The 121,896-nt window shown below is 47.2% G+C and overlaps 2 long non-coding RNA genes and 4 other non-coding genes across 11 annotated transcripts; all 6 read right to left on the bottom strand.

The window, feature by feature from the left end:
- Window positions 1-2,860: 2,860 nt before the first annotated feature.
- LOC139232580 (uncharacterized) lies at window positions 2,861-101,387 on the bottom strand. The gene is made up of 3 exons (XR_011588039.1): window positions 101,345-101,387; window positions 47,738-47,810; window positions 2,861-2,928 (listed from the first exon to the last, which is right to left on the bottom strand). It is a non-coding gene; the product is annotated as an uncharacterized lncRNA (long non-coding RNA).
- Window positions 101,388-106,755: 5,368 nt separating this feature from the next.
- Window positions 106,756-117,659, bottom strand: LOC139241585 (uncharacterized). Of its 6 annotated transcripts, none has more exons than XR_011588946.1 (8): window positions 117,567-117,652; window positions 116,594-116,664; window positions 113,342-113,415; window positions 111,771-111,837; window positions 110,806-110,858; window positions 110,035-110,100; window positions 108,767-108,829; window positions 106,756-107,695 (listed from the first exon to the last, which is right to left on the bottom strand). It is a non-coding gene; the product is annotated as an uncharacterized lncRNA (long non-coding RNA). The 6 variants fall into 6 exon arrangements; XR_011588943.1 differs by lacking the exon at window positions 110,035-110,100 and adding an exon at window positions 112,684-112,764; XR_011588941.1 differs by lacking the exon at window positions 110,035-110,100 and having other exon boundaries at window positions 117,581-117,659.
- LOC139252977 (small nucleolar RNA SNORA26) lies at window positions 110,626-110,744 on the bottom strand. The gene has a single exon (XR_011591771.1). It is a non-coding gene; the product is annotated as a small nucleolar RNA SNORA26 (small nucleolar RNA).
- On the bottom strand, window positions 111,580-111,698 carry LOC139252988 (small nucleolar RNA SNORA26). The gene has a single exon (XR_011591782.1). It is a non-coding gene; the product is annotated as a small nucleolar RNA SNORA26 (small nucleolar RNA).
- On the bottom strand, window positions 116,398-116,516 carry LOC139253000 (small nucleolar RNA SNORA26). Its single transcript, XR_011591793.1, has one exon. It is a non-coding gene; the product is annotated as a small nucleolar RNA SNORA26 (small nucleolar RNA).
- LOC139252966 (small nucleolar RNA SNORA26) lies at window positions 116,832-116,949 on the bottom strand. Its single transcript, XR_011591760.1, has one exon. It is a non-coding gene; the product is annotated as a small nucleolar RNA SNORA26 (small nucleolar RNA).
- Window positions 117,660-121,896: the final 4,237 nt, after the last annotated feature.

Below are 121,896 nucleotides of genomic sequence, written 5' to 3' on the forward strand. Positions count from 1 at the left end.
CTGAGGCGACGAATTCCACAGATTTACAACCCCCTGAGAGAAGAAATTTCTCCTCATCTGTTTTAAATGGGTGGTCCCTTATTCTAAGATCGTGCCCTCTAGTTCTAGTCTCCCCCATCAGTGGAAACATCCTCTCTGCATCCACCTTGTCAAGCCCCCTCATAATCTTATACGTTTCGATAAGATCACCTCTCATTCTTCTGAATTCCAATGAGTAGAGGCCCAACCTACTCAACCTTTCCTCATAAGTCAACCACCTCATCCCCGGAATCAACCTAGTGAACCTTCTCTGAACTGCCTCCAAAGCAAGTATATCCTTCCTTAAATATGGAAACCAAAACTGCACGCAGTATTCCAGGTGTGGCCTCACAAATACCTTATATAGCTGTAGCAAGACTTCCCTGCTTTTATACTCCATCCCCTTTGCAATAAAGGCCAGATTATCTGACCTTTCTCATTGATTGCAGCACATTACAACTGGCAGCAATCCAGTGCTTGCTGTAATTACTGCTGCTCCACATTACCATTCAGCAAGTTGCAATGTAATACTCCATGTATTTATGTGTTAATATTAATGTACTTTAATTACAAGTACATTAGTTAATTTAACAAAAAAGACAGATGAAGCTACATATCACACAGAGGGTACTGGATCTAATTGAAGATGAAGTGCTGAATGAATCATTATTTTTGCAAATGTCAATTCTCCATTTAAACCCCAGGTTAATTGCAAGGTATAGGAGGCAATTGCTGAATCGTTGAACGTGATCTTCCAGATGTATCTTGAAATTATTTAATGATGTGAGGAAGACAGCCATGTAGAACAATGGATTCAACCACCAACCAACCACTTGGATAGCCACAGGAAAAGGAGCCATGAACATAAAACAACCACTACCTGAGGAGGAAGGTTGTTTGGCCTCTTTTTCATGGACTGCAGGAGGGACTTTGGAGGCTTGGCTTAATTGGTGTTCCAAACAATGTGGAGAGATAAACAATTATTTAGTAGTAATGTAGAGCACCAGTAATTACAGGAAGCATTGGATTATGGGCAATGGTGAGATACTTTAAACAATGGCAAATGTAAGATAATATTAATGTATTATCCCTTCCCTCAACGACTATTTGTCCCACCTGTGAAAGAGACTGTGGTTCTCGTATTGGACTGTACAGCCACTAAGAACTCATGTTAAGAGTGGAAGCAATTCTTCCTTGATTCTGAGGGACTGCCTATGTTGATGATTATAGGGGTCGAAGAAAGATATTGTATTTATATAGTACTTTACCTCAAAACACTTTACAACAAGTCACAGTTGATATGGAGGCAAACACGGCTGCCAATTTGCACAGAGCCAGTTCCCCAAAATAGTAAATGCCTTTTTGGTGGTGTTGGTTGAGGGAGAATTGGGCCGTATGCCCCTCAAAGGAAATGGAGCTCTGTTTCCGGCGCTCCGCTTCCTTTGAGGGGTGCTCCTGGGGTGGTAGCACTGCGCTGAGTCCAGCGCTGATGCACTAAAACACCCCTCCTCTTCAATTAAAGGAGAGGGCCACTGCGCACTCTGCAGGCCCTTTGGTGGTGACCACTGGACTACCAGGGACGCGATCGACTGGGCCAGCAGCCTGGCACCCAAAACGGAGCCGGCCCAAGAGTCGGCTGACAAATAAAGATGGCGGCCCAGGGTGCTAAAGGCCTCCCCTTTCAGTGGCATCCCAACACCAGCTTGGTGTTGACATCTGCCCACACCAGCCTCGCATCATCGCCAGTTGCGCACTGACCTGGGGCGCTAACCGCAAGGCACAGCGCTGCCAGGACAGCACCCCCAAACCTCCGGGGCAATTTCCCGGGAGGTGGTAGCGCCCCCTCACCCTGGCAAAAAGCTCCAACCAGAGGCGCAAATGGGGCTATAAAAAGGGTCAATTTCCCCCCCAAGACTATAGGCATGTTAATGAGGACTGAGCATGAATTTTGCTTGCTACCTAGACCATTTTGACCTGCCGCAACTTAACATCGTTGGGCCTGAACACTGCCCGTTTCATGGCCATATCCAATTTGTAAGCCCATCGGTCCATATGTGCTAATACAAAAGCAAAATACTGAAGATACTGGAAATCTGAAATAAAAACAGAAAATGCTAGAAATCTCAGCAGGTCAGGCAGCATCTGTGGAGAGAAAAACAGAGTTAATGTTTCAGGTCGATGACCTTTTGACAGAACTGGAAAAAGTTAGAGATGTAACAGGTTTTAAGCAAGTGCAGGGGCAGGGAAAGGGGGAGGGGAGGAAAGAACAAAAGGAGCAGGGGAAAAGGGGGAGGGGAGCAGGGCAAAACCTGCTGAGTTTTTCCAGTTCTGATAAAAGACCTGGGAGGCTGAAATTATCCCTTTCCTTAAGGCCTGTTACCACCACAAATGGGCAGCCACGTTGCGGAGTGGAGTGGCCACTGACTTTTGGTGGAATGGCAGCTGATAGCGCAATTGCCCCCCCCCCACCCCCCGAGTTTTCCCGGTGGTGTTCCGATCCCCGCTTACCACTCCGCTGCTGCCAATCGGTGTTAAGCACATCATCATCGTGCACACTGCCGATCTAAATCCTGACAGCGACATTCCCCTCGGAAAATCTTCGGCCCGCCCGGTGGTGCCAAAACAACCTTTTCCCCGGCAGTCCAGTGAGGCAGTGGCCTTTTACAGCAGTGGTGCGGTTTCCCTTAAAGGGGAGGATGTACTGCCGCTGGTGCCATGTTACGAAACATCCATAAGACAAAGGTCCTTCACCAAACTGACCTCGCCACACAACACTGCCCCCCAGTCATCAAGATCCACGGCACGGCCCTGGACAATGTTGACCACTTTCCATACCTTGGGAGCCAATTAGCAGACTTCGATGACGAGGTCCAACACCGCCTCCAGTGCGCCAGCGTAACCTTCGGCCACCTGAGGAAGAGTGTGTTTGAAGATCAGGCCCTCAAATCTGGCACCAAGCTTATGTTCTACAGCCCACCCTCCTGTATAGGTCAGAGACATGGAGCATATATTGTAGACACCTCAAATCGCTGGAGAAATATCACCAACGATGTCTCCGCAAGATCCTGCAAATCCCCTGGGAGGACAGACGCACTAACGTTAGTGTTCTCGATCAGGCCAACATCCCCAGCATTGAAGCACTGACCACACTCGACCAGCTCCGCTGGGCAGGCCACATTGTTTGCATGCCCGACACAAGACTCCCAAAGCAATCGCTCTACTCGGAACTCCTACACGGCAAGCGAGTCCCAGGTGGGCAGACGAAACGTTTCAAGGACACTCTCAAAGCCTCCTTGATAAAATGCAACATCCTCACCGACACCTGGGAGTCCCTGGCCAAAGATCACCCTAAGTGGAGGAAGAGCATCCGGGAGGGCGCTGAGCACCTCGAGTTTCGTCGCCGAGAGCATGCAGAAACCAAGTGCAGGCAGTGGAAGGAGCATGTGGCAAACCAGACTCCCCACCCACCTTCTCCTTCAACGACTGTCTGTCCCACCTGTGACAGAGACTGTAATTCCCATATTGGACTGTTCAGTCACATGAGAACGCACTTTTAGACTGGAAGCAAATCTTCCTCGATTTCGAGGGACTGCCTTTGTCAATGATAGAAACATAGAAATTTACAGCGCAGAAGGAGACCATTCTGGCCCATCGTGTCTGCGTCGGCCGACAAAGAGCCACAGGCTCTTGGTCAGCAGCCCTAACGGTTACATATAAACCTATGAACAATGACGGAAAGGCAAAGAGCCCCCAGCCCAACCAATCCGCCTCACCACAACTGCGACACCTCTTATATTAAACATTCTACAGTCCACCCCAACTGGAGCCATGTGATCTCCTGGGAGAGGCAAAAAGCAGATAAAAACTCATGCCAATTTAGGGAGAAAAAAATCTGGGAAAATTCCTCTCCGACCCATCCAGGCGATCGAAACTAGTCAGGAGATCACCCTGGCCGTATTCTATTCCCTGAAGTACTTGCCATTATATCTGCTCCGTCCAACAAAAGATCATCCAGTCTAATCCCAATTACCATAACCCTGCAGGTTGCTGCATTTTAAGTGCCCATCCAACCATCTCTTAAAAGTGGTGAGGGTTTCTGCATCCACCATTCTTCCAGGCAGCAAGTTCCAGATCCCCACAACCCTGTGGAAAGAAGCCCCCCATCAAATCCCCTCTAAACCTTCCACCAACCACCTTAAAACTATGCCCCCTCAAAATCGACCCCTCCACCAATGGAAATAGACCCTTACTATCCACTTTGTCCAGGCCCCTCAATATTTTGTACACCTCAATGAGGTCTCCTCTCAACCTCCTCTGTTCCAATGAGAACAAACCCAGCCTATCCAATCTGTCCTCATAACTAAGATTCTCCATTCCAGACAGCATCCTAGTAAATCTCCTCTGCACCCTCTCTAATGCAATCACGTCCTTCCTACAATATGGCGACCAGAACTGCACGCAGTACTCCAGCTGTGGCCTAACCAAAGTATTATACAATTTAAGCATAACCTCCCTACTCTTATATTACATGCCTCGGCCAATAAAGGCAAGCATTCTTAACCACCTTATCCACCTGGCCTGCTACTTTCAGGGATCTGTGGACAAGCACTCCAAGGTCCCTTTGTTCATCTAAACTATTAAGTGGCCTACCACTTAATGTTATACCCTTTCCTTATTAGCCCTCCCAAAGTGCATCACCTCACACTTCTCTGAATTAAATGTTTTCTTTTGTCAGTCGACTGCCTGTTCGGCCCGACAATTATGCCACTGGGTTCGGCTGCGCCACCAACAGCCAGGTTGCTGGCCGGGCCAAAACACTCCCTGATGGCCCAGTGGGCTGAAGTTTAAAAATCGCGAAGGCTCTCCCCTTTAAGTGAAGGGGAGAGCCGTGGTGATGCGATACCGCAATGATGTCATCGCGGTGGTGAATATGCACTGTCCCCAACTTCCATTCCTCAGATGCTGTCTCCGCCATATTTTTGCCCCTCAGGTGTAGTCACCGCCCCCATTATGACTGACTTCTGGATTAAAACAAAAAAAAACAAAGAGCAGAATTTCATAGAAATATAGAAACACAGAAAATAGGTGCAGGAGTAGGCCATTCGGCCCTTCGAGCCGACACCACTGTTCAATAAGATCATGGCTGATCATCACCTCAGTACCCCTTTCCTGCTTTCTCTCCATACCCCTTGATCCCTTTAGCTATAAGGGCCATATCTAACTCCCTCTTGAAAATATCCAACGAACTGGCATCAACAACTCTCTGCGGTTGAGAATTTCACAGGTTAACAACTCTCTGAGTGAAGAAGTTTCTCCTCATCTCGGTCCGAAATGGCTTACACCCCTTATCCTTAGACTGCGTCCCCTGGTTCTGGACTTCCCCACCATCGGGAACCTTCTTCCTGCATCTAACCTGTCCAGTCCTGTCAGAATTTTATGTTTCTATGAGATCCCCTCTCATTCTTCTAAACTCCAGTGAATACAGGCCCAGTTGATCCAGTCTCTCCTCATATGTCAGTCCTGCCATCACAGGAATCAGTCTGGTGAACCTTCGCTGCACTCCCTCAATAGCAAGAACGTCCTTCCTCAGACTAGGAGACCAAAACTGAACACAATATTCCAGGTGAGGCCTCACCAAGGCCCTGTACAAATGCAGTAAGACCTCCCTGCTCCTATACTCAAATCCCCTAGCTATGAAGGCCAACATGCTATTTGCCTTCTTCATCGCCTGCTGTACCTACATGCCAACTTTCAATGACTGATGTACCATGACACCCAAGTCTCGTTGCACCTCCCCTTTTCCTAATCTGCCGCCATTCAGATAATATTCTGCCTTTGTATTTTGCCACCAAAGTGGATAACCTCATATTTATCCACATTATACTGCATCTGCCATGCATTTGCACACTCACCTAACCTGTCCAAGTCACCCTGCAGCCTCTTGGCATCCTCCTCGCGGTTCACACCGCCACCCAGCTTAGTGTCATCTGCAAACTTGGAGATATTACACTCAATTCTTTCATCTAAATCATTGATGTATATTGTAAATAGCTGAGGTCCCAGCACTGAGCCCTGCGGCACCCCACTAGTCACTGCCTGCCATTCTGAAAAGGACCCATTTATCCCGCCTCTCTGCTTCCTGTCTGCCAACCAGTTCTCTAGCCACAGCAATACATTACCCCCAATACCATGTGCTTTAATTTTGCACACCAATTTCTTGTGTGGGACCTTGTCAAAAGCCTTTTGAAAGTCCAAATAAATCACATCCACTGGTTCTCCCCTGTCCACTCTACTAGTTATATCCTCAAATAATTCTAGAAGATTTGTCAAGCATGATTTCCCTTTCATAAATCCATGCTTACTTGGACCGATCCTGTCACTGCTTTCCAAATGCGCTGCTATTTCATCTTTAATAATTGATTCCAACATTTTCCACATCACTGATGTCAGGCTAACCGGTCTATAATTCCCCGTTTTCTCTCTTCCTCCTTTCTTAAAAAGTGATGTTACATTAGCTACCCTCCAGTCCATAGGAACTGATCCAGAGTCGATAGACTGCTGGAAAATGATCTCCAATGCATCCACTATTTCTGGGGCTACTTCCTTAAATACTCTGGGATGCAGACTATCAGGCCCTGGGGATTTATCGGCCTTCAATCCCATCAATTTCCCGAACACAATTTCCTGACTAATAAGGATTTCCTTCAGTTCCTCCTCCTCACTAGACCCTCTGTCCCCTAGTATTTCTGGAAGGTTATTTGTGTCTTCCTTCGTGAGGACAGAACCAAAGTATTTATTCAATTGGTCTGCCATTTCTTTGTTCCCCATTATAAATTCACCTGATTCTAACTGCAAGGGACCTACGTTTGTCTTCACTAATCTTTTTCTCTTCACATATCTATAGAAACTTTTGCAGTCAGTTTTTATGTTCCCAGCAAGCTTCCTCGTATACTCTATTTCCCCCCTCCTAATTAAACCCTTTGTCCCCGAGAATGTGTAAAGAAGGGTTGCGAATGTGGATGGATAGAGAATGTGGCAAAAGGATGGAGATAGGGAATCATGGGAAAATAGCTAAAGAAATGTCAAGATGCATAGAACTGCAGAATCGACAGAAAAAAGGGGTTACCAAGAGTTGAGGTTGAGGTTAAACACGGGTCATGAGAAAGACGCAAGGTGGCACAAAGAAAGAAAGCAATCCTAGATAGGAGGGGAAAAGTAATAGCTTTTACTGATAAGGAGGAAGGGAAACTAATTGGGTTCTTTACTGATAAGGGAAGACAATGTAGCGAAGCTATAACTAACCTGACCCTGACACCAGCCCTAATTGGGAGACTTTCTTGCCTGCCATTGGACGTACTTGGGGGGGGGGGGGGGGGGGGCGGAGGCAGAAAGGGATTGGATAGACCAAGTGCTATCTGTTTAAAATTTGCAGATAAAACACTCACCGAGATGGGACCGCAGCGGCTACTTCGACTCTGGAGACTCAGGATACTGGGAACCTTAAGGCCCAAGCAGGCACTGGATAATACAGATGGATTACGAGAGATATAGCACACGCAGGAAAGACACAACTACATGAACTAGCTTTGTTTAATTTGACTGCCGAAATATGCAACCCAGCAGCCAAGGACTGGAGCAAGGACAGAACTTATTTTAACGCATGGCTATGTATAGTGTATTAAGTAAGGTTGTAATGCAGCAGGCTGCCGATGCCATGGGCGCCAGTATATTCCGAGGACAGGAGCAAGTTCATAGGGCCAAAAGGGGAAGGGCGCAGAAATCCAACTGGACGGAATTTCAGTTCTAGAAGCTCATGCCTGGGCGGACGAAGCTGCAAACAAGCCGCTAAATCCACCCGCAAAAACAGAGGGGTGGGAACAGAACGGAGCAAAAAGGGGGTGGGACCCCAGGATGTTTAGGAAAACTGGCCAGTGGGATAAAATAAAGACCAAGGGAGGTCTCTGGAATGTAAGGTGTATGTCCTGAAGCGTGACACGGTTATAACACGGAGAAGCCGGTATTGATCATGCGCAGTGCAAACAAGAAGGAATACAACCTAAAAAGGGGGGCTAGTAATAAAAGAATCTAAAGAAAGGATATAATTTGGGGTGCGTCAGCGACTACTTATCCTAAACCTAATGGATATCATTTTTCCTAGCTTCTGTGGGAATTAAACTATAAGTCTATACCAGAACCTGACACAACAGATCCTTGAAGGCCCGGAACCCACTACCCTGAGATTTAATGTCAGAAATGGAACGGGGCAAGGTCGTACAAAAAGGGGAATACTGGAAACACTAGGCACGGGTTATGCGGCAGGGGTCACGACGATGAATTCCATAAGCCTGTATGCAATATACGACCGGGTTAACAACTTAATGGCGTAGTCTTGAGTGGTTTAGTGGGGAGGGACTTGGATAACTGTTACAAGTGGCCCATACATTGCCGAAATGCCAAGACAATAAAATTGATCCACGCAATGGGGAAAGATATAAGTAAACGATTACAGGCTGAGATAGTTTGCTCCGGGTATGGGGCCTGGATATTAAGTGAGGTACAACATAATTTGGAGCAACTCCAGAATGGATTCATACCAGATTGGATTCCGAACAGCATACTTAACAATTGGACTCTAGATAAAAAAATGAATAACACATGCGAGGTACGAAGGAATAGTCACGCATGGGTGCCGAAATTCAGATGTATTACTGGGCGGGTGAATATGATTGGATTTATGTTGTCCATACCACAGTACGATGTAACAAAGGGAGACCCCTTATATCAGATCGATAATATTGGTGAAGTGAGAAACCAAACTTGGTTACGTTACCATCAGCCTGCCAGACGGGTGATTAAAATTAATAGTACCAAAGGCATTGATATAACTAACTGCTATAAAATTAACAAAGTGGTTTTATGTCGAGGTACGCCACGAATGACGAATGATGATTGCAGATTCCACCAAACAAATGGATGCATGCTGAGTATCACTCCTCTCAAACACGATTCCGAAACAATCGCTGCTCCACAAGGGAATGGAGCACAGGAGCAGCCAACCCGACAATTAAGACCAGGGGAGGAGTCACCCCCTGTGTCATCACCAACCCTAACTTGTGTTTCAGGCCCATGGGAAAAATAGATGTAAATGGATACCACATATATCCCAAGACAACGGAAATCATCCACGGAACAATCACGGATACCCTCCGAGAAGGGTACGAAGAGGCGGTATGGGAGGCAAACAGATACCGGAACTAAATGAGGAACAATTACGTTTGGTGCAAGGAATCCAGAATCAAAGACGACAGTATGTCCGGCTGATGGAAGAAATAGACAACTTACAGAGAGACACTAACGCAATGCTGGCTGATCAGCCCTGGTACTCAAAGCTGTGGGACATTGGACTTAATATTCAAATTCACCCATGGATAAGAATATCACATGTACTTGTAGTAATACAGGGTCTGGTTCTGATGGTCATGATGGGATTAACATGTGCACGAATTAAACAGGCCAAACGATAAGTCAGGGCACGCACTATGATTAAGGCCATAAGGGATGAAAATTTAAGCAGTCCTACAGGAAGGACTTACCTTATATTACTCTGTGGGAGGGTTTCAGGAGGTCCCGAAGCTTGGGAGATGGCCACCCGGGTGAACGAACCTATCTGGAACTTGCCTACAGGGAGATAGTTATTGGGAAATATGACCAGTTTGGCATATAGCCAAGGGCCAAAAGGGGGGAAATGTAAGAGAAAAATTTGGCATTAGGGATACCAGCGGGACAAGGGTTAAAGTGCTGGTTCCTGCACTGGCCCATAAGGAGGTAAAAGGCCTCTCTTCGGCCTTGTACCAAGGCTCCAGAAGTTATCAATTCAATAATATTCCGACAGGATACGATGTGAGAACCTAAACAGACATTGATAAGTCCTTGCGAAGAGGCTCGTGGCGGACTCACAGATAACAAGGAGGATCAGGAAAGAGAATGCGCATGGCTAAACGCGATACTCCTGGAATAAGCACCAGGGTTATCATGGAATGATAAAAGGGGGGAATGAGAATGTGTAAAGAAGGGTTGCGAATGTGGTAGATAGATAGAGAATGTGGCAAAAGGATGGAGATAGGGAATCATGGGAAAATAGCTAAAGAAATGTCAAGATGCAGACAACTGCAGAATCGACTGAAAAAAGGGGTTACCAAGAGTTGAAGTTGAGGTTAAACACGGGTCATGAGAAAGCCCAAGGCAGCACAAAGAAAGAAAGCAATCCTAGATAGGAGAGGAAAAAAGTAATAGCTTTTACTGATAAGGAGGAAGGGAAACTAATTGGGTTCTTTACTGATAAGGGAAGACAGTGTAGCGAAGCTATAACTAACCTGACCCTAACACCAGCCCTAATTTGGAGACTTTCTTGCCTGCCATTGGACGTACTCGGGGGGGGGGGGGGGAGGCAGAAAGGGATTGGATAGACCAAGTGCTAATCAAATGTGTTCTGTTTTGAAAATGTATAACTACTGTGCTTTTCGCGCTGTAAAGGGGCTTGTCCAGGGGAAGGTAAACAGGCTCTGATTGAGAGTGTCCCTTTGTCTTGACAAGTCCCGGCCGGAGAATCTTCAATAAAAGTCTTTTACAGAAAAGGCAAAGAGGTGTTCGCGTCAGTGTATTTGCTGAAACAGACTGAGGGAAAAAGAATCCGTATTAACACCCCTCTGAATTCTAAATTTCTCCCAATCCTCAGGTTTGCTGCTTTTTCTGACCAATTTATATGCCTCTTCCTTGGATTTTACACTATCCTTAATTTCCCTTGTTAGCCACGGTTGAGCCACCTTCCCCGTTTTATTTTTACTCCAGACCGGGATGTACAATTGTTGAAGTTCATCCATGTGAGCTCTAAATGTTTGCCATTGCCTATCCACGGTCAACCCTTTAAGTATCATTTACCAGTCTATTCTAGCCAATTCACATCTCATACCAGTGAAGTTACCTTTCCCTAAGTTCAGGACCCAAGTCTGTGAATTAACTGCGTCACTCTCCATCTTAATAAAGAATTCTACCATATTATGGTCACTCTTCCCCCAAGGGGCCTCGCACAACAAGATTGCTAATTAGTCCTTTCTCATTACACATCAACCAGTCTAGGATGGCCAGCCCTCTAGTTGGTTCCTCGACATATTGGTCTAGAAAACCATCCCTAATACACTCCAGGAAATCCTCCTCCACAGTATTGCTACCAGTTTGGTTAGCCCAATCTATATGTAGTTTAAAGTCGCCCATGATAACTGCTGTACCCTTATTGCACGCATCCCTAATTTCTTGTTTGATGCTGTCCCCAACCTCACCACTACTGTTTGGTGGTCTGTACACAACTCCCACTAGCGTTTTCTGCCCTTTGGTATTCCGCAGCTCCACCTATACAGATTCCACATCATCCAAGCTAATTTCCTTCCTTACTATTGCGTTAATTTCCTCTTTAATCAGCAATGCTACCCCACCTCCTTTTCCTTTCTGTCTATCCTTCCTGAATGTTGAATACCCCTGAATGTTGAGTTCCCAGCCTTGGTCACCCTGGAGCAATGTCTCAGTGATGCCAATTATATCATATTCATTAATAGCTGCCTGTGCAGTTAATTCATCCACTTTATTACGAATACCCCTCGCATTGAGGCACAGAGCCTTCAGACTTGTCTTTTTAACACACTTTGCCCCTTTAGAATTTTGCTGTAATGTGGCCCTTTTTTTTTGCCTTGGGTTTCTCTGCCCTCCACTTTTACTTTTCATCTTTCTATCTTTTGCTTCTGCCCCCATTGTACTTCCCTCTGTCTCCCTGCATAGGTTCCCATCCCCCTGCCATATTAGTTTAACCCCTCCCCAACAGCACTCGCAAACACTCCCCCTAGGACATTGGTTCCGGTCCTGCCCAGGTGCAGACCGTCCAGTTTGTACTGGTCCCACCTCCCCAGAACAGGTTCCAATGTCCCAGGAATTTGAATCCCTCCCTCTTGCACCACTGCTCAAGTCACTTATTCATCTGAGTTATCCTGGGATTCCTACTCTGACTAGCACGTGAAACTGGTAGCAATCCTGAGATTACTACCTTTGAGGTCCTACTTTTTAATTTAACTCCTAGCTCCCTAAATTCAGCTTGTAGAACCTCATCCAGTTTTTTACCTGTATCGTTGGTACTTATATGCACCACGACAACTGGCTGTTCACCCTCCCACTCCAAAATGTCCTGCAGCCGCTCCGAGACATCTTTGACCCTTGCACGAGGGAGGCAACATACCATCCTGGAATCTCGATTGCAGCCACAGAAACGTCTATCTATTCCCCTTACAATAGAATCCCCTACCACTATAGCTCTCCCACTCTTTTTCCTGCCCTCCTGTGCAGCAGAGCCACCCAGGGTGCCATGAACTTGGCTGCTGCTGCCCTCCCCTGGTGAGTCATCCCCCCCTACAGCACTCAAGGTGGTGTATCTGTTTTGGAGGGGGATGATTGCAGGGGACCCCTGCACTACCTTCCTTCCACTGTTCTTCCTGATGTTCACCCATTCCCTATCTACCTGAGTAACGTTTAGCTGCGGTGTGACCAACTCACTTCATGTGCTATTCATGATATCCTCAGCATCGCAGATGCAAACAGAAAGAGTCGACCTGAACCGCAGCTGCGGTGAAAAACATCGAGACGGGGTGCGCGCGCCCTGTTTTGGGCGGGGGGTAATTTCTATCCCCTGAAATGTTAACTCTGTTTCTCTGTCTACAGATTCTGCCTGACCTGCTGAGTATTTCCAGCACTTTCTGTTTTTAGTCCCTATGTCCTGTTCATTCAGGTTTGCTTGAAAAGTGCCTTAACACTCCAATGTAAGACAATCCCCAAAGTCATTTCAATTTAACAAGTAGAAAATTCCACAATTTAATGTCAAGTTTTAAACCACTCACAATAATTTGTGCTGACATGAATTTTACGTAATACTCCTATTTGTGTCTCACCTTCAGTGAAAGCTTTTGAAAATGTTAGATCTTGTGCAATTTTCAACTTTGTCTCAATGCAATGAGAGCTACTGCCTCAGAGCTGTGAGAAAACTGAAGGGTTAAAAATTCGTTAAAGCCAAGAAATGGGCAGTGTTTAGACTAAAATAGGTTAAAGTTGCAACATCTGAAAATCATCTAGGATGCATGTAAAATTCACGCTGACTCCTCATTAACATGATTGTAGTCGTGACTCTAGTCTGAAAACTCAAGCTCATCAGCATTACACTGCAAAGCTGGACCAATATCGGGGGCAGTCTAATTGCAAGTCACGATTGCCACAGGCTTTACCCATTACTTAAAGGGCACCGCCTCATTCTCAGGATTGTTGGGTGTGCAGCAGCCACTGCTGCCCCAACACCTCACCACACCACACCAAACCACACGAGGAAGACTTGCTTCCACTCTTAACATGAATTATTTTGTGGCTGTACAGTCCAATATGAGAACCAGTCTCTGTCACAGGTGGGACAGATAGTCGTTGAGGGAAGGGGTGGCTGAGCCATACAGGAGGGCGGGTATTACTACAGCCCTGTAGACCACGAGCTTGGTGACAGTTTTGAGGGCCTGGTCTTCAAACACTTTTCCTCAGGCGGCCGAAGGCTGCACTGGCGCACTGGAGGCGGTGTTGGATCTCGTTGTCAATGCCTACTGTTGTTGATAGGAGGCTCCCGAGATAGGGGAAGTGGTCCACATTGTCCAGGGCCGCGCTGTAGATCTTGATGACTGGGAGGCAGTGCTATGTGGCGAAGACAGGCTGGTGAAGGACCTTTGTCTTACTGATGTTTAGCGTAAGGCCCAGCTTTCGTACGCCTAAGTAAATACGTTGACCATGTCCTGGAGTTCAACCTCTTTATGTGCGCAGATGCAGTCCGTGTACTGTAGCTCAACTACAGAGGTTGGGGTGGTCTTCGACCCGGCCTGGAGATGGCAAAGGTTGAACAGGTTCCCACTGGTTCTGTAGTTTAGTTCCACTCCAGCGGGGAGCTTGTCGACTGTGAGGTGGAGCATGGCAGCGAGGAAGATTGAGAAGAGGGTTGGAGCGATGACGCAGCCCTGCTTGGCCCCGGTCCGGACATGAATTGGGTCTGTGATGGATCCGTTAGTAAGGATCACGGCCTGCATGTCGTCTTGGAGCAGGCGGAGGATGGTGACGAACTTTTGGGGGCATCCGAAATGGAAGAGGACGCTCCATAGACCCTCGCGGTTGACAGTGTCAAAGGCCTTTGTAAGGTTGAAGAAGGCCATGTATAAGGGCTGACGCCGTTCCCTAAATTTTTCCTGCAGTTGCCGCGCTGCAAAGATCATGTTCATTGTGCCCCGTAGGGGACAAAATCTGCACTGTGACTCCAGGAGGAGCTCCTCGGCCACGGGGAGAAGATACACCACACCACACACACGAGTTAGAAGACATCTGTAGGAATCATGGCAGACCAGAGACAGAGGGAAAAAGCCAGTAGGTTCTTGGATGAAGCTCGAGGCATTGGTTTTCACGGTGGAGAGAAGGCGGTTGGCCCTGTACCCACAAACTGGCAGGAGGCCCTCGCCACAAGTCTGCTGCACTATGTGAAAGGGGATAGCAGACCACGTCGCGGGCAGCACTGTGGTCCCCAGTGTGGGAGCGAAAGCCCATATTACTCTAAAGCCTCACTCTCAGTGTAGTCTGAGAGATGACACATGCTGGGTTAAAAGTTCAAGCACCTGATCCTGCCATTACTACAATTTAGTGTGCGAGTAATCTGACTTTTAAAACAGCTAAATGAAAAGGAGCAAGCAAGCAGTCCAACACCCAGGACCCACACCCAGTGTAGGAAGAAATTTAACCACCTCACACGGGTGTTCAGGGTGAATGAGGGCTTCAATAAATGCGACATACCACCATCTGTACCACAAGCTTTACAAACTGCTCAATGCATCGCACTCCTAGCACTCACCCACCACCAATCTCACCTATCAGCATTCACACCCAAATCTCACACCTTGCACACAATGACAGCTACTCAGTTATGGCAGGCACATCACCCAAACACATTGCACCACACTCACTAACACATTTCCTTTGCTCTTGCAGGCGAAGGTGGCTCACAACCAAAGAGAGCAGGAGTGGACAGGCGGGGGGCCAAGCCCAGATTGAAGAGCCAGCTGGAGACACGATTGCTGGAGATCATTGGGTGCCAGGTCGTTGGCACCATGGTCACCTGCAATGTTGACCCCCTTGGGGACCACAATGTTATGTGCATTCCTAATCCTTCTTCTCACATCCCACTTCCCCCTCAGCCCACGATCTTTTCTCACTTTCAAGCTACTCATGCTGTATGCATGCATTACTGCCTTCCCACTCCCTCCGCTCACCAGAGCCCGACTCTTGTGCCTTTCTGCTTTCAGATAATCAGCAAGCACTGAGCAGCCTGTTCCTGAGGGCAGGAGAAGAACGAGGAGGGAGAAGAGAAGGAAGAATCACTGCGTCATTGCATCTGTAACTCGCAAACACCAGCTCAGATACTGGCACTACATGTTCTTTAGAGACTAGTGTAGTAGCGGGATCGGCACAGGGTGAGGCACCAGGCATGAGTGGGTTGCAGCAAGGTCAGGGGGAAAGGGTAGCTCGGGGCCCAGCTCCTCGAGGGTGAGTTCGCGGGCGAGTTCTGCCGCACAGGACTCGGGTGAGGACCTTGATGGGGAGGCATCCAGAAGAAGGGTGATGGGCACGCACACAGAAATGATAGGTATAATGGCAAGACTGCCAGAGAGCCTCTCAGTAATGTCAAGGAGCGTGGAGGAGTCTAATATGTCCTTATTATACGGTATAAATGCACACGAGGCCCATACTTGAGAAAAGATCACTCTGTGACCAGTTACCTTTATTACCAAGACCTCAAGAGGCAGACGGTGGGTGGAGCTTCCCCTTTTATATCAGAAAGTCCAGGTTAGGAGTGTCTCCCACAAGTTCGCCCCCTGTGGTCAGTGTTCTCAAGGTGTACAACTTAGGTCAGCTTATACATGGATTACAATGACAGTTGAATACATGACATCACCTCCCCCCAAAGTCTTATTGGGATCACAAGTTAAGTCTCTCTGGTGGTTTATGCTCTCTTGTAGAGTGCCTGAGTTGGGGATCTGGTTGTTGGGCGCTGGCCTGAGTGTCTGCTGTTTGCAGTACCTCAGGCCTGTCCGGACTGCCCACAGTGACTGGGCTCTCCTCCACTTGGTTCCAGTGTTCGGTCACCTGTGGTGGAGTAAACTCTATGTCGTGTTCTTCCTCTGCTTCTTTTATGGGGTTGCTGAACCTCCTTTTAGTTTGATGCACGTGTTTGCGGCAGATTTGTCCATTGGTAAGTTTAACTACCAAAACCCTATTTCCCTCTTTGGCAATCACAGTGCCTGCAAGCCATTTGGGCCCTACAGCGTAATTAAGGACAAAAACAGAGTCATTGACATCAATACATCGCGCCCTCGCATTCCTGTCATGGTAGCCTGCTCTCAAATTTCTTTCATAGTGGGGTGTATGAGGGATAACCTGGTTTTAAGCGTCCTTTTCATTAGCAGCTCTGCGGGTGGAACCCCTGTGTGCGAGTGTGGTCGGGACCTATTGGCCAACAGGAGGCATGATAAGCGGCTTTGTAGGGAACCCCCTTGGATTCTGAGCATCCACTGTTTGATTATCTGCACTGCTCGTTCCACCTGGCCAATTGAGGCCAGCTTGAACGGTGCCGTTCTGACATGGTTGATTACATTGCCTGCCATGAAGTCCTGGAATTCAGTGCTTGTGAAGCACGGGCCATTGTCGCTGACCAAGACATCCGGTAGACCATAGGTGGTGTACATTGCCCGTAGATTTTCTACCGTGGCAGAGGATGTGCTTGAATTTAAAATGGCACACTCAATCCATTTGGAGTAGGTGTCTGTTGTGTCCTTACACACTGCAGCAAATCAACACGAGGCACATACTGGAGACAAGGTCACTCTGTGACCTGTACCTTTATTCACAGGACCAAGAAGTGATGACCTGCGTGGGACCTCCCTTTATATACCTGGATGACCAGGTGAGGAGTGTCTCCCACAAGTTCACCCCCCTGTGGTCAAGGTGTGCATTTCTCAGGTGTACACAGTGTTGTTACATGAAGGTTATAGTTATGTGAGGTTACAAACATTAAAGTGTCTGCTACAACCAAAAACATTTTTCCCATGAAAGGACCTGCGTAGTCCACATGGATGCGTGAACATGGCTTGGCGGGCCAGAACCAGGGGCTAAGGGAGGCTTCCCTGGGTGTGTTGCCCAGCTGAGCACACGTGTTGCACCTGCAAACACAAAGTTCCAGGTTTGCATCTATCCCTGGCCACCAAACGTGTGACCTGGCAATTGCCTTCACCATGTCAATGCCCGGGTGCTCATTATGAAGTTCTCTGATAAACACCTCTCTGCCCTTCTGGGGCATGACTACTTGGTTTCCCCACAGTAGGCAATCGGCCTGAATCGAGAGTTCATCCTTGCGCCTATGAAACGGTTTAAACTCCTCAGGGCATGCCCCGTACGTGGCTGCCCAGTCCCCATTCAGGACACATTTGTTAACTAAAGACAGTAGTGGGTCTTTATTTGTCCAGACTCTGGATCAGTTCCTATGGAGTGGAGGGTAGCCAGTGTAACCCCACTTTTTAAAAGAGGGAGAGAGAAAACAGGGAATTATGGACCGGTCAGCCTGACATCGGTAGTGGGTAAAATGATGGAATCAATTATTAAGGATGTCATAGAAGCGCATTTGGAAAGAGGTGACATGATAGGTCCAAGTCAGCATGGATTTGTGAAAGGGAAATCATGCTTGACAAATCTTCTGGAATTTTTTGAGGATGTTTCCAGTAGAGTGGACAAGGGAGAACCAGTTGATGTGGTGTATTTGGACTTTCAGAAGGCTTTCGACAAGGTCCCACACAAGAGATTAATATGCAAAGTTAAAGCACATGAGATTGGGAGTAGTGTGCTGACAAGGATTGAGAACTGGTTGTCAGACAGGAAGCAAAGAGTAGGAGTAAATGGGTAATTTTCAGAATGGCAGGCGGTGACTAGTGGGGTACCACAAGGTTCTGTGCTGGGGCCCCAGCTGTTTACATTGTATATTAATGATTTAGACGCGGGAATTAAATGTAGTATCTCCAAATTTGTGGATGACACTAAGTTGAGTGGCAGTGTGAGCTGCGAGGAGGCTGCTATGAGGCTGCAGAGTGGGCAAATGCATGGCAGATGAAGTATAATGTGGATAAATGTGAGGTTATCCATTTTGGTGATAAAAACAGAGAGACAGACTATTATCTGAATGGTGACAGATTAGGAAAAGGGGAGATGCAACGAGACCTGGGCGTCATGGTACATCAGTCATTGAAGGTTGGCATGCAGGTACAGCAGGCGGTTAAGAAAGCAAATGGCATGTTGGCCTTCATAGCAAGGGGATTTGAGTACAGGGGCAGGGAGGTGTTACTACAGTCGCACAGGGCCTTGGTGAGGCCACACCTGGAGTATTGTGTCCAGTTTTGGTCTCCTAACTGGAGGAAGGACATTCTTGCTATTGAGGGAGTGCAGCGAAGGTTCACCAGACTGATTCCCGGGATGGGGGGACTGACATATCAAGAAATACTGGATCAACTGGGCTTGTATTCACGGGAGTTCAGAAGAATGAGAGGGGATCTCATAAAAATGCTTAAAATTCTGACGGGTTTAAACAGGTTAGATGCAGGAAGAATGTTCCCAATGTTGGGGAAGTCCAGAACCAGGGGTCACAGTCTAAGGATAAGGGGTAAGCCATTTAGTACCGAGATGAGGAGAAACTTCTTCACCCAGAGAGTGGTGAACCCGTGGAATTCTCTACCAGAGAAAGTTGTTGAGACCAATTCACGAAATATATTCAAAAAGGAGTTAGATGTAGTCCTTATTACTAGGGGGATCAAGGGGTATGGCGAGAAAGCAGGAATGGGATACTGAAGTTGCATGTTTAGCCATGAACTCCTTGAATGGCGGTGCAGGCTAGAAGGGCCGAATGGCCTACCCCTGCACCTATTTTCTATGTTTCTATGTTTACTCTGACGGGCTGTCACAGGTGAGCCTTCGCTTTCGAAAACTTCAACAGCCATGACCATCTCAGCATCATGCTCAGCTGCCCCCTCAGTGATGGCTAGTGGTAGCCTGCTGAGTGCATCGGCACAGTTTTCAGTGCCTGGTCTGTGCCGAATTGTGTAGTTATAGGCGGCTAACGTAAGTGCAACCTGTGTATGCAGGCCGATGCATTCGCATTTATGGCCTTGTTGTCGGCCAAAAGGGACGTTAGGGGTTTATGATCTGTCTCGAGCTCAAATTTCCTTCCAAACATGTCCTGGTGTTTTTTTTTGCTGCATATACACATGCTAACGCTTCCTTTTCTACCATCCCGTAGCCCCTTTCTGTCCGGGACAGACTTCTGGAGGCATAAGTTACCGGCTGTAACTGACCATTGGCATTCACATGCTGCAACACTCACCCAACCCCATAGGACGACACATCACATGTTAAAACTAGTTTCTTACATGGGTCATATAACGTTAACAGTTTGTTGGAGCATAACAAATTGCGTGCTCGATCAAAAGCCCTTTTCCTGGCTGTCACCTCCAGACCCAATCGCGACCTTTGCGTAGGAGCACGTGTAGTGGCTTTAACAGCGTGCTCAATTTAGGAAGAAAGTTGCCAAAATAGTTCAGGAGCCCCAGAAACAAACGCAGCTCTGTCGTGTTACGGGGTCTGGGTGCTCTCTGGAACGCTTCCGTTTTGGACGCAATAGGTCTGATCCCGTCTGCTGCTACCCTCCTCCCCAGGAATTCTACCTCTGGAGCCAAGACGACGCACTTCGCCTTTTTCAGTCGCAGCCCTACCCGGTCCAGTCTGCGAAGCACCTCCTCCAGGTTGTGGAGGTGTTCTTCAGTGTCACTACCTGCGATGAGGATGTCGTCTTGAAAAACCACCATCCTTGGAATCGACTTGAGGAGGCTTTCCATATTTCGCTGAAAGATCGTGGCGGCCGAACGAATCCCGAATGGACATCTGTTATACTCAAACAACCCCTTGTGTGTCGTGATGGTGGTCAGCTTCTTCGACTCACTCGCTCCTGGGTCATGTAAGCTGAGGTCAGGTCCAATTTTGAAAAATGTTTGCCACCGGTTAGCGTTGCAAAGAGGTCCTCCGCTCTCGGTAGCGGGTACTGGTCTTGGAGTGACACCCGATTGATGGTGGCCTTGTAATCGCCACACATCCTGACCGACCCATCCGCCTTGAGCACCGGCACGATCGGGCTCGCCCAGTCACTGAATTCGACTGGCGAGATGATGCCTTCCCTCAGCAGGCGGTCCAATTCGCCTTCTAGCTTTTCCTGCATCACATACATAGAAACATAGAAAATAGGTGCAGGAGCAGGCCATTCAGCTCTTCTAGCCTGCACCGCCATTCAATGAGTTCATGGCTGAACATTCAACTTCAGTACCCCCTTCCTGCTTTCTCGCCATAACCCTTGATCTCCCGAGTAGTAAGGACTTCAGCTAACTCCCTTTTGAATATATTTAGTGAATTGGCCTCAACTACTTTCTGTGGTAGAGAATTCCACAGGTTCACCACTCTCTGGGTGAAGAAGTTTCTCCTCATCTCGGTCCTAAGTGGCTTACCCCTTATCCTCAGACTGTGACCCCTGGTTCTGGACTTCCCCAACATTGGGAACATTCTTCCTGCATCTAACCTGTCTAAACCCGTCAGAATTTTAAACGTTTCCATGAGGTCCCCTCTCATTCTTCTGAACTCCAGTGAATACAAGCCCAGTTGATCCAGTCTTTCTTGATAGGTCAGTCCTGCCATCCCGGGAATCAGTCTGGTGAATCTTCGCTGCACTCCCTCAATGGCAAGAATGTCCTTCAAGTTAGGAGACCAAAACTGTACACAATATTCCAGGTGTGGCCTCACCAAGGCCCTGTACAACTGTAGCAACACCTCCCTGCCCCTGTATTCAAATCCCCTTGCTATGAAGGCCAACATGCCATTTGCTTTCTTAACCGCCTGCTGTACCTGCATGCTAACCTTCAATGACTGATGTACCATGACACCCAGGTCTCGTTGCACCTTCCCTTTTCCTAATCTGTCACATATAGAAACATAGAAAATAAGTGCAGGAGTAGGCCATTCGGCCCTTCTAGCCTGCACTGCCATTCAATGAGTTCATGGCTGAACATGCAACTTCAGTATCCCATTCCTGCTTTCTCACCATACCCCTTGATTCCCCTAGTAGTAAGGACTTCATCTAACTCCTTTTTGAATATATTTAGTGAATTGGCCTCAACAACTTTCTGTGGTAGAGAATTCCACAGGTTCACCACTCTCTGGGTGAAGAAATTCCTCCTCATCTCGGTCCTAAATGGCATCCCCCTTATCCTTTGACTGTGTCCCCTGGTTCTGGACTTCCCCAACATTGGGAACATTCTTCCTGCATCTAACCTGTCTAACCCCGTCAGAATTTTAAACGTTTCTATGAGGTCCCCTCTCATTCTTCTGAACTCCAGTGAATACAAGCCCAGTTGATCCAGTCTTTCTTGATAGGTCAGTCCCGCCATCCCGGGAATCAGTCTGGTGAACCTTCGCTGCACTCCCTCAATAGCAAGAATGTCCTTCCTCAGGTTAGGAGACCAAAACTGTACACAATACTCCAGGTGTGGCCTCACCAAGGCCCTGTGCGACTGTAGTAACACCTCCCTGCCCCTGTACTCAAATCCCCTTGCTATGAAGGCCAACATGCCATTTGCTTTCTTAACCGTCTGCTGTACCTGCATGCCAACCTTCAATGACTGATGTACCATGACACCCAGGTCTCTTTGCACCTCCCCTTTTCCTAATCTGTCACCATTCAGATAATAGCCTGTCTCTCTGTTTTTACCACCAAAATGGATAACCTCACATTTATCCACATTATACTTCATCTGCCATGCATTTGCCCACTCACCTAACCTATCCAAGTCGCTCTGCAGTCTCATAGCATCCTCCTCGCAGCTCACACTGCCACCCAACTTAGTGTCATCTGTAAATTTGGAGATACTACATTTAATCCCCTCGTCTAAATCATTAATGTACAGTGTAAACAGCTGGGGCCCCAGCACAGAACCTTGCGGTACCCCACTAGTCACTGCCTGCCATTCTGAAAAGTCCCCATTTACTCCTACTCTTTGCTTCCTGTCTGACAACCAGTTCTCAATCCATGTCAGCACACTACCCCCAATCCCATGTGCTTTAACTTTGCACATTAATCTCTTGTGTGGGACCTTGTCGAAAGCCTTCTGAAAGTCCAAATATACCACATCAACTGGTTCTCCCTTGTCCACTCTACTGGAAACATCCTCAAAAAATTCCAGAAGATTTGTCAAGCATGATTTCCCTTTCACAAATCCATGCTGACTTGGACCTATCATATTACCTCTTTCCAAATGCACTGCTATGACATCCTTAATAATTGATTCCATCATTTTACCCACTACCGATGTCAGGCTGACCGGTCTATAATTCCCCGTTTTCTCTCTCCCTCCTTTTTTAAAAAGTGGGGTTACATTGGCTACCCTCCACTCGATAGGAACTGATCCAGAGTCAATGGAATGTTGAAAAATGACTGTCAATGCATCCACTATTTCCAAGGCCACCTCCTTAAGTACTCTGGGATGCAGTCCATCAGGCCCTGGGGATTTATCGGCCTTCAATCCCATCAATTTCCCCAACACAATTTCCCGACTAATAAGGATTTCCCTCAGTTCCTCCTCCTTACTAGACCCTCCGAACCCTTTTATATCCGGAAGGTTGTTTGTGTCCTCCTCAGTGAATACCGAACCAAAGTACTTGTTCAATTGGTCCGCCCTTTCTTTGTTCCCCGTTATGACTTCCCCTGATTCTGACTGCAGGGGACCTACGTTTGTCTTTACTAACCTTTTTCTCTTTACATATCTATAGAAACTTTTGCAATCCGTCTTAATGTTCCCTGCAAGCTTCTTCTCGTACTCCATTTTCCCTGCCCTAATCAAACCCTTTGTCCTCCTCTGCTGAGTTCTAAATTTCTCCCAGTCTCCGGGTTCGCTGCTATTTCTGGCCAATTTGTATGCCACTTCCTTGGCTTTAATGCTATCCCTGGTTTCGCTTGATAGCCACGGTTGAGCCACCTTCCCTTTTTTATTTTTACGCCAGACAGGAATGTACAAATGTTGTTGTTCATCCATGCGGTCTCTAAATGTCTGCCATTGCCCATCCACAGTCAACCTCTTTAGTATCATTCGCCAATCTATCCTAGCCAATTCACTCCTCATACCTTCAAAGTTACCCTTCTTTAAGTTCTGGACCATGGTCTCTGAATTAACTGTTTCATTCTCCATCCCAATGCAGAATTCCACCATATTATGGTCACTCTTCCCCAAGGGGCCTCGCACAACGAGATTGCTAATTAATCCTCTCTCATTACACAACACCCAGTCTAAGATGGCCTCCCCCCTAGTTGGTTCCTCGACATATTGGTCTAAAAAACCATCCCTTATGCACTCCAGGAAATCCTCCTCCACCGTATTGCTTCCAGTTTGGTTAGCCCAATCTATGTGCATATTAAAGTCACCCATTATAACTGCTGCACCTTTATTGCACGCACCCCTAATTTCCTTTTTGACGCCCTCCCCAACATCACTACTACTGTTTGGAGGTCTGTACACAACTCCCACTAACGTTTTTTGCCCTTTGGTATTCTGCAGCTCTACCCATATAGATTCCACATCATCCAAGCTAATGTCCTTCCGAACTATTGCCTTAATTTGCTCCTTAACCAGCAATGCTACCCCACCTCCTTTTCCTTTTATTCTATCTTTCCTGAATGTTGAATACCCCTGGATGTTGAGTTCCCAGCCCTGATCATCCTGGAGCCACGTCTCCGTAATCCCAATCACATCAAATATGTTAACATCTATTTGCACAGTTAATTCATCCACCTTATTGCGGATACTCCTTGCATTAAGACACAAAGCCTTCAGGCTTGTTTTTTTAACACCCTTTGTCCTTTTAGAATTTTGCTGTACAGTGGCCCTTTTTGTTCTTTGCCTTGGGTTTCTCTGCCCTCCACTTTTCCTCATCTCCTTTCTGTCTTTTGCTTTTGCCTCCTTTTTGTTTCCCTCTGTCTCCCTGCATTGGTTCCCATCCCCCTGCCATATTAGTTTAAATCCTCCCCAACAGCACTAGCAAACACTCCCCCTGGGATATTGGTTCCGGTCCTGCCCAGGTGCAGACCGTCCGGTTTGTACTGGTCCCACCTCCCCCAGAACCGGTTCCAATGCCCCAGGAATCATTAATGTACAATGTAAACAGCTGGGGCCCCAGCACAGAACCTTGCGGCACCCCACTAGTCACTGCCTGCCATTCTGAAAAGTACCCGTTAATTCCTACTCTTTGCTTCCTGTCTGATAACCAGTTCTCAATCCACGTCAGCACACTACCCCCAATCCCATGTGCTTTAACTTTGCACATTAATCTCTTGTGTGGGACCTTGTCGAAAGCCTTCTGAAAGTCCAAATATACCACATCAACTGGTTCTCCTTTGTCCACTTTACTGGAAACATCCTCAAAAAATTCCAGAAGATTTGTCAAGCATGATTTCCCTTTCACAAATCCATGCTGACTTGGACCTATCATGTCACCATTTTCCAGATGCACTGCTATGACATCCTTAATAATTGATTCCATCATTTTACCCACTACTGAGGTCAGGCTGACCGGTCTATAATTCCCTGTTTTCTCTCTCCCTCCTTTTTTAAAAAGTGGGGTTACATTGGCTACCCTCCACTCCATAGGAACTGATCCAGAGTCAATGGAATGTTGGAAAATGACTGTCAATACATCCGCTATTTCCAAGGCCACCTCCTTAAGTACTCTGGGATGCAGTCCATCAGGCCCTGGGGATTTATCGGCCTTCAATCCCATCAATTTCCCCAACACAATTTCCCGACTAATAAAGATTTCCCTCAGTTCCCCCTCCTTACTAGGCACCGCTCTGACCTTGTGGTGTACTGGCCTGGCGTCCGGGTTTATGTGAATCACTACCTTGGTCCCCATGAAAGTGCCGATGCCGGGTTGAAATAATGAGTCAAATTTGTCCAGGACCTGTGAGCATAATACTCGCTCCACAGAAGAAATTGCATTGACATCGCTCCATTTCCAGTTCATGACAGCAAGCCAACTCCTCCCCAGTAGTGCGGGACCGTCCCCCGGGACAATCCAGAGTGGCAACCTGTTCTCCGAATCTTTGTGGGTCACGAGTACCATAGCGCTGCCTAGCACTGGAATGATCTCCTTTGTATATGTCCGTAGCAGTGCGTCAATCGGCAATACTTTTGGCCTCCTGGCCTTGGACAACCACAACCTTTCGAACTGTTTGATACTCATCAGGGACTGGCAGGCCCCTGTGTCTAGCTCCATTAATACTGGGATGCCATTGAGGAGCACTTTCATCATTATCGGTGGCGCCTGGTATATGAACTGTATATGTGCTCCACATGAACTCGCTGAACTTCAGCTTCCAGCGATTTCCCCCAGTATTCATTTGGCAATAATCAAGGGAATAATGGAGGCATGTGAAAAAGGAACGGCAGTAGTCATGGGGGATTTTAACGTACATATCGATTGGTCAACTCAAATCGCACGGGGTAGCCTGGAGGAGGAATTCATAGAATGCATACGGGATTGTTTCTTAGAACAGTATGTAACAGAACCTACAAGGGAGCAAGCTATCTTAGATCTGGTCCTGTGTAATGAGACAGGAAAAATAAACGATCTCCTAGTAAAAGATCCTCTCGGAATGAGTGATCACAGTATGGTTGAATTTGTAATACAGATTGAGGGCGAGGAAGTTGTGTCAGAAACGAGCGTATTATGCTTAAACAAAGGAGACTACAGTGGGATGAGGGCAGAGTTGGCTAAAGTAGACTGGAAACACAGACTAAACGGTGGCACAATTGAGGAACAGTGGAGGACTTTTAAGGAGCTCTTTCATAGTGCGCAACAAAAATATATTCCTGAAAAAGAAGGGTGGTAAGGGAAGGGATAACCAGCCGTGGATAACCAAGGAAATAAAGGAGAGTATCAAATCAAAGACCAATGCATATAAGGTGGCCAAGGTTAGTGGGAAACTAGAAGATTGGGAAAATTTTAAACAACAGCAAAGAATGACTAAAAAAGCAATAAAGAAAGATAGATTACGAAGGTAAACTTGCGCAAAACATAAAAACAAATAGTAAAAGCTTTTACAGATATATAAAACGGAAAAGAGTGACTGAAGTAAATGTTGGTCCCTCAGAAGATGAGAAGGGGGATTTAATATTGGGAAATGTGGAAATGGCTGAGACTTTAAACAATTATTTTGCTTCGGTCTTCACAGTGGAAGACACAAAAACGATGACAAAAATTGCTGGTCACGGGAATGTGGGAAGGGAGGACCTTGAGATAATCACTATCACGAGGGGGGTAGTGCTGAACAGGCTAATGGGACTCAAGGTAGACAAGTCCCCTGGTCCTGATGAAATGCATCCCAGGGTATTAAAAGAGATGGCGGAAGTTATAGCAGATGCATTTGTTATAATCTACCAAAATTCTCTGGACTCTGGGGAGGTACCAGCGGATTGGAAAGCAGCTAATGTAACGCCTCTGTTTAAAAAAGGGGGCAGACAAAAGGCAGGTAACTATAGGCCGGTTAGTTTAACATCTGTAGTGGGGAAAATGCTTGAAACTATCATTAAGGAAGAAATAGCGGGACATCTAGATAGGAATAGTGCAATCAAGCAGACGCAGCATGGATTCATGAAGGGGAAATCATGTTTAACTAATTTACTGGAATTCTTTGAGGATATAACGAGCATGGTGGATAGAGGCGTACCGATGGATGTAGTGTATTTAGATTTCCAAAAGGCATTCGATAAGGTGCCAACAAAATGTTACTGCAGAAGATCGAGGTACACGGAGTCAGAGGAAATGTATTTGCATGGATCGAGAATTGGCTGGCGAACATAAAGCAGAGAGTCAGGATAAATGGGTCCTTGTCGGGTTGGAAATCGGTGGTTAGTGGTGTGCCACAGGGATCGGTGCTGGGACCACAACTGTTTACAATATACATAGATGACCTGGAAGGGGACAGAGTGTAGTGTAACAAAATTTGCAGATGACACTAAGATTAGTGGGAAAGCGGGTTGTGTGGAGGACACAGAGAGGCTGCAAAGAGATTTAGATAGGTTAAGCAAATGGGCTAAGGTTTGGCAGATGGAATACAATGTCGGAAAGTGTGAGATCATCCACCTTGGGAAAAAAAAACAGTAAAAGGGAATATTATTTGAATGGGGAGAAATTACAACATGCTGAGGTGCAGAGGGACCTGGGGGTCCTTGTGCATGAAACTCTTTTTGGAGTTCACCTGCAAAACATAAAACATTAAACGGTGCCACCCGACCTGGGTGACACTCCAGACATTTACAAGGCCCTTTTTTTTTTTTCCCCCCTTTTTTTTGTTTTTTTTTTGTGTTTTTCTTTTTTTGGTTTTTTTTTGGGCACTAAAATCACAATTTTCCCCAGTGCCCCCTATAAAAGGGAAGGGGGACACTAAAAGCACCGGCAATTAAAACAAATTAAACTTAAAAACGTAAAATCAAATTAAAATTTGGTTGCCGGGCGTGATGATGCACTCCAGTCCCTCCGGTGCCCACCTCTCGCGGAAGGCCGCGAGCGTACCGGTGGACACCGCGTGCTCCATCTCCAAGGACACCCTGGACCGGATGTAAGAGCGGAAGAGAGGCAGGCAGTCAGGTTGAACGACCCCCTCGACCGCCCGCTGCCTGGACCGGCTGATGGCACCCTTGGCCGTGCCCAGGAGCAGTCCTACGAGGAGGCCTTCGGACCTACCCGCTCCCCTCCGCACAGGGTGCCCAAAGATCAGGAGAGTGGGACTGAAGTGCAGCCAGAATTTCAGGAGCAGCCCCTTCAAATAATGGAACAGGGGCTGCAACCTTGTGCACTCAATAAAAACATGGAACACGGACTCCTCCAGACCGCAGAAATTGCAGGCGGCCGGGAGTCCGTGAACCGGCTTAAAAATTTGTTGCACGGCACTGCTCCGTGCACCACCCTCCAGGCCAAGTCCCCGATGAATAGTGGGAGGACCCCTGCGTAGAGTGCCCTCCATCGGGGACCCCCGCCTCCTCCGGACGGCAAGATGGTACGCCATGGCGTGTCCGGACGGCCGGCGAGGATGGCAAAGTTGAGGGTGTGCAGGAGCAGCCCGTACAGGAAACCCCTCCGCGCGGAACTGAAAGACACGGAGGGGATTTCCCCGAGGCGGCTCAAGTTGTGAGGCGCCGGCCCCCGAGGGAGGTTCCGGGGTTTGGCGCCGATGAGGAATTCCGTCCGGACGGGGGTCAGTTCGGACGGGATCTCCCCACGTGCTTGAGCCTCCTCGATGCACCTAACGGAGTCAGGGCCCAGAGCTGTTTTTAGCGACTCGATGGCATCGGCCGCGTGGCGGACGTTGGCAGAATTTAGGCGCCGCGCCAGCGTGTCTGGCGCCATCCAGCCCGCTCCTCCGCCATCGAGCAGGTCCCTGACCCTGGTCACCTCACCAGCCACAGCCCTCTCTTCCGACCGCCACATAAAACCTCGGCCGTGGAGGTACGGATTCCCGAGCAGCGGTTCCTGCAGGACGGCCGCCACTCCAGCCGGCGGAGAGCTGCGCTTGGTGGAGACTTTGTTCCAGACCCTGATGAGTTCCCTGTAAAAGACAGGCAGCTCCCGGAGGGCGGTCCTGGCACCCCCCAAGTTCACAAACAGGAGCTGCGTGTCATAATTGAGGTCGCGCTGCTGGCGGAAGAAATACCTCGCCAGAGCACACCACCTAGGAGGGGGCTCGACGTAAAGGTATCTCTGCAGGGTCTGAAGACGGAAAGTCGCGAGCTGGGCGCTGACGCACACCAACGACTGACCGCCCTCCTCAAGCGGGAGACTCAAGACCGCAGCAGAGACCCAGTGCTTCCTGTTGTTCCAGAAGAAGTCCACCAGCTTCTTCTGTATCTTGGCGACAAACGCAGGGGGAGGGGTCAAAGTGACCAGCCGGTACCACAGCATTGCGGCCACCAGCTGGTTTATGACTAGCGCTCGACCCCTGTAGGACAGCACTCGGAGCAGTCCTGTCCAGCGCCCTAGGCGAGCGGCGACCTTGGCCTCCAGCTCCTGCCAGTTCGCCGGCCAGGCTCCCTCGTCGGGGCTAAGGTAGACTCCCAGATAGAGGAGATGGGTCGTGCTCCAGGCAAAAGGCCTGAGCTCCTCCGGCAGCGAGTCCACCCGCCACTGACCCACCAGGAGTCCGGAACATTTCTCCCAGTTGATCCTGGCGGAGGACGCAGCCGAGTAAATCTCCTGGCACTCACGCATCCTCCGCAGGTCAGCGGGATCCTCTACCGCGAGGAGCACGTCATCGGCGTAAGCAGAGAGGACGACCTCCACGCCCGGCCCTTGCAGAGCCAGTCCCGTCAACCTCGTCCGCAAGAGGCGCAGGAAAGGCTCCACGCAAACGACGTATAACTGGCCGGACATGGGGTATCCCTGGCGCACCCCTCTCCTAAAGCGAAGGGGCGCCGTCAAGGACCCGTTAACCTTAATCAGACACTCCGCGGCGGCGTACAAAAGTCGGATCCGGGCGACGAAATGCGTCCCGAACCCGAAAGCGCGCAGAGTTCCGAGCAGATAGTCGTGATCCACCCTGTCGAACGCCTTCTCTTGGTCGAGGGATAGGAAGGCGACCGACAGACCAGCCTCCTGGGAACAATGGATGAGGTCCCGGACCAGATGGATGTTATCGTGGATTGTCCGGCCCGGGACCGTGTAGGACTGGTCGGGGTGGATCATGTGGTCCAGCACGGCACCAAGGCGAGCAGACATCGCCCTGGCGAAGATTTTATAGTCCGTGCTGAGGAGGGAGATCGGGCGCCAGTTCTTAAGGAGGCGGAGATCGCCCTTCTTAGGCAGCAGGACGATGACTGCCCTGCGCCAAGAGAGGGGCATCTCCCCGGTCGCCAGACTTTCCCCCAGGACCCGCGCGTAGTCGTCCCCCAGGACGTCCCAGAACGCCCTGTGGAACTCCACGGTCAGCCCGTCCAGCCCCGGGGATTTTCCCCTCGAGAGCCGGTCGAGGGCACCGGTCAGCTCCGCCAGGCTTAGCGGAGCTTCCAAATTTTCGGCGCCCTCCGGGCTGACCTTCGGCAGGTCCTCCCACAAAACTCTACGCGCTTCCTCGCTGGACGGATCCGGAGAGAACAGAGCCCCGTAATATTCACGGACCCTGTTGTTGACGCCCTCCGGATCCGAGACGAGAGAGCCGTCGTCGGCCAGCATCGTCAAGAGCTGCTTACGGACACTCTGCCTTTTTTCCAGCGAGTAGAAGGGGGAGCCGCGGTCCAGATCCCGCAGGAACCGGATCCGCGACCTCACGAACGCGCCTCGGGACCCGACGAGCTGCAGGTCCTTCAGCGCGGCCTTCTTCGCTTCGTACACCGTCCGCAGGGCCGGGTCCTGGACGACTTGACCGAGACGGGCTTCCAGGTCGAGCACCTCTTTTTCTAGGCGCCCGACTCTGGCCGCCCGCCTCTTGGTCGACCCCCTCGCGTACTCTTGACAGAAGACGCGGACGTGAGCCTTGCCCACGTCCCACCATAGCCTCAAGGAGGGGAAGCCCCCCTGCTTCCTTCTCCAGTCGGACCAGAATCGACGGAACGAGTCCTGGAACCGCACGTCCTCCAGCAGCCGGTTGTTAAAGTGCCAGTACGCGGACCCCGTCCTCGCGCGGAGCGAAGCGAGCTCCGCCCACACCAGGTGGTGGTCCGAACACGGCACCGGCCGCATGGAGGCCGCCGGGACGCAGGAAACGTACGCCCGAGACACGTAAAGGCGGTCGACTCTAGACCATCCAACTCCAGGCCTCACCCAAGTAAAGGCGCTGGAGTCGGGGTGGAGATTTCGCCAGACGTCCACCAAGTCGAAGGACCCGACCAGGTCCCTCAACTTCTCCATCGCCGTCATGCTCTGCGGGGCACCGGAGCGGTCCCTCGCCTCGAGGGTGCAGTTAAAATCCCCCCCGAGGACAATGCAGTCGCCGACGTCGACGGAGCCAAGAAGAGCGGACACCTCTTCAAAGAAGCGCGTTTGCTGCGGGCCGGGCTGAGGGGCGTACACGTTCACGAGATGGAGCGGCACGTCCCCCAGGCGAACCGTTACGTGCAGCAAGCGGCCTGGCACGGGCTCCTCGACCCCCAAGATCTCCGGCTGAAAATGCGGGCCCAGCAAGATGGCCACCCCACTAGAAATGGCGGTGAGGTGGCTCATGCGGACCTCTCCTTGCCATTCCAGGAGCCACGTGGCTTCGTCTCCCGGAACGGTGTGGGTTTCTTGCAGGAAACACACCGCATATTTCCCCTCCCGCAGGAGCGAAAAATTGTCAAATCTACGGCGTGCCCCTCTGCCGCCGTTGATGTTGAGGCTGGCTATGGTTATCTTCATGGCAAAAGCATAGTGCAACCTCTACCTTAACCTATTGTGGGGGAGGGAGCGGAGTCTTTTGTTGAACTCCGCTCCCTCCGCAGCCCAGCGAGGAGTCCGAGCTCGCGCAGCTCAAGGTGTTGCGCCTTTGACTGCGGCGCGGACGGACCCCTTGATCAGCTCTGACTCGGACCATTTTTCCAGGGCCAGTCGGGCTTGGTTGCAGCGACCCCGGCTCTGGGCCAAAAAGTCCCGGAGTTCCTTTGCAGGAATGAGGATGGTCTCGGCGGCGGCCGCGAGCAGATCCACCGCCTCGCTGGCGGTGGTCTCTAGGTCTTCACCCGCGTCCCCCACCGAGTCCCCGTCCTCCTCCGGGAGGTGGCCGCCAGCAGCCGGCCCATCGACCGCACAAGGTACGGCAAATGAACCGGCCGCTCCAACCGGCCCTGGCTCTGCCCCGATCCCACCCCCAGGATCGTCGGCAGAGGAGTCCCCACTGGGCTCTTTTAAAAATGGTGCTGGGTCGGGAAATGACAGCGGAAGGGGTTCCCCCTCCGCCCCAGGAACCGGGGAACAAGGAGAGACCCGGCCATAGGAAATCCCCAGGCTCTCCAAGTGCTCCAGCTCCACAGTAAGAGGCGAGGGTGGGTGTTCCTCCCCCTCCCCGCTGCCACCCCCCGGCCCAGCATCTACAGTTTCATTAAAATCAATAATTTGTGTTTCTGCCGGGTCGAGCGACTCCCGGGGGAAGTTGATTAATAGCTGGGCGGGCTCAGGTTCGGCCTTTTCGGCCCCGCCCGCCTCAGTCCCCGGGACGCCCGGCCCGGCGGCAATGCATTCCTCCGTGGTCCCCACGCCCCCCGCGACAGGCAGATCTTCCACGCCATCCCCGGGAGGCAGAGGCTGAGCAGCCTCGACTGTCTCACCCTCCCCGGGGACAGACTCCTCCCGCCTACGGCGCTGCTTGGGGGCGCTGGTGGGGGACGCGGGACACGCGGCGGGCACCGACTCCTCCGCGGAGGGATGTTGTTCCCCCTCCGCCTCAACAGAGCGGCGCCTCCTTTTGTTGCTGGAGGTGCGCTGAGGCAGGGAGACCTCCATGTCTGCCGAGGCCTCCCGCTCCGCCCCCCCCTTTTTCTTTTCTTGCCCGCGCCCGGGCCCCTCTGCGGTGTTGTTCAAGGGCTCGGGCACGGGCTCAGGGCACCCCGCGCTCGCCGGTGACTGGGTTGGGCCGAGCGCGGTAAACAAATTGTCTGGCGCACCGAGGGGACCCGCCTCTGGATGTTTTGCCTTGTCCCGCGCCTTCCTTCCGTTCGGACGCTGTCCCTCCCCTCCGCCGGAGGCCCCGAAAACAAAGGCCTCCGACGATGCCCGCGCACCCATGGCTCCCGGCACGCGGACGCAACTAGGGGGAGGGGTGGCGGCGGCGCCAGCCTTGGCCGCCTTCGGTGGTTTGGCGGCCTTGGAGGCGGGGCAGTTCTTGCGAATGTGCCCCACCTCTCTGCAGGCATGGCACCGCACGCCGTCCGACATCCAGAAGACGCGGTAGGCAGTCCCCTCGTGCACCACATTAAAAGACCCCTCCGTCGTCTCCTCCCGCGCCAGCCGGACAAAGAGCTGGCGGCGGAAGGAGAACACGTGGCGCAGGATGCTCTCCCTGAGGCCGAGCGGTATGGGGTTGATCCCCGACCTTACCTCCCCCAGTTGGTGTAGGTGAGGGAGGAGGAGCCCAGCGGGAACAAAGGGCGGGACGTTCGATATGATGACCCTCTGCGCGGTGGCCTCGAGAGGGTCCACCGGCAGGAACGTCTCGCCCACCGTGAGCCCCTTTTCGAGGGCCAGGGACACCGCCCGCTCCGACCCCAGGAAGAAAACAGCTTTCCCAGACATCTTGGAGGCTGCGACAATGGCCGAGGGGCCGACTACCCCAGCCATCGCCCGCACGCACTACTCAATGCTCATTGTGGGGTGAGTGTAGCTCTTGACCCCGTGTTTTTTTGTAATGAGTCTGAATGGTGGCAGGGCAGCGGGTGGCGCAGGAGGTGCCGTGGAAGCGGTTGCCACCTGCGCATATGTCATCGCTGGCCCTGCCACCGGCGTGGATGGGGTCGCCATCACGGGGTCCCTTTAAGGGCTACACCCACCCCAAAGTCACAGGCCTTAATGGTCTTTATTGGCCTCGTATATTAACTGAGCAGAGGAGCCCTTAACGAGGCACCTCTCCCCTAGCTGGCAATTGGGGAGGGGCCTTGCTCCCTCTGCTCAGTTGTCTCAATTGGTTTTTTTTTAAATTAGGAGAAAGGGGCCTCAGAGAGAGAGGGGAGAAACAGCGTAACAGAGAAAGAGAGAGGGGGGTGGGAAGGGGGGGGGAACTGCGAGGGCAGGTCTCCCCTCGCAGCTGTGGGTGGGTGCACTCCCCAGATGGCAAAAACACACAATCTTTGGATTGGTCTTCAGGTGGGGGGAGAAGACGTCTTCACCTGGGGCAGCTCGAGCCACCAGGCACACACTCCCAACGATGTTTAAATAGGGTGATTAATGAAATTCTTGAGCCTGGTAGCTCCAGCTATCCCAGGCTAGGCAAATGTGGGGGGTGGGGGGTGGGGGGGGCCTAGTTGTAAGCAAGGCCCCCATGCACACTTCCACACACACACACACCCCCCGCGATGTTCCGGCCCTCAGTGGTCTTCTTTCCTCCCCCCACCGATACAACAAAGTCTGTTTGGGAAATGCACCCACACCCACCTGTAGAAATGTAGAGTCTCCCTCCTTCCACACTGGATGTTTGTTATTGGTTTTTCCCCCTCTCTCCAACTCTTTGCAGAATGGTAAAAAGTTGTTAAAAAGTTTTCTGCTTCCTCCTCTCCCTCTGGGTGAAAGTTGGTGGTGAAGCCCCTTCCTTCCTTCTCTTCCTGGGCTGTTCTCAGGGCTCTCCAGGCAGGAGCAAAAGTTGATAGCTGCTCCTCTCTCTGCAGCTCAGCTCCTACTGTGCAGGACACGCCTCCACTGCTCCACGATTGGTTCCTTGTGCATGAATCCCAAAAAGTTAGTTTGCAGGTGCAGCAGGTAATCTGGAAGGCGAATGGAATGTTGGCCTTCATTGCGAGAGGGATGGAGTACAAAAGCAGGGAGGTCCTGCTGCAATTGTATAGGGTATTGGTAAGGCCGTACCTGGAGTACTGCGTGCAGTTTTGGTCACTTTACTTAAGGAAGGATATACTGGATTTGGAGGTGGTACAGAGACAAGAATAATAAAAGGGATAGACAAGATGGAGGCGGAGAGGTTGTTTCCACTGGTCGGGGAGACTAGAACTAGGGGGCACAGCCTCAAAATACGGGGGAGCCAATTTAAAACCGAATTGAAAAGGAATTTCTTCTCCTAGAGGGTTGTGAATCTGTGGAATTCTCTGCCCAAGGAAGCAGTTGAGGCTAGCTCATTGAATGTATTCAAGTCATAGATAGATAGATTTTTAACCAATAAGGGAATTAAGGGTTACGGGGAGCGGGTGGGTAAGTCGAGCTGAGTCCACGGTCAGATCAGCCATGATCTTATTGAATGGCGGAGCAGGTTCAAGGGGCTAGATGGCCTACTCCTGTTCCTAATTCTTATGTTCTTATGTTCTTATTATATCTGCAAGCTCTGGCTGGGTGTTTGCCTCCACACCTCCAGCATGAGCTGGAGACCCTGTTGTTGGAAACAAAAGGTCCATTACCAGTCAATCGTCTCTGACTGTCTCGGTAACTGTCCTTAAGTGCATCATTAACAGGTGTTGATGGCCCCATTATTGGCCGCATTGTCCATTGCGAAGGCATGAATTGCCGTTCAGCTAGCCATTGTCTCAGTTGAATTCCCCCTTTGGGTTCGACTACATGCTGGGGCATGTCCGATTGCCCTTGTCTGCCTAGAGAGCTGTGTGCCGCGTTGACAATGTTGACTCCCTGGTTGTTTGCCGCATTTGAGCCAAGATTTTTGCCATAAATCATTCTGGTCTCTTTCTCCCCGGAGATAATTGTCTGGGCTATCATAGCCGCCGCTTCCAAGGTCAAGTCTTTGGTCTTAATCAGTTTTGTGAAAACCCCACCGTGCCCGATGCCCTCAATAAAAAAGTCTCGCAGCAGCTCTGCTCTGCATGCATCTGGGAACTTACATTGGCTCGCCAGTCGCCTGAGATCTGCCATGAAGTCTGGAATGCTTTGCCCTTCTCACCGCCGGTGCGTGTAAAACCGGTGTCTCGCCATGTGCATGCTGCTCGCCGGTTTAAGGTGTTCCCCGATCAACTTACTGAGCTCTTCGAACGTCTTGTCCGCCGGCTTCTCTGACGCTAGAGGGTCCTTCATCAGGGAATACATTCTGGATCCACAAACCGTCAGGAGATGAGCCCTGCGTTTGTCGGCCAAATCCTGTCCCAACCATTCTTTCGTGACAAAACTTTGCTGTAGTCTCTCAATAAAGTCATCCCAATCATCACCAACACAGTACCTCTCTTCTGTGCTGCTAGTGGCCATGCTCACGTGGTTTAAATCCCAGTTTCTCGTCGCCAATAATATGTCCTTACTATACAGTATAAATGCACACGACGCCCATACTTGAGAAAAGATCACTCTGTGACCAGTTACCTTTATTACCAAGATCTCAAGAGGCAGACAGTGGGTGGAGCTTCCCCTTTTATACTGGAAAGTCCAGGTTAGGAGTGTCTCCCACAAGTTCGCCCCCTGTGGTCAGTGTTCTCAAGGTATACAACTTAGGTCAGCATATACATGGGTTATAATGACAGCTGAATACATGACAGAGTCCACTGGCAAAATTGCATGGGACTCTGCGCAGAGTATGAAACCCAGGCTTTCCAGTCTGGAACCCAGACATGATGGCGCGCATGTTGAACGATGTCAGTTTCCATTGCAGCACAGGCAAAAGCGACCCAACATCTTAGTGCTGCAACAGAAGTTTAGACTCCTCTCATGCAGTCTCTGCTTGGTGGCATCCACGCTCTGACTCCACTGTCGACCGGGGCTTCCACGGTGTTGCAGTAGGCCAGCAATCTGTGCTCCAACAGATTGCTAGGAATGCTGACAGGCTGTGCTGGGGGAATGGCAGTGGGTCAGTAGAGCAGGAACCTGCTGTCCTCTCAGGATGACAATATTCCTGTTTCCACCACTGTCACTCCGCCATTGCCTTTGCAGCTGCCTGTCAGCCAGCCAGCTCAGACTGCCACTGCCCAGCCTGAGTTGCTGCAATCTACAGCTGGGCCTTCTCGGGCCAAAGGTAGTCGAGGTCGTCCTGCAAGGCCATCTGAAGTCTCCAGCATGGAAACTCAGTAGCCTTCCACCAGCCATGCTGCAGCCACTGGGGGAGCACTGTGTAGGAGCACTAGACCAGGAAAGGGTACACGGACGACAGGTATTAAGGGATTGAACAAGGGTGATTAGTTAACATTATTCATATACATTTGTGTCAGATGATTCTAGATAAGTTTATTAATTATTTTTGGAATCTTTTGTGGTGTCTCTCATTTCAGCTTTGCGTGCAGGAGGACGCTGTGAATTGACCTGCGACAGGGATGATATGATGGGGTTTGTGGTGAGCACTGAGGATCTGGGGTTTCATTCACTGGAATCAGAGTCTGATGAGCTAGTCACGGACAGTCCATCCGGAAGCCCGATTGTCTGGCCTCCCTCCGTAGCTCCTCCTCATCCTCGTCCTTCTCTCCCTTGTCCTCCTCCTGAAGTGGTCCCGGAATCCCTGGTGGCAAGGGCTGCACCCTCATAATGGCCAAGTTGTGGAGCAAGCAGCAGACCACCACAAAATATGACACCCATTCAGCCGAGTACTGGAGGCTCCTCCTGAGTGGTCAAGCCAGCGGAACTGTTCGATGATGGTGGCAGCATAGCTTCCGTTATATGAGCGCTGGGCACGAGTGGTGAGGTTGCGGAGGGGAGTCATGAACCAGGTTGAAGAGCGAATAGCCCTTGTCTCCGAGCAGCCACCCTGGAGCTTGACATGGAGATTATGACGTCAGTGAGTGTGCAATGCTCACTTGATGCCCAATCTCCCAACTTCATTTTGGCCAGACAAGTGTACCAGCATTCTTCCAACCACCCTGGAGCTTGACATGGTGGTTGGAAGAGTGCTGGTACACCGGTCTGGCCAAAACGAAGTTGGGAGATTGGGCATCAAGTGAGCGTTGCACATTCACTGATGTCAGGATCTCCGTGATTGCGATGTCCCTGGCGGACAAGTTTTGCAGCAGTGCTAATGGCAATATGGATATGGCGTATGTTAAGCTCATAATAAAGTAATGCAACTGAGTACTGTAGACATGAGTAAGTGTGACTTTAGCTCTTTTATTCAAACTCCAGAGTGTTGCTACAGCATGGGAGGCCTGCTTATATATAGTGCTCCCAAGGGATGCTGGGACCCCTTGGGACTCCAACAGGTATGCCCTCTGGTGGCGGTGTGATACAGGTTACCTAGGGTTGCAGACATAACATCACTCCCTCCCAAAGTCAATAATACACTTATTTACATGACGAGACGATCTAGGGCTTTTCGCTCCTTTGTTGATCATCTCGGTACAAATGCAGGTGTGGGTGAGTTGGTTGGTTCTTCGCTGGGCTGCTGGGCAGCTGGCCTTGCCGGGCTGCTGGGGATGGTGAGTTCAGCTTCGTGTCGACCGTGATGTCGGTTGCCACTTGTGTGTGTGTTGGAGGGTCAGAGTTGGCGGTGTCCTCTTCGGGTTGCTCGTGGCTGTCTGTGAATCGTAGTTTGGTTTGGTCCAAATGCTTTCTGCAAGCTAGTCCATTAGCCAGTTTGACCTGAAACACCCTACTCCCTTCTTTGGCTATGACAGTGCCAGTGAGCCATTTGGGACCATGTCCATAGTTGAGTATAAATACAAGGTCATTGACTTCAATATCGCGTGACAAGTTTGCTTTGTTGATGCCACCTGCCCTCGACATGATCATGGAGATCAGGGTGGACAAGAGCGCCTTGTTTTGAGTGCCCTTTTCATGAGCAGCTCGGTTGGGGGAACCCTGGTGAGCGAGTGGGGTCTATGCGGTAGCTAAGCAGGACTCGGGACAGGTGGGTCTGCAGGGAGCCTTCCGACACATGTTTCAAGCTATGCTTGATGGTTTGAACTGCCCGTTCTGCCTGGCCGTTGGATGCGGGCTTGAACGGGGCAGATGTGACGTGCTTGATCCCATTGCGGGTCATGAATTCCTTGAATTCAGCACTTGTGAAGCACAGCCTATTGTCGCTGACAAGGGCATCAGGCAGGCCGTTTCCCTGCCTTTCTTAAGCAAAATCACGCGATTGCCCCACAAAAGAGAGTCCGCCTGTATGGACATTTCGTCTTTGCACCGCTGGAACGGCTTGATCTCTTCATGCATCTCCGCTGGGACGCTGGACCAGCTCCCATGGAGGACACAGTTTTTTTACAAGAGACAGTAAAGGATCCTGGCTGGTCCAGGCTCTGATCTGGTGGGCCATAACAGGTGACTTCTCGTTTTCAAATGCATCCATCACCAAGAGCCAGTCTGCAGACTGTGCCATTTCCACCCCGGTGGTGGGCAATGGTAGCCGACAGAGAGCATCAGCACAGTTCTCTGTGCCTGGTCTGTGGCGGATTACATAGTTATATGCAGATAACGTGAGCGCCCATCTTTGGATGCGGGCAGAGGCATTGGTATTGATCCCTTTGCTCTCTGAGAATAGCGATATGAGTGGCTTCTGGTCAATTTCTACTCAAACTTGAGACCAAACAGATACTGGTGCATTTTTTTCACCCCATAAACGCATGCCAGAGCTTCATTTTCAATCATGCTGTAGGCCCTTACGGCCTTGGACAAACTCCTCGACGCATAGGTGACCGGTTGCAATGTTCCCGATTCGTTTGCTTATTGTAACACACACCCGACCCCGTACGAAGACGCATCGCAAGCTAGCATTAAACGTTTACATGGGTTATACAGAACAAGCAATTTGTTGGAATATCATAGATTTCTGGCTTTTTCAAATGCAGCCCCTTGTGATTTCCCCCATACCCAATCATCTCTCTTGCGTAGCAGCACATGTAGGGGTTCTAGTAAGGTGCTTAACCCGGGTAGGAAATTACCAAAATAGTTGAAGAGTCCCAGGAACGACCGCAGCTCCGTGGTCTCGGCGCGTTCTTGATGGCCTCCGTCTTGGCGTCGGTGGGTCTGATGCCGTCTGCCGCGATTCTTCTCCCTAAGAACTCGACCTCTGGTGCCAAGAAAACACACTTAGAGCGTTTCAACCTGAGTCCCACGCGATCTAACCAGTATGTTGTCCTGGAAAACCACGGTGCGCGGAACTGACTTTTGCAGGCTCTCCATGTTCTTTTGGAAAATTGCCGCGACCGATCGAATCCCAAACGGGCATCTACTGTAGATGAACAGACCTTTGTGCGTGTTGATGCAGGTGAGGCCTTTCGAAGATTCCGCCAGCTCCTGCGTCATGTAGGCCGAGGTCAGGTCCAACTTGGTGAACGTCTTTCTTCTAGTCAGGATCGCAAATAGGTCGTCTGCCTTGAGTAGTGGGTACTGGTCTTGTAGCGAAAAATGGTTAGTCGTTACTGTATAGTCCGCACAAATTCTGACCGTGCCGTCGCCTTTGAGAACCAGAACAATCGGACTGGCCCACTCGTTGAACTCCACCGGTGCAATGATGCCTTCTCGCTGCAGCCTGTCCAGCTCAATTTCCACTTTTTCTCACATCATATATGGTATCGCCCGTGCCTTGTGGTAGATGGGTCGTGTACCGGGAACCAAGTGGATTTGCATCTTCGCCTCCGAGAAACTTCCAATGCCTGGCTCAAACAATGATGGGAATTTGCTCAGAACCTGGGCACATGAGGCGTCATCGACGGACGAAAGCAGTCGGATGTCGTCCCAGTTCCAGCGAATTTTTTCCAGCCAGCTTCTACCGAACAGTGTGGGGCCATCTCCTGGTACAATCCATAGTGGGAGTTCGTGCACTGCTCCATCATAGGAGACTTTTACTGCTGCACTGCCAACAACAGGGATCAGCTCTTTAGTGTAAGTTCTTAGATTGATATGAATGGGGCTAAGCTTGGGCCTGTGTGCCTTGTTGCACCACAGCCTGTCGAAGGTCTTTTTGATCATGATAGACTGACTCGCACCTGTGTCCAGTTCCATGGATACTGGAATTCCGTCCAGTTCAACTTTTAGCATGATTGGTGGACATTTCGTGGTGAAAGTGTGTACTCCGTACACTTTTGCCTCCTCGGTTCGAGTCTCTAGTTCAGCCTGATCCGCCATGGATCGATCCTCCTCTGCAACGTGGTGGTTTGCAGGGTTTGCAGCTCATCTGCACATTTGCTGGAGGTGTCCCATTGTTCCACAACCTTTGCACACAGTGTTTGAAACGGCATTGATGGGCTCGATGATCACCTCCGCAGCACCAACAAGGTGTTAACTGCCTCGCATTAACGTTTGATGGCAGATTCTGGGTTATCTGAGATCGTGCAGCTGCAGGCGTGTACGTTTGCCAGATGCATTCCTGCCTGAAAACGGCATTACTTTGTATACAGTACTTGCTGAAACCTCTTTGTGCTGCGAAATTTGTTTGGTTTTATCGCTGGTGGACATAAATGCCTGGGCTATCGTCTGGCTTTGCTCAGATTCGGTTTTTCAACAGTCATTAGTTTGCGAAGGATAACCTCATGGCCAGTGTCAAGCACAAAGAAGTCTCTTAGCATTTGCTCAAGGAATCCATCGAATTCGCAATGTCCTGCAAGGCCCCTTAGTTCGACGACGTAGCTTGCCACTTCCTGGCCTTCAGACTGTTGACACGTGTAAAATCGATACCTTGCCATCAGAACGCTTTCCTTTGGATCTAGGTGCTCCCGGACCAGCGTACACAGTTCTTCATACGATTTGGTTGTTGGTTTTACTGGAGCTAGAAGATTCTTCATGAGGCCATAGGTTGTTGCCCCACAGACGATGAGGAGGATCGTCCTTCATTTGGCAGTGTTCTCGTCCCCTTCCAGCTCGTTGGCCACGAAGTATTGGTCGAGTCGCTCCATGAAGGCCTCCCAATCGTCCCCTTCTGAGAATTTCTCCAGGATACCAACAGTTCTCTGCATTTTCACATGATTGTTCGTTATCGTGTCGCCAGTTGTTAGGTTCATAATAAAATAATGTAACTGAGTACTGTTAGTGAGTAAGTATGACCTTAGCTCCTTTATTCAAACTCCGGAGTGTTGGTACAGCATGGGTGGCCTGCTTATATACAGTGCTCCCAAGGGATGCTGGGATCCCTTGGGACTCCAACAGGTATGCCCTCTGGTGGCGGTATGATACAGGTTACCTAGGGTTGCATACATAACAGCGTGCACCACTGGAACTGCCATCAGCTGGCATTGTGGTACCATCTCGTGGTGCTAATGTGTGGCGGTAAACACACAAATTTTTCCCCCAAAGAGTTTTGAAAATTAGCCCAAAAATTTAAATATAGAATAAATAAAGCTCGAAGTTCTGTTAATTCACATTGCATTTATCTATAATATATTGAAGATCCTGGGATAGAATTTCCATGGAGTTTTCCTGATATTCAGCAGAGGATCAACAGAAACCCTGAAGAAATGCCGTAAATAGCTGCCACTTAGAGATTTTGCTGGTTCACACATTTCCCCCAACCCCCGACACTGAAAGAGTTTACCTGCCCGGCCCCCCTCCACTGAACAAGTTTGCCAACATAGCCCCTCCCTCACTGAGGTACTTTCGCTGCATTTTCTGCACTGTTCTTTCCCCCCTCCACCTCCCCTGTATTTTAAAGTTTACTTGTGTGTGGATGTTGTATCCTTGGAAGTAAGAATATCAAGATTCTGTAACTATACTTGAATTAGCAATGTTTTTAGGGCATCTGTAGCATTGTTGGGGCAGGCAAAGATGGAAATTGGGGCAGGTCAAGTTACACCGGATCTATATCTTATTAGACTCAGTGTAACTTGGGTTCTAACAGGACATAGACACAAGGGGGCGTGCACTTCTTGCGTTCACCCCCGTTTCAGGTGATGCAGAAAAAAGTCGGACTGGGAGGATGACATCATTTCCTGCAATTCCTGCCAATCCCACCTCCTGTGCCCCCAACTGTACATCTGTAAGAAGCAGGAGCAATAGACTGTTGGTCATCCAGAGGTGGGGCCCACCATATTCTTAAAGAACAGCTTCCTTACAGCAGCCAGATGCAATGTGTTCAGAGGCTGTAAGAAAAGTACCCTTTGTAGAATAGGGCCAATGTTTTCCTCTTTGCCTTTCCTGCTGCCAGACTTGCTTGCATTTCTCCCGAATGGCTTGTCAATGCTACAATCTGTATCAAACCTTGGTTAGATCACACAAGAGTACTGCATATAGTTCTGGTTGCCATATTATAAAAAGGATATAGACGCACTGGAGAGGGTGCAGAGAAGATTTACAAGGATGATATCGAAAATGCGAGGGTATACATATCAGGAAAGGTTGAACAGGCTAGGTCTCTTGAAAAAAGGCGGCTCAGGAGTGACCTAATAGAGGTCTTTAAAATGATGACAGGTTTTGATAGAATGGGTACAGAGAGAATGTTTCCACTTGTGGCGAAGAGCATAACTGGAGGCCACCAATACAAAAGAGTCACCAAGAAATTCAACAGGGAATTCAGAAAAAGATTCTTTACCCAAAGAGTGGTGAGAATGTGGAACTCGCTACCACAGGCAATGGTTGAAGCGAATAGTATAGATGCATTTAAGGGGAAGCTGGACAAGCGTATGACGGAGTAGATTTTAGAGCATTATGCTGATAGATTTAGATGAGGAAAGAAGGGAGGAGGCTCGAGTGGTGCATAAACGCCAATATGCCGAATGGTCTGTTCCTGTGCCGTATATCCTATGTAATCCTATGTAAGCTGCACCAATACTGGCACGGGCACCCACCAGGATAGGGAAACTACCTGGTGCTGGGAATTCAGATGCACAACTGAGTGGCACTGAAGAGGCCTTGCTTCACCATTGTTAAGCCAGCGGAGTGGGATCATGGGCTTTACGGGCTGAAATGCTCTTTCACCGGCCAACATGATCAAATGGTTGATAGTCACTCTTAGCTGAATGAACACAGAGCTTTGTTTTTAAATGGCTCTGTTTTTAAGAACTGTAACTTCCAGGTTGCTCTAAGTTTTGATTGTGTGATATACGGCAATGTAAGTAATGCATCCAATAAACCTATATTGTTGGGAATGTACAGCACTTGTGGGTAAAACAAAACTCCTATTGTAAACTGCAAGATAACCAAAGGCCAACTCAATTCCTGTCGTTATCATTGCTGAAAAAGTACAGTATGTTCTTGGTTTTGGTAATAAAATGCAGGAGGGATTGACTATGCTGGTATTGCCATATTCATGTTGAGTAACAAAATGAAAGTTACTTATGTTCAACTGGATGAGTCAGGCTGAAGCATTTACTGTAGCAAATAGTGCTACCCCAATGGCTCAGTGAGTTTATTCAACAAGGAGCTGACCAGTAGGTTTCCCAGGCTTGATCCCCGGCCAGTTCTGAGTAGCTGATCTCAGTGAACCTGTCTTGCATACCTTGTTTCATCTTCTTTATCTTTGAAATAAAAAGAGAGGACTGCCTAATTCCAGAATTTAATTGCAACGAGAAAAGTTCTTGCTGCCAAATCTCTTGGATTCAGAAAAACTCTTCCTCTTTTTCCTCTACCTGCTGCCACTTTGTAACATCATCTGCAGGTATGGGTTTTCATTTGTATGCTGATGTCACCCAGCTTCACCTTTCCATCACTTCCGTTGACCCTACATCGCCTGTCTGACATCAAGTCATGGATGAGTCTAAATTTCCTCAACTGAACATTGGGAAGACCGAGGGCATGGTTTTCAGTCGCTGCCATAAACTCCACTCTCTTGCCATTGACTTCATTTTCCTCCGCAGCCAAGCCGTGTATAACAATACCACCCAGCCAGAATCTCCAAAAGTATGTACCACAACTTTGCCATCCCGAAAGGTGCAACAATGTAGCAGATGGAGGAGGGAGAGGTCTAAGCACAGCTAAGAGCAGTTCAAGACAGTCCTAATGAGCCAGAAGATATCCCTGCGCTGGATGTGGCATTACCCTAAGGGGCAGCAGCCTCATCCATATTTACACCAACCATGCTTCTGATGCCGAGCAAGCCATCAACACATCCACTGATCTGCATGGGCAGACCTCTGGATAGTTATGATAGCAGTGAAGCCCTGCCTAATAGCTCTCTCCATCTGATAATTCAGCAAGTTGAACGTGGTCCCAAGGCCTCTATAGAAGCAGACTGAGTATTCATGAGAAATACTCCGACTGGGTTTAGGACCGCTGTCACCATAGGCGCCTCTGCATGTGACTTTGAAGTTAACATGTTCTGTTTAGCAGCTATGCACTACTGCGTATGAGAAGCATAAAATCATAGAAATTGTTGGACAGAAGGAGACCATTCAGCCCATTGCAACTGTGCTGATGCTAATTCCTTAACTGGAGCTAGGATAGATTTTTTTCTATCAGTGCTCATTTGCATCCAAGAGGAAACAGCTGCCCACATTTTTCCTCCCCAGGTCAATCACACAGCTCAGGCAGACTCCAGGTATAGGTGCAGCCTCCGGCAGGGCCACGGTGACTGTACATCGGGGAATAAATGGGAACACCTGCTGTGCTCCTACCTCCTGTTATCAGAATCTTCTGGCTGCTGCTGAACAATAGCAATCAGACGACAGCAAGTCTCTCCAATTGTCCTGTGGAGAGAGCTAAATATAAAGTTTAAGACTAGCCTCTGTTTCTTTAGTCTGTCTCCAGGATCCCCACTGGCCCCTCTGGTTGGCACGGGCCTGCAGCATGTTCAATAGGTAGCTCTCTCCTGAGCCACCCAACAAGCAAACGTAGAGCAAGTTGAGGCAGGAGGCCATGAACATCTTCTTTTGCCTCATTACACTATCTGCGATGGATCTGCCCTATTACAGGAACAGGCCCACTTGCAACCCTAGGGGAAATACCAAGAAACTCCAGGGTAGTGAAACAGAGGCAGGGGCTCGATGTATTGAGCCACTGCCCCATTTTCCTCCTGCCCTGTACATGGAGAAGGCTGATTCCCCAGGCGAGCGGCAGAGGAAAGCCTGCCTAATCCCATTTCTTTGTCCTTTCTCCATATTCTGTTATATTCTTGACTTTTCAAATACTAATTGAATTCCAATTTTAAATGATGTCTCTTGATAGTAAAGCATTCAACATTCTAATAACTGTCTGTGTAAAAACATTTCTTTTAATGCTGGTAGTGGACTTCTTCCTCATCTCCAACATTTGACTTTTGGACACAGCATTTGCTACTTCATGCCAAGCTGAGTGGATGGAGCTCCTGTGGGAAGGGTGTCCTGGACTCTGAAAGAGAGTCACTTTCCTTTGCTGCACTTCTTGCACATGCAGCTCCAAAGCAGTATCAGCTTGGTGGCCTTTACCAACCGTTTCCAGTTTGTGCTCAGAAAGAATTAAGAAAACCCTTCAAGTAGCAATTACAGCCTTTAAGAGATGCAGCAGCTGCTATTTCCCACCTTGCCCTCAGCTGATAGCTAGATCCCACTGAAAACCCCACCTTGAGCTAGGGGCTCACTATGCATAACTCAGTGCTATGCTGAAGTGCCAGGACCATAAATGTTCTCCTAATGTAGGATAGTGTAATCAATGCTCTTGTACATCAGATGAATTAGCGGTTTTCTTAAAAGCAGACAGACTTCTTCCTCAGAGGGGCAGGGGAGCCCTTTAAGCTGCTCCAGGTGCCGAGGGTCCTCCAGCAGCTGACAGTTTCCACTCACCCACTAGCTGGAACATTGTCAGGAGCTAAAAATATTCAAAGAAGACTGATCCAGAGAAATTCACTGGGGTCAGCAGTAAAACCAACTCCAGTTATATGATGGAATAGCCCACCGGGGAAAAGTTCTGGAATCTGGCTCCAAGTTATACAGGCCAGGAAAGTCCTGGATTAGACCCCTTTTCAATGCTTAGTTAGCTGATCACAGCTAGAGCAAAAGCACGGTTTGTCTCATTGGCTCTGGATTAGGGAGGGGAAAGCAGGTAAGCCTTCCTGTATCCAATTGCTATCCAGCAAACCATGTCATAAATTTCAGGCCAGCACAGACTCGGTCACAGCTGCAATGCCTTCCACAGTTGGATAGCCTGCTGGCACTCATTGTTAAGGTTGAAACATGAAGAATGTCATTTTGTAAGAGGTATCACTGCCATTGGAATCTCTTTAGGAAGGGGAGAAAATTGGAGGACAACATTTTATAAGAATGTGTGCCTCATAAGTAGGTTCTGCTGGGAATCAAAGCCTGTTGCCACCTAATTGACTGCTGTTTCATTCTTTGTTGATTCAGTTTGTTAATTCTGATGTTTTAAAAAATCTTATAAGGAGACAGTTGTCCATAAAGAGGAAATGAATTACAAATTTCCAAATGTAAGTGTGTTTGTTTACTTTTTGAAATATTTGTCCTTACCAATTGATAAGACAACATTCCTCTATATTATTGTTTGCAGATGGTGGCTGTCAAAGCTTTTCAGTGTCAAATACATATTATAAGGGTTGTGTCCGCATTCCAGAAATGCATGACTGTCAGCCAAAACAATAACATTCAAGCGTGTTCTGCTCTATTTCTTCTTTATTCCTCGTGAGTTATTTCCCTCCCGATGCTTGACTACAGTTTGACAGCTCCCCTCTGGTCACTTACCCAGTGGCATTATTCATGTGTGAGCTTTGACAGTGAGTCAACAGGCTATTGTACCATAGAAGCACCACAGCCAAACCTGATCCTATTCCAACATCCACTTTCATTGGGGGGGGGGGGGGGGGGGTCACTGGATAGCGAGCAGAGGCAGAAATGCTGACTGATTTCCCCTCCCGAACCCACAACAATGAGACCAATTGTAGTGCCTCCACTTTGGCCCCATGTTACATCGGCTAACTCAGCCACAGACCAGGAATAAAACCTGGGACATTCCAGGTCTAGAATGGCTCAGCTACGACTGGATAAACTCACTGAGCATGTCCTCTGTACTATTATTTTCATTATGTACTCACCAAACACTTTGAATGGTCTTCCAAGATGGTTAATGGAGGCAGTTAGATGCTGTGACACTGGGACCCTTAGGCTCTATGGAAGGATAAACTAGATGAGTCAAATAATTTCTCTCAGGCGTACTTATCTTAGAATTATAGAATTATAGAATGGTTACATCACAGAAGGAGGCCATTCTGCCCGTCAAGCCTGAGCTGGCTCTCTGCAAGAGCATTTCAGCTAGTCCCACTCCCCCGCCCTTTCCCCGTAGTCCTGCAAATTTTTTCCCTTCATGTACTTATCCAATTCTCTTTTGAAAGCCACGATTGAATCTGCCCCCACCACCCTTTCAGGCAGTGCATTCCAGATCATAACCATTCACTGTGTAAAAAAGTTTTATCTCTTGTTACCTTTGGTTCTCGACCTTTCTGCCAATGGGAACAGTTTCTCAATCTATTCTGTCTAGACCCCCCCATGATTTTGAACACCTCTATCAAATCTCCTCTCATCCGTCTCTGCTCTAAGGAGAACAACCCCAACTTCTCCAGTATATCGACATAACTGAAGTCCCTCATCCCTGGAACCATTCTTTGAGAACATACATTCCTCATGCTTTAACGAAGTTTCCAACATTCACAACCAATAATCCGGCTACATTGCATAAAGCTGCTATACAAAACAGCTGGACAGTTAGTGCACAGATTTGATCAATCTTGGACCATACAAAAACCCTTTGTTGACATTAGTTGGTGCACATACTATCGAGTATACAGTGACCTGATATTCTGTAATTTGAAATGCCTTATGTGCTGTTTGATCCTAGCTGTTTTTAATTAGACCCATTCCACTCAGTTGATACTATTTCAGTTCCTTCAAATGTTTATACTTACTTGCGAATTTAATATGCAGCTGTAATGCAAACAGTATTTTGTGTTTGTGAAGCACTGAAAAATTGCATGAGTCTTTTTCATCTGTAAATTAACAAATGTTATGATTTTCAGGTTTTTCTCTCATGTTTAGTGCTAAAGACCCTCTGTAAGTGAGCCCTTGATCCTTGCCAACCAAAGTGTTACCCTTTAGTGCATGCTATATGGTAATGTAGCATTGTCCAGGGTCAAACAGAACATCCTTTTTACTACAGTTTGATGACTGGAAATGACACAAGCTTTCTCTTCTCCATTAGTTCTGTAATAATTGAAGAATAATTGTTCCATCGGTCCTTTTATCACAAACATAAACGACTTTTACAAATGCTCACAATTTAATTTACCAACTGTTTTTAAAAATCATTTTATGCGATCAAAAACAATAAATTAATCATTCAACATGCAGCGTTGACAGATGGAAACACAATAAGTAAAGGCTTACTATTAATACTATCATTCAGAACAGAAACACTCTGGCATCACAGCAGGCGTGTCACTTGATGAACAGTAGCAACATTGTGAACATTCAAGGGGTATTGATAAACTTCATCTTTCCAACAAAAAAACGAAAGGACCTACTGAGTGATAGGATTTTGGTAATGAAAGGAGGGAAAAGACGCTCTTCAGTCAGGCTATTAAATCAGAATCATCTAATATACGGAAAGGTGATGGACGCCTCCACGACAATTGTAATTGCTGATTTACAATCAGTTGAGAAGTTGGGATCAAATCAAACTGTGCATTCTAGATGATACTAGCTCTTTTATTTTGCTCTGCCCAATGGAATACTTTACTTTCACATGGAGTTTACTCCAGAGTAGCAGCGACTGAAACTTGTCCAATTAACACAAGAAAGTTCAAAGCAGTGTTGGGACAAAGATTCTCTGCTTTATGATTCAAAGCCAAATACTCAGTAAATGTGTCCTGGGCCAGCTTGGTTTTCACAATCAAATATCATTTGTTGCCTGTTTGACTGACACGCCCAGAATTTCCTCGTGGGTTCATAAACGGGTTTCAGCAGAAGTTACGGCAACTGATCGGAAGAACTCCTGAAGAAATTCACTCCTTTAAAGAACTAAGTAAGTGTTGTGAGCCCTCAACATCCTATTGTATGCAGCACTAAGAAATAGTTTGATTCCCAGTATGCGCTGAGTTAGACAAACTTAGATGTGGGGTGATACAATTGGCCTTCGTGCCGCTGGGCTAAGGAGGGGGAAATTTCAGCTGGAGTTGCTGCTTCTGATCACTATCAATGTCGATATCAGAGGGGTAATTTTCAGAGTTTCCCATCGCTGTGGGGAACCTTACCCATCAGCTGCACATATAGGTCAGTCGTGGGCACACTACCTTCAATTTTCCATCCATTCTTATTAAATTGCTCCCCCCACCCCGCCCCAGATGTCAATTGAATCCGGCTTGGTTGCACTCCAGTGCCAACACTCACCGCCTGGGCTCACACACAAAGAATGGCCATATGGGCAAGCTACTGGAGGCTGGCATCAACCGCGGAACTTCAACATGAGTCCGTGGGGTTAGATTTTCCTCATTGGCAGATTACTGCTGGAAGTGCCCAAGGACTGTACTTCTACCTTCCAGCGTTACACTGCTGAGAATCAGTCCAAATGACCTCAATGCACCTTCATTACATCTTTATGATGGGCTCCCAGGCACGATTAGCCTCTGTGGGGAGAGGAAAATCTAATGCTGGTGCAGCAGCTGAAAGAGCCAGAGTCCGTCACAAGGTGGTTCAATGCAGTGTCTGAGGCGTGTGCCTCTTCAGAGCACCGAGCCCACAAATTTAATGACATCTTCAGTTGAGGTATAATTCTTTGTAGCCTGACAAAAGAGGACCCAGATTTTTGGCCCTGAGGGAAGAAAGCTCTGATGATCGCAGCCTGTAGAAGGAGGTGACTGTGGCAGTGAGAGCTACCTTCAGGGACACTGCAAGGCTACTCAGTGATGAAAGAAGTTGAATCAACTCTCCTGGAAAGCTCTGGTAACAAAAATCAGTCATACCTTGAAACAATGCGCTGTCATAATCATAATAACATAAGAAATAGGAGCAGGAGTAGGCCATTTGGCCCCTCGAGCCTGCTCCACTCCACTTCACTGCCCGCTCCCCATAACCCTTTACTCCCTTATCATTCAAAAATCTGTCCATCACCACCTTAAATATATTCAATGACCCAGTCTCCACAGCTCTCTGGGGCAGAGAATTCCATAGATTTACAACCCTCTGAGAGAAGAAATATCTTCTCATCTCAGTTTTAAATGGCCCCTTATTCCAAAACTGTGTCCCCTGTTGTGCATGTATAACATAAGTTTATACCCTGTACACTCAATGTACAGTCACATAAGACTACTGGATATATCTTCACACTGTATACAATATGCTTGTACCACCAGAGGGTGCAACTGGTGGAGACCAAGGGTGTCACCTGTACACTACAGGTAACCAGGTATAAAAGGGAGCACACCATGCTGTAGCCTCACTCAGGAGCTGTAATAAATGGACTAAGGTCACCACAGTTCCAGTACAATACTTTAGCTCGTGGAGTCATAGAAACATAGAAAATAGGTGCAGGAGTAGGCTATTCGGCCCTTCGAGCCTGCACCACCATTCAATGAGTTCATGACTGAACATGCAACTTCAGTACCCCATTCCTGATTTATAAGAACATAAGAATTAGGAACAGGAGTAGGCCATCTAGCCCCTTGAGCCTGCTCCGCCATTCAATAAGATCATGGCTGATCTGGCCGTGGGCTCAGCTCCACTTACCCGCCCGCTCCCCATAGACCTTAATTCCCTCATTGGCTAAAAATCTATCTATCTGTGATTTGAATACATTCAATGAGCTAGCCTCAACTGCTTCCTTGGGCAGAGAATTCCACAGATTCACAACCCTCTGGGAGAAGAAATTCCTTCTCAACTCGGTTTTAAATTGGCTCCCTCCTATTTTGAGGCTGTGCCCCTTAGTTCTAGTCTCCCCGACCAGTGGAAACAACCTCTCTGCCTCTATCTTGTCTATCCCTTTCATTATTTTAAATGTTTCTATATGATCACCCCTCATCCTTCTGAACTCCAACGACTAAAGACCCAGTTTACTCAATCTATCATCATAAGGTAACCCCCTCATCTCCGGAATCAGCCGAGTGAATCGTCTCTGTACCCCCTCCAAAGCTAGTATATCCTTCCTTAAGTAAGGTGACCAAAACTGCACGCAGTTCTCCAGGTGCGACCTCACCAATACCCTGTACAGTTGCAGCAGGACCTCCCTGCTTTTGTACTCCATCGCTCTCGCAATGAAGACCAACATTCCATTCGCCTTCCTGATTACCTGCTGCACCTGCAAACTAACTTTTTGGGATTCATGCACAAGGAAACAACAGGGCCCGTGAATATTACGGGGCTCTGTTCTCTCCGGATCCGTCCAGCGAGGAAGCGCGTAGAGTTTTGTGGGAGGACCTGCCGAAAGTCAGCCCGGAGGGCGGTGAAAATTTGGAAGCTCCGCTAAGCCTGGCGGAGCTGACCGGTGCCCTCGCCCGGCTCTCGAGGGGAAAAACCCCGGGGCTGGATGGGCTGACCGTGGAGTTCCACAGGGCGTTCTGGGACGTCCTGGGGAGCGACTACGCGCAGGTCCTGGGGGAAAGTCTGGCGACCGGGGAGATGCCCCTCTCTTGGCGCAGGGCAGTCATCGTCCTGCTGCCTAAGAAGGGCAATCTCCGCCTCCTTAAGAACTGGCGCCCGGTCTCCCTCCTCAGCACGGACTACAAAATCTTCGCCAGGGCGATGTCTGCTCGCCTTGGTGCCGTGCTGGACCACATGATCCACCCCGACCAGTCCTACATGGACCCGGGCCGGACAATCCACGACAACATCCATCTGGTCCGGGACCTCATCCATCATTCCCAGGAGGCTGGTCTGTCGGTCGCCTTCTTATCTCTCGACCAAGAGAAGGCGTTCGACAGGGTGGATCACGACTATCTGCTCGGAACTCTGCGCGCTTTCGGGTTCGGGACGCATTTCGTCGCCCGGATCCGACTTTTGTACGCCGCCGCGGAGTGTCTGATTAAGGTTAACGGGTCCTTGACGGCGCCCCTTCGCTTTAGGAGAGGGGTGCGCCAGGGATGCCCCATGTCCGGCCAGTTATACGTCGTTTGCGTGGAGCCTTTCCTGCGCCTCTTGCGGACGAGGTTGACGGGACTGGCTCTGCAAGGGCCGGGCATGGAGGTCGTCCTCTCGGCTTACGCCGATGACGTGCTCCTCGCGGTAGAGGATCCCGCTGACCTGCGGAGGATGCGTGAGTGCCAAGTGATTTACTCGGCCGCATCCTCCGCCAGAATCAACTGGGAGAAATGTTCCGGACTCCTGGTGGGTCAGTGGCGAGTGGACTCCCTGCCGGAGGAGCTCAGGCCTTTTGCCTGGAGCACGACCCATCTCCTCTATCTGGGAGTCTACCTTAGCCCCGACGAGGGAGCCTGGCCGGCGAACTGGCAGGAGCTGGAGGCCAAGGTCGCCGCTCACCTAGGGCGCTGGACAGGACTGCTCCGAGTGCTGTCCTACAGGGGTCGAGCGCTAGTCATAAACCAGCTGGTGGCCGCAATGTTGTGGTACCGGCTGGTCACTTTGACCCCTCCCCCTGCGTTTGTCGCCAAGATACAGAAGAAGCTGGTGGACTTCTTCTGGAACAACAGGAAGCACTGGGTCTCTGCTGCGGTCTTGAGTCTCCCGCTTGAGGAGGGCGGTCAGTCGTTGGTGTGCGTCAGCGCCCAGCTCGCGACTTTCCGTCTTCAGACCCTGCAGAGATACCTTTACGTCGAGCCCCCTCCTAGGTGGTGCGCTCTGGCGACGTATTTCTTCCGCCAGCAGCGCGACCTCAACTACGACACGCAGCTCCTGTTTGTGAACTTGGGGGGTGTCAGGACCACCCTCCGGGAGCTGCCTGTCTTTTACAGGGACCTCATCAGGGTCTGGAACAAAGTCTCCACCAAGCGCAGCTCTCCGCCGGCTGGAGTGGCGGCTGTCCTGCAGGAGCCGCTGCTCGGGAATCCGTACCTCCACGACCGAGGTTTTATGTGGCGGTCGGAAGAGAGGGCTGTGGCTGGTGAGGTGACCAGGGTCAGGGACCTGCTCGATGGCGGAGGAGCGGGCTGGATGGCGCCAGGCACGCTGGCGCGGCGCCTAAATTCAGCCGACGTCCGCCATGCGGCCGAAGCCATCGAGTCGCTAAAAACAGCTTTGGGCCCTGACTCTGTTAGGTGTATCGAGGAGGCTCAAGCACGTGGGGAGATCCTGTCCGAACTGACCCCCGTCCGGACGGAATTCCTCATTGGCGCCAAATCCCGGAACCTCCCTCGGGGGCCGGCGCCTCACAACTTGTGCCGCCTCGGGGAAATCCCCTCCGTGCCTTTCAGTTCCGCGCGGAGGGGTTTCCTGTACGGGCTGCTCCTGCACACTCTCAACTTTGCCATCCTCGCCGGCCGTCCGGACACGCCATGGCGTACCATCTTGCCATCCGGAGGAGGCGGGGGTCCCCGATGGAGGGCACTCTATGCGGGAGTCCTCCCACTATTCATCGGGGACTTGGCCTGGAGGGTGGTGCACGGAGCAGTGCCATGCAACAAATTTTTAAGCCGGTTCACGGACTCCCAGGCCGCCTGCAATTTCTGCGGTCTGGAGGAGTCCGTGTTCCATGTTTTTACTGAGTGCACGAGGTTGCAGCCCCTGTTTCATTATCTAAAGGGGCTGCTCCTGAAATTCTGGCTGCACTTCAGTCCCACTCTCCTGATCTTTGGGCACCCTGTGCGTTGGGGAGCGGGTAGGTCCGAGGGCCTCTTCGTAGGACTGCTCCTGGGCACGGCCAAGGGTGCCATCAGCCGGTCCAGGCAGCGGGCGGTCAAGGGGGTCGTTCAACCTGACTGCCTGCCTCTCTTCCGCTCTTACATCCGGTCCAGGGTGTCCTTGGAGATGGAGCACGCGGTGTCCACTGGTACGCTCGCGGCCTTCCGCGAGAGGTGGGCACCGGAGGGACTGGAGTGCATCATCACGCCCGGCAACCAAATTTTAATTTGATTTTACGTTTTAAAGTTTAATTTGTTTTAATTGCCGGTGCTTTTAGTGTCCCCCTCCCCTTTTATAGGGGGCACTGGAAAAAATTTGATTTTAGCGCCCAAAAAAAAACACAAAAAAGAAAAAAAGGGCCTTGTAAATGTCTGCTGTGTCATCCAGGGCGGGTGGCACGGTTTAATGTTTTATGTTTTACAGGTAGACTCAAAGAGTTTCATGCACAAGGAAGCCCAGCATGTTGTAATTTCTCCCCATTCAAATAATATTCCCTTTTACTGTTATTTTTTCCCCAAGGTGGATGACCTCACACTTTCCAACATTGTATTCCATCTGCCAAACCTTAGCCCATTCGCTTAACCTATCTAAATCTCTTTGCAGCCTCTCTGTGTCCTCTACACAACCCGCTTTCCCACTAATCTTTGTGTCATCTGCAAATTTTGTTACACTACACTCTGTCCCCTCTTCCAGGTCATCTATGTATATTGTAAACAGTTGTGGTCCCAGCACCGATCCCTGTGCACACCACTAACCACCGATTTCCAACCCGAAAAGGACCCATTTATCCCGACTCTCTGCTTTCTGTTAGCCAGCCAATTCTCGATCCATGCTAATACATTTCCTCTGACTCCGCGTACCTTTATCTTCTGCAGTAATCTTTTGTGCGACACCTTATCGAATGCCTTTTGGAAATCTAAATACACCACATCCATCGGTACACCTCTATCCACCATGCTCGTTATATCCTCAAAGAATTTCAGTAAATTAGTTAAACATGATTTCCCCTTCATGAATCCATGTTGCGTTTGCTTGATTGCACTATTCCTATCTAGATGTCCCACTATTTCTTCCTTAATGATAGCTTCAAGCATTTTCCCCACTACAGATATTAAACTAACCGGCCTATAGTTACCTGCCTTTTGTCTGCCCCCTTTTTTAAACATTAGCTGCTTTCCAATCCGATGGTACCTCCCCAGAGTCCAGAGAATTTTGGTAGATTATAACAAATGCATCTGCTATAACTTCCGCCATCTCTTTTAATGCCCTGGGATGCATTTCATCAGGACCAGGGGAATTGTCTACCTCGAGTCCCATTAGCCTGTCCAGCATTACCCCACTAGTGATAGTGATTATCTCAAGGTCCTCCCTTCCCACATTCCCGTGACCAGCAATTTTTGTCATGGTTTTTGTGTCTTCCACTGTGAAGACCGAAGCAAAATAATTGTTTAAGGTCTCAGCCATTTCCACATTTCCCATTATTAAATCCCCCTTCTCATCTTCCATGGGACCAACATTTACTTTAGTCACTCTTTTCCGTTTTATATATCGGTAAAAGCTTTTACTGTCTATTTTTATGTTTTGCGCAAGTTTACTTTCGTAATCTATCTTTCCTTTCTTAGTCATTCTTTGCTGTCGTGTAAAATTTTCCCAATCTTCTAGTTTCCCACTAATCTTGGCCACTTTATACGCATTGGTTTTTAATTTGATACTCTCCTTTATTTCCTTGGTTATCCACGGCTGGTTATCCCTTCTTTTTCACTGGAATATATTTTTGTTGAGCGCGATGAAAGAGCTCCTTAAAAGTCCTCCACTGTTCCTCAATTGTGCTACCGTTTAGCCTGTGTTCCCAGTCTACTTTAGCCAACTCTGCCCTCATCCCACTGTAGTCCCCTTTGTTTAAGCATAGTACTCTCATTTGAGACACTACTTCCTCACTCTCAATCTCTATTACAAATTCAACCATACTGTGATCACTCATTCCGAGAGGATCTTTTACGAGGAGATCGTTTTATTATTCCTGTCTCATTACACAGGACCAGATCTAAGATAGCTTGCTCCCTTGTAGGTTCTGTAACATACTGTTCTAAGAAACAATCCCGTATGCATTCTATGAATTCCTCCTCAAGGCTACCCCGTGCGATTTGATTTGACCAATCGATATGTAGGTTAAAATCCCCCATGATTACTGCCGTTCCTTTTTCACATGCCTCCATTATTCCCTTGATTATTGTCCGCCCCACCGTGAAGTTATTATCTGGGGGCCTATAATCTATGCACACCAGTGACTTTTTCCCCTTACTATCGCTAATCTCCAACCACAATGATTCAACATTTTGTTCATTAGAGCCAATATCGTCTCTCACAACTGCCCTGATATCCTTTATTAACAGAGCTACCCCACCTCCTTTCTCTTCTTGTCTATCTTTCCGAATTGTCAGATACCCCTGTATGTTTAATTCCCAGTCCTGGCCACCCTGCAACCACGTTTCAGTAATGGCCACCAAATCATACCCATTTGTAATGCTTTCTCGCCGTACCCCTTGATCCCCCTAGTAGTAAGGACTACATCTAACTCCTTTTTGAAGTAATTACTAGAGTGCTTACAGACACAATAACTGGCAACGAGATTACAAATTTCCACGTGAAAAATGGCTAGCCTTGGCAACTTTCAACAATTTGTTGAAGAGGAAGAGTGGGAGGCCTTTGTGGAAAGGCTCGAACACTACTTCATTGCGAACGACCTGGCGGGAGACACACCGACCTCGCTGACTGATAAGTGCAGAGCTATCCTGTTCAGCAGTTGTGGACCCACCATCTATGGCTTTGTCAGGGACTTGCTAGCCCCAGAGAAGACAGCAACCAAAACATATGGGGAGCTCATAATAATGATACAGGAACAGCTCAAACCTAAAGAGAGCATCCTCACAGCCAGACACCGGTTCTACACACACCAGCGGCCCGAAGGCCAAGAAATCCCCAAATATGCTGCAGACCTCAGACGATTAGCTGTACCGTATAATTTTGGCGACCACCTCACCGAAGCGCTGAGACACATCTTCGTTATCGGAATCGGCCACGAGGGCCTTCTCCACAGGCTGCTTTCGGCGGACACCACAGTCATCCTGCAGAAGGCAATTAATGTGAGACAGGCATTCATGGCCTCGGCCTGCGATTCCAAGCAGATGACTCACTCCCAGGACTCTAACCCGGCAAGTACTGTGAACCGACTGGTGTCTTTTAGAGGCAGGTCTGCTGCAAGTGGTCTCTCTCAGGGTAGAGAGAACAGAACCCCGAGTCCCGCAACCCTGAGTCCGCCACATGGGGCCAACCGGCCAACTCCACGCTGGCGCTGTGGAGGAAATCACAGGGCTCACCAGTGCCGCTATAAAAGTATACTTGCAAAGACTGTAACACGAAGGGCCACCTACAGCGAATGTGCAAGAGAAATTTTACTCACCGAGTCACTGAAGAGTTGGCCGATCATCCGGACTCCAGCGATGATGAAGAGAGAGTCCATGAGGCAGCTCAGCCCTACGATGAGGTGTACAGAGTGTTTACCTGCTCCGTTGAAAATGGAAGTTGAAATCAACGGTGCTCCAGTCTCGAAGGAGGTGGACACAGGGGCGAGCCAATCGCTGATGAATTAGGCGGCCTTTGAGAAACTCTGGGACAATCCAATCGAACGACCTAAAATGAAGGTTTAGGTGAAGCTGCTCATCTACACAAACGACACCATCCCAGTCGTTGGCAGCGTGGATGTCCAGGTTCCCATGGCGGCACGATGCACAAGTTACCTTTGTGGATTGTTGCTGGTGATGGTCCAACGCTGCTAGGAAGAAGATGGATGAAACAAATCCGTTGGAGCTGGGTAAACCTTCAGGCCCTGGTGATCGACGTCCTACGCAACCCCAAATTTGGATCCAGCACAACACCTGAGAAACCAGCGCTCAACTCGACTGCGTGGAGGCGACACAGACTGCTCAACCCAACGGCGAGATGATCCAGCCCAAACGACCCGACCTCACCTTCCAGGCTCCAGTGGCAGGACTCCGGAGGAAGAAAATTGGCGCAGAAGGTAACTTCCCTGTTTCCGTGGCAGAACCTGAGGAGAAAAGAATCACCGCAGCCTACCTTGTAGAGAGAAAGAAGATGGCGCCCGCACCACGAGATGAAGCGCCTGAAGTAAAGATGGCGGCGGCCAGACCACGAGGGGCAGCGTTGAGGGAGCAACACGTGATGCCGAGCAGCGAACCGGATTGGGGTAAAGACTGCAAGGCCCTTTTAAAGGAGACCGGCAACCCATCGAAATTAAAGGGACAGTTCCACTCTTTGTACAGCAATGCCGACAATACACATGTAAAAGGTGTAATTGACAAATGCAAGTATGTGAATGTAACTTTGTACAAAGATGCCGGTAATACACATGGAAAAGATGTAATTGACAAATGCAAATATGTAAATGTAACAAACCGTGTCGAGTCAGGTGATTGCGGTCGGAGCCAATATATTATAACAGTAAATTAAGTAATGATGTGCGATGCCGGGTTCTACAAGTACGCCGACAAAACCAAGGGCAACCTCCCGTCGGAAGCACCCAGGTCTATCGGGCTACCCGATCATGTAGCCTGCGCCTCCGGGACCTATGTGAGGCCCCAGGGAGTGTGGTCACACACAGAGGGAACATACCAGCTGCAGGGCCAGCGATCAGCGGACGGCAAAGTCACCACTACTGGTATCCTGCCCCAGATCGGCTCTACCTCTCTGGCCACCAGGGCCGGTACCGGGAGCAAGAGGCCAGCACCCTCCAGCCCTCCCAACGGGAACTGGGATGACCAGGCTCCCACTACCGCTGAAGGGCAACAGGGAGACACTTCAGCCCTCAACGGAGGACAGGGAGGACACACACTCCTGTGGCTCTGCCCAACACTAGGCAATGGCAAAGGCCCCGAGACTCAGCCAGGTGAGCGATCCGAGCCCACCCAGCTGGCAGGGGGCACAGCGCCGCCATCAGACAACCTGGGCACAGTCCGGTTACTCTAGAACTAGTGTCCTCACCCTCCTGCACCTACACAACCCAGGGGCAAGACTATGATACCACATATGTACCTTACCTGTAAAATGTACCTGAAACCCAAACAGTGATGTAATTAATCATATGTTCGTTCCATCTGTACATGTATACACATGCAGGTGTTGAGCCACACACATGGTCTATGTATGGGGGGGGGGGGGGAAATGGATGTGTGTAGTCATGGACACATATGGATCACACCCAGAACCCACTCAACCCCCACTGCAACCTCTAACCGTCCAGTGCTGACCACTTCCCAATGTTGTGGCAATAAGGACTTGGGGGTCTACAGGGAGAGAGCCAAGCCAAACCATAGACAAGGTGCAAGGGCTTTGGGCTCAAGTCTAGGGCCAGAGCACACAATGCAAAGGCTAGTGGCACAAGACTTAGGGGAGAGTGATGTTGTGTATGTATAACATAAGTTTATACCCTGTACACTCAATGTACAGTCACATAAGACTACTGGATGTATCTTCACACTGTATACATTATGCTTGTACCACCAGAGGGTGCAACCGGTGGAGACCTAGGGGTCACCTGTACACTACAGGTAACCAGGTATAAAAGGGAGCTCACCACACTGTACCCGCACTCAGGAGCTGTAATAAATGGACAAAGTCACCACAGTTCAAGTACAATACTTTACCTCGTGGAGCCATTACTGGGATGCCTACAGACACAATATCCCCTAGTTTTAGTTTCCCCATGAGTGGAAATATCCTCTCTGCATCCACCTTGTCGAACCCCCTCATTATCTTATAAGTTTCAATAAGATCACCTCTCATTCTTTTGAACTCCAATGTGTATAGGCCCAGCCTATACAATCTATCCTCATAAGTCAACCCCCTCATCTCCGGAATCAACCGATTGAACCTTCTCTGAACAGCCTCCAATGGAAGTATATCCTTCTTTAAATACGGAGACCAAAACTGTACGCAGTATAGTTATATCTAGCTATCGCTGCATGGCATTGCTCGTGTACCTTTAAGGATGTATGCACTAGAATGCCTACATCCTTTTCTATCTCCACCATCTTTAATGCCTTTCCCTGGAGGGTGTTTGAATGTTTAGAATTTCCCCTGCCCCCATGCATAACACCGCACTTATCTGAGTTATACATCATTTTCCAGTCTTGAGCCCAGTCTCCCAACACTAGGGAATTAGTGGAAGACTCATGTGATAAGGTATTTTGTTGCTAACATCTGTTTGTACTCAATTAAGAAATGCCTTATCTAAGAAATTAATAAATCTAAGTTGCAGAGTGCCTTTACTTTCTTCTTAAAAAGGTAAAATGCACTCAGCTAAAGACAAGAAGGTACCATTTCAACCCCTCATGGTTCCTGTGAAAATCATCAACCAGTCAACTTAGTACCACCCTGCACTATCGGAAAAGTAGGAGACTAGAAATAAAATTGTACAAAAGAGTAGGCACTAAGAGATGGTTTTAAACTGTACGAAGGTTGTCAGATTTACAGTGAGATAGTTTTGTAATTGACAGGGTACATGCAGAATGGTTTAAGGCAAGGTGGGAAAATGACTGTGTGAAGGAGTAGCAGAATGATCTCCAAATAGAAGTTTGGATAGTTACATGTTAATTTGCAACTATGTTGAGTTTGTTGTTAAAGAAGAACCATGATGGCAGGACTCATTCGACAGAGAATCTGGATCTTAGTCAATTGAAGATCTCCCTTACAAGTTCTATCTGCAGCTGTCTGGCTACTGGCAGAACTCAGTTACTGCATTGCGAGACAGGCCCAGTCAAGGCTTCATAGTGAAGTAGCCCTGCCTGGATCAGGGTAACATCAAAGGGGCCAGAACCCACCTTTGGTGCCTGATCAACCGGACATCTCAACACCGTTAATGTGGATCCTCATCTTGTTTCTCTGCAAGGCCGTTGTTTTGAGAGGCCCGGTCTGCAACCATAAAACTTTAAAAAATATCAAAAAGACTTACATTTTTTAAATTCTTGGGATATGGGCATCACTGGCAAGATCGCCATTCATTGTCCATTCCTAATTGTGCTTGAGAAGATGGTGGTGAGGCCATGTTAAAAACATAAGAACATAAGAAAGAGGAGCAGGAGTAGGCCATTTGGCTGATCTGATCATGGACTCAGCTCCACTTCCCTGCCCACTCCCCATAACCCTTTATTCCCTTATCGCTCAAAAATCTGTCCATCTCCGCCTTAAATATATTCAATGACGCAGCCTCCACAACTCTCTGGGGCAGAGAATTCCATAGATTTACAATCCTCAGAGAAGAAATTTCTCCTCATCTCAGTTTTAAATGGGCGGCCACTTATTCTGAGACTATGTCCCCTTGTTTTAGTTTCCCCTAGGAGTGGAAACATCCTCTCTGCATCCACCTTGTTGAGCCCCCTCATTATCTTATAAGTTTCAATAAGATCACCTCTCATTCTTCTGAACTCCAATGTATATAGACCCAACCCACTCAACCTTTCCTCATGTCAACCCCCTCATCTCTGGAATCAACCTAGTGAACCTTCTCTGAACAGTCTCCAATGCAAGTATATCCTTCCTTAAATACGGAGACTAAAACTGAATGCAGTACTTCAGGTGTGGCCTCACCAATATCTTTTACAGTCGCAGCAGGACTTCTCTGCTTTTATACTCTATTCCCCTTGCAATAAAGGCTAACATTCCATTTACCTTCCTGATTACGTGCTGTACCTGCATACTAACTTTTTGTGTTTCATGCACAAGGACCCCTAGGTCCCGCTGTACTGCAGCACTTTGCAATTTTTTTCCATTTAAATTATAATTTGCTTTTCTATTATTTCTGCCAAAGTGGATAACCTCACATTTTCCCATATTTTCCATCTGCCAAATTTTTGCCCACTCACTTAGCCTGTCTATATCCCTTTGCAGATTTTTTGTGTCTTCCTCAAAATTTTCTTTTCCACCCATCTTTGTATCATCAGCAAACTTGGCCACATTACACTCGGTCCCTTCATCCAAGTCATTAATATAGATTGTAAATAGTTGAGGACCCAGCACTGATCCCCGTGGCACCCCAATGGTCACTGCCAACCAGAACATGACCCATTTATCCTGACTCTCTGTTAGTTAGCCAATCTTCTATCCATGCTAATATATTACTCCCAACCCCATGCACTTTTATCTTGTGCAGTAACCTTTTATGTGGCACTTTATTGAATGTCTTCTGGAAATCAAAATACACCACATCCACTGGTTCCCCCTTATCCACCCTGCTCGTTACATCCTCAAAGAACTCTATCAATTGCCAAACATGATTTCCCTTTCATAAAACCATGCTGACTCTGCTTGATTGAAACTTGCTTTTCCAAATGTCTCGCTACTGCATCCTTATTTTCCCAATGACAGATGTTAGGCTAACTGCTCTATAGTTTCCTGCTTTTTGTCTGCCTTCTTTTTTAAATAGGGGCATTACATTTGCAGTTTTCCAATCCGCTGGGACCGCCCCAGAATCCAAGGAATTTTGGTAAATTACAACCAAAGAATCCACTATCTCTGCAGCCACTTCTTTTAAGACCCGAGGAGATAAGCCATCTGGTCCAGGGGACTTGTCTGCCTAAAGTCCCATTTTACCGAGTACTACTTCATTAGTGATAGTGATTGTATTAAGTTCCTCCCTCCCTATAGCCCCTTGATTATCCACTATTGGGATGTTTTTAGTGTCTTCTACCATAAAGACTGATACAAAATATTTGTTCAATGTCTCTGTCATTTCCCTGTTCTCCATTATTAATTCTCCAGTCTCTTCAGTCAAAGGGGAGAGCCTGAGCGATTTTTAAAGTTCGGTCCACTGGGCCACCAAGGAGGGTTTCAGTCGGGCCAGCGGCCTGGCACCCAAGAGAGGGTGCCAGGTTGCCTGTTGACGGCACGGCCGAACCCATGGGCATAATTGTTGGCCCGACATGGCAGTCGGCCGACAAAAAAAAACATGGCGGCAACGCATCCTCCCCTTTAATAGGAGCGGCACCACTATTTTAGAAGGCCACAGCCTCACTGCACTGCCTGAGAAAAGCAGCTTTTGGCACTGCCTGGCGGGAGGAAGATTTCTCAGTGAAATTGTGCCGTCGGGGGTGGGGGGGACATCGGCGGTGCGCACTCTGATGATGCACTTGGGACGGATCGGCAGCAGTGGAGCGGTGGGCGGGGGAGCGGGTCACTGCCGGAATTCCGCAGGAGCGGAATTTTAAAGATGGTGGCCATTAGACGAAAAATCGGTGGTAACAGGCCTTAAGGAAAGGAGCAATATCAGCCCCAAAGAGTCTGCAAATGGATAGGTTAAGTGAGTTGGCAAAAATTTGGCAGATGGAATATGTGGGCAAATGTGAGGTTATTCACTTTGGTAGGAGGAATAGAAAAGCAAAATTATTATTTGAATGGAGAGAGACTACAGAATGCTGCGGTACAGAGGGTTCTGGGTGTCCCCGTACATGAAACACAAAGAGTTAGTATGCAGGTACAGCAAGTAATTAGGAAGGCAAATGGAATGTTGGCCTTTATTGCAAGAGGGGGATGGAGTATAAAAGTAGGGAAGTCTTGCTACAACTCTACAGGGTGTTGGCGAGACCACACCTAGAGTATTGCGTACAATTTTGATCTCCTTATTTAAGGAAGGATATACTTGCATTGGAAGCAGTTCAGAGAAGATTCACTATGTTGATTCCTGGGATGAAGGGGTTGACTTATGAAGAAAGGTTGAGCAAGTTGGGCCTATACTCATTGGAGTTTAGAAGAATAAGAGGTAATCTTATTGAAACATATAGGATTCTGAGGAGCCTTGACAGGGTAAATGCTGAGAGGATGTTTCCCTACATGGAGGAATCTAGAACTAGGGGGCATAGTTTCAGAATAAGTGGTCGCCCATTTAAGATGGAGATGAGGAGGAATTTCTTCTCTCAGAGGGTCGTGAATCTTTGGAATTCTCTACCCCAGAGAGCTGTGGAAGCTGAGTCATTGAATGTATTCAAGGCTGAGAAATACAGGGAGTCAAAGGTTATAGGAAACAAGCATGAAAGTGGAGTTGAGGCCAAGATCAGATCAGCTATGAGCTTATTGAATAACGGAGCAGGCTTGAGGGGCCGTATGCTCTACTCCTGCTCCTCCTTCTTATGTTCTTATGTTCTGTGCAGTGAATGTCAGTGTTTTCAGCACCTCAATGCTGTAGAACACTGACAGCACAAATGTCAAAATAAAGTTGACCACGGTCCCTTTAAGGAAACCGACTGATGACACATCTTCAAAAGTCGGCACCAGACCTGCTTCCTCTAATTGGCTGGGAAACGAACTGCGCGGGCTCAACAAGCCCAATCAAGGGAAAGTCATTTCAGAATGGGATGGAGACCGCAGTGCGTTTGGGACCTGCCACCGATGTCGCCTGCCTCGGATCCGTCGAGGTCAGTAAAATCGCGGCCAGAGTTTCAGGTTGATGCCGTTTCACCGTAACGACATTCCTCTAATAATATTTGCATTGTCTTATCAGAAAATCAGGACAACCTGCTTCTTGCACACTGCTAGTTCATATTGCTGAATGTATACTTTGTACAGGTATTCCCCTTTGCAAACAGAAAGCACCAACATCCCTTTTAAACCTTTATGGTCAGCAGCAGCACACAATTTTCCACCTACTGATAGACAAGTTTCCTGTCAGAGGCAGTGCTCAGACCAAGAACACCCCCACAATATGCTAATAATGCCAGGCTTGATATATAGTTGGGTTCAATTGCCACCAGGTGCTAAGGAAAATCGGAGTAGGCCATTTCGCTCTTTCAGCCTGTTCTGCCATCAGTGAGATCTGTGATCTAACTCCATACAGCCACCTTTGTCCCAGATCCCTTAATACTTTTAGTTAACAAACATCCATCAATCTCAGCTTTAAAATTAACAATTGATCTTGCATCAACTACTGTTTGCGGAAGAGAGTTGCAAACTTCTATCACCCTTTGTGTGTAGAAGTCTTTCCTAATTTCACTCCCGAAAGGTCTGATTCTAATTTTTAAATGTTGCCCCCTAGTTCTAGACTCACCAACCAGCGGAAATAGTTTCACTCTATCTACCCAATCTGTTTCCCTTAATATCGTGAAAACCGATCAAATCACCTCCTTAACCTTCTAAATTTTAGGGAATACTGTTATGTTCAGAATAAATTCACAGGACTATATCGCAAGCTCAAACTGTTGTGACCTTGGTCTCTTTATTCAGACTCCAGAGTGAGGAAGCAGCATGGTGAATCACCTTTTATCCCTGCTTGCCCCAGGGTGCACAGGTGACCCTTAGGTCTCCAACAGGTGTGCCCCCTAGTGGCAAGTCTTACATTTGGGTAAGGTTTACATACATACATAACATCACTCCCCCCCCCCCCCCCAAAAGTCTTATGTGCAAGTTGAGGCGATCTGGTGCCCCGCGTCCCCGGGTCGATTGCCTGGGTTGAAGTCCTGACCTGGTGGATTCATCCTCGTGGTTGACGGCGAAGTTGATCATGTTGGTGGGTCGCTGGGGGGACAGGTCCTTTCACAGTGGTTCCTGGTTATCTGTAGTTCGCAGTTTGGTCTAGTCCAAATGTTTTACTTGTTAGCCCGGTACATGGTTTCACAATCAAACGCTCCGTTTTCATCACATACACTCCATTCCCCACCTTGGCTAATGCGGTGATAGCGGCCCAACTGGGACCCTGAACATGGTCTACATCACTTATTCTGATGTCGCGTGGAGGGGCCGTGCAATTATGGTGCATTCTCTACTGATGGCATGCGGAAGGCTCGGTTCTGAGTGATTCTGTCTGGTGACTGCGTAGCACCCAGAATAGCTGGGTCTGTAGGGAGTCTACTGTGACACGCGTGGTGCTATGTTTAGTGATTTGGGCTGCCTGCTCCGGGCTATTGTCGCTGACCCTGAGGTCTGGCAAGTCCAGGATGGCCGCAATGGCCTTGAGACTTTCAGTAGTGGCGGGAGGCCTAGTGGTCCCCGTGGACATTGGGCCATAGTATGGGGGCCCCAGACCACCGACTGTGTGTAGCCGCCCTGCCTTGCTTTGCAACATTGGGATGGGTCTATCGTCTTTGCGACGGATAGGTTACCACATCCCGTCTATCAGTTCACCTTTGGCAGGCGGTAACGTGGGCTCCTGGCTGGTCCAGGTCCTAAGCTGGGGGGGCCGTTACGGTTGACCTCTCGCTTTCCAGCACTTCCACGACCGCGAGTGGATCTGCAGGCTGCTCCGTTTCCACCCCGGTGGTGGGCAACGGTGGCCAACTGAGAGCATTAATGCCGCTCTCAGTGCCTGGCCCGTGCCAGATCATGTTACAGTGCACAGACAGTGTTGGACATTCTCGAAACAACGCATTGATAATGGTGCCTCTGCTCTCCCAAGCTTGTGGGATGAGCATCTTGTCTGACTCGAGCACATATTGGGACACTCTTTGGTACATCTCTTTAGTCCCGTGAATACAGGCTGCTGTTTTGTTTAACTTATTTGATAAATGTTCAATCGTTTGGGGCTTGCCCGCTACTTTTGCTTGCTGCACAACACTCCCGACCCCGTGCGGTAACATCTCACTTGCTACGACTACTTTGTTAGATACATATACAACTGGTTGGGGTTCGCCCGCTACTTTGGCTTGTTGTAAGGTACCCTCAACCCCACACAATGGTACATTCTTGGCCGCGAAAGACCGCTCGCAAGGGTTACATGGCGCGCACTATTTATTGGAGCGTAGTGGGTTCCTGGCCTTCGCCGCCACCGCCCCTTTACCTTTGCTCCAAACCCAGTCGTCTTCCTTTCTGGGCGACACATTCCTCTGTTCCGTTGCGGTGACCTCCCGTGGTCTGGACGCTCTCTCATCCCGTGGTCTGGATGCTCTCTTGTCCCGTGGTCTGGGCGCCCTCTCGTCCGTGTCCGTGATGCCGACTGCCTTGATCTTCCTCCCCAGGTATTTTGCCTCTGGCGTCAGGAAGACGCATTCGGATCATTTTGGCCAGAGTCCCACTCTGCACGGTCGACCTGGAGCCTCTTCCATCATCGCGAAGAGGCCGTCGGCTTTGTGTGGTGGTTACTGTGCCTGTACCGCTGCTCGGTTGAACTTTACTTCCTCGTGGTTGTGATGAGCGTCCTGTGCATCGGGGATCTGTAAATGGATCTGCACTTTGATGCCTGGTTCAGCTGAAAGTGGGGGTTTGCTCAGCCTTTGAGAAGGGGAGGCCTCGTTCGCCGGAGAAGGAACGCAGAGGTCTTCCCAGTTCCATCAAATCTTCCCCAACTACCTCCTGCCAAGCAGCATTGGCCCATCACCTGAAACAATCCACAGTGGTAAATCGTGCACTGCTCCCTCCTGGAATACTCTTATGCCTGCACTACCAATAACTGGTATCAGTTCCTTGGTGTAGGTGCGCAGCTTTGCCTGAATCAGGATCAGCTTGGGTCGCTGTGCTTCGTCGCTCCACAGCCTCTCGAAAGCCTTCTGGCTCATAACTGATTGACTCGCCCCCGTGTCTAGTTCCATGGAGACTGGAGTGCCGTTAAGTTCAACTTTTAACATTATTGGAGGGCTTTTGGTAGTGAAGGTGTGTATCCCATATACTTCCTCTTCATCCTCAGGTTCAGTTGCCTCTCCTGCTCGTTCATCGTGATCCTCGCTGGATCGGTCGGCCTGTCCTGACTCTGCCACGTGGTAAGTCAGAGGTCGTTTGCACATTCGCTGAACGTGCCCCATTGTTCCACAGCCTTTGCACACATAGAGCTTGAATCTACATTGATGCGCTCTATGGCTGCCCCCGCAACGGCAACATGGTGCTAATGAATACGCATTCACGCCCCACGGTGGACTCTGAGTCACTCTAGGACTAGGTTAGTTTAACATCTATAGTGGGGAAAATGCTTGAAGCTATCATTAAGGAAGAAATAGCGGGACATCTCGATAGGAATAGTGCAATCAAGCAGATGCAACATGGATTCATGAAGGGGAAATCATGTTTAACTAATTTACTGGAATTCTTTGAGGATATAACGAGCATGGTGGCTAGAGGTGTACCGATGGATATGGTGTATTTAGATTTCCAAAAGCATTCGATAAGGTGCCACACAAAAGGTTACTGCAGAAGATAAAGGTACGCGGAGTCAGAGGAAATGTATTAGCATGGATCGAGAATTGGCTGGCTAACAGAAAACAGAGTCGGGATAAATGGGTCATTTTCGGGTTGGAAATCGGTGGTTAGTGGTGTGCCACAGGGATCGGTGCTGGGACCACAATTGTTTACAATACACATAGATGACCTGGAAGAGGGGACGGAGTGTAGTGTAACAAAATTTGCAGATGACATAAAGATTAGTGGGAAAGCGGTTGTGTAGAGGACACAGAGAGGCTGCAAAGAGATTTAGATAGGTTAAGCGAATGGGCTAAGGTTTGGCAGATGGAATACAATGTCGGAAAATGTGAGGTCATCCACCTTGGGGAAAAAAAAACAGGAAAAGGGAATATTATTTGAATGGGGAGAAATTACAACATGCTGTGGTGCAGAGGGACCTGGGGGTCCTTGTGCATAAATCCCAAAAAGTTAGTTTGCAGGTAATCAGGAAGGCGAATGGAATGTTGGCCTTCATTGCGAGAAGGATGGAGTACAAAAGCAGGGAGGTCCTGCTGCAACTGTGCAGGGTATTGGTGAGGCCGCACCTGGAGTACTGCATGCAGTTTTGGTCACCTTACTTAAGGAAGGATATACTAGCTTTGGAGGGGGTACAGAGACAATTCACTAGGCTGATTCCGGAGATGAGGGGGTTACCTTATGATGATAGATTGAGTAGACTGGGTCTTTGCTCGTTGGAGTTCAGAAGGATGAGGGGTGATCTTATAGAAACATTTAAAATAATGAAAGGGATAGACAAGATAGAGGCAGAGAGGTTGTTTCCACTGGTCGGGGAGACTGGAACTAGGGGGCACAGCCTCAAAATATGGGGGAGCCAATTTAAAACCGAGTTGAGAAGGAATTTCTTCTCCCAGAGGGTTGTGAATCTGTGGAATTCTCTGCCAAAGGAAGCAGTTGAGGCTAGCTCATTGAATGTATTCAAATCACAGATAGATAGATTTTTAACCAATAAGGGAACTAAGGGTTATGGGGAGCGGGCGGGTAAGTGGAGCTGAGTCCACGGCCAGATCAGCCATGATCTTTTTGAATGGCGGAGCAGGCTCGAGGGGCTAGATGGCTTACTCCTGTTCCTAATTCTTATGTTCTTATGTTCTAGGTCTGACCTCTGCAATCGGGTAGGCCCTGTCCTGTGCCATTCTGCCTGCTGCAAACATTATTTTGTGCACGGTGCTTGCCGGTGAGCTTCGATTCTGTGAAGATCTCTGTTTCGTGTTATCGCTCGTGGATATGAAGGCTTGGGCTATTGTGATGGCCTTGCTTTGATCTAGGGATTCGGCAGACAGCAGTTTGCGAAGGATGATCTCGTGGCCAATTCCAAGTACGAAAAGGTCCCGCAACATCTCCCCCAAGGATCCTGCAAAGTCGCACTGTCCTGCAAGGTGTCTTAGGTCGACGACAAAACTCGCCACGTTCTGGCCCTCGGAGCGACGGTGCATGTAAAAGCGGTACCTGGCCATCAGGATGCTCTCCTTTGGCTTGAGGTGTTCCTTAGCCAGTGTACACAGCTCTGTGTAAGATTTGTCCGTTAGTTTGACCGGTGCCAGCAAATTTTTAGGAGGCCATATACCGATGACCTCCATACGGCGAGGAGAATCACCCTGCACTTGGTCGCCGTCTCAGCCTTGTCCAATTCGTTGGCCACAAAGTACTGGTCGAGACACTCAACGAAGGTTTCCCAATCATCACCCTCCACAAATCATTACGGTGTGAAAGTTCTTGATCCATTACTCGTCGCCAATTTGTTATGTTCAGAATAAATTCACAGGACTATATAGCAAGCTCAAATTGTTGTGACCTTGGTCTCTTTATTCAAACTCCAGAGTGAGGAAGCAGCATGGTGAATCACCTTTTATACCTGCTTGCCCCAGGGTGCACAGGTGACCCTTAGGTCTCCCACAGGTGTGCCCCCTAGTGGCAAGTCTTACATTTGGGTAAGGTCTACATACATACATAAGAAATACAACCCTAGTTTGTGTAATCTCTCCTCATAATTTAACCCTTTGAGTCCAGGTATCATTCTAGTTAATCTACGCTGCACTCCCTCCAAAGTCATTATATCCTTCCTAAGGTGTGGTGCCCACAACTGCTCACAGTACTCCAGGTGTGGTCTTGTATAGCTGCCTGTAGTCCTCTAGATATAAAGGCCAGCATTCCATTAGTCTTTTTGATTATTTTTTGTACCTATCGTTGACATTTTAATGATCTATGTACATGAACCCCTAAGTATCTTTGGACCTCCACTGCTTCGAGCTTTTCACCATTTAGAAAGTACTCCGATCTATATTTTTAGATCCAAAGCGGATGTCACACTTGCCTTCCTTGAAATCCACTTGCCACAGTTTTGCCCATACTTAATCTATTAATATTTCTTTGTAATTTTATGCTTCCATCTGCACTGCCTACAATGCCACCTATCTTTATGTCATTGGCAAACTTGGTTATGTGGCTCTGTATCCCATCATCTAAGTCGTTAATAAATACAGTACATAGTTGAGACCCCAACACAGATCCCTGTGGAACGCCACTAGTCACATCCTGACAATTAGAGTACCTGCCAATTATCTCTACTCTTTGTCTCCTGCCGGTCAGCCAACCTCCTAACCAGGTCAATAATTTGCCCTCAATTTCATGAGTTTCAACTTTAGCTAACAGTCTCTTGTGATGGATTTTGTCAAATGCCGTATTGGAAGTCCATATAAATAACATCGATAGACATTCTTCTGTCCACTACTTTAATCGGGAGGGTGCTGAGCACCTTGAGTCTTGTCCCCGAGAGCATGCAGAAAACAAGCACAGACAGTGGAAGGAGCGTGCGGCAAACCAGACTCCCCACCCACCCTTTCCTTCAACCACTGTCTGCCCCACCTGTTACAGAGACTGTAATTCCCACATTGGACTGCACAGCCACCTAAGAACCCACTTTTAGAGTGGAAGCAAGTCTTCCTCGATTGCGAGGGACTGCCTATGATGATGATGATGATGACTTACGTCACCTCTTCAAAAAATTCAATCATGTTTGTCAGGCATGACCAACTCTTTCCAAATCCTTGCTGGCTCTCTAATCAGCTGAAAATGTTCAAGGTGTTCTGTCACTCCATCCTTAATTATAGATTCTAGTAATTTTCCGACAACAGAAGTTAGGCTAACTGGGCTGTAATTCCTGGGTTTCCCTCTCTCGCCATTCTTAAATAGCGAAGGGACGTGCAAATTTCCCATCTAAAGGAATGGTTTCTGAATCGAAAGAACGTTGCAAGATCATAGTTAGGGCATCTGCAATGTTCTCACCGACTTGCTTAAAGGCCCGGGATGGAAACCATCTGGGGATTTGTCACTCTTTATTACCATTAATTTCTTCATTACTGTTCATTTTCTTATGTTAATTTTGGTGAGTCCCTGTCCTTGATACTATATTAGTTTCTTTGCTATCCTCTTCCTCTTCTGTAAATACTTATTTAACATGTCCACCATTCCCTTATTTTCATTTATAATATCACCATTATCAGTTTTTAAGGGGCCCACATCACATATAACCACCCTCATTTTCCTTATATAATTGTAAAAGATTTTTGAGCTGATATCGATATCCCTTGCAAGTTTCTATTCCTATTCCTTTTTATAGCTCTTACTGTTCTTTGTATCTTTCCCATTCACCAGGATCTGGGCTATTTTTTGCATTTTTGTATGTTTCTTTTAGTTTTATGTTGTCTCTTACCTCTTTAATCGTCCATGGCTGTTTTTCTGGCAAGTAGCGCTCTTGCCCCTCAGGGGTATAAACTGGTTCTGTATCACATCAAATTCTTTTTTGAAGACCTCCCACTGATCTTCTGCTGTTTTATCCATTAACAGATTTGCCCAGTTTACTGTGGACAGTCTCTGTCTCATCCCATTGAAGTTAGGCATACCTAAATCTAGAATCTTAGCTGCTATCAGCCTGCCGCCACATGCCTTTCCCAAATGTTGGGTCCGTCAACACTGAGCAGACCCGATACACAGCGGCGGGGGATGCAATTCAGGTCATTATGACCTTGTTAACAAACCTTTAACAACTATTTTGAGCTCACCTCACCATGGGGCATGGGGTCTACACTGCTTGGGGATCACGTCATGTAAGTAGGGCGGGTGTTGAATAGCCATGGAATCATCTCATTACTTGACAGCTGCGTATGTTATTATAGAATCATAGAAATTTATAGCACGGAAGGAGGGCATTTTGGCCCATCGCATCCACACCGGTCGACAAAGAGCTATCCAGCCTAATCCCACTTTCCAGCTCTTGGTCCATAGCCCTGTAGTTTATGCCACTTCAAATGCACATCCAAGTACTTTTTAAATGTGGTGAGGGTTTCTGTCTCTACCACCCTTTCAGGCCGCGAGTTCCAGACCCCCGTCACCCTCTGGGTGAAGAAATTTCCCCTCAAATCCCCTCTAAACCTCTTACCAATTACTTTAAATCTATGTCCACTGGTTGTTGAGCCCTCTGCTATGGGAAGTAGGTCCTTCCTGTCCACACTATCTAGGCCCTTCATCATTTTATACACCTCAATCAAGTCTCCCCATAGCCTCCTCTGTTCCAAAGAAAACAAGTTATAAAAGCTCCCATCTCACAGCTATTCACTTTCCAAGATCGGAAGCTGTTGCTTACAGCATTTGGAAGACAGATTGAGCTTTATGCAGGTTGCAAGTGTTTGGAGTAAACTCTCATTTACTCCAGAGTCACCTCATTGGAACAACATCTCGAACCATTGATATATCACTTCTGTTATCTCAAGTTCAGCTGCCAGCTATTACATCAGCATGGGTGCCCTTGAAACTATCTCACTTTGGTCCTCAGAATCCCACCACAATCATCCCCAACACCAGCAGCACCAACACCAACCTTCACCGCAATCAACTGATGCTGCACAGGACACAGGGCATCAGCACCTGACCACATTGCTGCCCGGACACCATGACCAGATTTACTTCATTTGACACTGTACACTGTAGCTGCCACATGATGCGGAAGGTCGGCACCACCCCACATGTCTCGCCATTCACTGCAACTCACTAAGCCACTTCCAACGATGCACATAGATCTGTCCAAGAATGTAAAATGTTGAAAATAAAGGTTTCAATGTTTGACAGAAACTTTACATAAACTTAACAGAAACTTTAAATGAACATTGCATCAAACATCCAAGTGCCTAGCCTTGTGTGCTGTTAGTTGGTATGATTGTACTAGGATGAGGGTGTGTGCGGGCTGGCTAGTGAGATGGGGATGTGATAATGTAGATAGAGAGGGATGGATGGAGATGCAAGGTAAGGTGGTGTAAGGATGTGCAGGACTAGGTTAGGGAAGGCAGAGTGATGGGGATGTGATGAGTGGCACAGCTGGATGAGATTGACTGTGGCTTTGCAGTAATATTTTGTGATCTACTAAGATCATAGAAAGGTTTGTGTCACTGCAGCCTAGTCCTCCTGACAATATCCCTGCCTGTGTCCTCCTGTGCAATGTACAACCAGGCTGCATTGGTCTCCTGGGAAGGTTTCTTCCGCACATTGGAAGGGAAAAGAACCACCTTGCATGGTGTGACGGCAGAGCCTGGGTGCAGCCGGGCACTTTTGTGCAGTGCCTCTCAGTGTTTGCAGCAACTCAATGCTGCAGAACACCAACAGCACAACTATCAAACTAAATTTGCACATGGTCTCTTTAAGGAAACCGGCTGATGACACATCATCAAATGATGTTATCAGACCCACTTCCTACAATTGGCCAGCAAACGCGCTGGGAGGGTTTAACAAACCCTATCAGGGGAAAATGTTCTTATGTAAAATCATTGTGGACAGCGGGCTGGAGCCAGCAACGAGGCAGGGAACCGTCACTGACATCGCCTGCCATGGACACACCGAGGTAGGGGAAATCGTGGCCTTGGTAACTGTTTTGCGTATCTCCCTTTCAAACACTACGTTGAACTCGATTACATTATGATCGCTATTGGATAAATGTTCATGCATTGTAAGGCTATTAACTAAATCTGGCTCATTAATCTAATATGGCCTGCCTTCTTGTTGCTTCTAGGACATATTGTTGCAGAAAACTGTTCTGAACACACTTAAGAAATTCGCTATCTTTCTCCCAGATGCTAATCTGTTTATTCCAATCTATATAGAAATTAAAATCCCCATTACAACCACTTTTCCTTTACTACATGTGTGGTGTATCTAGCACACAAATCACTGACTCCACACGGTCTGGTATAAGTCTAACTGCTGTGACCTTCGTCCTTTATTGTTCAGCTCCAGAGTGCTTCTCAGGTGTGGTGGTCAGCCTTATATAGTGCATGTTCTAGGTACTTCCAGGTTTCCCACCACAGCGCTCTCTGTGGTGTGGCATAGTGCTTACATTACATTTAAGGTACTGGGACGAACACACACCATTACATAACATCACCTTCCCCCCCCCCCCCCACACCAGCAGGACGCAGGACAACGATACACACATCATTACATAACATCACTTGTCCAACGGAAGGCAGGTAGGCATGGACAGCGCGTTAGTGTGCTACATATTATCTGGTACATTAACTAGTTATTGACTGGTAACGGATCCTTGATTTCCTTGTTAGCCCTTATCATTAATTGTGCTTCATCCATTATTTTACACAAATACAATGGCCATTCAGCATTAAAAAATTAATTATAAATTCGCCATCTCACATTAACATAGCTCATTTTAGAGTCGCTCTGCCTTACAGAAGTCCTTTGTGGGGACCACCTCTTGGTAAGGCCCTTTTAAGACTCCCGGGTGCATTTCCTTTTTAAGGCGCCATCTTTGATGCAGGAGGATTCCACGAGGCTTCTCCTTGGGCGCCGCCATCTTTGATGCTCTGCTGCTCTGAACACGATGCCGCCGCCATCTTCATCTCCGCCGCTCCAGATGCCCTCCGCCGTCGCAGCCTTTGCTCCCCTCCGCTGCCACCTGACTTGCCGCCTCCCCCGTGGCCTCCCATGCGGCCGCCGTGGCCCCCGACCGACAGCTGCTGCCGCCGCCCGACGCTAACAGCTCCTCGGCGGGGTCCGCCCAACGGCAACTTCCTCGGCGGGGCTCTTCCGATCCGCCGGCCATCCTGGATCCCTCGCACCCCGCCGGCTCACCCCCCCCCCCCCCCGCCACCCCACTAGGCCCCTCTCTGCAGGGCTGCTTGCATGTGGGCTGCAGGATCTCTGTGGCTTGAGATCTGGGGCTTGCCTGTGGGGGCTGAGGCTGCAGGATCTCTGAGGCTTGAGGTCCGGGCCTGGGGCTTGCCTTTGGGGGCTGAGGCTGCAGGATCTCTGTGGCTTGAGGTCCGGTGCTGGGGCTTGCCTGTGGGTGGATTGAGGCTGCAGCTCCAGCTCGGTCGGCGCTGCTCTCTGGGGACCCGGGGCACGGCAGCACCCCGGGGAGCAGCTGCCTGTGGAGTGATGAAGTCTTCCCAGCTCCCACGGACCGTCCCCATCCACCTCCGGCCGAGGAGTGTCGGCCTATCGCCTGCAATGACCCACAAAGGTAAACCGTGCGTCTCGTCCCCGTGGGATGCCTGCACCGTCGCTCTGCCAAGAACAGGTATTAGTTCCCTGGTGTAGGTACGCAGCTTCGCCGTGACCGGGACCAGCTTGGGTCGTGCAGCTGGGTTAATCCACAGTTTATCAAAAGTTCTCCGACTCATCAACGACGGACCCGAGCCCGTGTCCACTTCCATACTCACTGGGACTCCGTTGATTTTTACTTCCATTATCACTGGGGGCGAATCGTCAGTACACGTGTACAGTCCAAACACCTCATCTTCTTCTACCTGCTCCTCGCTGAACAGTGGATCATCCCCCATCTCCTCAGCCACACGGTGAGTCCGATTTCTTTTACACATACGTTGAAGGTGGCCTTTAATGTGGCAGGTATTGCACGTGTACTCCGCAAACCTGCACCGTGAGCCTCATGGCTTCCTTCACAACGCCAGCATGGTGCTGCTTGATTGGCCCCCCTCAGCGGACTCAGAGTTCCAGGACCCCGAGGTCCGTGCTGTCCGCCCCGGGCAGAGCCACGTTCTGCAGTTTTGTCCGTGGTGGGCGCTATCCTGTGGACAGTGCCTGCCGGGTTCGAGACTGTGTGGATTATTTGCTTGGTGCTGCAAGTCGAGATCATATGTGCCCGGCTGATGGCGATGGCCTTTGTCAGAGTGACTGTGGGTTCCGTGGCTAACAGCTCGTGAAGGAGACCCTCGTGGCCAATCCCCATAACGAAAACGTCCCGCAAAGCATTGTCAAGGTGTGCGCCAAAATCACATGGTGCCGTGAGTCTCCTGAGGTCCGCAGCATATTTGGTGATATCCTGGCCCTCAGGTCTGCAGTGATGGTAAAATTTGTATCTGGCCGTGAGGATGCTCTCCTTTGGTTTCAACTGGTCACGAATGAGTTCAGTCAGCTCCTCGTATGACTTGTCCCTGGCGCTCCCAGGTGCCAGCAAATCCCTGACAAGACAGTAAACCTCATCGCCACAACTGGAGAGCAATATCACCTTACGCTTATCTCTCATTGCGTCCGTGTCCTCCGTCAGATCATTTGCTGTGAAGTAGTACTCGAGGCTTTCCGTGAAGGCCTCCCAATCATTGCCCACGTTAAAATCCTTTAGCGAGCCCAGAGTAGCTATGGTTGCGTGGAGTTCGTCCGCTTTCTAGTCGCCAATGTGGTGTATCTAGCACACTCCGCACGGTCTGGTTTCAGTCTAACTGCTGTGACCTTCGTCCTTTATTGTCCAGCTCCAGAGTGCTTCTCAGGTGTGGTGGTCAGCCTTATATAGTGCCTGTTCTAGGTACTTCCAGGTTTCCCACCACAGCGCCCTCTGTGGTGTGGCATAGTGCTTACATTACATTTAAGGTACTGGGACGATACACACATCATTACATAACAACTTGCTTGTCTAATTTCTGCATCAATACATTTTGCTGCTTCCAGCTGCTGCCAGGGGATCTATGCACAACTCCCACTACTGTCTTAAATCCTTTTCTAGTTCTTAATTCTACCCATTAAGTCTCCACTGCCTGCTTACCACTCGTTATATCATCTCTTATCATAGAAATAATTTTATCCTTAATCACTAATGCTCCCCCTCTAACAGTAACTAGTGGGGTGCCGCAGGGATCGATGCTGGGTCCTCAACTATTTACAATCTATATTAATGACTTGGATGAAGAGATGAAGGGACCGAGTGTAATGTAGCCAAGTTTGATGATGATACAAAGATGGGTGGGAAAGAAAATTGTGAGGACACAAAAAATCTGCGAAGGGATATAGACAGGCTAAGTGAGTGGGCAAAAATTTGGCAGATGTGGAGTATAATGTGGGAAAATGTGAGGTTATCCATATTGTCAGAAAAAATAGAAAATCAAATTATAATTTCAACAGAGAAAAATTGCAAGGTGCTGCAGTACAGAGAGACCTGGGAGCTCTTGTGCATGGAACACAAAAACTTAGTATGAAGGTACAAGAAATAATCAGGAAGGCAAATGGAATGTTGGCCTTTATTGCAAGGGGGATAGAGTATAAAAGCAGAGAAGTCCTGCTACAACTATACATGGTATTGGTAAGGCCACAACGAGAGTACTGCATACAGTTTTGGTCTCCGTATTTAAGGAAGGATATACTTGTATTGGAGGCTGTTCAGAGAAAGTTCACAAGGTTGATTCCAGAGATGAGGGGGTTGACATGAAAATAGATTGAGAAGGTTGGGCATATACACATTGGAGTTCAGAAGAATGAGAGGTGATCTTATCGAAACATATAAGACAATGAGGGGGCTCGACAAGTTGGATGCAGAGAGGATATTTCCACTCAGAAGGGAAACTAAAACTAGGAGACATAGTCTCAGAATAAGGGGCCACCCATTTAAAACTGAGATAAGGAGGAATTTTTTCTGTCAAAGGATTGTAAATCTGTGGAATTCTCTGCCCCAGAGAGCTGTGGAGGCTGGGTCATTGAATATATTTAAGGATGAGAGGGGATCTCATAGAAACGTTTAAGATCCTGACGGGACGGGACAGGTTAGATGTGGGACGAATGTTCCCGATGTTGGGGAAGTCCAGAACCAGGGGACATAGTCTTAGGATAAGGGGTAGGCCATTTAGGACTAAGATGAGGAGAAACTTCTTCACTCAGAGAGTTGTTAACGTGTGGAATTCCCTGCCGCAGAGAGTCGTTGATGCCAGTTCATTGGATATATTCAAGAGGGAGTTAGACGTGGCCCTTACGGCTAAAGGGATCAAAGGGTATGGAGAGAAAGCGGGAAAGGGATACTGAGGTGAATGATCAGCCATGATCATATTGAATGGTCGTGCAGGCTCGAAGGACCGAATGGCCTACTCCTGCACCTATTTTCTATGTTTCTAAGGCGGTGTTAGACAGATGTTTGAGCAATAAGGGAATAAAGGGTTATGGGGAGCAGACAGGGAAGTGGAGCCGAGTCCATGATCAGATCAGCCATGATCTTATTAAATGGCACAGCAGGCTCGAGGGGTCAGGTGGTCTACTCCCACTCCTATTTCTTATGTTCTTATGTTTATTCCCTATGCTTCCCATGGACATTTTAAACTAGTATATTCAATTCCCAATCCTGATCGTCTTGCAGCCATATCTCAGTAATGGCTACCATGTTAGACCATCTAAGTTGAATTTACCTGTAGTGCCAAACACACAATTTCTGACTTTTACTCTACTCTCTTCCTTTTCATTTGTTTTAGAAATATTATTTTTACAACCTTTTCCACCTTAGCCCCGCTCCCCCCATTTACTAGTTTAAAGTCCTTCTGAACACCCTATTTATCCTTTCCCCCCTGGTCCCAGCCCGGTTCAGGTGCAGCCCATCCCAATGGCACAGTTGCTTCCTGTTCCAGTACTGGTGCCAGCATCCCTTGAAATGGAACCCCTTTCTCACACTACTCCTTCAGCCTCCTTAATCTGCTTATCCCTATGCCAATTAGCATGTGGCTCTGCAGTACCCAACTAGAGGGCTGACACCAAAATCAGCCCCATTGTGTTTCTATTCTCTTCCATTGCTGGAGATGTTTTTCTGTACATTCCAAATGACTGCTTCGGTTTCTTTATTTTCTGAATGTAACAAAAATTTGCATTAGATAGTGTGCGACATCTGTAATGTGATGGACAAGCTTCCAATTTAAAATTCTCATGCTCATGTTTAAATCCCTTCATAGCATCATCCTTTCCTATCAATGTAACCTCCTCCAATCCTACAACGCTCCCTCCTCAGAACTCTCTGTACCTCCCAGTCTGACCTTTTGTGCATCACTCCCTCCCTTTAGCCCATCATTGGCAGCTATAGAAACATAGAAAATAGGTGCAGGAGTAGGCCATTCAGCCCTTCTAGCCTGCACCGCCATTCAATGAGTTCATGGCTGAACATGCAAATTCAGTACCCCCTTCCAGCTTTCTCACCATACCCCTTGATCCCCCTAGTAGTATGGATTCATCTAACTCTCTTTTGAATATATTTACTGAACTGGCCTCAACTACTTTCTGTGGTAGAGAATTCTACAGGTTTACCACTCTCTGGGTGAAGAAGTTTCTCCTCATCTCGGTCCTAAATGGCTTACCCCTTATCCTTAGACTGTGACCCCTGGTTCTGGACTTCCCCAACATTGGGAACATTCTTCCTGCATCCAACCTGTCTAAACCAGTCAGAATTTTAAACGTTTCTATGAGGTCCCCTCTCATTCTTCTGAACTCCAGTGAATACAAGCCCAGTTGATCCAGTCTTTCTTGATAGGTCAGTCCCACCATCCCGGTAATCAGTCTGGTGAACCTTCGCTGCACTCCCTCAATAGCAAGAATTTCCTTCCTCAAGTTAGGAGACCAAAACTGTACACAATACTCCAGGTGTGGCCTCACCAAGGCCCTGTACAACTGTAGCAACACCTCCCTGCCCCTGTACTCAAATCCCCTCGCTATGAAGACCAACATGCCATTTGCTTTCTTAACTGCCTGCTGTACCTGCATACCAACCTTCAATGACTGATGTACCATGACACCCAGGTCTCGTTGCACCTCTCCTTTTCCTAATCTGTCACCATTCAGATAATAGTCTGTCTCTCTGTTTTTACCACCAAAGTGGATAACCTCACATTTATCCACATTATACTTCATCTGCCATGCATATGCCCACTCACCAAAGCTATCCAAGTCACTCTGCAGCCTCATAGCATCCTCCTCGCAGCTCACACTGCCACCCAACTTAGTGTCATCCGCAAATTTGGAGATACTACATTTAATCCCCTCGTCTAAATCATTAATGTACAGTGTAAACAGCTGAGGCCCCAGCACAGAACCTTGCGGTACCCCACTTGTCACTGCCTGCCATTCTGAAAAGTACCCATTTACTCCTACTCTTTGCTTCCTGTCTGACAACCAGTTCTCAATCCACGTCAGCACACTACCCCCAATCCCATGTGCTTTAACTTTGCACATTAATCTCTTGTGTGGGACCTTGTCGAAAGCCTTCTGAAAGTCCAAATATACCACATCAACTGGTTCTCCCTTGTCCACTCTACTGGAAACATCCTCAAAAAATTCCAGAAGATTTGTCAAGCATGATTTCCCTTTCACAAATCCATGCTGACTTGGACCTATCATGTCACCATTTTCCAAATGCGCTGCTATGACATCCTTAATAATTGATTCCATCATTTTACCCACTACTGAGGTCAGGCTGACCGGTCTATAATTCCCTGTTTTCTCTCTCCCTCCTTTTTTACAAAGTGGGGCTACATTGGCTACCCTCCACTCGATAGGAACTGATCCAGAGTCAATGGAATGTTGGAAAATGACTGTCAATGCATCCGCTATTTCCAAGGCCACCTCCTTAAGTACTCTGGGATGCAGTCCATCAGGCCCTGGGGATTTATCGGCCTTCAATCCTATCAATTTCCCCAACACAATTTCCCGACTAATAAGGATTTCCCTCAGTTCCTCCTCCTTACTAGACCTTCTGACCCCTTTTATATCCGGAAGATTGTTTGTGTCCTCCTTAGTGAATACCGAACCAAAGTACTTGTTCAATTGGTCTACCATTTCTTTGTTCCCCGTTATGACTTCCCCTGATTCTGACTGCAGGGGACCTACGTTTGTCTTTACTAACCTTTTTCTCTTTACATATCTATAGAAACTTTTGCAATCCGTCTTAATGTTCCCTGCAAGCTTCTTCTCGTACTCCATTTTCCCTGCCCTAATCAAACCCTTTGTCCTCCTCTGCTGAGTTCTAAATTTCTCCCAGTCCCCGGGCTCGCTGCTATTTCTGGCCAATTTTATGCCACTTCCTTGGCTTTAATACTATCACTGATTTCCCTTGATAGCCACAGTTGAGCCACCTTCCCTTTTTTATTTTTACGGCAGACAGGAATGTACAATTGTTGTAGTTCATCCATGCGGTCTCTAAATGTCTGCCATTGCGCATCCAGTCAACCCCTTAAGTATCATTCGCCAATCTATCCTAGCCAATTCACGCCTCATACCTTCAAAGTTACCCTTCTTTAAGTTCTGGACCATGGTCTCTGAATTAACTGTTTCATTCTCCATCCTAATGCAGAATTCCACCATATTATGGTCACTCTTCCCCAAAGGGCCTCGCACAACGAGATTGCTAATTAATCCTCTCTCATTACACAACACCCAGTCTAAGATGGCCTCCCCCCTAGTTGGTTCCTCGACATATTGGTCTAGAAAACCATCCCTTATGCACTCCAGGAAATCCTCCTCTACCGTATTGCTTCCAGTTTGACTAGCCCAATCTATGTGCATATTAAAGTCACCCATTATAACTGCTGCACCTTTATTGCATGCACCCCTAATTTCCTGTTTGCTGCCCTCCACAACATCACTACTACTGTTTGGAGGTTTGTACACAACTCCCACTAACATTTTTTGCCCTTTGGTGTTCTGCAGCTCTACCCATATAGATTCCACATCATCCAAGCTAATTTCTTTCCTAACTATTGCATTAATCTCCTCTTTAACCAGCAATGCTATCCCACCTACTTTTCCTTTTATTCTATCCCTCCTGAATGTTGAATTCCCAGCCCTGATCATCCTGGAGCCACGTCTCTGTAATCCCAATCACATCATATTTGTTAACATCTATTTGCACAGTTAATTCATCCACCTTATTACGGATACTCCTTGCATTAAGACACAAAGCCTTCAGGCTTGCTTTTTTAACACCCTTCGTCCTTTTAGAATTTTGCTGTACAGTGGCCCTTTTTGTTCTTTGCCTTGGGTTTCTCTGCCCTCCACTTTTCCTCATCTCCTTTCTGTCTTTTGCTTTTGTCTCCTTTTTGTTTCTCTCTGTCTCCCTGCATTGGTTCCCATCCCCCTGCCATATTAGTTTAACTCCTCCCCAACAGCACTTGCAAACACTCCCCCTCGGACATTGGTTCCGGTCCTGCCCAGGTGCAGACCGTCCGGTTTGTACTGGTCCCACCTCCCCCAGAACCGGTTCCAATGCCCCAGGAATTTGAATCCCTCCCTGCTGCACCACTGCTCAAGCCACGTATTCATCTGAGCTATCCTGCGATTCCTACTCTGACTAGCACGTGGCACTGGTAGCAATCCCGAGATTACTACTTTTGAGGTCCTACTTTTTAAATTTAGTTCCTAGCTCCTTAAATTCGTTTTGTAGGACCTCATCCCTTTTTTTTCAACCTATGTCGTTGGTAGCAATGTGCACCACGACAACTGGCTGTTCTCCCTCCCTTTTTAGAACGTCCTGCACCCGCTCAGAGACATCATACCATCCTGGAGTCTCGGTTGCGGCCGCAAAAACGCTTATCTATTCCCCTCACAATTGAATCCCCTACCACTATCACTCTTTTTCCTGCCCTCCTGTGCAACAGAGCCAGCCACGGTGCCATGAACTTGGCTGCTGCTGCCCTCCCCTGATGAGTCATCCCCCTCAACAGTACTCAAAGCAGTGTATCTGTTTTGCAGGGAGATGACCACAGGGGACCCCTGCACTACCTTCCTTGCACTGCTCTTCCTGCTGGTCTTCCGTTCCCTATTTGGCTGTGGACCCTTCACCTGCGATAAGACCAACTCGCTACACGTGCTACTCACGTCATTCTCAGCATCGTGGATGCTCCAGAGTGAATCCACCCTCAGCTCCAACTCCGCAACGCGGTCCCGTCAGGAGCTGGAGGCGGATACACTTCCCGCAGATGTAGTCGTCAGTGACACCGGAAGTGTCCCTGAGTTCCCACGTTACAGGAGGAGCATATCACGTGACCGAGCTCTCCTGCCATGACTTAACCCTTAGATACACTTAAATTGACAAGTGTTAAAAGTTACTGACTGATATAAAAAAGAAAAAGAAAAGCTACTCACTAATCACCAGCCAATCACATACCCCTTTGGCTGTGATGTCACCTTTTGATTTCTCTCTACTTCTTTTTTGCTTTCTCTCCCAGCTGGAGCTGTACCGGCTCTCTCAACCCGGACTGCCCCTCTCAACCCGGACTGCCCCTCTCAACCCGGACTGCCCAACTGCTGAGCCTTTATAGGCCGCTGCCTCTCGCCGACTCCCGCCTCTCTCGACGCTCCCCGGACTGCCCGACTGCTGAGCCAGCATCATCATGCTTTCCACCATCATCTAGCATTCTCCCACTAAATGCCTCCGTCTCTCCATCTCACACTCCTTCAAGACTCTGCTTTGACCAAGCTTTTGGTTACTAGTTATAGTATTGCCCTCTTTCGCTCGCCAAGATATGTGTGTGTGTGTATATATAAATATATATAAAAGCAAATCAGTTCATTCTAAATCTCTGTTTATACATAGGAAATGATTGAATCTTCAAAGCCTAGATCTGTGAAGCATTTCCAGTAGTTTAAGACCAGTTTCTGAAACATATACATGTGATGTAGTGATTTTTTTCATTGTGGTCTGTCATGTTCCTGCCAAGTGCAGACTGCTTTCATCTGCCAGCAAAATATATTTGCAGCTTTGATATCACTGTAAACAGAATTCCAAAGATTATTAAAAAAGTGAAGCATTTCTGTACAATAACAGCCGTTAAAATATCCTGGGGACGAAATTCAGTGCTGCCAGAAAACTGGCAGTGTTGAGGCTTTTTTCCCCCGATTAGCGGCGCAGTGATTGTGGCAGCCATTGGATCCAAATTCAGCTTCTTGCCGACTAAAAAGTACTGCAGTCTTAATTGCCCTTCAAACCTGATAGTTTGCAGTTCTAATTGGAGCGTTATTCCCACGGGGAAATTCACCCTGAGGGTGATTGGTCTTTAAGGCGGCCAGGAAGCAGCTGGCTCGTTGGCGACCAGTTAGGCCCTGAGGAGGGAAGGAGTGGTGTGGAATGATGGCTGGTTAAGAAGCTGTGGTAAGATGTAGGAAGGGCAAGTCGGTTTTCAAATGCCGAGCTGGAGACCCTGATGCTTGGAGTGGCGAGAAGGAGGCGAGACCTCTACCCAGATGTAGGGAGACTGACTTGCCAGCAGTTTACCAAAGCCTGGAGGAAGATAGCGGAAGAGGTGTCAGGACCTCCATCCGTAATAGGATGGCGACCCAATGTCACAAAAAGATGAACGACATCATTCGTTTGATGGAAGTGAGTACTTGTTCCACCAAATGCTAATCTTCCATTTGCGAGCCTCTCCTTCAGCCTTCCCTTATTTCCCACCTTCGCTCTTTAGTCACTGATGCAGCATTTCAATGCTCAGGCCTGTGTGTGTGTGTGTGTGTGTGTGTGTGTGTGCAATGGAGGCCCTCTCCTTTTACATTGACAGCTGCATGTCAGGGACACACACATGCTCTCATTCCTGATGCATCATCACGGTGCTACAAACCAATCATTCTTTGTTTTGCAGGTGAAACTTGTTTGAGCAAAGGAGGAATGGTGGTGGAGAGGCTGACCTACAAGTCCTCACACCCTTGGAGGCGAGGGTCAAGGCCATCGTGGGTGGACATGGTGTCTTCTCTGTGGGCCAGGGCACTGGCGATGCTGATGAGGATAAGTGAAGCCCCTTCTTTAATGCTATCTCTCCCTGAATGCTGCAGCATCTACTGTGCCTTTGCTTCTGAAAGTGTGCTATGTGTAGGCTCCATGTGTAAATTCCCCACCTCCCCGTCACAGCAGGCCTTCTCCCATTTAAGTTTGCAAATGAGACCCCCGGAATCCGGTGCTGGCAATGCCGATGTGGGTAGCAGGGGTAAGTGAACGCCTTCCTTTAATGCTATTTCTCTTTGATTGCTGCAGCACCTACTGTGCCTTTGAAAGTGTGCTACTTGTAGGCTCCATGCGTAAATTCCCCACCGCCCCCTCATGGCAGCCCTTCTCCCATTGATGCTTACAGATGAGAGGCCGAGTGGCAGCCGAGGCAAAGGAGCAGCTCCTCCCGAGACATCTGCTGAGACACCGTCGCCAGGTTTGCAGCATACCCTTGCTGAGACCCAGCCAGATGAGCCAAATGACAGCATTGAGGAGATTGAGGTGTCGAGCATTGCTGAGACCCTAGATATAACACCATCGCTTGGCGACCTCAGCTATGAGCTGAGAGCACCGCGTCACAGCTTCCACCCACACGCGCCAGCTCAGATACTGGGAGTGCGCAGTCCGATGTAGTTATTATAGTAGAGGAATCTGCACTGCGTGTTACATCAGGGAATAGTGGGCTGCAGCATGGTGACGGGCTAGACAACCTCAGGTGCCACCTCTCTGGGGGGCGAGTCCGCACTAGAGTTCTACTGAGGAGGACTCGGTTGAGCCCACTGATGTTGCGGTTTACGAGACAAGGGTGGAGGCCATGCATTCCCAGATGTTGGGGGCACTGGCAAGTGTGCCAGAGGGCCTGTTGGAAGTGGTGAGGAGCGTGGAGGAGTCAGCCTCCCGCATAGTCGACAGCTCAGCGCACTCCATGGAGCCCATCATTGCCAGTGTGCAGGCAATGGCGGACTCCCAGAATGTCCATGCGGACCCTATTGCAATTGCAGCACAGGCGCAAGGGAACAAGCGTATCGATGCTGCTTTGGAGAGGATGGCCCCTGCTTTGCAAGAGTCGACGGAGTGTCTAAGTGCTGTCATATCTCTGGCTGCTCTCATGCAGTCTCAGCTGGACGTCACCCGAGACCTGTATTGCTTTCTCAGCTGGGTCCACCACGGGCCACGGGGGACCTTCTGGTGAGGCACCATAGCACCGACCCGAGCTCCCTCTGATTGGTGGTGATGATATTGTACCGTCCCTGGTGAGTTACTCAGGATCCTCAGGCCAGGATACGGATGATGCGCTCCCTCCGGCTCCCAGCATTCCTGGCCCCAGACCTGTCACTCCGCCAGTGCCTCCCCGCATGGCCTCACCCAAGCCAAGCCAGACTGAAGCCTCCCAGGAGGGTGATGACCAGTCTCTAGCCGGGCCTTCCAGGCCTAAAGCTGGTCGAGGGCATCCTAGAAGGACATCTGCAGCTTCCACACAGGGAAGACAGCAGCCTTCCCAGACCCATGAGGCAGCCACAGGGAAGACACTTGTTCTGTCTGTAGTACTCTTATGAATGACTCTACGAGGTCTAGTATTGTACTTGAGCTTTGTGACCTTAATCCCATTTATTGTAACTCGAATGAGGCACACGCATGGTGGGCAGCCTTTTATACTGGGCCCTGCACACCTATCCAGGTGACCCTCAGGGCTCCCACTTCAGTGCCCTCTGGTGGCACACCTTATGTGACTATACATGGTCTACATATATGACATCACTTCTCCCCAAGTCTTCAATGCAAATTGATTCGTACATTGACGGTAACCTGGGCTTCGCTCTTCCTGGTTGACCATTGGAGGGTCGCTTCTTGCTTGGTTGGGTTGGTAGTGAGATTTGTTGCCAGTGGGAGGTTCCTATGGTTTCTGGTTGAGAGTCTATGACTACTCCATTCTCCCCCCCACACAGAGATCATGTTAATGGCCCGTTATATGCAAGTTGCATTCAAGTTCATCACATGGGTTTTACATTTACATCTTTGTGCATTTGTTGGGTGGATTACAGTTGTGTTTCTTTTTGTGTGGTACATTTACATGATCAGTACAGGTATATCAGTACAGGTACACAAGGACAGTCTAGTTCCAGCACGGCCGGATGAGATCCGGGTCGTCTGGTGGCGGCGCAGTGCCCAATGCTAGTGGATCTGTGGGTGAGGTGAGCTCATTTTACTCGAGTTGCCGGAGCTCAGGGCACTTGCCGTTACTCCTAGTGTCGGGCAGGCTCAAAGACAGCTCCTGTGTCTGTGACTTCCCTGTCCTTTTCGTTTGCTCAGTGTCGCTGCTGCTCCCTGGGAAGTGGTCTGAGCGAGTGAGCGTTTTGTCTAAGTGACGGTGGGGCTGCCTCGTCTTGTCTAGCAATTTTCATGGAACTGCTGACTCGCTTTCCTTGAGGGCACCGTTGTGAGCACTCTCTCACAAGATCAGCGGAGGCTGATCCAGGTCCCGTTGGGAGGAGCCGTTGCGGGTGACCCTTCGCTCTTGGGCATGTCCGTGGTGGTGAGTGGATTTGTGGGCTGCGCCTTTTCCACCCGGGTGGTGGGCGAACGGCAACCGACTGCGAGCATAGGCGCAGTTTACTGTTTCTGGCCCGTGGCGGTTCATGCCATCGGGTGCCTGCAGTGTTAAACCGATCTGAGGCAGGGTATCGCTACCGGTGCCTCTGCTCTCCGGGGATTGTTTACTCTGCTGCTTGTCTACTTCTGTCAGCTGTGGGGACACTTTATGATACATCGTTCTGGTCCCGGGGATGCAGGCTACAGCATTGGGCAGCCTGCTGGACCTGTGTATGACTGTTAGCCAATGTAGCGGGCGAACACCTGATTGCAATTTGCACCCGACATCGCTCAACAACATTTTGCTCGTTACAGCTGGACTTTTACATTGGTTACCAATTTCAAGCAGTTCATTCAAAAATGGCGGGTTGCTGGTCTCCTTTAAAATGGCCTTACTACTTTTACCCCAATCGTCTTCCTTGCGTGGAACCACATTTCGTTGCTCCTTTAGCGCTGCACTTCATGGTTTGGACGCCATCTTTTCCCTTTACATGATGTCGACTGCCGCGATCTTCTTTCCCAGGGATTCTGCTACTGAAGCTGGGAAGGCGCCTTCGGATCCAATCTTCCTCCTCAGGAGTCCTGCCACTGAAACCAGGAAGGTGCATTCAAGTCATCTCGGCCGGATCATCGCCACGCAGTCGTGATGAGCGATCTGTGCCTCGGGGACTGCGCGGATCTGCTTTCCGGTGCCTAGTCCAACCGAAGGTGGGGGCTTGCTCTGCCTCTGAGCACGGGGGATGTCAATCACTGGAGGGATGAAGTCTTTCCAGTTCCAATGAATCTTCCCCATCCGTCTTCTTCCAAGTAGCATTGGTCCATCACCTGAAACAATCCACAATGGTAAATTGTGCACCGTGCCATCATGGGATACACTTACATTTGCACTACCAACAACTGATATCAATTCCTTAGTGTCGGTGCGCAGCTTTGCCTGAACCGGGACCAGCTTGGGTCGTTCAGCTTGATCGTTCCATAGCCTCTCAAAGGCTTCCTGGCTCATTATTGACTGACTCGCCCCCGTGTCCACTTCCATGAAGACTGGAATGCCATTTATCTCGACTTCCATTATCACTGGAGGACAATCTGTGGTGCAGGTATATACTCCATACACTTCGTCCTGGGACTGAGCTGCCTCTCTAGCCATCTCCTCGTAATCTGCGCTGGATTCACAGCCATCTGCTGACTCCTCTTCCACGTGGTGAGTCACAGCTCTTTTGCACGTTGGCTGGAGGTGGCCCTTTGTGCTGCAGCCTTTGCACACATGTCCCTGAACAGACACTGATGAGCTCTGTGATTACCTCTGCAACGCCAGCATGGTGCTACTCGACTTACGTTTGCACCCCTCGGCGGACTCTGAGTTAAAGGACTTGGGGGGGCCTGTATGCTCTGCCCTGGGCAGATTCACGTTCAACAGTTCTGCCTGTGAAAGGCGCCATTCTATTTACAGTACTTGCCGGGTTTGAGTCCTGAGAGTGAGTCATCATCTTCTTGGAGCTGCAGCTCGAGGTCATGAACGCGTGACTGATGCCGATGGCCTTCTGCAGAGTGATGGTGGTTTCGGCAGACAGTAGCCTGTGAAGAAGGGCCTCATGACCGACGCCAGTTACGAAGACGTCCTGCAACGCATCGGCGAGGGATGCGCCGAATGCACACGGTCCTGCCAGCCTTCTGAGGTCGGCAGCGTACTTCGCGATTTCCTGGTCCTCGGGGCGGCATTGTGTATAAAATCGATGCCTGGCCGTGAGGATGCTCTCCTTCGGTTTGAGCTGGTCCTGAATTAGCACTTTCAGCTCCTCGTCTGACTTGGTCGTTGTTTTCTCTGGTGCAAGCAAGTCCCTGACGAGGCCATAGACCATGGGCCCACAACTGGTTAACAGGATAGCTCTGCGCTTATCTGCCAGCGTGGCCGGATCATCGCCTACCTGGTCGTTTGCTATGAAATATTGGTCGAGCCGCTCCGTAAAGGCTTCCCAATCTTCATCCTCTGAGAACATTTCTGATGCACCAACGTTAGTAATTTTTGCGTGAAAGTTCGTAATCTCGTCGCCAGTTGTTGTGTCTTTAATACTCTTATGAATGACTCCACGAAGTCTAGAAACATAGAAAATAGGTGCAGGAGTAGGCCATTCGAATCTACACCACCATTCAATAAGATCATGGCTAATCATTCACCTCAGTACCCCTTTCCTGCTTTCTTTCCATACCCTTTGATCCCTTGAGCCGTAAGGGCCATATCTAACTCCCTCTTGAATACATCCAATGACCTGGCATCAACAACTCTCTGCGGTAGGGAATTCCACAGGTTAACAACTCTCTGAGTGAAGAAGTTTCTCCTCATCTCAGTCCTAAATGGCTTACCCCTTATCCTTAGACTTTCCCAACAGTATTGTACTTGAGCTGTTGTGATCTTAGTCCCATTTATTGTAACTCCAGAGTGAGGCACAAGCATGGTGGGCAGTCTTTTATACACTGCCCTGCACAGCTATGCAGGTGACCCTCAGGTCTCCCACTGCAGTGCCCTCTGGTGGCACACCTTATGTGACTATACAGTTAGGATAAATGGTCTACATACATGACAACACTGAGGCGAAGTCGCAGGTTAGGCATGCGTATGAGGGGTTATAAGGAAATTATGTTCATGCTATTTTTCTGCACTGTTTAGAGTTATATTGAGTATGTATTAGATCTTTATTTTTGGCATCCATATCTGGGCTGCTGTATAATGTGAGGTGAGCAATGATGTGTCAAGGCACTCATTGGGATGGCCATGGAAGGCTCATGTGGTTGCGATTATTATCTTCATAGAAATATAGAAAATAGGTGCAGGAGTAGGCCATTCGGCCCTTCGAGCCTACACCACCATTCAATAAGATCATGGCTGATCATTCCCTCAGTACCCCTTTCCGGCTTTCTCTCCATATCCCTTCCTCATTCTTCCCTTCTTCTTCTTCTCCTCCTCTCCCTGCTCCCTTCAGGGAGTGGTACCCCTTTCTGTTGATAAACAGTTTGATGAAGTTCTGGCACCCTTAGTCCGACATGTGTGCAAGTCCATCGCCCCCTGCACCCTGGGGAACCGTGCAATCCGCAGAAATCCAGCCTGGCACTCCACCTGTTTCTCCCTGGTCATGGGGAAGGAGATATATTGCATTCTTCACTTGTACAGCGCATTGGTGATCTGCCGGCTGGAGCGATGGACGGAGAATTAGAAGATGTTCCAGATGTCTGCAGTTGCAGACTGGAAGGAGCCCATTGCGTAAAAGTTCAACATTATGGCTACTTTAGTCTCCACACTGAGCGCTGTCCTCAGCCTTGTGTGAGGCTCCAATTCTGGCCGAAGGACATTACACAGCTCGGTCAAGATGTCCTTCATGAATCTCAGCCTCCGCACACATAGCTCATTGCTGAGCTGAAGGAACAAGAACTGAGCCGGTAGACCTTAGCACGGTAGGGCCTCCTTGGCAGTGGTATGTGCTAGGCCCCTCCCATGTCAGTTGGCTGAGCACCTTCTCCCTCTTCCTCATTATGTTGTACAGCCTCTGCAGGCTGCTGCTGGCAAGGCTCCTCACACATTATCTGAAGGGAGTCAGTGTACCTCACCCTCCTCCTGACATCATCTCCCTGCTGCCCAGCCTCTGCACATTGATGTCTGTGAACATCTACATGCCCTTCTGCATGTTGGGCAGCCATGGCTTCTGCCTTCCTTGCCCGCTGCCTGAGGACATGTTGTTCACGGCAAAGCCTCCTTCTGCGTGCCTCCCTGCATCTGACAATCTGGAGCAGGCATCGCCTGCCACAACTGAGCCCATTATGGGTGGCGGCACTACCCTCTGTGCAATACTCTCACTGGCCACGAATAATTAGAAAGAGGGAAAAAAAAATTTAACTCAGCAAGACTTTTCCGAATCCTGCTGCCCTTTGAGATGTGGAACAAGCAGCTTCGAGATTTTTTTCCAGATCCAAGCAGCTCCGAGATTTTTTTCAATTGACAAACACCTCCGAGAATTTATCCTTGCCAAAAAAAATCTAGCCGCACACCAGCTGGTGCTCTCCCACTGTGCACCGATCCTATACACTGGCGGGGGCACTGTCAGCTAAAGGGCCGGCGTTTTAAAGGTAAAAATGGGTCCGGGGGCGGAGCGTTGCGCACTTTTATCGCATCACCACTGCCGCAAGCCGCCACGAAAGCCCGTTGATCGCAATGGTGGCCCACACTACAGCAAAACCTCCCAGGCCTAATTTAGGTCGGGTCGGCAAGTTGACCCCAAAGCGGTGGCCATTCATCAACAGGCAGTAATGGTCCTTCCCGGGACCGAGAATTTCGGGGCCCCTGTTGACTACCTCCCAGACCCATGACCTTCGCCACCTAGAACAGCGTTTCTTAAACTGGGGTCCATCGAGACTTTCCAGGGGGTCCGCGACCGGAGCAGGCCAGAGGTAATTTCAAACCTACTCCGCTTTACAAACCCGACACTGATTCAGTTCTTGCAAATTATTTTCAATGGCTAGGCCCTCCTCCGCACAGAGGCCCACAGCTGTCACTCACTTTGCAACGAGCGCTCCCTACCAGTCGAGCTGATTGCTCTCCCTGGCACTGTGACCCTGTGCCACCCTCCCAACATGTGATCAAAGTGCCTGTGGGGCCCTTCCAACACATGCCGGAACGTGTTCACGCAAACACGTACAAGCCCACAGTGCAGTTGTTACAAAACATGCCAGTGGGACAGTATAACGGTGAGTTATGCTTCCAGCAGCATCCCAGCATCCCCTCCAAGTCACATAAGAATTAGGAACAGGAGTAGGCCATCTAGCCCCTCGTGCCTGCTCCGCCACACACCTTCCGGACTTGGAGATATATCGCCGTTCCTTCTTCATTGTTGGGTCAAAATCCTAACAGCACGGTGCGGGTACCTTCACCTGATGGACTGTAGCAGTTCAAGAACAAGGGCCAGCACCACATTCTCCAGGCAACTAGGGATGGCCAATAAATATTGGCCTTACCAGCAATCCTTCATCCAAAGAATAAATATATTAAAAAAAGCAACCTTGGGGTGCAGTATTGTATGTAACATGATGTAGCCAGAATAGAACCAGATATGCATAAAAAATTAACAGATGTTCAATGGTAAATAATTATATATATCTATATATTAAATATATATTATAATAGGAACAGGAGTAGGCCAAACGGCCCCTGAGCCTGCTCCGCCATGGCTGATCTGATCATGGACTCATCTCCTCTTCCCCACCCGCTCCCCATAATCCCTTATTGTTTAAGAAACTGTCTATTTCTATCTTAAATTTATTCAATATCCCAGCTTCCACAGCTCTCTGAGGCAGTGAATGCCACAGATTTACAACCCTCAGAGAAGATATTTCTCCTCATTGCTGTTTTAAATGGACGGCCACTTATTCTAAGATCATGCCCTCTAGTTCTAGTCACCCCCATCAGTGGAAACATCCTCTCTGCATCCACCTTGTCAAGTCCCCTCATAATTTTATACGTTTCGATAAGATCACCTCTCATTCTTTTGAATTCCAATGAGTAGAGGCCCAACCTACTCAACCTTTCCTCATAAGTCAACCCCCTCATCTCCGGAATCAACCTAGTGAACCTTCTTTGAACTGCCTCCAAAGCAAGTATATCCTGTCGTAAATATGGAAACTAAAACTGCACGCAGTATTCCAGGTGTGGCCTCACCAATACCTTATATAGCTGTAGCAAGACTTCCCTGCTTTTATATTTCATCCACTTTACAATAAAGGCCAAGATACCATTGGCCTTCCTGATCACTTGCTGTTCCTGCATACTATCCTTTTGTGTTTCATGCACAAGTACCCCCAGGTCCCGCTGTACTGCGGTACTTTGCAATCTTTCTCCAATTAAATAATAACTTGCTCTTTGATTTTTTTTCTGCCATGACCTCACACTTTCCAACATTATATTCCACCTGCCAAATTTTTGCCCACTCACTTAGCCTGTCTATGTCCTTTTGCAGATTTTTTGTGTCCTCCTCACACATTGCTTTTCCTCCCATCTTTGTATCATCAGCAAACTTGGCTACATTACACTCGGTCCCTTCTTCCAAGTCGTTAATATAGATTGTAAATAGTTGGGGTCCCAGCACTGATCCCTGCGGCACCCTACTAGTTACCAGCTGCCAGCCAGAGAATGAACCATTCATCCCGATTCTCTTTTCTCTGTTAGTTAGAGAAAGTAATAAAGTACCCCGAACACCATGAACTTTTATCTTGTGCAGTAACCTTTTATGTGGCACCTTGTCAAATGCTTTCTGGAAGTCCAAATACACCACATCCACTGGTTCCCCTTTATCCACCCTGTTCGTTACATCCTCAAAGAACTCCAGCAAATTTGTCAAACATGACTTCCCCCTTATAAATCCATGCTGACTCTGCCTGACCGAATTTTGCTTTTCCAAATGTCCTGCTACTGCTTCTTTAATAATGGACTCCAACATTTTCCCAACCACAGATGTAAAGCTAACTGGTCTACAGTTTCCTGCTTTTTGTCTGCCTCCTTTTTTTTTTTTAAATAGGGACGTTACATTTGCAGTTTTCCAATCTGCTGGGACTTCCCCAGAATCCAGGTAATTTTGGTAAATTACAACTAATGCATCCAAAATCCCTGCTGTTACTTCTTTTAAGACCCCAGGATGCAAGCCATCAGGTGCAGAGGATTTATCTGCCTTTAGTCCCATTATCTTACTGAGTACCACCTCCTTAGTGATTGTGATAAATATTACATACATACATAATTTTTATATATTTTACATTATATATATTTTACATATATTGGGCCCAAGTTTCCACATGATTTGCGCCTGATTTTTAGGAGCAACTGGTGGAGAACGGACTATCTTAGAAATCGCAATTCTCCACATTTTTTTTTCTGCAGTTCTAGTCAGGTAGAACAGTTCTACTTTGGAACAGAATTTTTTCTTCAAAAGGGGGCGTGTCCGGCCACTGACACCTGATTTCAAAGTTTCCACAGTGAAAACGTACTCCAAACTAACTTAGAATGGAGCAAGTGAAGATTTTTGTAGAACTGAAAAAACCTGTTCTACACATTAAAAAAATCAGGCGCAGGTTACAAATTAGGAGTCCAGAACGAGGTGGGGTGGAGGGAAGGGAAGTCATTAAATTCTACAATAAATCCTTATTTATACTTCTACAAATATTATACAAATAAATGCAACCTGAATAAACATTTATAAGCAAAGAAAAGATTAAATAAACCATCTTCCTACCTGTGTGAAAGTGCTTCAGTCAGCTCAGCGATGTGGCGTCGTTCCCGCGAACGGGAGGGAGGGGCAGGCAGGCAGTAACCAGGCAGCAAGCAGCCTTCCACTTGAGGTGGAAGCCTTACAGTCAGCTCAGCGATGTTCCCGCGAACGAGAGGGAGGGGAGGGGAGGGGAGGGGAGGGGAGGGGCAGGCAGGCAGTAACCAGGCAGCAAGCAGCCTTCCACTTGAGGTGGAAGCCTTACAGTCAGCTCAGCGTCGTTCCCGCGAACGAGAGGGAGGGAGGGAGGGAGAGGCAGGCAGGAGTAACCAGGCAGCAAGCAGCCTTCCACTTGAGGTGGAAGCCTTACAGTCAGCTCAGCGTCGTTCCCGCGAACGGGAGGGAGGGAGGGGCAGTAAGCAGGAAGCCTCAGTGCTGATGGCAATGTGGTTTTATTAAAAAATGTTCAAAAATTAAACAGCTACAAAGAACTACAAAAATGGCCGAGTGCCAATGTTTCCTTCACACTGCGCATGCGCGAACGCTCCAACGCGCACGCGCAGCGTTGCCGGCAGGAAAAAAACTAATTTAAATAGTACCCGCCCCCTCCCATTTACAAAATCGGCGCGAGTGTAGGCTCCGCCCCCCCTGGGCGCCGCACCAAACAGACAAGGAGCTGCAGGGCTCTCCAGAATCGAGATTTTTTTTCCGGCGCAGTTTTAGGCACGAAAAACGGGCGCCCAACTCGGAGGGGCGCCCGTTTTTTATCGTGTGGAAACTTGGGCCCTATATATTATTTAATATATAATATAAAAAATATATATATATACATATATTGTGGAAGTATAGGCCATTATGCACTGTCAATTTTCTGCAGGAAAGAAGCTAGTCACCCCAATTGTTTTACAATAGGCCAGGTGCAGGCTACTAGTGAATCGGCCAGACATTAGTAAAACAATAGCCATCAAATTTAGCTGATTACATTAGACTTACTGACATGATCACCTCAGACTTACCGGAGCCAACTCGACAGTTTAGGTTAGAACAGAACAGGCAGTATAAAGGTATAAAAATAGATAGATTCAGACCATCCATAGTGAGAACCTAGGAGCAACACTCGACGGAATTAGGCGCCAGGGAAGAGACCCTTGACGGAACAGTGTTAGTACGGACCGGACCTATTGGGTAACTATAAAGTATAAGTAGTGTACTTCTTCTGTATTAAACCAACATTAACGGTACCGCCGTTGACTAGTGTGTCATTTGGTATTTAACTCAAGAACTGTCCCTTCATTGCATTAAGGTAACAATCAAAAATAATCAAACTGCTCACCTAAGAGCTGATCAACAGCTTTTGTATCTTGTCGAAAGCATTTTTTTTGCCAAATAAAAGGAATTACTGGCACTGACAGAAAAATGGGACACAATTAAGAAACTTGCTCTTAGCATTACAAATGCTCCATTTGGATAAGGGAAGAGAATAAATAACTAAGAGACAGATCTCATTTACACCACAAGTGAACCCATTATAGATTGAATATTGCAGTCAAACTTTTATGGAAACCCTGTGCCGTTAGCTCAAATTTCAATGCACTGAAAATAGACATCAGAAGAATCACCAAATTCAGCACTATTGTAACCAGTCCATCTCTTCCATCGACTCGTCCTCCCACTCCCACTGACATGCTCCAAGGAACCATCCTTGATTCCCCTTCTTTTCCTCATCCATATACTGTCCCTTGGTAACATCAAACATAAACATGGAGTCACCTTCTATATAGATGACATCTAATGGGGAGATTCCCCAATCTAAATAATCTTGGCAGGTGCTAGGGTTTGGCCCCTCTCCCCTGCTGCAATGGGGCCCAGGGGACCATTTTCTAAGAGGGGGTCACAAAAATCAGCATAGAAAATCATTTTCACAACAGTCATGAGAAAAATTATTAAAGAGCAATGTGTCTTTTTGATCAGTATGTATTTAGTTTAAAAAGTTGTGTGAAGTATTTTTATGTTGATGTAAAAAATAAATAGGTTAGTGAAACTGCCAATGTTACCAAGCTGAGATTATTTTTAATGCCCAAGAACTGGTGGGATACTTTTTATTAAAGAACTTTTATTAGTTCCCCCAATGACTCAGAAGATTTGGCTAATAAGTAGCGGTACCATCTCAATCAAGAAGATCCCTGGTTTGATCACTAACCCTGTGCCGAGTTAGCTGTCCTCAGCTAGTACAGTGATAGAGACATTACAATTTCCTTCGATGCCCTCTGGGTTAAGGAGGAGAAAAATCATCAAGTTCCTGTCCTTGAATGCAATTCAGCAATCCTTTGCAGGAAATGCTCAGATCCCCTGTGGTCAAATGACCTGCTGACATCACTGTCAAGGCTCACCCATGAATAATGGCCAACTGGGTGAAATACCAGATGGTAGCTGACACGCTTGGAACTGTACCTTAGCAAGTATCAACACTTTCAGGACAGAAGAAAATCGCAGAATAAAAGTAGTGTTTGTATTAGTCTTAAAGGGGTGATTATGCGGCAGGTCCTGACGTGTGGATCTCACATGTCCAGCGACAATCTCAAAGTAAGCTTAATGGATTTGCCAAGACCAGCTGTCAGGAGACACAATAAAACTAAACTTTCGAAGGCAAACATAAAAACGGGTAAACATTGCTGGGAAAAGCTTTTACTAAATCAACATTTTGAATGTTTTACATTCAAAGTGTACCTTTTCAAAACTTGTCATAAGATTGGCAAAAATGTGAATCAGTATCCAAAGAATATATGATACAATATAACTATCAGTAAGGCTAATTTTTCTTACAAGTCTGAACCAAGAAATGGAGCAGAGATTATATAAATCGCCTCAGTATTCAATGAAAATTGTCTAAAGTAATTTTGGCTTAGTAGTGACGTTACCAGGGACTTTAATATATAAGGGAAAATTTCTTTTGACAATCGGCAATAACAAAAGGATTTGTTTAAAGTTGATAATTTGATAAAGATAATTTCATTTGTGAGGATGTTCCAATTCAAAGACTTGAATTATATTTTTTATTTGCTGTTGTGGCAATTCACAGAACTGTTAGTTTGCAGAAAGTCAAAGGAGATTATCTAAAAGGTTCAATTAATTGGATTCATACATTCCACCCACTGCTTTGATCATTAAAGATGAAAATGTAATGCTTTACTGGTTACTATCCCCAGGGCATAAATATATTTATTTTTCATTCAAGAATTAAGAAAGCTCTTAATGTAGATAAAAAGCAAAGCACTTGTTCTCAATAATACTTCCATATATTAAACCTAAGTACTCATTATGTACGACGTTTATTAGATTTGGACAGTTGATGTCGAGTCATTTTTCCTACTTTGCCTATGCATTATCCTCCCTGAAACTCTTTATTTAAACTAGCAGCTCTCCCATGGCATAGCTCACAATGGGTCAACAGTTCTGCTGTTCCAAAGTGGTTGGGGCCTGGTGGGAATGCAAAGGTGGGGGACAGATGTACATCTCCACTGGAGGAAGGACAATACCTTGGAGACAGTGCCTGGGAAATAAATAGTATTTTCCTTATTCAGTTCAGGTCGGTAAATAAATCTCTTTGTAATATGGCAGGGTGGGGGAAGCAATCCATATTGTCCATCAGTTGAAGGTGTGTTTTTTTTAAAAAAGAAAAGGAAAATCACTAGGTGATTCTAGTATCTTAACTGGTCCTATCCCTCCCTTAAATCTCCTTTTATTACTTATGGGACTATAGAATAATTTACTATTCCTTTTTATAGTCTTTTGATGTTTTAATTTCATATTTCCTCTTTGCATTCCTAATTGTCTTTTTTACCTCTTTCCTAAGCTCATCATATTCCCACATGTAACGGAAGCTATATTTGAGTTCAGGATTGCAGCAGAGGGGCAGGGGGGACAATTAGCTTTACCTGTTGCAGAGGGTCCTGGACGTTCTTCATGGTCATCTCCAGCTCGATCAAATGCAGTTTGTGGATTCATTGATGGACATCCCCAAATCGTACAAGCTACCTGACACACAAATAATTCCACTGCTTATGGTGAATTACCAAACTACATTTGTAGGCAGGCCGCCCCCAGAGTTCTGAAACTCCTAGGTTCAACAGCTGGAAAAGGCTTTGAGCTGTTCCTCCAGCCAGCAGGCTGAGTCTCTGTCTATTCACCCTCACATACTTCTGCTCACCCAGACTGCGCCAACTGCTCTTTCCTAACATTCCCCAGAATGGATTTTATCTGTGATGACATTTGCCACTGCAGGAGTGGGTGATGCAGGATGCTGTAAGGTAATTAGTTGGGGCACTTCAATGAGCAGTGATACCACCTCCTCTCAGATACCTAGAGAAACAGAAGATTCCAGGACCAGAATCTCCAATTCTAGCTTCTCAAAGAGTCAACGGTCACAGTTTAGGATACCCCCACCACGTCCATGTCTGGGTATCCTTGCCATTAAACAACTTGGACACAGTACTCCAGTATGTGTGAACATCAGGTTAGGGCATGATCAGGCTCAGTTGGAAAGACTGCCAACTAATGAAGGCTCACGTAAGAATAATGGCCGTGGGCGACAACCAGAGCTATGGATCTATAGCTCAATAAGAGGAACTCTGTTCAGAAAAAGGAGGTGGAGGGGAGAAAATAAAAAAAGTACCATATACATCAGGTGACCTTTTCCCATTCCACTGTATACAAGACATCTAATGGCTGTGCATTTAATTTTATGATTGGAAAAAGCAACTTTGGAGCCTCAAATAAGTGAGGACATTTGAAATATACTACAAAACTACATCATAAAGAGAAATAAGGTACGTCAGAAGGAAGCTCGTATATTGAGGCTGAACATCATTTGAGAAGGAAAACTACATTTACAGTGAGTTATCTAATATTCATTCATTCAGCCTATAATACAAATTGAAGTATACCAAAAACATTGCAGAAACTGGCAGTGGATTTTGAGGACCTGTACTTTATTATCCTCAGCTATCAGACCAATTTAATAATGCTTAATAAAAGCATAGACAAAGTTTCAGATAACAGTACAACAGAGGGCATTGAGTGGAACTGCATGTGATAATCCAAGGTGACCACAGCAAGAGGAGTCAATTCTGATTTTCCATTCACAAGGAATCTTGCCAACCTCTCCACAGGTCCAGTCATGATCCATACCAGCAACCATTTTAAAATCCACAGGTTTTGGTGATCATGGCCCCAAGCTAGCCAATAGGGTGTGAGAATAAAACCCTTTCTCCTATTTTCCCATCCCAGCTATCCAGCAGGAACACAATATAGCCAGCTCTAATGGAAGAACAGCACAATAATTGTATTTAGAGTTATTTTTAAATGCAGATCTCCAAGATGAAAGACAACTGTTCTAGTTCCGCACACCACTTTTCACAGGCTGTAAAGTAGGGTGACCATATTTTCTAAACTGAATCCGGGGACACACAAGCTGCGGGCACTGCAAAGTAGCCAGGACGCGTTTCAAGAAAATTTGCATGAAAATTGACTTTGTTGCTTCTGCTAGTTGAATACTTGTGGAGACAACACAATTTTCACTTTACACTAAATCTCGAATCTTGTGTGTGTTCTGACAATAGTGCTGTGCCATCTATACTCGTCCTCGAATAACCAAACTTTATCAATTTTAAATCTGTTCCAGATTAACGGAGATTTTCGACATAAGGTGAAAAACATCTTCTCTCAGGTTTCAGCAACCTCTTCCTGGTGGGAGAAATTAGCTTGCCTTATTGAGAAAAAACACAACGCACCATACTCACCTGAGGTAAAGTGAAACCACCCACTCACCAGTTCGCACGGATCCTCCCGCGCATTTTCAAGGTTCCACCCTCCGACCAATCACTATTGGCCAAAACATGGGGATCAGGTGACGCAATCCCGCAGAGTGCAGTTCAGCCCGAGCTATCGACGGAGCCTTTTCTCCGCCGCGCCACATTGTGGGAAGGGGGAGCCACCATAGTCGCCTCCTAGAATCCTTTCCTGAACTCAAACTGGGCGGTAACAGGCCGAGAATCTCACCCCCCGGGGGGTTCTGTAAATTCAGGCTTTTAAAAAGACTCTAGGTGGGGATGAGTTTTCTGAACTGGGGACTCTTCCGGGGACATTTGTCAGCACGAAAATGTTATCGAACTAGCTCTTTGCTGGAAAAAATTCATCAGGGAGATACATTATTTATGAATAATCTCATACATAATTTATCTTCATAAAACTATCATAATGCTGTCTAACCCCAAATATTAAAACTGCAGCAATTTACAGGAAGTATCTTTGATCAAAGGATAGCAATTGAACACATCAAAAGATTAAAGGACGTAGACAATTTTCCTCAGATCTTTACTTCAAAGCTATTACCACCACTGAAGCACACACCAGTTTAACAGCAGGTGCACTGACCTGCATTAAACCACATCCTAACATAACTGCTATTTACGATTATAACCTTCAATTATGGTTCTGTCCATTTAAAGTTTAAGCCCATTCTTGCAATGCATGCCAATAGCTGTGGAATAAAAGTACTTTTCCCTTAATTTGTTCAATATGATGGATTTGAAGGAATTTCTCAGTCTCTACACAAATTGTTTATTGGTTGTTGTAACTAAAATTGCTGCCACAAGAGTCTAAAATGGCAGTACATTACTTAATTACAATCAGTTACTGCATACTAGATCATAATCAAGATAATTTATCATTGTTTTTTTGTACAGGTGCCAAAACTCTTCAGAAAGCCTCAGATGAGCTTATTAAAAAACAGAAAATTCTAGATATAAATAGCATCAAGCCTGTTGTCATCCCATGGGTTTTTGTACTGATACTGAATTATTTTAACCATTTTTCCACTTTTTCCTAATATCATTTAGGATCAACTTGATGACCTAAAAGTCAAATGACCAAAATACGGATTTCTCTGGGAAACTTCACATCTATTTTCAATATTATGGGCTGAAAATATTAGAACTTTTTTAAATCTGCACTTTTTGATTTTATGCCAGTGACTTTCAAAGCATGTATAATTCTAAAGCACCTTTTGGAAGTTCACACCTTAAATCTGAACTGTTTCACAATGTCACTGTCTTTATTTAAACAAGTTTTTGATCCTGTACATTCACCAGTCGCACCGACAGGTCAAATGAAACTTTATTAATTAGAGATATATATGGTGGCAGTAGTTTTTCTTCCTGAAAGTTTTCAACTCAAATTCTTCATTGTCCTTGCTAATATTTCTAGAATTGTACCTGCATACAAATTTTGCGAGGGCATTTTAAACCTGTAGTTTTTCAGCTTTTACAAATTTAAAAACATTCAACTTTCAATGCTGAAAAAAATCTAGCAAACTTGCCATCTTACTTTCCTCCACAAGATATGGAGGCAAAGCAATTGCCTTTCTTTGCAATGTTCCAAGAACTTGTTTGAGTTTGCATTGTCTTTTTGTACAGGTGCCAGAGCTTCAGCTTATGCTTTGACTGAATTCTACAACTTTGCCAGTTTGAGTTTCTGCAAATTACTTCTAAATTGTCTCTCTTTCATCCCAAATGTGTCATTCGATGTCTTTCCTGGAATTAGTAGATATTTATAAATTCCCAGCCAGACAAATGGAGCTGCACCACAATGCTCAAAGAAATCACTCACTATTCTTGGCATTGTGAAAAACTTGGACACTGCTGATAATGAATGTCCTTTTCTAATATACATGGAGACATCAAGGGGCTATTTAGAGCTCACTGACTAACCTTACCAACCTTACCATTTCAGTGAAATTCAAAAGCAAGTTCACTCAATGACTTCCAATCACTTCAATAGTTACTGCACATCACCAAGGCAGGTGCAAAACAGTAGCTCTTGTAGGCAAGGAAGAGCATTATTTATTCTAGACTTTGGTGAAGTAGATCCCATGAACCAAAGCTGAGCCTCAAACTGCCATATGGAATCCCTTAGCTTTAGCACATTTCCCATAGTTTAAAAAAAATTGTTCTTGGGCATTGGCAAGACACTGAAAGACAGTATTTATTGCCCATCCCGATCACTGGATCACACGTAGGCCAACTCACAGGACACTAATGAAATGCTTCGTTTTTTTATTACAATACCGCAAATTCCATGACCATTTCTTCAAATATTGCAAATGCAGTACCATTATCATTAAGCTACCATACCTACATGGCAAACTGCTGACAAAGTATTTTACAGCTGATTAGTTCTGCTGCCATGCAGATATGGTAGCTTAATGGTTATGGTACTGGATTTACAACCTAGAGTTTGAGTTCAAAACTCAGCATACCAGGGTGTAAAGTTGTATTCAATATAGTAATTTGTAGGCTTTGAATAACTAATCAGATGTAAAATACTTTGTCAGCAGTCTGCCATGTAGATTAGCTGACTTTTCTTTGAACATATAAGAACATATGAAATAGGAGCAGGAGTAGGCTATACAGCCCCTCGAGCCTGCTCCGCCTTTTAATATGATCATGGCTAATCCGATCATAGACTCGGGTCCACTTTCCTGCTCGCTCTCCATAACCCCTTATCGTTTAAGAAACTGTCTATTTCTGCCTTAAATTTATTCAATGTCCCAGCTTCCACAGCTCTGAGGCAGCAAATTCCACAACCCTCAAGAAATTTCTCATCTCAGTTTTAAATGGGCGGCCCATTCATCCAAGATTATGCCCTCTAGTTCTAGTCTCCCCCTTCAGTGGAAACATCCTCTCTGCATCCACCTTGTCAAGCCTCCTCATAATCTTATACATTTTAATAAGATCACCTTTCATTCTTCTGAATTCCAATGAGTAGAGGCCCAACCTACTCAACCTTTCCTTATAAGTCAACCTCATGAACCTTCTCTGAACTGCCTCCAAAGTATATCCTTTCATTAATATGGAAACCAAAACTGCACGCAATATTCCAAGTGTGGCTTCACCAATACCCTGTACAACTGTAGCACGACTTCCCTGCTTTTATACTCCATCCCCTTTGCAATAAAGGCCAAGATTCCATTAGCCTTCCTGATCACTTGCTGTACCTGCATACTAACCTTTTGTTTCATGCAAAAGTACCCCTAGGTCCTGCTGTACTGCAGCACTTTGCAATCTTTCTCCATTTAAATAATAACTTGCTCTTTGATTTTTTTTCTGCCAAAGTGCATGAGCACACATTTTCCAACGTTATACTCCATCTGCCAAATTTTTGCCCACTTTGCCTATGTCCTTCTCACACATTGCTTTTCCTCCCATCTTTGTATCGTCAGCAATCTTGGCTACGTTACTCAGTCCCTTCTTCAAAGTCGTTAATATAAATTGTAAATAGTTGGGTCCCAGCACTGATCCCTGCGGCACCCCACTAGTTACTGGTTGCCAACAAGAGAATGAACTATTTAGCCCTACTGTTTTGTTCATTAGCCAATCCTCTATCCATGCTAATATATTACCCCCAATCCCTTGAACTTTTATTTTGTGCAGTAACCTTTTATGTGGCACCTTGTCAAATGCCTTCTGGAAGTCCATATCCACCACATCTACTGGTTCCCCTTTATCCACCCTGTTTGTTACATCCTCAAAAAGAACTCCAGCAAATTTATCAAACATGACTTCCCCTTCAGAAATCCATGCTGACTCTGCTTGACCAAATTTTGCTTTTCCAAATGTCCTGCTACTGTATTTTTCCAAAATGAATTGTCTTAATGCTTGACTAGTATGGCTTCAAGAGGAAAGCTTTTACACAGCCAGTATTGTTGCAAAGTTAAATTCCTCAAAAGTAATTCACCAGTGAAGATTACTGCAGCTGAAAACTTGTCTTTCTCTATGCGGTGGTCCAAACTGCTTCTTTCCATGTATTTATCTAAAGCATTAAACAATATATAGAGTACATAACTGAAACAAATGTACACCCTATACTATGACTATCTTAGCAGCAGTCATACAGTTCTGTTATTCTTGCAGGGCCAACTATAATAGTTTATATCCACTGTGATGGATAGAACAGCTAAGCCAATGGGAGGACTGTACAGTAATGGAGCACAACTCTATTGTTGGTATCTATCTTCTCTGACTTAGGAAATGAATCACAACCCAAGCTGGCATTATGGCTTTCCTAATATATTGACTTACCTTTGATGACTGACAAGTAGTACTCTGCAAAAAACAGTATTTTGGGGCATCAACCATGTTTTCGAAGTGAATGCTGTCCACGACAAAGGAAATCAAACTTCATGCCAAATGTGGCAGGGAAAACCCAGCTACACTTACCCTTTCTTTGGATTGCAGACATTCAAAATGCCTTGTGTGCAACATACTCAACTTGTGAATTCGGAAAGTCCATTGTACAATGACACTCCACTGACATCTAAACCTATTGTAGGAAATTTAGCGATTTTGCAACCAGGTTTTTGGTACTATTTCACAAACCTGGTCGGCAGAAATTTCTGTGATGTTTGGTGGCTTTCAAATACCGCTGGAGGATCGCTGCCGTGCAACTCAATAAATCGCTTCGCCAAAAATTTGGCTCTGTGCACACCCATGTTTTGCACAAAAAAAAAGACAGGGAAAAAGCTGTGTTGCAGCCCTCGGTTCAACGCTGATTTTTACCGCAGCGCAAATTAAACCTTGAATTTACAGCCCGATAATGGCAATGGTAATTTTGGCAAAAAAAATACCTTTATTGCCAAGAACCGAATTTCTAGCCCGTTCTATTTAGCAGAAATTAGAGGTGATGAAATACAACTAGCAGAACTTTTGATTTAAGTACTCCTCTTTTGTCAACAGATTGCTCTTGAATTGCATTAGTCAATTTGTTCAAAGATACCAGGTGTGCTGGGAGATTAAAATTTTGTCTATGACATCGTGCACAGCCACTATTTTTCCCCTCATGATCTTTTTAAACAGTGTTCATTCTTTTCAAGTAACTCATCTGGCAATTCATTCTGGCTTTCTGTCTATACAAACATCACTGATGTAAATTTCAAATTTATGTCTAGAAGGTGCATGGACACCAGCTGCTTCAGGTACTTAAGTGATTGTTTTGGCTTCAGCCCATTTACTTCCAGTAACTGAACATGCTTCTTAATGACTTGATCAATGACTATGACCGTTGCAAATTCTAATGAATGTTTCACCTGCAGTAAATTGTACAGCATAAAGATGTGGAGCAAGAGAGCTTCATACACAATCTTAGAGACACACCATTATCTGCCAATAAAAAGCTTTTTATTTATTGTCTTACAAGAATTTTGATTTTCCCAATACGTTCAACCTCCATTTTGTACAGCTCTCCTGAAGATTCACAACATAAAAATACTTTTTTATAACATGACGCAGGGTGGCACTGCCCTATCAAACAAGATACATCAACATCTTGCAATAGCGTGAGGTTTATGTTAATAAATGCCCCTCATTTTGGAGGAGCAAATGTAGATAAGCTAACTAGTAATGGATTAAACAACTTCTGTTTATTTCAGCATTCTCCATATTATTCCAGGGCAATCCAGTAACTCAGCAGAAGGGCATTTTAAAATAATGGCTGAGAGAAGCTCCATAGTTTCCAAGCAGGTTGAACCTCCCTTATCTGGAACCCTTGGGACCTGGCCTGTTCTGGATAAGGGATTTTTCTGGACGAGGGGTAGTTACAGTAAATTAGATGGTACAGGTACTAAACAAGGGGATATCGGGACAGGCTGGCTGGCTAGCGAGTGCGGCAGAGAGATCATAGTTGCGGGGGGGGTGGGGGGCGGAAAAGAGGCCAGTGATTGCAGAAGTCGGCAGCGAGAAAGGACTTCAATTTGTTCATGTCAGAGTTCTGTGCATGCGCCACCCCCGATGGCCAGGAATGGTTCTGGATGAGGGGTGGTTCTGGATAACGGAGGGTCAACCTGTACGCCTTTCTATACTTTCCACTTTTGGGTATATCCCACATTAGTTTTTGTTGGCAAATTAATTAACTTTAAGGAAAGTTTAATGCATTCTGATTCTTTGCACCCATCATCCTTTTATTGTTGCAAATCATAAATTACAGAAATTATAAAACATTACATGGATGAAGCCAGTAAGTACAAGGACAATGGTGATCAAAATCCAGACAAGTAGTGTTCAAGAATGCCAAGTATCAATTCCTTGAATGTTCTATTCCTGCAAAAAGATTTTTCACAAATCAAAAACACAATTTTTTTCAAACACACTAAAGTTATTTTGACATGACAAATCAGAAGGAATAAGTTACATTCTTATCTACACTAGTTATTAAAAAATATAAATTCTGTAGCTGTTCCTAATGATCATGGTCCACAACCAGTGAAGGCAAGAACAGGGTGTTGTCACTCCCTCCCCCCCCATTTTTGGAGCACGACTGTCCTGTTCCCACCAGATGGGAGGTCTCAAAACTCAAAATGGTAGCATGCTTGCCTCAAACTCAAGATTGAGAGTTCATGCTCTACTCCAAGACTACAGCACATATACTACACTAACTCAAATGCACTGGATAGGACAAACTGTTGAGCATTAAAGATTTCATGGCATTATTTCAAAGTTTTTCTAATTTGATTTCATACTTCCTCAAACACCAGATTAATTGGTTACCTTGTTGCTACTTGTCAGATCTTATTGCATGCAAAAAGGCCGTTGCCTGCATAAATGTACATGATATTTCTGAACAGTGGCAAACTTTACATATCTAAATAAAAATGTTTAATTGGAACAATTATTACAAGCATAGTTAGTAACTTTCAAAAGGGAATTGGATCTATACTTGAAAAGGAAACATTTTCAGGGATACGAGGAAAGAGCAGGGGAGTGGGACTAATTGGATAGCTCTATTGAAGAGCTGGCAGACATGGGCCAAATGATCTCATTCTGTGCTGTGTTCTATGAATAGACTCGTCATTGGTTACAGTTGGAATATATGGCCAAATGTTACTTTAACAAGCAAATCACAGAAACAATATGAATATTCTTCCTATGAATGTGAAAAGTTTGAGTAGTTTTACAAAATTCATGATTGCATACTGTACAAGAAACAATTATCACTTCAATTCTATGCATCAGGTCATACATTTGCACTGCTGATTAAGCTCCTGCCTGACAAGGACGGAGAAATAACTCCAATCACAAATTTAAAAGTTTGAAAACGAGTATGATACATAATTTATGATTTAAAAAAACATTAGAACGTTACTTGTACAAATTCCAAGTGTTTTTCCGTACCCGAAAGTAAAATGATTCTCCAGATGTACTGACATTTATGCCAATTCCTGCTCCTGGAATTCCCTAAAATAAACAAATACAATTTATTGATACTGTAGCTGCTGCACAAATAACATTAATCTGTTCAACTAATTTGGTCAAACTCTGATTTCTTTTTTAAATTATTTCCAAGACTAGAATAGAAAAAATGTACTTTAAACTGCACAGGAGGTGGCACTTTTCTTTCAAATTACAGCAAGAATAAAAGGGACTTTCCAGTTGGGATACAAAACACCAACATTTTTTGCTTTGAATTTTAGAGATTCCACCCATTCTGTATTGGCCACCAAACAGCTGGTCTTTCTTAGAAGCTGTCCAATGATGGAACAGGATTATTAGGAGCTAGGTGGTCGTGATTTAAAGCCAATCTTTGGGTTGAAGCATATAATGCAGACGGACACCAGTGCATTGTCAGAGATGATCTCCTTTGCAGATGCCCATTTATCTGCTACAGTGCGTTCAGGGACACTGAAGGCAACGGTGCCATTACCACAGCATAGGCGGAGATTAACAAACTCATTACAAAGCAGGGCCAAACCTGAGCCTTCGTTTTCAACGAGTCCTGGACAGGCACAACAGTATACTAAAAAACAGATCAACTGCTTTGCAAGATCTTGGTGCTACATCTGCCTACAAAAAGTCATTGCACTTCAAAAGCAACTCGCTGTGTGCAAAATACTGATGTTTTTGAGACCTGATGCCTGCAGGCTCAAGGGGCCATCTGGCCTACTCCTGCTCCTATTTATGTGAATAGTCTTAATTACTGCCAAGCAACCTCTCTGGCACTGAAAATTTACTTCTACAAGTATGGAATCTCATTCCTTCAGATTTTAAGCATTGTTGCAGTTTAACATTTTTAAAATTACTTTTTGTCTCTATCTCTCTTAATCCCATGTTTCTTTTGTTTTCTACTTATGATTTTACATTGAATTAAATAATCTTACTTATACATGAGTGAGTCTGATTGAAGAGACAGACTGTTTCTTGCTCGGTTTACGCACCACAGGTGGCCTGTAGAGGGCGCTACGCAAAAAAAAGATCTCCAATCATCGTAAGTTGCCACGCAAAAGCTCAAGAGTCTGGGCAGCTGCAAGGGCAATGAAGATTTCCGCCATTGGCCGCAAAATCGTGTCAATTATCTCCCCCTTTGTCGGCAATTTAAAACAGATGCGGAAAGCTGGAATGGGTGAGATTTTCAATGTTTTCAAGTGTTTGACAACCCCCCTCACCCATCATTTCTCCAGATGTGCAATTTCTTAAGCATTGCTTTGTTAATGATTCAGTTTATTCCTTTCCTGAGAAAAATAAAGTGCAGATAAGAAAACTCCTTTCTTTTGCTCCCATGACCAATGTTCTCCCTCCCTTCTATTCTTACTTGATCTCCATGCACAGAAATCAGGATTAACTGGACAGCAATTAGAAGCAGGAACCTCAGTCAATTTTCTCCCCCACCGCCCCCCAAACTTGGAAAGGTAACTAGTGCTCTAACCAGTGCATCAGCTGAGATCAACAAACTCAAAGAGCAGGAGTAAATCCTGGGACATTTCTCTTTTGCAATGGTTCAGCCAGTCATTTCCCTGGACAAGAGTCCACTCTCAAAAAATGTAAAAAAGGTTACTCATCTCTGCTATTTGCAGGATCATGCTGCTATATCTGCCTACATAACGTCACCGTGCTTGAAAAATAATCGGAGTTTGGGAGAACTGATGAGGTGCTATACAAATGTAAGTCTTTATTTTTTTTTAAACTATTTTAACTGGTAACGTTGCTTTGTAAACATTCTCTTTGCAAAATGCATTAAGTATGAGCAATGATGAAAAAAATGTTTCTCCCGACAGGATCCAAAGCACTGACAATCCCTTTGCTTTGGGTTTGAGAGAGAATATCATCTTCCCCTTTGTGTTGGCCATTTAAGACACAGTCGGTCTTAAATGGGCAAAGCTGGAAGGGGTACAGAACAAGGCTTTCAATGCATGGAAGTATTTGATCCCTTCACATACCTCAATGTTTCTCCAGGTGTACTATTTAAGCATTTCCTTAGTTTAATCCATTCCTGAGAAAAAATTTACAAAATGTTATTTAAAATTTACAATATACTTCCAAGAAAGCAGGAATGGGGTACTGAAGTTGCATGTTCAGCCATGAACTCATTGAATGGCGGTGCAGGCTCGAAGGGCCGAATGGCGTACTCCTGCACCTATTTTCTATGTTTCAATACTTTTTCAACAGATGGAGATTTTACACTTCCAAATTCATCTGTGCAGGTGTTATTGATTTTAAAATCTTGCCTGTAATAATGCATTAAATTCAACAAAGTATTAGCAGATGATAATCTTCCTTTGAACAGGATCTAAAGCCCTGGTACAACCTCAGGCTTTATATTTAGAAGAAAGTGATCTGGCCTTCTGCATTAGCTACATAGGGCAATTTGAAGTAGCACTTCAACAAGAGAACACAATTTTTTTGTTCTCTTGACCAATTTCCTCCCTTCTTCAGCTGTCAACACCTATCTGAGCACAATTCCAAGGTCGCTGGGCTCCTTCTGATATCCTGAACAAGTGGACAATGTTCATTTGCATCAGCAGTTATCCAATGGCAGGGATATCAAACCAGGTCAAAATGATGAAAACCCCATAGAGGATACCCAGTGCTTTGCAAAGTCTGATAGTTATCCAAAACACAAGATCTCAGTTAGTTACGGTGAACTTTGCACTCTACTTCGAACAGTTATTCTATTTTTTCCCCTCCCAAGATTACAGTTCATAACAGAATACATCTGTTCCTCACGACAGGATCCAAAGCACCGACAGTCCGTTTGCTTTGGGTTTGAGAGAGAAAATGATCTACCCTCCTGTGTTGGCCACCTAAGACACTGCCCGTCTTATATGGGCAATGATGGAAGGGGAGGCAAAGCAACAAAATCCAAATTGAGACACCTGATTCACTCGGCCCTGCCCCTCCATACCTCATGTCACATTTTCCAGATGTATGTTTCTTATGCCCACTCATTTCTGGTTGTTTATTCCATTCCTCTGCAAATGGAGAAAATAAAGTTGCAGATTTAATAGCAAACTACCAAATTTAGGTCTTCGTAATCAATTCAAGAAATTACAATGAATCTGGAAATCTTGGATTTGAATCTTCATAGATGTTATTTGATTTAAAAGCTGGCTTGTAATGATGAATTAAGAAGGACAACTAGAAAGAAAGATGTTCCTCCCGACAAGTTCCAAAGCATCGACAATCCATTTGCATTGGGTTTGAGAGAATATTATCTTCCCCTTTGTGTTGGGCATTTAAGATACTGGCCCAGAAATTGCGGTCGAAGGTTTCCGACCTGAAAAATGTCTGAATTTACCTGGTGATCCCAGAGGTACATAGATTTGTGGTCCTAGGCCTCTACACAAAGGCCTGCATATCTCAGGGACCTAAACACTTTGTATGCATCCCTGGAACAACGTGGGCAGACTCAACCAAAGTAGGGAGATCCCCATTCATACTTATGGTGAGGTCCATGGAACTCACCATAAGTATGAATGGGAATACCTCCAAAACACACAAGAACTTTAAAAAAATTAAAAATCATGTATTTAAAATCAAAATGGAATTCAATTTTTTTTAAAAACAAAAAATTAATTTTGAATAAATTTACATATTAAGGGTCTAAAAATAAGCTTACCTTATTTAAATGTTTGAATTATTGAATTCAAAAAAAATTGTCCTTTAAAAAGTCTTGCACTAATAAAAGCAGGCCATGCACCTGCTTTTGTCAGTCCTAAGAATTTCAAGGGCATATACTGAGTGAATAGCCCAACTCTCCATCCACGGAAGTCCTTTACTTCTGGGATGCATGCAATCGGTCAAGAGGCTTCGCATACCTAAACCCGGAACTTGCATGTGCACATCATACACTCCTGTAGGGACTGGAAATTCAGGGCCACTGTTTTTAATGGGCAAAGCTGGAAGGAGCAAAGAAATAAGAGCTTTTTGATGCATTCAGATATTTGAATTTTTCTTCTTCCCATAACTCTTATTTTTCCAGGTATACATTTTGCTTTAGATTGGAGAGAAAAATGATCTGTCCTACTCCATTGGTCTTAAATGTCACATCTAGAAAGTAGCATATGGAGGAGAACAGAAATTTTTCCTCCTCGCCAATTGTTCCCCCATCTCTTCTCTTCCTTCAACGGCAGACATTTACTGGGTAGACTTCCAGACACTGGACATCTGGTACCTTACACAAGTGGCTAGTTCTCATAAGTGTCAGCAAGGGGCACCAAGGAGAATTCAATCTTATCCTCAACTAACAACTATCCACATACTTATCAAGAAGCTTAACTTTGGATAGTGATCAGGGAGAGAACCCAGATTAATTTTCTCCACCCTAACCCAGGGGCATGGAAGGCCTTACTGCCACATTGGCTTGGACCAGCTAACCCATAAGACCAAGAATCAAACCTGGAATCTTTCCTCTGACATGACTCATACACTTGTTAAGCAAGCAGCATTTCTAAAAACAAATGTGACCATTCATACCTCACTGTACAGTATTCATCCAACTTTAAGACATTCTGATCATATTCACCACTCCTATCAAATGTATGTACTGCCTGTGTAAACACAAAAAAAAAATCAGGTCACCAGTGAAGAATATGGAGTTAACACACCACTAAAAATTCTTGGTTTAAATATTGTGTGCATCAAATTCCAACAGTTCCATGTGATGCCTGTTGTCTATTTTCAACTATTTACCAGGGTTTTCAACTGTATGTAACTGTTTAGCACTCAGCACATGTTATGGTAAAGTTTTATGGATTTCTGTTTGGTTGAGCTCGGCACAGAGCATGTCAGAACATAGCTCAGGTCACATACCTGCAGTCATGAAATTTATGACATCCACAGCTCTCCATTCAGAAACAAGTCCAAACTGGCCTACAATAGTACAACGGTCACCAACATAAAACTACCTATAGAACACACACAAGCAAGGTTTCACCCAGAGCTTTGCAATTCTAATGGTAGTCAATTGAAACACAAAATGTGGAGAGAGGATTGGTTAAAGGACACAAAACAGTAGTAATAAACAGGTTGTTTTCAGGTTGGCAGGCTGTTACTAGTGGGGTGCCGACCAGTGCTTGGGTCTCAGCTACTTACAATCTACATTAATTACTAAAATGAAGGGATTGAGTGTAATGTAGGGGGGAGTTCCCCCTGGTGTCCTGGGGCCAATATTTATCGCTCAATCAACATCACAAACAGATAATCTGTTCATTATCACAATGCTGTCTGTGGGAGCTTGTTGTGTGCAAATTGGCTGCCGCTTTTCCTACATTATAATAGTGACTACACTTTACAAAAAAAGTCCTTCATTGGCTGTAAAGCGCTTTGGGACGTCCGTCCGGTGGTCATGAAAAGCACTATATACATGCGAGTCTTTCTTTTAAAGTCGATGCAAAGGCAGGACTGCCGGTGGTTGGGTGTAGGCAGGGAGGGAGATTGCAGAGTTCTCAGAGGGCTGTAAGAGGTTAGAGATGAAGGGGCAAGGCCCTGCAGGGATGAGAAACTGCATGTCTCTTGACTAACTAAGCAATCGCTCATAGACCACCACACCCCCCCCGGATGAGACCGTACCTGGAGTATTGTGTAGTTTTGGACACCTTACCCAAGGAAGAGGGAGTGCAACGAAGGTTCACCAGACTGATTTCTGGGATTGAGGGGCAGGCAGGGGGAGAAACGGGACGGCAGAGTGAAAACAATTTCTCATTGGACAGAGTTTAGAAACATAGAAAATAGGTGCAGGAGCAGGCCATTCGAGCCTGCACCACCATTCAATATGATCATGCAACTTCAGTACCCCATTCCTGCTTTCTCTCCATACCCCTTGATCCCTTTAGCCGCAAGGACCACATCCAACTCCCTTTTGAATATATCTAACGAACTTGCCTCAACAACTTTGTGGTAGAGAATTTCACAGGGGTTCACAATTCTGAGTGAAGAAGTTTCTCCTCATCTCGGTCCTAAATGGCTTACCCCTTATCCTTAGGCTGTGACCCCTGGTTCTGAACTTCCCTATCAGGAACATTCTTCCTGTATCTAACCTGTCCAACCCCATCAAAATTTTACATGTTTCTGAGATCCCCTCTCATTCTTCTAAATTCAAGTGAATATAAGCCTAGTCGATCCAGTCTTTCTTCATATGTCAGTCCTGCCATCCCAGGAATCAGTCTGGCGAACCTTCACTGCACTCCCTCAACAGAAGAATGACATGTGATCTCATTGAAACATTCTTACAGGGCTTGACAGGTGCAGGGAGGATGTTTCCCCTGGCTGGGGAGTCCAGAACCAGGGAGCACAGTCTCAGAATAAGGGGCCAGCCATTTAGGACTGAGATAAGGAGAAATTTCTGCACTCGAGGGTAATGAATCGCTGGCATTCTCTGCCCCAGAGGGTTGTGGAGGCTCAGTCGTTGAGTACATTCAAGACAGATCAATAGATTTTGGGATATTAAGGGAATCAAGTGATATGGGGATAGTGCAGGAAAGTGGTGTTGAGATAGAAGATCAGCCATTATCTTATTAAATGGCAGTGCAGACTCGAGGGGCCAAATGGCCTACTCCTGCTCCTATTTCTTAAGTACCCATGTTTGCTGATGATACAAAGCTAGGTAGGAAAGTAAGCTGTGAAGACAGCAGAGTTTGGTAAGGGATATAAACCAGTTAAGTGAGTGGGCAGTAAGGTGGCAGATGGGAATACCTGTATAATGTGGGGAAATGAGGTTACTCACTTTGGTTGGAATAGAAAAACAGAATATTTTTGAAATTGTGAGAAACTATGAAATGTTGGGGTTCAGAAAGATTTGGATGTCCTCGTACAGGAAATGCAGAGTTAGCATGCAGGTGTAGTAATTAGGAAGGCAAACGGCATGTTGGCCTTTTAATACAAGGGTGTTGGGAGTACAAGAGCAAGGACGTTTTGCTACAATTGTACAGAGCTTTGTTGAGACCAGACCTAGAATACCGTGCATAGTTTTGGTCTCCTTATCTGAGGAAGGATATACTTGCCTTAGAGGCAGTGCAGAAGGTTGTCCTATGAGATTAGATTGAATCTATACTCAAGTTTAAAAAAGAGGGGATCGCACTGAAATGTCTAAAATTCTTGAGAGCTTGATAGGGTAGATGCTGTTTCTCCTAATTGGAGAATCTAGAACTAGGCAGCATAGTCTCAGGATAAGGGGTAGGCCATTTAGGACCAAAGAGGAGAAATGTCTTCACTCAGAAGGTTGTAAATCATTGGAATTTTCTATGCCAGAGGGCTATGGATGCTCAGTCCTAGAGTATATTCGAGGCTGAGGTTGGTAAGATTTTTGGACTCTAGGGGAATCAAAGAATATGGAGAATCAGGCAGGAAAGTGGAGCTAAGATAAAATATACACCATGATCTTAATGAATGGCAGAGCAGGCTCAAAGGACCATATGATCTACTCCTGCTCCTATTTCTTATGTTCTTATCTCAGTTTGTTAAGGTGAACTCCACAGAGTTTGAACAGTTATTCTATTTTTTTTTAAAGATAATTACTGTTCATAACAGAATACATCTGTTCCTCACGACAGGATCCAAAGCACCGACAGTCCATTTGCTTTGGGTTTGAGTGAGAAAATGATCTACCCTCCTGTGTTGGTCACCCAAGACATTGCCTGTCTTAGATGGACAATGATGGAAGGGGGGAGGCAAAGTAACAGAATCCAAACCTTTGAGGCATACAATTCACCTGGCCCCACCCCACCATACCTCATGGCACATTTTCCAGATATATGTTGCTTACGCCCATCCTCATTCCAGATTCTGTTTATTCCATTCCTCTGCAAACGGAGAAAATAAAGTTACAGATATGATACAAATTTGGTAGATTCCTGTTTTCAATCAATTCAACAAAATGACTATTAATCTGGAAATCTTGCATTTGAATCTACAAGATGCAATTTGATTTAAACGTTAGCTTGCAATAATGAACTAAGGACAAATAGAAAAATGTTACTCCCGACAGGATCCAAAGCAACAAGACCCTTTTGCTTTGGGTTTGAGAGAGAAAATTATCTACCCTTATGTGTTGGCCACCTAAGACACTGCCCGTCTTAGATGGGCAAAGCTGAAAAGGGACACATGGACATTTATACCAAACGGTGGATCCAGTTGATTAATTAATATTGAAGTAGCCATTCATCAATACAATAGATCCCATACATTTCCTGTATATAAAAACAAAACATACCACTTTAAAACCAACTGACCCAAGAGAATAAATTGGGCTGCTAAAAAAAAACAAGATTCATTTCCTTTTTACGTTGATCCATGCTGAGGCTCTACCGCTGACCGAGTTGAGATTTACCAACTCAGCAAAAACCAGGCATCAAATCTGGGCCTTGCATTATGGCCCGTCTAAATTACATTTAAAATGTAGTTATGCAGGGAAACAAGACGGCCAACCCACAACCAGTAAAAAGTATAATTACCAGTTAATAAAACAAAAAATGCTGGAAATCTCAGCGGGTCAGGCCGAGGCCGTGTGTCCCGAGCAGGCGGCCTCGTGTTATCTGATCCACCGGTTAGTCACGATCCGGTGCCGGTGCCGCCGCCGCCGCGCACACACACACACACACACACACACACACAGACAGACAGAGCCCGGGACACACCAGCACCGAGAAGCGGCTCGGATTTAAGTCCGTGCGAACAACAATCTCGGGAACACGAGCGTACTCACAACTCGCTACTAACCGCCATCGCCGTAGGGAGAGAAAGGGCTGGGCGCCTGTGCTCCGCCTCCTCTTATGGTTCGTGGATGGGCGGGGTCACGTTAACCCCGCCTCCGCCGTGTGCTGTGGTGGGCGGGGTTACGTGGCCCTGCCTCCTGTGACGGCGCTGGCTCGGGGCGGACGCGATTGACAGGCTGCAGCAGCCCCTCCATTACCTGCTCCAGCAGGTTAGGCGGCCAGTTTGCTTTTCTCGTGTGTTAGCTGGCACTTTGACAAAAAAAATTACCAGAACTCAAGATGCATAAGTCATCTTCCGCGACCGGTGGGCATTGCAGGGAATAGAGTATCTGGGTGACACAGACAACAATAGTATGATTTAAATTATAAGTATCCATTTTAGTTCAAATTATATTAACATTTTTCTATTAGTTGTCATCATCATAGGCAGTCCCGAGGATGACTTGCTTCCACGTCAAAAAGTTCACAGGTGTTTCAATGAAGGACCTAAAATTCCAGGTCACGAACTACATCTTGAGGGGTGGAAGATGTCTGTGCGTGGATTTTTTTTAACGTGTGGTGGTCGTTGCACACCCGCCACCACACGGGCTTGACAGAGCTAGGGCTTGGTCCAGTGGCAAGGATTAACCAAGACGACTGGAGACAAGCTCTGCTGCATGGACCTAGCGCGCACACATATCGCAGTGTGGGCTGGTCCGTGCTGCCCCTGGGCCCTCAGCTCTTCTGGGCCCCGATCACGTCCCTCTACAATCTCTCGCTGCTGCTTCGCCCCAACCTCGCCGCTCCTGCTGTACTCCAAACACCGACCTGGATCTTGATGACGTTCCTCTTCACTGCTGTCGCTCTCCTGCTCCAGCACATGCTGCTCCCTGGAGTGGTATGCCGCCACACTGCTCCTTCCGGCCCCCGGCCTGCGAGCACATTGGAGCAGGCTATTGGTTGTACATCATCACGAGATGGCACTTGCAGAATTATTTTGATGTCAACCCAGTGTCACCCAAAAATAGGCACGCCCCCCCCTGGAGGAAAAAGGCTGAGAGGAAACAGCAGAGGCTCTGGCCACAATTTCCCAATCCTCCTTACATTTGGAAATGGTGCAGTTAGTCTGGAGAGTATATTATATAACAGAATTACTGAAGGAAGATTTTTTTAAAGGATTAACTATGGACCAGTTTCTTTATCAAAAAAGTAAAATATGGCAAATGCTGGAAATCTGAAATAAAAGCACTCAGCAGGTCAGATGGCCAGTTAGTTTATCATCAGTTGTGGGCAAACTTAGAATCCATAATTCAACTAAAATCGGTGAGCATTTAGAAATGATTGCGTTAATCAAGGACCGCCAGCATAGATTTTCCAAAGGACAATCATGTTTACTAAATGTAATAGTTTTTTTATTTAAAGAAATGACAGATTGGATAAAGGAAATGCAGTAGATGTAGTATGGATTTTCAGCCTTTCAATGTCTTAATCCTATATGTCCACTGTTATGTATGGAGAAAGAGTCAGACTGAACACTGTGAGCTCAAAATAAAGTGTGACCTTAGTTTTTTATTGCAGGCCTCCAGAGTGCCTCTCCAACCTGTGAGGCCTCCTTAAATACCTGTTCTCCCAAATCCCTTGGGACTCCAGGGGATGAGCCCTCTGGTGGCTGTACAGAGTAAATACAAGTTTACATATATAACAACACTCGCCCCTCCCCCCCCCCCCCCCCCCCCGCCAAAGTCAACAATGTAACTATTTACAAGGTATGTCGATCTGGGGCCCTTCTTGCCCTGGTTGATCGTCTCGGTGTCAAAGCTGGTGTTGGTGAATCAACTGTTGGGCTCTCGTTGGGCTGCTGTGCAGCTGGCCTTGCTGGGCTGCCTGGTGTGGTGGGTCCTGCTGGGCTGCTGTGGATGATGGGTTCTGCTTCGTGGCCAACCGCAGTGCTGGTTGCCACTGGTGTGTATGTTGGGGGATCAAAGAAGGTAGGGTCCAAAGTGGGTTGCTCAGGATAGTCTGTAAATCTGAGTTTGATTTGGTCCAAGTGTTTCCGGTGAATGAGTCCATTTGAAAGTTTGACCCGAAACACCCTGCTTCCCTCTTTGGCCACGACAGTGCCGGGAAGCCACTTGGGACCTTGTCCAAAATTCAATACAAATACAGGATCATTGATTTCAATCTCATGTGACACATTTGCGCTATCATGGTATGCACTTTGTTGAAGCCGCCTGCTCTCTACCTGTTCATGTAGATCAGGGTGAACTAACAAGAGCCTTGTCTTGTGTAGTTCAGCAGGTGGGATCCCAATGAGCGAATGGGGTCTCGTGCGGTAGCTTTGCAGGACTCGGGATAGGCGAGTCTGCAGTGAGCCTTCCGTTACCCTATTCAAGCCCTGCTTGATGGTTTGCACTGCTCTCTCTGCCTGACCATTGGATGCTAGTTTAAACGGGGCAGATGTAACATGTTTGATCCCGTTGCGGGTCATGAATTTTTTGAACTCAGCACTGGCAAAACATGGCCCATTGTCGCTCACCAGGACATCGGGTAGGCCATGTGTGGCAAACATAAACTTAGCGGCGCCTCCCTAGGTACATTGCTTAACTGCGAGCATGTATTACATCTGTGCACGCAGGACTCTAAGTCCGCATCGATACCGGGCCACCACACGTGGGATCTGGCTATCGCTTTCATCATTACGATGCCTGGGAGGGTACTGTGGAGGTCACTGATGAAGGTGTCCCTGCCCTTCTTGGGAACCACTACTCGATTGCCCCACAGAAGGCAGTCTGCCTGTATAGACATTTCAACTTTGCGCCGCTGAAACAGCTTTATCTCTTTCTGTATTTCCACTGGGACACTGGACCAGCTCCCGTAAAGCACACAGTTTTTGACTAGGGACAATAAGGGGTCCTGGCTCGTCCAGGTTTTGATCTGCCGGGCAGTGACGGGTAATTGCTCACTCTCAAATGCTTCCATAACCATGACTAGATCTGCGGGCTGCGCCATTTCCACCCCCGTGGTGGGCAATGGCAGCCTACTGAGAGCATCGGTGCACTTTTCTGTGTCTGACCTGTGGCGGATGGCGTAGTTGTATGCGGACAACGTGAGCGCCCATCTCTGGATGCGGGCCGATGCATTAGTATTCATCCCCTTACTCTCGGAAAACAGGGATATGAATGGCCTGTGGTCAGTTTCCAATTCGAATTTTAGCCCAAACAGATATTGACGCATTTTCTTTACCCCATAGACACACGCTAGCACTTTTTCAATCATGCTGTAGGCTTTCTCAGCCTTAGACAGACTTCTGGATGCATAAGCAACCGGTTGCAATTTCCCAAAATCATTAGCTTGTTGCAATACACACCCAACGCTATGTGACGACGCATCACATGCTAGTACCAAACGCTTACATGGATCATACAACACAAGCAATTTGTTTGAGCATAACAGTTTTCTAGCTTTTATAAAGGCATTTTCTTGGCTTTTGCCCCATGCACATTCACCCCCTTTACGCAGTAAGACGTGCAGTGGTTCCAATCGTGTGCTGAGACCCGGTAAGAAGTTACCAAAATAGTTCAGAAGCCCTAGAAATGACCGCCATGTTCTGTGGCCTCGGTGCGTTCTCAATTGCCTCAGTCTTCGAATCGATGGGCCTGATGCCGTCCGCCACGATCCTCCTCCCCAGGAACTCCACTTCAGGCGCCAGGAAAACGCACTTCGAGCGTTTTAACCTGAGCCCCACGCGGTCGAGTCGACTAAGAACTTCCTCCAGGTTCTGCAGATGCTCGACTGTGTCCCGACCTGTAACCAAGATGTCGTCCTGGAAGACCACGGTGCGTGGGAACGACTTCAGTAAGCTTTCCATGTTTCTCTGGAATATCGCTGCCGCTGATCGAATTCCAAATGGGCATCTGTTATAAATGAAAAGACCTTTGTGCATGTTGTTGCAGGTGAGGCACTTCGATGATTCCTCCAGTTCCTGCGTCATGTAGGCTGAAGTCAAATCCAGCTTCGTGAACGTCTTTCCTCCCGCCAGCGTTGCAAAGAAGTCATCGGCCTTTGGTAGTGGATATTGGTCCTACAGGGAGAAATGATTGATAGTTACTTTGTAATCGCCACAGATTCTGACAGTGCCATCTCCCTTGAGGACTGGGACAATAGGAGTGGCCCACTCGTTGAACTCGATCGGTGAGATGATGCCCTCTCTTTGCAGCCGGTCTAGCTCGATCTCTACCCTTTCATCATGTACGGTACTGCTTTCGTCTTGTGATGGATGGGTCGCGCCCCCGGAATTAGGTGGATCTGCACTTTTGTTCCTTGGAATTTCCCAATGCCTGG

Source organism: Pristiophorus japonicus, chromosome 2 (assembly GCF_044704955.1).
Source record: "Pristiophorus japonicus isolate sPriJap1 chromosome 2, sPriJap1.hap1, whole genome shotgun sequence".
NCBI lineage: Eukaryota > Metazoa > Chordata > Chondrichthyes > Pristiophoridae > Pristiophorus > Pristiophorus japonicus.